A 137,800-nucleotide genomic window follows, 5' to 3' on the forward strand; every position below is an offset into this window, starting at 1 on the left:
TCAGTTTCAAACAAATTGAGGATATATTACCGATCTACCGATTGAACAACTCTAGAAGAGGAATCAAAAATAATTAATTTGATTTTAATCTTACCAAATTTTTTAAGATTCGCTATGGCGATTTGAATTTTTGAAAAAATGTATTGGTAGTCGGACTTGGATTAAATCCAGCAAATAGCTAAGGCAGTGTGCCTTATTAAATATATCATTGAAAAAAATCAGCAAATCATTTATTACAGTCACATGGTCTGCAAACTAGAGGAATTCACTAGCCAACATAAAGAGGGAGCTTATGGAAAAAATATTCTTGAAATTGATATTTTTAAACTAAGTACCCTATCTCTAGAACCAGGGATTTGATCCGAATGGAAATTGGTTTATGGTATCTTAAGACCTTTTAGTTGAATCAAAAATGGTGGAAATCGGTCCAGCCATCTCCGAAAAATTTGAGTGACAATATTTGTCATACATACACATGAACACATAGACATTTGGTCGTTGCATCATTCGTCGAATGGTATATGACCGGGTTTCGGTTCAAAAGTCGGTTTTCACAGTGATTGTATAACCTTTCAATATGATAAAGGCAAAGAAGACCAAATTACTGAATGAAACCTATGATATAGAGCGATAAAGCAAAAAATGTAAAATTTGGTTAGAACAATCAATGACTTAAGAGTAGTTTTCAAATGAGCCTAAGTTTGTTAGAATTGGTTCAGCCATCTCTAAGATAATTGAGCGGTAAAAAGAACGCTTTCATCGGTTACGTCACTTATATCATTTTATCTCCGGAAACAGAAGCGACAGCATTTTGATCTTCGAACTTGATCAACGACTCAAAAGTAGCTTAAAATGAGCCTAAGATTGTAGGAATCGGATAAGTCATCTCTGTGAAAATAGAGCCTTAAAAATTCGTAGAAAGGTGCACACATATACATACACAAATATTTTACGATCTCATCGATCTGAGTAGAATGGTATACCTTATGATCAAAAAAGAAAAAGAATTTTCATTTTAAAATTCCCGCGCTTGTCCAATCGGTAAACTTTTATTCTCTCAACGTTGGCAACACTTTTATACACATTCTGTCAAATTTTGACGCACATCGTACGATTAGTTTTTGTTTGGCGTCTATACAAAGAAGTTGAGAAATTTTCGTGTGGCGATATTTATAATGGATGAAAATTTAGAACAACGTGCGTGCATCAAATTTTGTGTTGCAAATGGATTTAAGTGTTCCGAAACGTTGAGAATGTTAGAAAAGGCCTTTGGTGAATCGTGTCTATGAAAAACACAGGCATACGAGTGGTATAAACGCTTCAAAGGTGGTCGGATCATGCTGAGATTACTGGCCGCCCAACAACATCTGTTACTGGAGAAAACATTGAATCGGCGAAGCAAATCGTGTTGCAAAATCGTTCTGTTCTGTAAGGAATATTATTTGGCCGTTATGCGTCGTCGCCGGCTCACACAGCGTTGGTTGTGTCGCAGTCAACTCAACCAATATCATCAACCAAGCACCGTACTCTCCAGATATGGCCCCGTGTGACTTTTTCCTCTTCCCCAGACTCAAATTGCCATTGCGGGGAACGCGTTTTGAGACCATAGAGACCATAAAAGAGAATTCGCTGCGTGAACTAAAGGCCATACCTTCGGAGGCATATAAAACTCGCATGGAAAATTGGATCAAGCGTTGGCATGCATGTATTGCCGCAGTAGGAGAGTACTTTGAAGGCGATAATAAAGAAATTTATTAAAAATTGAAATTTTGCGTTTTTTAATAAAATTCTGGTTCTTTTTTTATCATAAGGTATAACACTATAGGTCTCCGAAACTCCGTTCGAAAGTCGGAATTTCCAGTAATTCTATTAGCTTTCTATAGAGAAAGGAAAAAAAACATTAAACGAATGTAAATCAACATCCATATTTCGATTGAATTTATCAAAATTTCCCTTCTACTTTCGTGTCTTTTTGATTACTTGTAGTGAAACCTAAAATTTCATAATCATGCCTCTAAATTTCATTTAATTTTCTCTATACTCAGAATGCTGGGAAACGCAAAACAATATATACCAGATTAAGGAGCAAGACTCTTTGCAAGCGTATAAGTAATGCCAACAATGTGTGCGTAAAAACAAATTCCGGCGCTTCTTTTCCTGATTTTACTCAATAAATATTCCAAATGGTTGTAAAATAAACCAATCGGTTCATACTGCTTAAAATTGCAATTCAAGAAAAGCGAAAATCTTAGTCTAAAACTCTTCCGTTTTCCTTAAAACTGCTCGAGAAAAATTAGTTTCAGCTTATTTCCACTGACACATTTGATTAGCAACAAACACATTCCTATATGGATTTCCTCTTGCAGAAATTATTGCGATATAAAGATTTACGTACCTTCTCTTAGTAATCCGGCAAAAAAGGAACCTTGAATTTAACACGCGAAAGGCAATGGATATGGAATGTTGTCGTAAAACTATTTATTTTTCCGGCAAACTGCTTTTGTAACAGAAAATATTTAGTTTTGTTTATTTTGTGTAGCACAATCTAATACAAATGCATTCAAGCAGTGTTGCTAACTTATTTATTAGGGAATTAAAATCTACATTCATAGAGTGTAAGCAATTTTCCATCAAACATTGGTGAAAAATTGATCAAAACTGATATTTTATCCAAGATGTCAGGCTTAACATTCATTTGAGAATAAATTATTGTGGAAAAAGATTGTTTGAATCTCAATCGTGCAATCCACTTTGATAAACTCGGTGCACTGCATATATGAATACACAGATCTATGACATACGTACCAAATAAAATGTACGTAATACATAAATTACAAACACAAGTTAACTTGGTTTACTCTTGATCTTTAACCTCCATTACAAAAAGATTTGAGACCCATTCTCGAACTACATGTTTGAATAATTCTTTCGTGGCACCACAAACGATAACAATGCAGTTATTATATTAATTATCATTTTTCATATCGTTACATGAATAAACGACAATTGGCCTGTGCCACAGGCCCTACAGTAGTATCCACTAATGATCAAAAACCAATCACGCATCTGTACGTGTTTTGATAGTCCATTTTCGTGTGGTTGAACCTAAATACAGTGACCAGGAATATACCATCGTCATACTCCGAAATACCGACATTATGAATGAATACCGATACTCTACGTATTTTGCTGTCAGTGAGATATCTTCGTTGCATGTTCGTTTTCATTTAAATAATTATTTCTCGTTTCAGTTGGTATCAGTATTTATATGGTTCGTCGATAATGAATAAATTAACTTTAAGTTATTATCAATCACGTTAGAAAACGGTTTTTGTGGAAATTGCGAATGGAATTGCAAGAAATCGCGCCGCACGTCAGGTCTACTGCGACGACTGCGGATGTTTTCATGTCGATCGATTCATTCGATAGTACAAATAGATATCAGCAATAAAAGTAAACCCGCAATGAAAGAAAATCGATTTAAAAGTTATTACTACTTATTTTTATAGTGTAAACTACAATTAAACATGTCAAATCTTTAGAAATGTGGGGGAAATTTGGTTAAGTAAGTTTTTTTCGGACCAACTTTTTTTTAATTGAAACCAGTGTAATGTTGATTCCTCGAGTACTAGAATGTTTAATGATCGAGTATCATTTATTTTGGATACTTTATTTGTTTTCCCGGGCATTTGAAAAAGTGTATTGAACCAAGTATAATGCTCCATTCTAAATAACATCACCAATTCAGAGTAAAAACATTTTCTTCCATTTCTACTGTGATTTTTCGAATGAATTTACACGTTTTTATCATAAATCGTTAAAAAGGCAAAGTAATCAAAAAATTTCCTACCGATTTGATAGCTCTTGCTGAAAGTATCATATCTGAACAAACAGCGCCTCCACATTCCATTTTTCCGTCATTGTGTCAATTGCTGCACCGAGTACTGATGAATGTTTGGCACAATGACATCTAATTGAAATGTAGAGGCGCTGCTTGCTTACAGATGATACTTTCAGCAAGGGCTCCCACTTGTACGCGGCGGGGAGATTTCCCCCCAGACGGCTGGCTATGTCTGCCAGCTATTTTTGCCGGAGTTTTTCCAGAATTCCGGCAAAAGTCTGGCAACAATGCAACAACCGTTTGCGGCAGCGAATTTCGCCTAGCGGTTATTATCGCTTCTGTTCCCGTCGGATTCTTGCCATACAAGATCGGCACAACCGTTTTAACGTCTTGGTTTTATTTTTTCAATAAAAAGTACATATGAAAGGCAATAAGTTATTGCCCTTCATATATACTAATTATGGAAGGGGCTGGGATCCACAATTATATAATTCCCAGCGAACAGTTAAAATAATCATAAAAGTGTTCACGAAAATCTTCAACACGTAATAGAACTGATTTTTGCTTGTTTCATAAGCAGAGGCGTCTCGTCCTCATGTGCACCTCGTGCACTGCACAGCCGGTCGAATTGAAGGAATAAACTGCGTCCCCAATCCCATCCAAATTCAATATTTTTTTTGGAATCTGTATTTATTCGATGAAAGCAGGTTGGATCGCACCGAAATTGCGTGTATTTACATGCATCTCATATATATCAGACATAACATTTCAAGTATCTGTTTTCGCTGTGTTAGTGTCTTTTCCGTGCACATGAGTTACTGCACAGGTGCACAGAGAGAATTACTCAGATCAGCTCTGAGATTTATTTGTTTAATAAAAAATGGTGGGTGGATAAAGTCACAGACATAACTGGATGTCATGAATACGAATATAACTGAAACGCTTTTTTCTTACTTTCAAATATCAATTAGTTGATCACTTGTATTAATTATGGCAGCTTTTCCCTCTTACACTACTAGAATTTGAAACGATGCATCTAAACTGAGCCGGTGCTATGCATTTTATATAGCACGGAACGACCGAAATTAGCTCTACGCCTAATTCGTATTACTGTTTTTGAATTAGTTGATTTTAACAACAAAATTTCCAAAATAACTATAAAATTAGTTCAAATTGAGAATTTACTTTGCTGAAAAAAAACTCTTATTTTTGGAGAATGTGTTTAGTTGGCGAATATCCTGCACACAAACCAGCAATATTTCAATCCAACACGAAATTCTTATTGACAACTAATTTTGTGATTAAAATCAGAAAATTTTACTTTGTTTATATATCACCATCATCGCAGAAACACAGCACAAAGAAAACAAAAAATGAAATTGGTTTTATTTACAAGTGTTTTAGCCAAAAACTCATGAGAAGTTTCAAAGCAAAACAATCCATTAAAATGCTAAAAAGAATAGTCTTGTTGAAACTGCTTGCAATTTCTTTAGATGTTTTTCGCATGTGACAGAGCGCCATATAGCTGCAAATTGCAGATACCAATTCAACCATTATTGTTGGTTGAAAACAACATTTTATTTCTCTAATTCAACTAAAAAATTAGTTGAATGGAAATGAAGTGTGCCTTAGCTATGAAATGACAGCACGTTTAATTGGTAAATTCAACTGAAAAAATAGCCATTTCAACAAATAATTTATTATTATTAAGGGAATTAGAATCAAAAAATCTAAATTAGCAAAAGTAAGATTTTTTTAGTTGTCTCCAAAAATAACTAACTAAAATCAGAAAATCAACTAATTTTTTCACCAAAATACTGACTTCGGTCTTTCCGTGAGCAAATTAATAGAAAATTCCTACAACTACGAACTCCAACTGGTTCAAAAAAGGTCTGTAGTAGTAGTAGTACAGTAAAGTAAAATATCGCATAGTTCTTTGGGAATATGTTAATGGTTCTAAAAAGAACAGACTCGAAGAATTCAGGAATTAGGGACTTGACATGTGTTCAAGAACTACATTCAGAACTTAAATCAGGCTCAGAATTTAAATGCAATTTAGTTTTTGAACTAGTTGCGAAACCGAATTCAGTTCCGGAAACCAGTTCCATCATGCAGTTTTTGAATTCTAAACCTGTATTCTGGAACTAAGTCCCTGAAATATAGTTTTGAAACTAAATTCTCCTCCTGGCGATCGAAGTCCAAATGAAAGCACGACCTAAGCGTTTGAGGTTTTGTACCACGCTAAAAGTCTACTTTCATTACTGGCGACTGCTGCTCCCGACGATCGAAGTCCAAATGAAAGCACGACCAGAGCGTTTCACGCTTTATACTTGGTTTGTTCTTACTGATGTTGGTGGGAGAATCTACAAATCAGCGGATACAGACACCTAATGAGTATGCTGCATTTTTGAACGATTTTGTCAACATGTGACCTGAATATCAGATGTCTGTCAAAGGTGAGTCCTAGATAGATAACTTCATTGGACAATTGAATGACCTCATCACCGAATCGTATTCGGTCTGATGGAACAAGTTTTGGAGATCTTGAATGTGGAAACAAGATGACCTGAGTTTTTGCTGCATTGATCACAATTTTCCAGCTTGTAAAATATTCCGTTAAAGCGTCCAGACCTATCTGTAGTTTATTCTTCAGAGCATTAATGACACGACCTTTGTAAAGAATGGCAGTATCATCAGCAAATTGTGACAGAACACCACCACCCGGGAGAGGTGGGATGTCTGATGTGAAAATGTTGTATAGAATGGGGCCTAGGATACTTCCCTGGGGTACACCAGCAGGAATAGTAAATCTTTCTGAAAGTGCATTATTCAGAGAAACCTGGAATGCTCTATCTGCAAGATAATTTTTGATAATTTTTATAAGATACATGGGAAAATTATACCTATGCAGTTTGAACACCAGTCCATCGTGCCACACATTATCGAATGCCTTTTCAATATCCAATATTGCCATGGCAGTAGTTTTGGACACTGATTTGTTTTGCTGGATGACGTTGTTAACCCTTGTGAGTTGGTGGATGGTGGATCTTCCTTTCCGGAACCCAAACTGTTCTTCCAGAAATATATCCTGTTCATCTGCGAAAGCAAGAATTCGCCTTTGTATTGACTTTTCAAACAGCTTGGATAGGGCAGAGAGTAAGCTGATGGGCCGATAGCTCTTGGAAAAGGAAGGATCTTTCCCCGGTTTCAAAACTGGGATAACTTTAGCTAACTTCCACATTGAAGGGAAGTAACCAAGCTTCCAGCACCTGTTAAAAATTTTAGCTAAGAAGACAAATGAGCGAATACTCAAATGTTTCAGCTCAATGTTGAATGTGTTGTCGAAACCGGGGGCCTTCATATTTTTGGATTTTTTCACAATAGCCATCAGCTCATTCGCAGTGACTCTACTTTCCTCCGGAACCAAGCTGTCTGATTGGTCAACTTCAGCCACGCTATCAGCAACGGCTCTTTCATGTGGACTAACAATGTTGAGTCCTAAATTGTGCGAACACACAAACTGCTGGCCTAGCGCATTTGCCTTCTCTACTGGTGTGATTAAAGGTATTCCTTCAGCTGCGTCCTGGGGTGACATCAGAGGAGGAATAGGCTTCGGTTTTTTCTTAAGCACCTTCGTTAAGGACCAGAAGGGCTTTGAATGTGGGAGAATTTCTCGAAGCTTTTTCTGGAAGTTCCTGTTGCGAAGCTCAGATATCCTTTCCTGGATTATCCTAGTTAAGTTGTTATAATAAGTCTTCCTATCTAGGATGCCAGTTCGTTGATACTGCCTCCGGTAGATATTTCGAAGTCGGATTAGTTTCTTGGTGACACTGTCGATTTGAAGAGAGGAGCTCGGCATATGTTGTACTGGAACCGTCCTATCACGAGCGACTGTGATTGAATGCTGGAAGGAAGATAGGGCTGCATCGATTTCCATCGGAGAATCAAGTGGCAAATTGATATTAATAAATTGGTCGGCGATTTGTTGAAATTGGACCCAGTCGGTGCGATAATAGTTCCTCCGAGGTTGAATAGGCACTGTTTCTGGTGAAGATCCCAACGTCAATATTACTGGAAAGTGGTCAGAAGAGAGCTCGTTGAAGACAACCGGAGAGCTGTCTATGGCGATGTTGCTGATAAATATATCCAAAATGGAATGAACTCCCGATCTGGAAAGTCGCGTTGGTTGATCCGGAGCGAGGATGTTGTATTGAATGATTTTCAATCAAAATTTACCCTTTATACTCGTCCAGTAGATTATCGGAACTGATATGTGCTTGACTACCTCAAAACCGTCGTCCGTGTGCGAAAAAGGCAAGCAAGCGTGATGAATTTTCCTCATTATTTAAGTTTTAGAAAACTTTGTTTTTCAAGTATTTATGGTTTTCTCACACTGTTGAAAATTTAATCACAAATTCCTGATCATATTTCCGATAGCTTGTAGTAAAAATTATGTTGCTAGGTTAAGTATATTAAGAGATATTCGCAATAAAGTTCTGCCCATTCTTGTACAGGGTAAATTTTAAAAAGGCGCGCCAAAGTAAAGTAAATCGAATTTAACGAGAGAGCTGGATGCGATAATAGATGTGGCTGGACTGGCCTGGTTTTTTCCACTTATTTTTTTCAAACTATCACTACATACCTGCACAATACTTCTACTTCACGTAGAATAACAACAAATTTTTTGTTCTATATGAAGGTAACATAACATCCATTTCCACACTATTTTTGCAAGAGAAAAAAAACAACAAATCGATCCAACATACTGAGCGAATATTTCGTGCAGTATGTCGTTCAACAAGCGCTCAACAATAAAAAGAACCGCTTGCTGAGAGGGTATTTCGAGAGAAATCGAAGGGAACATATGAAAACAAAAGCATGAAAGACACTGACAAACTACCACACTCGCAAAAAAGACAATAATGAGGGGAGAACAAACCCGATCAGGACCACAGAGCTGGAAAGGTTCCTAGCGCAATTGAGGCAAGATTTGCTTTACATTGTTCTCAAGTTCAATCCTTGCTAAAACTATTGATCGGACTGCAGCGGAAGCTCAACTGGAGAATTCAACAGGAGAGATCACAAATAGAAATGGACCAGCTCCTAATCGAGGTCAGCATGGAATTACAAAGAATAATTTCCGAAGGAGGTTGTCACATAGGACCTCATAACGATACTACTCATAACAATAATGTACACTAAAACTGTAAGCATTTATCAACATAACATTCAAAGCATACGTCAAATTGAAAAACCCTTCTTATGGGGGCGGCCCGTTTGGCATAAGGTCATTTGGCATAATACCGTTTGGCATAACGCTGTTTGGCATAATGGTTATTTGGCATAACAGTTATTTGGCATAATGGTCTTTTGGCATAATGGTCATTTGGCATAATCCCATTTGGCATAATGTCATTTTGTGTTTCGATCTATTGATGTTGTGCAAGGAAAACTCGAACGCAATATGTGAATTTTATATCCGGTCCAAATACTTCGATAATATTAGGTGGAATAGCATTATTATTTTTTATTTTTAAAATTCTGCAGTAAATAGCACACTATCATTTTATACAAGCAACTCACTTAGTGCTAGCACAATATTCTGTTCGTCATAGATGATTCAGGTCGAGACGGCCGAAGGCCGCGAGTGCGCCGGCGACCCGCCGTCGGAAGCGCCGGCCACTGCGGGGGGGCAGCGCCCCCGCAGAAATCACCTCTGTCTAGTTGCGGGCGTTTGCCCGGATTACCCAAAGCTAGGAGCTATCCCTTAGTTAAGTCCGAACGAGCGGCAGCGAGGTCGGACAGCAAGTCATTGAAAACGATGCGGCGTAGCCGCATTAGACCTTTCCAAATTGCACTAAATTAGAACAATTTCTATTAAGCAGTTTGTTCATCTGTTATGCCAAATGACCATTATGCCAAATAACCATTATGCCAAATAACCATTATGCCAAATAACCATTATGCCAAATATCCATTATGCCAAATAACCATTATGCCAAACAGCGTTATGCCAAACGGTATTATGCCAAACGACTTTATGCCAAACGTGGTAGCCCCCTTCTTATACACCTAGTGCTGTTTTGTCGTGAATACGACTTACTTTACTATGGGGTGCCTTTTCAAAATTTACCCTCTGAGAGAGTGATAAGTTTTTGATCGTGAATATCTCTTGTTGTATCTAACGAATCAACATAATTTTTGCTACATGCCATCGGAAATATGATCACAATTTTATGATAAAATTTTCAGTTGTGTTACCTAATCTCAAATAGTTCAAAATTAAACTTTTCTGAAATGTTTGGTATAAACGAGTATCAAAGAGGATAATTCATATGGCGCGTTTGCCTTTCTCGTATTTTGAAAGCTCATAGCTCAGTGATCTGTGGAAGGATTTATATAATCTAACTACCAATAGAATGGAAATTTTTCAACTTAAACGTGTATAGCAAAAGCATTGAAGTATTTCAATAGTACACTATTGAAAAACCTATCTCATTTGACCCATGTCAACACCAGCCAATCAGAACGCGTTTTGAGGAAGAGAAGAAAATAGCTGCTGCTGTACAACAAATCGTTCAAGAAAAATGTTCCGAAAAGTGGTGAATATCGTAGTGAGTTCCTCAATTTGGTCCTTCTGAATGCTAGAAACGAATCCCTACAGCATATTGATAGTTTCTTTCAATAAATTATGCAAATCCGAAATGAAATAATCGACATTAAAATTCTATATGCGGCTATTTTTAGTGCAAATCAAGAACAATTTGGTTAGATTTGTGCACTTTTCGCTGTGTGAAATTCACAGTAATCGAGATCAAGTGAAGCCTTTTTTTGCGAAAAATGTTCCAGAGTTTAATATCGTAGAGAATTACGCAATTTGACCCTTCTGAATGCTGGAAATGAATCCCTACAGCATATTGATAGTTTTTTTTTCAATAAATTATGCAAATCCGAAATGAAATAATCGACATAAAAATTCTGTATGCGGTTATTTTTATAGCCGTTAGGACCGCCCATTAGTGAAAAAGCTACAAACGAAATTACATAAAAGGAAATCTCTTAACAAAAATTGAATCAATTCGTCATCTAACACTCGATGTGGATAGACGAATAACCTACTACGACTAATTTCGATTTTGTTTTATTTTTTTATTCGCAGTTGTCTACCTACCCAAGCTATGGGTAAAAACCGCCATAGATTCGAGAAGGATCCAAAGGATGCATAAGCGTCTGAAGCCAAGTGATGTACAGGTAAACGACCGTTTGCTGAGTAAAAACCAATATGCTGATCTGCCAGTTGATGTCGAAGAGGAACTGCAGAAGAAGGAAAAAATGCCACCTTTCTACCTGAAGGGCTTCCCACCAACTCTACGCTCGGATTTCAACACACTGATCAGCAAAGGACTACAGGCAACAATCCGTTTATGTACTGAAGGCTACAAAATAACTGTTCCGGCTTTGAACCACTACAAAGGAGTGGAATGTTTTCTGAAGCAGACAAAAGCGGAATACTTCACACACGATATTGCCACCAACAAACCTATGAAGGTTGTACTTCGAGGACTACCCGACATGATGGAAGCCGAACTAAAGCAGGCACTGTCGGAGGCTGGACTAAAACCTTTGATGGTGTTTAAAATGAAGCGACATAATACGGACAAAAAGTTTAGAGATCAACTGTACCTGATTCATCTGGAGAAGGGCTCCATCACCATGAGTCAACTGAAAACGATTAAATCGTTATTTCACATAATCATCGAATGGCAAAAGTATAAACCGGTATATCGGGATGTCACACAGTGCACGAACTGTTTGAACTACGGACATGGAGCGAGGAATTGCCACATGAAAAGTCGGTGCGGGAAATGTGCCGAACCACACAATACCAACGATTGCCTACTAGATGACATCGCTGTAAAATGTGTGAACTGTGATGGCGACCATCCATCTACTAGCAAATCGTGTCCCAAACGTGCTGAGTTCACAAAAATTCGACAACAGGCGTCCCGCAAACAATCAACGCGCAAGAATGTTCCACAGAAGGATGAAGTTAATTTCCCACGGCTCCCACCGAAGAGGGATATTCCGAATTTGCCGCCACTTCCTCGCAGCAATCCAAAAGATTCAGCCGCTGGATCACAAAAAGAATCTTCCTCAAAAATCTCTCCTGGATGGGGCAATAATCAACCACAAGCAAAGGATGACTCTGGTGATTTATTTTCTGCTGAACAACTGATCGTCATTTTTGAAACAATGACAACAAAACTACGAAACTGCAGAACGCGGTTAGATCAAATCAACGCCTTAGGCAAATTCATCATCGAATATGCAATATAATGAGTTGGTTATATTAAATTGGAATGCTTGCTCACTCAGGAGCAAAACTGCTGAATTGTCCGACTTTCTTCAAGAGAAGAATGCCGATATTGCTATTTTAACTGAAACTCATCTTAAACCTGAAATTTCTATTTTTATTTCCAATTACAGGATTCACAGGCTCGACAGGGCAACTACCAGAGGAGGGGGAGTTGCCATTGCCATTAAACGATCCATTCAGCACAGGCTTCTGTCAGCCTTTAAATTGCAACTCATAGAAGCCATCGGAATTGAGATTACAACGACGATGGGACCCATCATCGTCATTGCAGCGTACTGCCCCAAACAAACCAATCTTCGAGATGGTACGTGTGCATCATTGAAGAGAGATCTGGCTATGCTCACTCGACGACAGAACAAATTCATCATTGCTGGGGACCTGAACGCACGGCATGAGCTGTGGGGAAACAGAAGACAGAATCGAAACGGATTCGTACTTGCCGAAGATTACGAAGCTGGACAATACAACATCCTCGCTCCGGATCAACCAACGCGACTTTCCAGATCGGGAGTTCATTCCATTTTGGATATATACATCAGCAACATCGCCGTACACAGCTCTCCGGTTGTCTTCAACGAGCTCTCTTCTGACCACTTTCCAGTAATATTGACGTTGGGATCTTCACCAGAAACAGTACCTATTCAACCTCGGAGGAACTATTATCGCACCGATTGGGTCCAGTTTCAACAAATCGCCGACCAACTTATTAATATCGATTTGCCACTTGATTCCTCGATGGAAATCGATGAAGCCCTATCTTCCTTCCAGCATTCAATCACAGTCGCTCGTGATAGGACGGTTCCAGTACAACATATGCCGAGTTCCTCTCTTCAAATCGACAGTGTCACCAAGAAACTCATCCGGCTTCGGAATATCTACCGGAGGCAGTATCAACGAACTGGCATCCTAGATAGGAAGACTACTTATAACAACTTAACTAGGATAATCCAGGAAAGGATATCTGAGCTTCGCAACAGGAACTTCCAGCAAAAGCTTCGAGAAATTCTCCCACATTCAAAGCCCTTCTGGTCCTTAACGAAGGTGCTTAAGAAAAAACCGAAGCCTATTCCTCCTCTGATGTCACCCCAGGACGCAGCTGAAGGAATACCTTTAATCACACCAGTAGAGAAGGCAAATGCGCTAGGCCAGCAGTTTGTGTGTTCTCACAATTTAGGACTTAGCATTGTTAGTCCATATGAAAGAGCCGTTGCTGATAGCGTAGCTGAGGTTGACCAATCAGACAGCTTGGTTCCTGAGGAAAGTAGAGTCACTCCGAATGAGCTGATGGCTTTTGTGAAAAAATCCAAAAATATGAAGGCCCCCGGTTTCGACAACACATTCAACATTGAGCTGAAACATTTGAGTATTCGCTCATTTGTCTTCTTAGCTAAAATTTTTAACAGGTGCTGGGAGCTTGGTTACTTCCCTTCAATGTGGAAGTTAGCTAAAGTTATCCCAGTTTTGAAACCGGGGAAAGATCCTTCCTTTTCCTAGAGCTATCGACCCATCAGCTTACTCTCTGCCCTATCCAAGCTGTTTGAAAAGTCAATACAAAGGCGAATTATTGCTTTCGCAGATGAACAGGATATATTTCTGGAAGAACAGTTTGGGTTCCGGAAAGGAAGATCCACCATCCACCAACTCACAAGGGCTAACAACGTCATCCAGCAAAACAAATCAGTGTCCAAAACTACTGCCATGGCAATATTGGATATTGAAAAGGCATTCGATAATGTGTGGCACGATGGACTGGTGTTCAAACTGCATAGGTATAATTTTCCCATGTATCTTATTAAAATTATCAAAAATTATCTTGCAGATAGAGCATTCCAGGTTTCTCTGAATAATGCACTTTCAGAAAGATTTACTATTCCTGCTGGTGTACCCCAGGGAAGTATCCTAGGTCCCATTCTATACAACATTTTCACATCCCACCTCTTCCAGGCGGTGGTGTTCTGTCACAATTTGCTGATGATACTGCCATTCTTTACAAAGGTCGTGTCATTAATGCTCTGAAGAATAAACTACAGACAGGTCTGGACGCTTTAACGGAATATTTTACAAGCTGGAAAATTGTGATCAATGCAGCAAAAACTCAGGTCATCTTGTTTCCACATTCAAGATCTCCAAAACTTGTTCCATCAGACGAATGCAGAATACGATTCGGTGATGAGGTCATTCTATGGTCCGATGAAGTTATCTATCTAGGACTCACCTTTGACAGACATCTGATATTCAGGTCACATGTTGACAAAATCGTTCAAAAATGCAGCATACTCATTAGGTCTCTGTATCCGCTGATTTGTAGAACATCTAAACTATGCCTGAAGAATCAGATGGCTGTCTATAAACAAATCATCTACCCCGCAATTGAATACGCAGTCCCTGTTTGGCAGGGCTGTGCACGAACACACAAACTTAGGCTTCAGCGCATTCAAAGTAAGATCTTAAAGATGATTCTAAATCTACCCCCTTGGACAAGGACTAGTGAAGTACATGAGATGGCCTCACTGGATATACTAGAACAAAAATTCGAACAATACTGCACGAAATTTGAAGAGAGGTGCTCAATCTCTGAAATACAAATAATTCAAAATTTGTACGTATTAGGTTAGGGATAGTTATAAGTAGGTAGACATTTTATAAATAATTAAAATAAATATTATGATTAAACATTAGTATGTAAAACAAGAGTAACTAAAACACCTAATATTAATAACGAATCGTATGAACAACAAAGATGAAAGGCCAAAGGGTCAAAACACTTGTACTGTAAAATGTTGATGTAATACACAAAAATAAGATTAATAAACAGATATTTATGCAAAAAAATATATGCAAAAATTGAATCAGTTTGGATTCTATCGCCACTGCGAGCAGATGTGTTTTGTGTCGCCTGCACAGCTAGTTTCGCTCCCGACAAGATCGATTACGTCACAGCTGCCAGTCATTTCGATGGATGAAAAAGCAACGTTGGAGAGCATTTTAAAAAATCAGCCGTTCTAATGGCTCTAAAAGTTTTCTAAAGAACTATTAGGATGTGTTGTTCGCAAATCGAAAGAAAATATCCTCAGTTTAGTGCAAATGTAGAACAGTTTGATTAGATTTGTGCACTTTTCGCTGTGTGAAATTCACAGTAATCGAGATCAAGTGAAGCCTTCTTTGTTTTTGCGAAAAATGTGGAAAAGGGGAATGCTTGCATAATTCATACAATTGATCAACTAATTGGTATTCGGAAGTGTTAAGGAACATGTCATTTGTTTTCGTATTCACGACATCCAGTTATGTCTCTGACATTACCCACCCGCCTTTTTTCAGATGACACTAAATCTCGACGTTTCATGCTATTTTAAGTATTATGGCATAAAAAAAATCGACTTGCGCGGCAAAAAAACAACGCGTTTTGTCGGTTACGTCATTTATACCATCATATCTCTGGAACCTAAAGTCACAGCCATTTGATCTTCGAACTTGATCAATGGCCCGACAGTAGCTTTCAAACGAGCCTAAGTTTGTTAAAATCGGCTCAGCCATGTCTGAAAAAATTGAGCGATAAAAATATCTTCGAAAAGTATACACACACAGACATTTTCCGATCTCGTCGAACTTAGTCGAATGGTATATAACACTATGGGTCTCCAAGGCTCCGTTCGAAAGTCGGGTTTTCCAGCAATTCTAATGCCTTTCTATAGAGAAAGGTAAAAAGTGAGGAGCTATATACAAACATGACCTCAAACAACACCCAAATAGCACTCATGCAAGAAATTTGGCTGAAGGAAAAGGAACCGTTCCATTTCAAATCTCATAAATTAGTATCAAGCAGATGACCGGAAGGATAAGGCGGAGTAGGCATCGTACGAAGAAACCTCACTCCCTACATTCAACACACTCGAAGCAACTATGGTTAAAATCACGAAAGGGGTTTCACCAATGTATCATATGTCAGCGTACCTACCACCGGCGTTCTACAAAATACACCTAAACTAAAGTACAGATTAGTTACATTGAACATTCTGACATACAATTAGATGTTACGAAATAACCAGTATTGTTCTTTATGATAAAATAATGGTGGTTCTAAAAATACCCTTTTATGAAGGCGTTCGTGATGGAGAGTGACGAGTTGAGTTCGAGTCTATTCTAAGTCGAAGCTAAGCATTTTATATAGCGAATCAGCAGAAAATTCTACTACAAACTACAACTGGTTGACAAATGAGCCGTATACAGTATAGTTAAGGAAAATTTCGCATAATTCTTTGGGTATACAATTATAGTTCTAATAACAACATACAAAATTTCTATGTCGATTATTTCATTTTGAATTTGTATAATACAGTGAAAGAAACTATCAAAGGGCAGTACCGGATTAATTTCTGGCATTCAGAAGGGCAAAATTATGTAATCCTCTAAGATAGACACTGCTTGGATATAAACGATATTAGACACTGTTGTGAATTCTGCACTACAAAAATTTCACAAAGCTAATAAAATTATCCCAGATATGCACTACATTGATGATTTTAATTACCGATTTGCCAAGAAGCAATCTTTATAATTCTTTTGATAAAATTGCGAGCCATTAGAAGGACTAATTTTGCATAATATTCCCCATTGTTGTCCATTTTTCGTTGCATTTGGCTCCAATGCAAACGACCAGCAGCAGGATGATGCAATCGATCGTCTTTGAAGGGAAACTGGCTCTGCGACCTGTGCATTTGAGGTTTTGTACCACACAAAAGGTCTGCGCTTTCAGTACCGTCTGCTCCTCCTGATGACCGAAGACCAAATGAGAGCCCGACCTGAGCGTTTGAGGCTTTATACCACGCAAAAGGTCTGCTGGCGACTGCTGCTCCCGACGATCGAAGTCCAAATGAAAGCACGACCTAAGCATTTGAAGCATTATACTTGGTTTGTTTTACTGATAGTGGGAGAACTTCACCTCGACATCCAGTTTCGTCTGAAGCACTAGAAGAAATGAACGATTTTCAATCAATATTTACCTTTTATACTCTTCCAGTAGATAATCGGAAAATATGACTACCTCAAAACCATCGTCCGGGTGCGAAAAAGGCAAGCAAGCGTGATAGATTTTCCTCAATATTTCCGAAAGTTTTAGAAAACGTTGTTTTTCAATTATGTATGGTTATCTCACACTGTTGAAAATTCAATCACAAATACAGGATAATATTTCCGATAGGTTGTAGAAAAAAATATGTTGTTGGGTTGAGTACATCAAAAGATATTCGCGATAAAGTTCTGCCCATTCTTGTACAGGGTAAATTTTGAACGCCCCATATTAAAGTGAATTGTATTCACGACAAAAACATTTTAACGAAGTATTTGAAAAAGGTTTCGAAATAGCGTTACTAATAAACATAATCGGTCAGTTGTGTTAACGTTTCGTGAATATCGTCAAAAATATCGTGACAGTATTGACCAAACAATGAGACAACATGTTGTTTCAACACTAGTTAGTAGCAGATTGTAAACAATAGCCTGTATCCTGTACAAGTTATTCAAATGAAATGTTTCGATTGGTGTTGGGCCGTTCATCTTCATTCCTGATGAGACAATCAAAGGTGGTCGAGAAATTTGGATTGGTGTGCTCAGTGTTACTAGAAATATTTTAAAAAGTGATCTAGTCAGATTTTGTTGTTCAACGAGATGAGACTACATGTCATAGAACGAGTGCAACAATAGACTATTTGTGTTAGCAGTAAGTTATATCGTTCATTTTGACGCGTTCTTAGCTTTAAAAGTCGGTCTAGTGGTGCCATGAATTCTTAGTTATTACAGATGCCCAAGTCGCAATGATTTCCTGGCAATCATTGCAAAGTCCTGGCATTACATTTCTTTCGTGGAATTTGGCCTTTCTGTTTCAACAGACTTCGCAGCCGATTCATAGCATATAGAATCATTACATGGCGATCCTACTGACACTAAGAATCCTTCCAGGTCGTGGGCTCGAACATACGACAACAGGCTTGTGAGACCAGTGTCCTATGCACTGAAACGCCAACCCGGAACTTTTCGCTGCTGCTAATAAATAAATAAATAAATTATGGGAAAGAAAAATAATTTAAATAAACAATATAACGGGAAAAAGATAGTTGCTCACGTTCAGTCACTCGGAGTATCATGAAATGACGTAAGACAGTTCGTGCTCGCATCTCACCCGACGCAGTCGAAAATCGTTTACGGTCGAAACCAGGGTGGCAAGGATAGGGCGCTCCAGCAAGTGCTATCGTAGCCAACATCTAGGACATTTGGTGGGCAATCAGAGCGCTCAAAGTATGGTAAACAAACATTCGAACATTTCAATTCGAGTAAAATCTTAATTTCCTTCTTGTAGTGATGATATTCTGATCGATAATTTGCGGGGAAGTGCGGTAAAGGGTACTGAATAAACAAGTAGTTTGTAATATCCAATTTTTTGTTAGTCCTTCTTCTTCATTGTTTTGGTGTTTGCAGAATGATGCTGGCCACAATTTCATGACGTCATAGCAGGAGGCTGGTTGAAACAACAGAAACAAAGACAATACGCCAGTTAACAATAGAATGTACGGAATGGTCAAATACGATTTAACAAAGCCTGAAACTTGGCCTGCAAGACCGAATTCAATTTGTATAGATTTCAAGTGTTGCAAAGTTAGACCAGCAGCAAATGCAATTGAAATCTTACTTAAAGAACGAATGCATCTAGACGCTAATAATGTAAGTGAGATTCAATTCAACAAGGCGTCTAACTGTGTGTACATTATGTTTAAACGTGAAAATGATGCACTTGCATTCGCTTCGGTTAACAAAGAGGTGCACAACGTTGAGTGTGACAACATTAAATACAACATCCCTGTGCACATGGTGGACAATGTCATAGAAGTACGCGTGCATGACCCCCCCCCCGCAGGCCACCGATCAGTACGCTCGGGAGAATATGTCGCAGTACGGTGAAATCCTTTCCATCGAAAGGGAAGTATGACGGATTTTTCCCCGGCATCCGGAATGGCGTGCGAGTTGTGCGTATGCAACTACGTAAGGCAATTCCATCTTACATCATTTGTGATCAAGGTGGGACACGTCCGTGTAAAACGTCGATGACCTATGAAAATCAGCTGGTTGCATGCCAGTTTTGTGAACAACCTGCACACTACGGTAAACCTTGCACTGAAACTGCGAAAAAGACATTTTCAACCAAAGACAAGGTCAACCGTTCAAAAACGAAAACTAGTGAGCGCAGTACTCATGTTTCACCATCAAACCAACCAGCAACTGCAACCAATGTACAACAAGGCGCATCTAAAGCAACTAGCAACGAGCTCAAGACTACGAACAACAAGGAAAACAAAACGAAGACGGACACCAACAACAATACAACCGATGAGGCAATGGATGACGAGACGAGCCACGAACAAAGTGTCCCTCAACCCTCGCAGGAGGGAAATGGAAGCTCTTCTCCTCCTAGAAAAAGAGTGACAACGAGATCCACTTCAAAAAATTTATTTTTTAAAAAATCGGCTAATTCGGCCACGTAAAACTTGTATGCAAATAGGCCTGAATAAAAATATCTTAAATAAAAAAAATGACGTAAGTCGCCTAGCTTTTACACTAACATATCCATAAAATGAGCAAAATATCAATGACATTTATAATGTTACTGTCAACCGGGTTGATCGAGCACCCAGAAGCGAGTAGTCGACTAAGAATTCATTGCTTAACGCTGAACGTGAGCATGAGAACTATCTCCAGCTAGATGATGATGCTGACCAGGGTAGGCTTTTTCGTTAATTTCCAGCGAATTTCAACAATTCTAAGAAGAACTGGTTATTTACTAGTTCTGTATATTCGATATATTCAGTTATATAAATTTTTTACTTGCAAAATCGGGAAAGAATAAGAAGGAAACGAATTGACAATTCAATCCGCATCTTCTCACTCAATTCCGATAGATTTCCGAACCAACCGGCACTGGAGTTTGAATTTATTTGATATTCATTATGATTTCTACATAGAATTCCGAATGAAAATTTCTTGTCGATCCGAAATTCTTTCGGATCCGATAATGTGGGTATTTTTCACAAAGTTGTGCTTCCGCATTTGAAAATTTTTCCTGATAAAAAATTTTCCTGACTGATTAGAAACCACGTAGACTGTGAACAAATTCCCCCCTCCCCCTCGTAAACAAACGTAGACTTATGAAACCATCCCTCCCCCAAAGAGTCTACGTGGATCCTTTATCGAATTTTTTACAACTTAAAAAACAAAGGGCACGATTTGAAAAGGAAGTATAAAAGACGAAACAGAGCTACATAAGAGAGCTGACCGAGAAAATTGACGAAACCACTATGGAATCTCGTAAAAGAAGTGGACAACTCTCTCACTCACACTCAACATTTTTTGCTGAATCTTGGCAAAAAATGCCGAGATTTGCAGATCCGAGAGATCGGTAATCATCTCGGCAAAATAATTCGCTGTGGACGAGGCATGGTTTCCTTGTTTATTAAGGCCAACTTGATCTAAGCTGCGTTCCCACAGCGGCAGTTTGTAAAAACTTTGAATGCAAAAACCAGATGAATACATTTGTTTTGGAAAAACCGGTTATGTTTTTGTCCCGTTTTTGCATTCAAAGTTATTTTGTTCGGTTCTTGCAGAAAAGATTTTTTTAAACGATTTTTGCATTGCAAAATCCATGTCCGGTTTTTGCTCTCAATGTTTTTATCCGATTTTTGCATTCAAAAATACTTAAACGGGTTTTCCAAACTAAGTTGCACTTATCCGATTTTTGCTTTCAGCCGTTCATATGAACAGCAGATTTTTTTATTTTACTTTTCTTTTCAAGAAATATAACAATCTTTTACCTTCATCAAATATATATTATTTTCCCGCTCCACCTGTAATAGCTAAACCGATTCTCGAGCTCAACATTTTAAAATGTCGAAGTAGATCGGCAACACGACATTTTGCTGATTGTTCAGTAATCCACATGCCCTTTTCCGAAATTCGTTAATGTAATATTCTGATATCTCGGTAAAGCGCGTTCTTTTACCGAAGTTTGGAAAAGTATTATGCTGAGCTTGCCAGTAAACAACAAATATACCGAAACCAGTAAATCCGTTTGCCGATATTTCGAACAGTGTGTTAACTTTTACTGAAACTCGGTGGAACACTTGTCATTTAAAGTCTCTTGTCGAATGTGCAAAACACCACGTAGCCATTGCTGGTGGAGCGGAAAAATAATATATATTTGATGAAGATAGGAGATTCTTATATTTCTTGAAAATGCCGAAAAAACATAGATTTCTGTTTTAATGCCAAAAAACATGGATTGAGTATTGTAAAAACAGCTTTTAAACAAGAATCGTACAAACGAATAACAGTTGACTTTATACACTCTTTGTAAATTAATATATCACGCCTAATCAATTCAATTTTTCCACAACTAAATTCGTCGTACATTTAAGTTTGAGAAAGAATGGCGATTCCTGATCAGGTAAATACGTGGACGGACGCAACTGATATACACCAGCGGGAATAGTTTCCAGATCCAGTACACAGAAACCAGACCGATAGCTTCCGGTGCTCTGCGATATAAACGGTGCGGTCACCTCCGAATCCTCAAGTGAAACGACTGTCAGTTCTAGCCCTACCTGGTACACCTTTGGACCACGGAGTTCAACTACTAATTGAATGCTGTTTTTCGGACCTATATGCAGTCGATACAGAGGATTGTTTTTATACGTGAGTGGATGATTTGGACAGCCTCCCGCCGAACGGCCCTTCCATTCGCCATTGATCTGGAATAGTTTCTAATTGTGACTATCAGGTTAATATATAATATATGCATGAAATATTTACGTTCTCCACTGTTTGAAATTGACTGTCGATCTTTCTTAAATCGAATTTATCTCGGCAATATGCACGCAATGTGTAATAAATAGTAGCTGTTTTTTCATACTGCGATATCACAAGTGTATACTTCCGAACTGAACTAGGATCTAGTCGAATTTTACACAAGTAGTGCGGACTATTAATCCGTACGCCATCAATGTAAGGGGGAGGATCCGCTAGAAAAAGTTGATTAACATCCTCTAGGTATATTTGATGAGAGCGCTTAAAAATACTCACAAGGATAATAGACTCTTTTACCATTGTTTTTATATACCAATACTGTTATATATTCTCGATTTTCTCGAAAATCTTCAATTGTAGTAATGTGTCGAGTCAGTAAAATCCAAACAGAGCCTTTTCCCGCTGGCACAGTCAAACTGAACTGAGGATTGTCACCAACATTATAAGCATCTTTCATTGGACCAACACCCGCGTTCCACGATTGATGTATGCAGTAAGTATAATGGAACAGAGCCGGATCCCAATTTAAATATAATACGTCGAAAAAGTTCAGAATGGAGTTATAGTCAATCCAAAACACTCCGTTATCATAGTTTGCTGCCAGTGTTGGGTCATAGTCTAACAATTCCTGCAATTCTCGAGTCCAATGGACAGTATCAAGCTCAGAATAATTTCCGCGCCAACGTAGATGTGACCAAGGATTTTTTAACTGAAACAACTTTACTCCATCGATCTCACGCATGCTGAGCACTGCATAGGCGTGAGTGGAAACGAGTCCCGTGCGCTCGGCTTCAGCATCAGATAGATCGCCAGTTGCAACAGTTACAAGACACCGACCAGCAGTAAGCCCTTCCTTAAGACGACTGAACACTGCATCTGCGTTAAAATCGGCTTCGTTCGGACGGATCGATACTCGCTCCGGTATCCAACCTGTCAACGCATGCAAATCAATGTTCTGCAACGAAAAACTTCATTCAAATATTCCGTGAATAAGTTACAAATTCTACCTACGCTATTGGAACCTGGAAAATCATATCCTCCCATCAGTTTCATATAAGCCTTCTCTAGCAGTGACACCCAGAACTCGTTTTTGTTGCTCGAATAAGAGCACAGCAACTGATTAAATTTTCCCAGTGGCAAATAATCATCAATTACTACCTTTCTTGGAATTCCATTAACATGCATCCGAACCGAATACTTTCCACTAGGGTTATAAATTGGTTCATCACGACTATTTCTCGGGTAAATAATCGACGTTAAAATCCTACGATTGAATTTTTTTTCGTACAAAGATGCAACTGCGAGTGATGCCACAAAACTACAATCTGAAACCACTGTCTGCCGGATACTATAAAAATCCGCGTGGTCGCCAGTAATTAACTGTGGTCTTTCGCAAAGATCTCCAACGCGTATCCACTGAACAAAATCCCGCTTCTGTTTCGGTGCTAATTCCAGAATTCCATCTTTATCGGAAAATGGAATAGGGAATATGAACTTTTCCATCAAATCGATATCCATAAATGGAACATAAATCTTGGAATTAATACGAGACGTGTGTTCGAGTACTTTTTTCTCCTCACTGGTGTATGCATTTCGAGATCCGCTTACCTCTAGTCTTGGACTGTGCACAGGACTGACTAGAAATTATTACACATCTTGGAGTTATTGAAAAAGAATATTTATTCGCCTTACCAACGGTAGTGCTACTTCGTACCGGATGAGCCGTAGTCGTACCAGGGGCAATTGAGGGGACGTGCTTGATGCCTTTCAGTTCTTCAGCCCGTTCAAGTGCTTGTTTAGCAAATCTATTGAGCTTTTCGCGTTTTTCACGATCCTCGATAGAAAGAATTGTTTCTACTGCTTTTCCATACAACTCGATGGCCAATTCTCTATGACCATCTTCGTCAGCATCAAGAGCCCGGGATAAAATCAAACGACAAGCAGACTCAACCGACATTTCACAACTAATTACTTTTACGTGTTCTATATATGAAGTTCTTCCTAACGATGTTCTATCTGATTTTGATTTCTGATCAAAATTGTTCTAACATTTTGCTGGTTCGATGAGTCAGCTCGCGAAAGCTTGTTATCGTACGGTTTGTTTATGTTTTTGTTAATTTCTCTCATTTAAAGATACCTGCGTGAATTCTCCGACCAAAACCGTTCAGCAACAAAAAAATTACTCTCCAGCGACTGCAGCGCCAATGGATACGAGATAATGAACTAAAATAAACAAATAGTTATATAATTTCCTATCTAATACGATCAAGATAACGTAGAAACAACATAAAAATGCGTGGAATAATCTAAATAAAGCAACATATTATTCCATGGTAGCACATATTAAAGTAAAACACGAAAAATGAACATGTAAGAGAACACATCAATTTAGTGCGCACATAAACTTGGTTATCGAGTTTTGGGCAGAGGGTTTAGTTAGGACCCCTGACCAGTGATGCGAACGGTACCGGTAAAGTACATTTCTTTCCCTACATTCTACACACTTGAAATTTCAAACTCCACTGTTTGAAATTGACTGTCGATCTTTCTTAAATCGAATTTATCTCGGCAATATGCACGCAATGTGTAATAAATAGTAGCTGTTTTTTCATACTGCGATATCACAAGTGTATACTTCCGAACTGAACTAGGATCTAGTCGAATTTTACACAAGTAGTGCGGACTATTAATCCGTACGCCATCAATGTAAGGGGGAGGATCCGCTAGAAAAAGTTGATTAACATCCTCTAGGTATATTTGATGAGAGCGCTTAAAAATACTCACAAGGATAATAGACTCTTTTACCATTGTTTTTATATACCAATACTGTTATATATTCTCGATTTTCTCGAAAATCTTCAATTGTAGTAATGTGTCGAGTCAGTAAAATCCAAACAGAGCCTTTTCCCGCTGGCACAGTCAAACTGAACTGAGGATTGTCACCAACATTATAAGCATCTTTCATTGGACCAACACCCGCGTTCCACGATTGATGTATGCAGTAAGTATAATGGAACAGAGCCGGATCCCAATTTAAATATAATACGTCGAAAAAGTTCAGAATGGAGTTATAGTCAATCCAAAACACTCCGTTATCATAGTTTGCTGCCAGTGTTGGGTCATAGTCTAACAATTCCTGCAATTCTCGAGTCCAATGGACAGTATCAAGCTCAGAATAATTTCCGCGCCAACGTAGATGTGACCAAGGATTTTTTAACTGAAACAACTTTACTCCATCGATCTCACGCATGCTGAGCACTGCATAGGCGTGAGTGGAAACGAGTCCCGTGCGCTCGGCTTCAGCATCAGATAGATCGCCAGTTGCAACAGTTACAAGACACCGACCAGCAGTAAGCCCTTCCTTAAGACGACTGAACACTGCATCTGCGTTAAAATCGGCTTCGTTCGGACGGATCGATACTCGCTCCGGTATCCAACCTGTCAACGCATGCAAATCAATGTTCTGCAACGAAAAACTTCATTCAAATATTCCGTGAATAAGTTACAAATTCTACCTACGCTATTGGAACCTGGAAAATCATATCCTCCCATCAGTTTCATATAAGCCTTCTCTAGCAGTGACACCCAGAACTCGTTTTTGTTGCTCGAATAAGAGCACAGCAACTGATTAAATTTTCCCAGTGGCAAATAATCATCAATTACTACCTTTCTTGGAATTCCATTAACATGCATCCGAACCGAATACTTTCCACTAGGGTTATAAATTGGTTCATCACGACTATTTCTCGGGTAAATAATCGACGTTAAAATCCTACGATTGAATTTTTTTTCGTACAAAGATGCAACTGCGAGTGATGCCACAAAACTACAATCTGAAACCACTGTCTGCCGGATACTATAAAAATCCGCGTGGTCGCCAGTAATTAACTGTGGTCTTTCGCAAAGATCTCCAACGCGTATCCACTGAACAAAATCCCGCTTCTGTTTCGGTGCTAATTCCAGAATTCCATCTTTATCGGAAAATGGAATAGGGAATATGAACTTTTCCATCAAATCGATATCCATAAATGGAACATAAATCTTGGAATTAATACGAGACGTGTGTTCGAGTACTTTTTTCTCCTCACTGGTGTATGCATTTCGAGATCCGCTTACCTCTAGTCTTGGACTGTGCACAGGACTGACTAGAAATTATTACACATCTTGGAGTTATTGAAAAAGAATATTTATTCGCCTTACCAACGGTAGTGCTACTTCGTACCGGATGAGCCGTAGTCGTACCAGGGGCAATTGAGGGGACGTGCTTGATGCCTTTCAGTTCTTCAGCCCGTTCAAGTGCTTGTTTAGCAAATCTATTGAGCTTTTCGCGTTTTTCACGATCCTCGATAGAAAGAATTGTTTCTACTGCTTTTCCATACAACTCGATGGCCAATTCTCTATGACCATCTTCGTCAGCATCAAGAGCCCGGGATAAAATCAAACGACAAGCAGACTCAACCGACATTTCACAACTAATTACTTTTACGTGTTCTATATATGAAGTTCTTCCTAACGATGTTCTATCTGATTTTGATTTCTGATCAAAATTGTTCTAACATTTTGCTGGTTCGATGAGTCAGCTCGCGAAAGCTTGTTATCGTACGGTTTGTTTATGTTTTTGTTAATTTCTCTCATTTAAAGATACCTGCGTGAATTCTCCGACCAAAACCGTTCAGCAACAAAAAAATTACTCTCCAGCGACTGCAGCGCCAATGGATACGAGATAATGAACTAAAATAAACAAATAGTTATATAATTTCCTATCTAATACGATCAAGATAACGTAGAAACAACATAAAAATGCGTGGAATAATCTAAATAAAGCAACATATTATTCCATGGTAGCACATATTAAAGTAAAACACGAAAAATGAACATGTAAGAGAACACATCAATTTAGTGCGCACATAAACTTGGTTATCGAGTTTTGGGCAGAGGGTTTAGTTAGGACCCCTGACCAGTGATGCGAACGGTACCGGTAAAGTACATTTCTTTCCCTACATTCTACACACTCTGAGTGCTACCGCCTGCTACAACGGATGGTAGATACATTTACTCTAGAGAGTGTACCAGCGACGATGAGAACGGTGAAGGTAAAAATATATTTTGTTCTGCTTCATTCTACTCTTTCTTAGGTTTACAGCACTCTACAGTAGGCTGGGCGATACATTTGCTCAAAGCTACCGCCGCTTTTAAAAATGTAATATAGCTTTCTACCGCCGTCGAAAAAAAGTATTCTACCGCTGTACTTTACATTGTTCGCTCAAAATGGTAGCGCACGTGTTTACGTTGAACGTTAACAAATGATTATTATTTAATATATAAACATTATGTGTTGACGATTTTTTTTTATTTCTCAAGACCAGATTATATTTTATTTAAATAGTAGATCGTTTGATATGCTTGATAATCTTCCCGAATGGTGTAATGAATTATTTGTTCTCAAGACCCTTTTTAAATGAAGAATTCAATGCTTTGCTGCGTTGAAACGTACTGATTAGATTTTAGCAGATGAAAAAGTAAACAAAGAGAAACAATTTACTTTTGTGACCTTATGAAATGGTTACGTCGACTTGTCAATTTTTTCCCTTCATTAGCAGTGAATGTTGTTGTTCCTGAAATCGTATTTTTTCCAAATCGATTCGTGATCGTGAAAAATGACTGATTCATCGAAAATAAAGCGTTTTTATCGGGACATAGCCAATGATTGTTATAAGTGTGAAGATGATTATATAATTTGTAACATCGATTCTACTCAAATCTGCACGTACAAAAAATTAAGAAGTAGTTATGATCCCGGAAATTTTGTTAAGCATTTACGAAATGTGCATCCGGAAAAGGCTCTGGAATACGGACTACTGAAGCAAGGATATGCACCAGAAAAGAAAAGGAAAATTCTTAAAACATCAATAGCACTCGACAGACAAGCTGTGGTTGAATCTTTGGTAAAAATGGTATCACTTCATCACTTGCCCCTATGCGCCGTTGAATGGGAAGGTTTTCGAGAACTGCTAGATCCAATTTGCGAAGCACTTAAATTTAAAATCAATCGAGACAATATCTCTTGTCATATTGAACAATGCGCAACAAATATTAGGGAAAAAATTGCAGCTGAAATGCAAGGTCGATTAATATGCATTAAAGTCGACTCTGCGACCCGATGTGGCCGTCATGTAGTGGGCATAAATACGCAATTTAATAAAGATGATACTGTGATTATTAGAACCCTATTATTTTATTTTTTGCCAAAGTAGTATAAGCATATAAATGATTTGTTTTGTAGCAATGATGGAAGTTAAATGTCGCCAGACTGGTAAATTCCTAAAGTCAAAAATCGATGATGTACTGAAGATGTACGGAGTCGCACAAATCATTCCTATTGTGTATTTCGATGAAGTTTGAGCTTTCCATACAAAAAACATCACTTGTTCGAAATGCAGAATCACATTTTTACATTCAATCAAAACATTTCGAAATGCGGAAAATGGAAATTTTTCACTCAATCTAAAAACTTTAATTCGATCTAAATACCAAAAAAAAAATTATATTTATATTCATTTATATAACGGTTAAAATTATTTCACACCGGAGAACGATTAAATTATTATTTCCGAACGAAGGGCCCTTCTATTTGATTCGAAGACTGCGAGAAGCGATCTAACCATCTCAAAGATATCGATGTTAGATTCATTTGAAATCTTTTGTGACCATTACTTTTTAGGCTTCCCGAATAGGTAAACGGTAACCAGTATAGCCGAGTTCAGTTTACTTGTCCAACCAACAAGCCCTTAAATCATTCATTGACTAGTCACACGTGCGAAGTCATCTTCAAAATAATGAACGAAATAGGCAATGTGCAGCGCCTACCGTAAAGTACATTTTCTATCGCACTCATGTACACTTTTCTACAACGGCAAAGTACTTTTTTCTACCGCCACGAGCTACTTTTTTTGTGGTACAGTAGCGCGAACAAGGAGGCAGTAAAATGTGGAAAAATATAATTTCTACCTACTTCGAACGGCTATGATTCCAGCCGTAGTTTTTTACGCGATACTGCTTCGCACGGCTACTGTAATAGAATTTTAGTTTGGATGCATCAACGCGGTACAGTAAGAAAAATAAAAAAATGTAGATGTGGGTAAGCAGACTACAGTAATAAAAATGGGAGGCAGTTTGCATCCTTGCCCCTGACAAGTCCGTAGAAAAGAGTTTGCTCGGCCAGGAGACCGATTTTGGTCATAGTACTCAATGACAAATGATCATGTCACATCAATTTAGTGTGCACTAACACTTGGTTGGCGAGTTTTGGCCAACTGATACTACCAAACCAAGTACCAGAGGTTTTAGTTGGAACCCCAGACGAGTTCGTGGAAAAGAGTTTGATCGGCCAGGAGACCAATTTTTGTCATAGTACTCAATGACAAATGATCATGTCATACATCAATTTAGTGCGCACTAACACTTGGTTATTTCGTCCAACTGATATTAACGAATCAAGTACCAGGGGTTTTAATAAGGACCCCAGACGAGTCCGTAGAAAAGAGTTTGCTCGGCCAGGAGACCAATTTTAGTCATAGTACTCAATGTCTTAATCATTTATTTATTTAGGTTTAATCAACAGACACAAATGTCCTAATGAGATAGATTGAAGTCGAATCCTAATGAAACTAATGATTGAATGATCTCTGCAAACCAATAATAGCATTGTTAGCACCGTAGCAAAGACCTCATATTAACAAGATATCCAGCTCTCACATTTGCCGAACAAATCATTGGCAACATCCTTTTCTGCGAGCATGCCACCCTCAGGCCTGCCATCGATATTCCTCGCCGAGTTTTTCCCAGTGTCAACACACAGTGGTCCAAAACTGGAAAAAGACGGCCAAAAGTCTGTACTGACTTTCACTGATTTTTAAGAGCTAACGTGTTTTCGAAGAAGTTTTACAAGATTATATAACGCTTCTTTTGAAAGTGGCACCTTAATTTTTGTTAATGGTGTAGTACGAATTTCGAATAAAAATAATTTTTTTCTCAACAAATTATTTTTTATCTCGTTTTGAAGAAACAAACATTTGAACTAAATGATATGTATATACCTGTACATATATTAAACATGGTCGATATGTTTAACATACGACAATACTACCTACGGCTCTATGAAAATGTGCTCTAGGAAAGAGAATAAACTCACTTCTATCTGTGAAACTGAAGAATTAAGTTGTAATAAATATTGGCTCCGAAACCCTACCTGAAAATAGAACTAAATATACACCGAAAATAATTTGCACGTTACCATTATGTGCAAAGCATTTAAACTATCACTACTTGTAGAACACATGAAATTCATGAGAATATACTCTAAAATCATAAAATGAGTGTAAAAACTGCTGATATTGAGTGGAAAGCATGCTACATATATCTGAAATGAGCTTTACAACTATAAGATATATCGTTACCTCTAGATTCTATATGGATTTCAAACGATTGTCACACTGTTTTCCACACAGATTTTAAGTGAAACACGGTTGGCCGAATCAAGTGTTTTGCACGTACATTTGTGCTATACTCATTTTCACTAGAAAATGAAGTGTTCAACACATGTAATTCGATTTGATAGCAAAACACATCACATCCAAATGAAAAACACATCGAAGCTAAGTGAAAAATAATCTAATCTAGCATCTTAGTGAATTTGCACATGAAATCTTAAAACAAATCGCTTTGGTAATGAATTGAAATAAAAAAGCCTATTAAATTAAAGTGATGTTTACATATGAATCGATCGTGCAAATTTTTATCAGTGTATTAAAAGTAATTAATATCAAGGATGGCTTTTATCGTATCAAAGAACGTTCACTGGCAACTCTTCAACGATTGAATCAGTGCCGTCAAAGAGAGTTGGAAATCATCGCAACAACAAAAACCCGGCATGGCTCATTTAACATAGAATCGACACCAGCGCGAGAGCGAATTTCTCTCGATGACATTTCTGAGAATCAAAGGTTAGTTCGCTGCTGTGGGGATCCTCTCTGAAGCAACAAACGGTCGCGATCCGATTCTATACAGGCAGTTGATAATTGCGATAGAACCATTTTACTATTGCCGCTTATTCTAACTATGTGCATATAATCTTTGTATAAGTTGTGTCTATGAAAATGTATGTGAATGCTCCACACAAGGGTTTTGAAATATTGCAACCTAGTATGAGAATCATCAAGTTGAATCATCGACTCGATTTTCTGCGATAATTGTCAACTTGCGATTCTCTCTTGGGAAATTCCACACAGCAACGATCATTATCAGACTGTAATTTATTTTAATGGCCGTGAAATACTCAGAGTATGAAGTGGAGCGAAGGAATGTAGAAAAAATCTCTCGCGGTTCATGCATTGAGAGACTCGAGTTCTTGTAGCATCTTCTACCGGATTGAAAATGTTGTATACAATATAGATAGCAATATAGCAGCTTCTGTCAAATTTTCGGCAATCACCAACACTGATTAATATAACAGTGAACGGATATAAAACTAAATTTCTGTTCGAAGTATTTTTGCTGAAGATATAAATAATGTTAAATTTTTTTTTTTAGATATATATTCGCTTTATTTTACCTACAGTTATTTTGGATTTATCTACGTTGAATCTACATCTATTATCTAAGTATCTACTACAAAGTTTTAGATCGTATTTAAATGAGTAACTTTTCCCAATACTTTTTGTTATATATACTGCATTAGAAATGATACTGGCAACAGGGCCATGAGGAGTACGGAAAAGAAGAAGAATAAATCAATTGAAACCAAATGGTTGAACGTGTTTTCTGGTAAAAAGAAATCAAATGAATTACAAACGTTAACGGGTTATAACATTTGGCGACGATGGTAAATCCATAGAAAAGTTAAATACCAATAGTTTAAATACGGATGCTGATTAAATTCGAGTAAGAATAAACGGAAACAGCAGTTTAAAACTGTACGGGAATTCGTGAACAGCAGTTTGAATAGTAGCTACTACTCAGAAAAAAGTGCGCGAAAAAAACAGTTTCATCGGACAAGTATCAAAAATCAAAGCGGTCCCAGCTTTCAAAAGTTTGACCCGACGGATACCTCTACCGTGTCAAGTCGATGGAAAAAGTGGAAGCGAGGCTTCAATATCTTTCTGGAAGTAAACAATGTGGTAAACACAGCTCGAAAGCGCTCCTATCTGTTGCACTATGCTGGTAGTGATGTACAAGATATATTTTTCAATTTGCGAGGAGGGACATCAATTTGCGAGGAGGTGGAAATTCCAGAGGGTTCGGATATTTACCAACAGTCGGTCAAACTACTCGACGAATACTTTCTCCCACTCAAATGCTTACCGAGAGAACGTCACATATTCCGGAATCTTGAACAAGGTCCAGAGGAAACAATCGAAAAATTTGTCCTGCGACTACGGGAGCAAGGCAGTGTCTGTGAGTATGGCGTTTGGCTTGAGGAGAACATAAAGGAGCAAATTTTTGAAAAAGGGTACTCGTATGAACTACGAGCAAAGATTCTAACCAAGGGAAATATGACATTAGCACAAACGGTGGAGGAGGGTCGTTCTCTGGAAACGATTGCGAAACACCGTAAGAATCTGCAGCGAACGGAAGAAATCAACCGCATTACGAAGTCTAACGGGGAATGTTACAGATGTGGTCATACTGGGCATTACGCTAACGATGATGATTGTCCAGCACGGACAAAAAGTGTGAGAAATGTCACTTAATCGGACACTTCAAACGATGTTGCAAAACAAAAGACATTGAAGCACGAAAAAAATTGGACGGGAAAATCCAGCTGCGTCAAAAGCATAAACTAAGACAAGTAACTACAAATGATTCTGAAAGTGACGAAAGCGAGCGAAATAATTACGAAACAGATAATGAGAGTATCCATTATGTGTTCGCGATGAATCTAACTAACAGTGAGAAGACAACGTGCAAAGTGGGTGGCGTGCAACTCGACTGGATGATCGACTCCGGTGCGAGCGCTAATGTGATAAGTGCTGATGTCTGGGAGTTTTTAAAAAGTAGAAAAGTCCAAATAGATTTTCAGACAAATACGGTTTCCAAGAAATTATTCAATTACGGCGGCCACAAACTTTCGATCAAGGGAATGTTCATCGCAGATATATCGACTAAGAAATCTTCTATAAGTTATAAGGTGTACGTTGTGAAGGAGTCAGGAGCTAATCTTCTTGGAAAACGAGCGGCTGTTGAGCTTGGAATTCTGAATATAGACACGTCCGTTTGTGCTGTAGAATCAAACGACGAGAGAATCGGAAAAGTTAAAGGTGTCATAGTGAACATTCAACTGGATCCTACTGTAAAACCCATTCAACACACTCAAAGTCGTGTTCCGATTCCATTGCAACCGAAAGTGGAAAGGGAACTTGCGAAATTGTTAAAACAGGATATTATTGAGCCCGCTCCTCGAGATTCCCCATGGATATCACGATTAGTTGTTCGACCAAAGGTGGGTAATACCGATGAGATACGCATTTGCGTTGATATGCGGGACGCCAACAAAGCAATCATTCCACAACACCATCCTTTACCAACCTTCGACGACATTATTCCACATTTGCACAACTGCAAATATTTTTCTAAGATAGATCTTAACAAGGCATTTCATCAAATCGAGCTTTCCGAGCAATCAAGACCGATTACGACTTTTGCTACACACAATGGTTACTTTCGATATAAACGCCTTACATTTGGAATGAGTTGTGCGTCAGAAGTTTTTCAAAACATCATAGAACGTGTACTAGCAGGAATTAAAGATGTAAAAGTGTTTATCGACGATATGCTTGTGTTTGGACGCAATAAGGTTGAACACGATCGTACACTGCGAGCCGTCATTGACCGTCTGAAAGAGTATGACATAACAATTAACGAGAAGAAGTGTGAGATTGGGCGTAAAGAAGTTATGTTCATGGGGCATCGATTGAGCAGTGATGGAATCAGTCCGGCTGAAGAGAAGGTGGATGCCATTCGGCGATGTCGTAACCCTGAAACGGTAGAAGAATTGAGAGCTTCCTGGGGCTTATTAATTATCTTGGGAAATTCATACCGAATTTGTCGACGTTAACTGCACCACTTAGAGAACTGTTACACAAAGATGTTCGATTCAAATGGGAACGAAAGCACATGGCTGCCTTCGAAGAGGTAAAGAAAGTACTAGTAGATCCTAAAAACCTTGGATACTACTCACCCTACGATGAGACAATACTTATAGCAGATGCCAGTCCGGTAGGGATCGGAGCGGTGCTGTTGCAGGAGAAAGATGGCAAAAAGAGGGCGATTTGCTACGTGAGTAAAGGGTTATCGACAGCCGAACGAGCTTACGCACAGAATGAAAGAGAGGCGCTAGCGCTTGTTTGGGCAACAGAACGACTGGAACCATATTTACGAGGCTTAGAATTCAAGTTGGTTACCGATCATGAGCCACTTAAGGTAATGTTTGGCTCTCAACGAAAGCAGTGCCCGAGAATTGAGCGCTGGGCATTGCGGCTCCAGTCATTCAGGTACAAAATAGTTCATGTATCGGGAAAAGCTAATATCGCTGATCCGTTATCACGACTGCCGAGATTCGAAGAGTGCTCCACTTACGATCAAAATGGAGAATCAATGTTGCTTACTGTTTTGGAATCAGCTACACCATCTGTCTTGCGTATTGAAGAGATCGTTGAAGCTACAGTGCAAGATAGTGAGTTAGCCGCAGTCAAAGAGGCGTTGAATACTGGTCGATGGATGGACAAACTGAAACAATTTTTGCCGTTTCGAGAAGAGTTGAGTACAGTGAACGAAATTGTTATGAGGAACGATCGGATAGTAGCACCGATTAATCTTCGTAAACGAATAATGAAATTGGCTCACATCGGTCATCCAGGAATCGAGAGAACGAAGCAACGCATCCGGAGCAAGGTTTGGTGGCCAAACGTTGACAGAGAAGTAGAGAAGACAGTGAAATCGTGTTTGGAATGCCAGTTGGTCAGCAATTCAGTACGTCCTGAACCTTTGTGTGTTCGAGAGCTTCCCCATCAACCGTGGCAGATTCTCGCGATGGACCTATTAGGACCACTTCCATCAGGTGATTCCATTTTAGTAGTGATCGACCTTTACAGCCGTTACCGTATTACCGAAATTTTAAGGTCAACTAAAACCGAGGACATCATTGAAAGACTGGATAAAGTGTTCATGACAATGGGACTACCTGTCGAATCAGTCTCGGACAACGCACGGAACTTTGCAAGCAGGAAAATGAATGAATTTTGTGCCACCTTTGGAATTGAATATCGTCATACTACTCCGTACTGGCCACAAAGTAACGGAGAAGTTGAGCGTCAAAACCGTTCCATATTGAAAACTCTGAAAATAGCTGAGTTGAACGGGACTGACTGGAGGAAGGACTTGCAAGAGGCCAACTACGTTTATTCGATATTGCGTCATCCTGCAACGGGTTGCTCACCAGCTGAACTGGTTTTCGGCAGAAAACTACGGGATTGGATTCCTGATTTAGCTGCAAACAACACTGAAGACAGTGGCATACGTGATCATGACAAAATATATAAGCAATCTGCGAAATCATACTACGATACTAAAAATAATGCACAACATTCGGATCTACAAATTCAGGATCGAGTTTTGATGAGGAACTTGGTACCGCAGAATAAACTATCATCGGCATTCATTCCCGAGTCAGCAGTAGTGGTGAACAAGCAGGGAAATAGGGTAACAGTACAGATGGATGATGGGCGCAGATACCGTTGAAACTCTGCGCATCTGAAGAAACTAGTCGGAAACCAGGAGGATGATACCATTAATCGAGAGATTCCAAACGAGCCTATCTGCAGTGACTGGGATACACCAAATTCTACATTGACAGCAAACGGTAGTAAATTGGTCACTGAAAACTGCAAGGGAACTAACGACGTAGGGATTGGACGTCCAAAACGAGAAATAAAACGACCATTGCGATTTGAGGACTTCGAGCTAGAAGCATGAAGGAGTGTAACAATCAATTAAATCGAAGAAAGAGAAATGTGTTATATATACTGCATTAGAAATGATACAGGCAACAGGGCCATGAGGAGTACGGAAAAGAAGAAGAATAAATAAATTGAAACCAAATGGTTGAACGTGTTTTCTGGTAAAAAGAAATCAAATGAATTACAAACGTTAACGGGTTATAACACTTTTAACAACCTGATCAATCAATAAGGTAATCAATGTTACCTAATTAACCATTACAATATTTCACAAAGTCGCATTGAATTCGATCAATCAGTATCAGTCTGTATTTTCTTGTTCTAATTAATTCAAATTATTATAGTGTATTACAAGTGTATAACGAATATAGATTATTACCATACATGCTATGCATGTATGCAAATATATGAAAGATATTTCTATCCTATTTCCGAGGAGGAGTGAAACCAGCGACTACCAGTCTGGACGCGCGAAAACACGAATAAAAAGATCATGCTTGTACGCGCAACTTAAGCAAATTGTTGCGATTTTTATTTTGTGTAGCCTATCTGCAGTGACTGGGATACATCAAATTCTACATTGACAGCAAACGGTAGTAAATTGGTCACTGAAAACTGCAAGGGAACTAACGACGTAGGGATTGGACGTCCAAAACGAGAAATAAAACGACCATTGCGATTTGAGGACTTCGAGCTAGAAGCATGAAGGAGTGTAACAATCAATTAAATCGAAGAAAGAGAAATGTGTTATATATACTGCATTAGAAATGATACAGGCAACAGGGCCATGAGGAGTACGGAAAAGAAGAAGAATAAATAAATTGAAACCAAATGGTTGAACGTGTTTTCTGGTAAAAAGAAATCAAATGAATTACAAACGTTAACGGGTTATAACACTTTTAACAACCTGATCAATCAATAAGGTAATCAATGTTACCTAATTAACCATTACAATATTTCACAAAGTCGCATTGAATTCGATCAATCAGTATCAGTCACGCTATCGTTCAAGTTTTCTGTGTCGCTAATTCCTTGCTCTGTATTTTCTTGTTCTAATTAATTCAAATTATTATAGTGTATTACAAGTGTATAACGAATATAGATTATTACTATACATGCTATGCATGTATGCAAATATATGAAAGATATTTCTATCCTATTTCCGAGGAGGAGTGAAACCAGCGACTACCAGTCTGGACGCGCGAAAACACGAATAAAAAGATCATGCTTGTACGCGCAACTTAAGCAAATTGTTGCGATTTTTATTTTGTGTACTTTTTGACAATTAACAAGGAGGTTTCATAACTCAATAACTAAAACTACTTTGACAAGGCTACAAAAAAAGTTCCATCGAGTTCCACTTAGATTTTTTTTATAGTATGGGGCAAGGGGCAAATCACTCTAAACTCTAGACAATCTCATACTAATAAACTCATGTAATTCCAAAATAATCTTCTCTAATCTCATTTAATCCCAACTAGTCAAGATAAGCTTGTGTAATTTAAAACTAATCCAACCTAGTTTTGCCTAATCTTGTTTGAAGTGTATCTGTCATTCAAGCTCCCACGCAGAGATGCCATTTATACAGATATTTCTGTATTATACAGATTTTTACATGCGCATACAGATTTAATACAGAGTACAAATGTTTCAAATTAAATACAGATTTATACAGATACCACAAAAAGTAAGAAAGAAATAATAAAACTTTTCCGTCTAAGCGTGTTTGATTGCCCATATTAAAATGAAAATTTTTTCCTGCAGCTGTTTAATGATGAACGCTGAAATACATTTATATCATAATTTGAAACCAATTTGAACTGATGTTCAAGGAAGTCATGGCGTCATGAAACTTTATTGTCAGACTGAAAAGTTGTATGACCTGACTTGACGTTGCATATTGAGCGTTTGAATTCCATGTTCGAATTCCAAGTCATCATTTCCAAACGAAAAAAGTATATGGATTTACAATTCAATTGTGGTTGATAACAAAAACAATTAAATTTCGTCGTTGAATGCTCTTGTCAGTGCGGCAAGGACTTACGATATAATGGAATGCTCCTTGCATTTGCCATTCATTAACAATAATGTAATGGAATAACATATTTAAACATCATTTTTTTCCGAAATTTCCTTTCATTAGTGAATACAGATAAATACAGATTTTTATACAAAGCAGTACAGTTTTCTATGAAAATATCTGGCAACTCTGCTTCCACGTTTACGGCTTCTTATGTCAAAATAATGCTTTTCCAGATCTCGGCTAAACTTCTCTAATCCCATTCTAATCCAGCGAGATCCCTGCTGAACATTTTTACTCCCGGTAAAACTTGTTTGAGTTCAGACAAAGTTTAGAGTGATTTGCCTCTTGGTATGGGCATATCTTTTCCTATCAATTTTGTAAAAATCAACTGCATAAAGCTGCATATTTCGTTTCGGTGCAAGGTTTTACCACAGACTAACAGACAGGACACTCACATTAGATTCTTCAATCATTTTAACGGTCATTTCGAATATTCCTTTATTTGGGACAGTACTCACATATGTCATGATGGCGCCACGTTACCCTATCAAAAACATCCTGTCTGTCATCTAGACTGTGTTTATTTTTTTCATTTACCAACAGAGTTGCCATTCATACAGAATTACCTGTAATGTATTGATTTGTATACGTCCATGCGAATTTCATGCAGGATACAGATTTAATACATATTGCCAAAACTATATACATAATTGTGCCTACTTCTCATCCTCCAACGCAATACAAAATCGAACCAAAACTTACTTGCTTCTGATCTTCCGCCACTTAATTTCGGGTAAAAACTTCCAACACAATAAAAAATAGTCTAGATGAACAACGTTGAGCCAAATAAATGGTTACCTTCCAACATCGCGAAAAAGTTAAATATATTATCAACGTAATCCAATAATTTATTGTGACGATTCATTTTCAAATATTTTGATGATATCAGGCATCCCTGCAAGCAGCTGATCGGTGTTGACAAACGAGGAGAAACCAACTAGTAAAAAAACTTGTACATATCACAAGGGGTGCACAGATAGTAAATAGTTCGCGCAGTAGAATATAGGTGGAACTAGTGCATCACGAAAAATTATTTTTATATCAATTTACTCATACTGTCATGTCTGTTAGTCTGTGGTTTTATTTTGGGTAAAAAGAGGTAAAATGTATAACTTTGCCAGGAAAGAACAAACCTATGCACTACCTTCAAGAAAAATATGGGATTTTATATTTTCTACAATTATTCCAAACAAAGTATGCATAAAAATAACTCGAAACAAATTATGAATAAAAAACTGATTTTAAGGGGGTTGCCATAAAAACGCTTTGTATATCCGAAACGGTGCGACCTAGACTTTTGGTATATTTGACAAAGTAAATTATTTTCAATAGTTCTAAAGCTTTATAGAAGAAAAAGGCGGGTGGGTAATGTCGGAGACATAACTGGATGTCGTGAATACGAATACAACTGACATGTTCCTTAACACTTCCGAATATCAATTAGTTGATCAATTGTATGAATTATGCAAGCATTCCCTTTTTCACATTTTTCTCAAAAACAATGAAGGCTGCACTTGATCTCGATTACTGTGAATTTCACACAGCTAAAAGTGCACAAATCTAATCAAACTGTTCTAGATTTGCACTAAACTGAGGATATTTAACCAAATACAAATAATAATACCCCTAAGTCCCATACAAACGAACCGCCAATGTTTGGTTCACAGCCTGAACAAGTAAGCCTAGCAAATTACTCCCTTTCATTGCGATAGTTTAAAAATGTGGAAGGAGATCGTTTCTGGCAACGCTTTATGCTAGTTGCTACGATGCAAAACAAACTTGTTTGTTTATGTTTATCGTTGCTGTATTAAACTGCAACAATCAGTCTAAATATCACCGGCACTATCACAAAAGATGAAAAATGAACACAAACTCCCACGAATCTACAAATATCAATACAGCTAGTAGTATATTCATGGTGGCTTAACCATTCTAGATTCTAGATTATTGTTTAACTTACATTTCGCTTGTGATCTTGATTCTCAGATAAAAACTTTGTTTATTTATTTTTCACTATAATAAACAGTAACTATGGTGAACTTGTTCTTACCCTTCAGTGTTGCTAGTTTTATAGAAAACTCGTTAAAATACATTGTCACTCTGACAGTGTATCATGACAATGTACCGCACGATGCAAAATGTGTCCTTAAAAATTTGTCGGAGTACTCCGTATTATAATTTGTATTTGCTTACACCTTCACAACAAAATCGTTCAGGAAAATTTCTTTGAATAACAGCTGTTTGATATTGTCATTGAAATGGTACTGGTAGCCTGCTGGTACCCGTGGCTACCCAGATAGCCAAAACATCATGCGGGTTATACCTATCACTAATAGGATGGGTTTGGTAGAGAAAAATTTATAAGTTTTTTAGCTGCCCGATTGATTTTGTCAACCCACATCGGTCCGATCATCGACCCGATTGAGCACAATATCGGCCCGATCGTAGCGCTTCAATAGGGCCATCATTGGACAATTCTGCACCATTTGCATCAACCGCGTTAACCTGAAGAAGTTTTACGCTTTCGATATGTATAACTAAAGCAAAAGAGCGAAGAGATACCAAACAAGGCATTTTCGAGGCGATGTCTCCCCGTTGTGGTGATAAAGAGTATCGGGCATTTATTTTTATTCGATCATAGAGGTCATTCGTCTTAAAGTCATTCGCTTCTACGGCCAGAAAAACTCTGGCCCTATGTTCGGGGTTGAAAATCCAACTCCGTTATATTCTGTCCCCTGAGTATCAGGCATCCGTCGTGCTCCTTGCTTTGGTATATCTTTCCCAGTGCAGTAAAATTTCATTTTCAATCAAATAATGTAAGATGAAAATGAAATTTATGGCCCCTGACCGTCAGCGTATCCCTACTAATTCATTTGACTTTTCCTGCTATTTTCAAGTGAAGCTCCCAGAATTCATCGTCAGTTAAACAATCGCACCTAGTCATTTGAAGTTTTGCTTGCTCAGTTTTAAGTGCCAAGTAGTATAGTTGCTTCAGTGTCTTTGCTCTTCGAAGTAAGCAGATACGAACGAATGGAATTATAAATGGAGTAAAGTATTAAAAATGAAAACTGAAGGAGGAAACAATTAATTTATGTGTATTCCGTGATTGACATTTCAGCTATCTGATTAGTCTTTCATCTATTATCTTGAACCAATTCGAATGTTTACATGAACCCCATTTGAAGGCCGCTCTCACACTATTGAAAGAGATGTTTTGTTACTTCAAAAGATCAACTGACGGTAATTAAACTGAGACTCGATTGCAGAGAGACGAGTGATGAACTAAATGCTGCTCGTTCGGGCCGTCAGCAAACATTGTGTGTGTCAGAGAGTGAAGTTTACTGCAGTGGAGAGATCGTCAAATGTTCCACATTCAGTTTCAATTAAATTGAATGAAGTTTTACTGCACTGATCTTCACTCTTCTGTTCAATATAAGCTTTAAGTACGATTCAGACGGTCCGGCTTCTTCCGTCACCGTCACCGGAACGTCAACGTCCGTCACCGTCATTCTGATTCACACGATCCGGTTTCCTATCCGTGTACGTCATGTCATTTTCTTACACGCGGAATTTGAAGAACTTAGTTTCGCACAATTTTATTCCACTAATACAAAATCTGGGAACTTTTAAAGTCAATCGATCTGTTGTTTTCCTACTTTTTAATCGAATAAATAACTTTCAAAATGAACTAGAAAGAGGAAAAAAACAAAACAATCAGTTCCACTCAACAACGTAACGTACTTTGCAAATTTACTGATAAGTTTAATTACTCATATGTGGTATATTTCGTTTAAGAGTGGGATGTTGACACCGAATACATACACGCTTAGAAAAAGTTACTCAAAGTTTGAGTACTAGTTACTCATTTTCAAATGATACATGGAAACGTCAAAAATTGAGTAGTTATCATCAATGATATTGAGTAACTCCTACTCTAAATTTGAGTTTAACATAAAATCTCGTTTTATAGTTACTATTCGCATTCGCGATAAGTCTAAAAGTTGCAATAACCATTTGTAGCAACAGGTTGTATTTTTTGTTAGTGAGACGCGTATTTCGAGGGTGAGTCGATCAACACAAACGGTGTTGTGTCTGCAAAAACCGGAATGATCAGCTTCGTGTTGTGCTTTAAAATGGAAACGAATATGCTCAAATGTCATTTATGAGGAATAAGTGTATGATTGGTGCCTGAGCATAACACACTACTCCAAGCGACCACCACTTGATATAGTATTGAGTTCAATTATTTAACATTTTAATACAATACACTCAGAAAAGGAGCAATTTTTTTGCAAATTTGGTATATGTGAAATAAAATTTCACACAAAATTTGAGTGATAGTTACTCTGTTTTTGTACATGTACGAATAAAGTATTACTCAGTATATGAGTAGATTTTACCCAAATATCGTTTCCAGTGGATGAACTCAAATTTGAGTAACTTCGGAGTTACTCTAAATTAGAGTTGTTCCACTTTTTCTGTAGATGAGTGAGATCTTACTCATTTTTGAGTAACTATTTTTAAGCGTGTACATAACAAACGTTAGCTCAATTGAGGTTTCTATGCCCAGTGAAAAATGAACGGCGGCCCTACTGAAAAATGAGTGGCCAACACGTTTCCTGATGAAAACAAAACAATATGTAAAAGCGATTCACACGCAGCATCAAGCGACTATCGCCTGCATGCAACGATCACGGAACAACAACAATAATTGTAAGCAATTCATATGAAAGGACACTACGTCAAGTTCACGGAAAATTTTAACGTCGAATACGTGAGCAATATTCGACTGAAAAAATTAATAAAAATAATCTGGTCGTCGACGGAAGTTGATTGATCGTCTGAATCGTGTTTAATGCATGCGTTTCCTGATGAAAACAAACCAATCTCATTTGCATTTGTGGTTGTAAGTGAGCTGTCAGAGAGCCTAATACCGTAATCATACAAATCGTGCATGTGTGCGATAATCACAGTCCGTCAAATATTCTTTCGGAGAAATGTTGACGGAGCTTGCCGTTGACGGACGTTGACGTTCCGGATCTCTGCTGGAACGTGTGAATGCGCAAAGGGAAAACTCATTTGACTAATTTTGACGGAGGCTAACGTTCCGGTGACGGTGACGGAAGAAGCCGGATCGTCTGAATCGTACATTAATCTTGCTCAAAACGCAATCAAAAGCTTTCCTGTACGATGCGACCGACCCTCTCAGCAGTCGGTTCTATTTTGTTGGTCGTTGAGCGCTTGTTGAATGATATACTGCACGAAATATTCGTATAGTTTGCTGAAATGGTTTGTTGTTGTTTTTTCCCTTGCAAAAATAGTTTGAAAATTAGGTGTTACCTTCATATAAAAACTTGTTGTTATTCTACGTGAAGTAGAAGTACTGTACAGGTATGTAGAGATAATTTAAAAAATTAAGTGGAAAAAACTTCGGAAATTGTCCAGTAAAACTAGTCCAACGGGGTTCCAACTCCTCATATATAAAATAGCTCAACAATGGACCTCTGTCTGCCGGGTTTGTTGAACGGAAAAATGGCATTCGGTTCAACGGTCTGTTTCAAAATCGGCAAACGAAGGTCCCGTGTTGGCCTTCCGTTGAACGATCGATTGGACGTTCATTGGACCAGTGATCCAACGTATTGGACCAACAAAGGACCACCGTTGAACTTTTTTTTTTCTAAGAGGGGATGTTCGGATTTATTGGGTGGATCTAAATAAACATAGATTTCTCACTGTACGGTGACACTAACAGCACCTCTAGTGACAAACGGGTGTACTTTTTTCCATTAGCTACTGTGGTTGTGTTAAATGCGCAGGCAACTTTTTGCAAGCATTTTAGGAGCATTTACGCACCCATTCTCCACCAGACGGTGCTTTTGGTGTCACGGGTTGCTCAACTACATTACTATTACACTGGGAAATCTATGTTTATTTCAGCTGTTTTTCAAAGAACGGCGAATCTAACATTGACAGCAAATGGAGAAAATCATCGATGAATGTTTCGACTTTGGTTTCAAATCGTGTTTAGAAATTATCGTATATTCTCTGATCAATTTATGATTAGTCGATGAATTGTTAGTTTATCTTCAAAAGGCACGCAAATGTTACCACTTTCCTTCTATATCCACTGAATAAATCAACATAAAAAGAGTTTCGCCCTTTTTCGATTTGTTTACTTTTATACCTGCTGTGTGAATTATAAAGATACGCCCTTGCGTTTCATGAAATTGGCTGGTTTTCGCTACTAAGACAAATCTGTGAGTAGTTTTATTGTCTCTTTTACTATTTCCAGTAATAAAAGGTTCGGTAACCATCTAAAATAAAGAAAATAAATAGTTTCGCCCTTCCTTACTAGCAATTGAAGTATCGCCCTGTTTGTTGGCATGGAACACGGAGGGCGAAACTTGCGTAAACAGGCGGATGCTGATAGCTCTTTAGTTGGTGAAAGCTAAGTTCACGTTAGTAAATACCAAGGATGCCAGGTTCACAGATTATTCATTGTTTCACAGATTTCAATTTTCTGCACAGATTTTAAAAATGATTTTCACAGATTCTGAAATAAATCACAGATTTTCACAGATTTAACTAGCAGATTTTAGCACCAAAAAGTACAGAGCGGTTGAGGAAAAAGGTACAGAGTAGTGTGACCTTTTTTTTCTCACCAAATTGATTTCGATCTGCTATTATGGTACGAGAAACGCTTGATCACAGATTTTTGAAAAAATGACCTGGCATCCCTGGTAAATACATCGCGATTGACATTATGCATTACATTTCACCCACGAATTGGTAAACAAAACTAATTATTGAAAACAGAAAATTTGTTGAACTGTCTTCAATTTCGGAAAAGTGATGGAAACAGACGCTGAAACGTGTACGAATGACGAAAAACTTTCAGATGCAGATATTAGTATCGCGGAAACAGTGGATTTAGATGAACAGGTAAGCTCAGAATGTCAGAAAAAGTTTATTGCAAATTCTTTCACATTGGACTGTTTACGTATGTGATATACTGCGCCCATATTACTTGTGACCAATTTTGATGTTTTTGCGTTCATGTGTACTAGGGCTGCTGAGAGAAAATGATTGGCCCGGGATTCTATTTTATAAAACATTACTACTAGTTTCCTTAAATATCATATCAGTATTTTGGTATTCATTAGTTAATGTACTAAAAAACACTGTTTTTATCAAACGATTTGCTATTATAAATTACATTTAAAAAAATACCAAATAGAGTTCATTTTCGCCAGCAATATTTGAGCGAATGGCTTCAATTGCGCTCAGACTATATGTGAAGAGGAAATGAGACGATTGTACTCAAGCTATAATGGACTGCTGCTATTAATTATAAACAGATGCAGGTTCTTAATTCCCTAAATGAGACCTTAATATAACAAACTCAGTAGCCTATTCAATTCGTGATCCGTCCGTGTAAGACATATTCTTAGGATCAACATGTCTGAACTTACTTGACAATATTTTTGGGATTTCTATCGAGCGTCCGGGATTCCACGTACTTCGCACTGCATGGATGTGTTGAAAATGTTATAATTTGTAATAAGCAATCCAAAGGATTTATTTAAAAGAATTTAATAAAACACGTCCAAGCTCGTTTGTAGACAAACTAAAACTGATCTATTCTATCTCAATAATTTATACTATCAATCTATAACCTTGGGAGATTATTATAGCTTCCTTTGAGAAAACCTTTCAGTGGGTTCTTCCATATTGCCGAACAGTAACACCTTGTCACTATAACTCCTCTTCAATTATATCGAAAGCTGTATCAATTTCTGAAAACGCTTAGCATATAGTTCAATGTATAATAACAATTAAAATGCAAACTACTTGCAAATTCGAAATTCTGTAGAAATAGTAACCAAATTCTATACAGTTTTATATACATACAAATTCAGATGAATTTTCTATTTATTTTTGTTTAATAATAAATGTAGTCTCCTTTCCTTCTTCTCTTAGATATCCTTTTGCTACGTCTAGGACCCTGGGTCTCCTGAGAGCTTTTAAATTTCTTCATTGAAAATTATTCTCGTTCGTCAGCTCGACCGTTTTCTTCTTGTGAGTGAATATCATGTTCCCATCCAGCACCGTCCAAAGCAGACAAAACATTCCTTTCGATTAATTGTGGGTCTTCAAACAACTGTGAATCGGCTGCAAAGCCGTAAAAATCCTAATCATAATCATCGTACTGCTCCTTCTTTTTCGTTTTCTGCTGTGACTAGCACCATAAATAAAATAAACCTAGATTCCCCAGTGTAATAGTGAAGTAGTTGAGCAACCCGTGACACCAACAGCGCCGTCTGATGTGAAAAGGGTGCGTAAATGCACCTAAAATGCATGTACAAAGTTGCCTGCGCATTTAACACAACCACAGTTACTAATGGAAAAAAGTACAACCATTTCTCACTAGAAGCGCTGTTAGTGTCTCCGTGCAATAGAAAATTATGTTTATTTGATTTATGCTAGCACCATAATTAGGTTTTGTACGAACGTGACCTAACCTCACAAAACGAACAGAGTGAATTTTTTTCGACAGGCGATATGTATTTGTTCACAGTTAAAAATAACAGTTTTCCAATGTTTTTTCATATTATATAAAAAAGCAAAAGCTATCAAATGCAATCAAAAGATTTTTTTCGGATTGCCTCATTTTTGTGTACCGTTATTTAAAAATGGATAATTTTATTGTTAAAATATTTCAAAACTTTTGAACCTGACAGTATAAAAAAGATCTTCTTTCACTGAAAGTTGCGCCTTTTTTGGCTCCTGAATTTATTAGAACATTATTGAGTAAGTTTAAATGAAAAAGTTATCGAAAAATAAAAGCATTTCATATAAACTTAGCATGATTTCCACTAAATATCAACAGTCTTTACACACAGTTCGTGCTTGCATCTCACACGACGCAGTCGAAAATCATTTACGGTCGAAACCACTGAAACAAACACAATACAGTACAGTGAACAATAGAGTGTACGAAATGGTCAAATACGATTTAACAAAGCCGGAATCTTGGCCTACAAGACCAAATTCAATTTGTATAGATTTCAAGCGTTGCAAAGTTAGCAGCAAATGAAATTGAAATCTTACTTAAAGAACGAATGCATCTAGACGCTAATAAAGTAACTGAGATTCAATTCAACAAGGCGTCTAACTGTGTGTACATTATGTTTAAACGTGAAAGCGATGCAATTGCATTCGCTTCGGTTAACAACGAGGTGCACAGTCCAGAGCATACAATTCAAACCATCTTCGATAAAAAATTAAGACTGTTGAAAAAACAATCACTTACAACTTTGACCCCCCCTTCTGAAAATTTTAAAAGAATATCAGTGGACTTCAATCAAAACATTTCACACCCACTAAAATCAAAACTAAGAAAATTTGGTTTAGATTTAGTGTTCAGCAGTATGAACTACCAATTGAAAACTCTACTAGGTTCTACAAAAGATCCTACAGAGAATTTGAAAAAGTCTGGGGTATACAAAATCTCGTGTCCTCATTGCGATAAAATATACATCGGACAAACAAAGAGAACACTGGACATTCGTTTCAAGGAACATATCTCAGAAATAGCGAAAGCATCCAAAGAATTGGAAAAGGGACTACCACATCACTTCAAGTCAAAAGTAGCAGAACATGCCTTTTTTGAAGATCATGAACTACTAATGACATAAAAATCTTAAGACAAATTTCCAATCCATGGAAATTAGATTCAGCAGAAAGTTTAGAAATTTTCAAAAATAACTCCATCTCTTTATTAAACCGAGACCAAGGGAATAGATCTTCTTGGCTTTTCCAGTTACTACCCATATCCAAGATAAAAACAAACATAGAAAACACTTAACTCTTCCAGTTTTCTGTTACCTGTTTTTACCTTTCATTTTGTGGTTTACCTACTTACGTTTCTACCTACTTAAGTTTGTATAAAAGGAACTTCATTGCAGCATTCTTTCAATAAACTTATAAAACCGATACACTGAAGAAGGATGCAAATAGCATTCCGAAATACGTATCTGTATTATAACGTTTGATACACCTTCGAAAAAATAGTGACTGTGAAAATAGTGACTTTGTGAGAGTGTAATGACGTGATATAACATAGTGGAATTCAACGGTACAACAACAGTACTATTAGTGACAACATTCTACTAACAGCTCAAACAGAAATTTAGTGAGGTGCACAGTGTTGAGTGTGATAACATTACATACAAAATCCCTGTGCTCATGGTGGACAATGCCATAGAAGTACGCGTGCATGACCTCCCCCCGCAAGTCACCGATCAGTACGTTCGGGAGAATATGTCGCGGTACGGTGAAATCCTTTCCATCGAAAGGGAAGTATGGCGGAATTTTTTCCCCGGTATCCGGAATGGCGTGCGAGTGGTACGTATGCATCTACGTAAGGCAATTCCATTTTACATCATTTGTGGTCAAAGTGGGACACATCCGTGTAAAACGCTGATTACCTACGAAAATCAGCTGGTTACATGCCAGTTTTGTGAACAACCTGCACACTATGGTAAACCTTGCACCGAAACTGCGAAAAGGACATCTTTAACCAAAGACAAGGTCGACCGTTCAACAATGGAAACTAGTGAGCGCAGTACTCCTGTTTCACCAAGTGTTTTGTTGTACAACAAGGCGCATCTACAACAACTAGCAACGAGCTCAAGACTGCGAACATCAAGGAAAACGAAAAGAAGACGGAAATCAACAACAAAACCACCGATGCGGCAATGGATGACGAGACGAGTCACGAACAAAGTGCCTCACAACCCTCACAGGAGGAAAATGGGAGCTCCTCTCCTCCTAGAAAAAGGGTGACAACGAGATCCACTTCAAAAAATACACTATTTAAAAAATCGGCTAATTCGGCCACGTAAAGCTTGTACGCAAATAGGCCTGAATAAAAATACCTTTTAAATAAAAAAACAGTCTTTACACTCGTTTTACGAGTTAAGTGTATATTTTCATGAATTTCATGTATTATACAAGCAGTGATTGATCAAATGCTTTGCGCATGATGCTAACATGCAAATTGTTTTTAGTGTAGAATTGCATGAAACGTCGAGATTTCGAAAAATTTTTTTTGGAAAAATCAACTTTCAGCAACTTAGAAAAAATATCAAAAAATCAAATTCCAAAATATTGGCACCCTTATATATAAAAGAGCGGTAAAAATCAAAGTGTTTTGTCGGTTACGTCACTTATACCATTATATCTCCGGAACCAGTCATTTAATCTTCGGTTTTCAAGAAATTTTCTTTTTTCATGAGCTGTTTAGTTCTACGGTTGATTGGCAGATCCCCCAGTAAATACCGCAATAACTCTGCCGTCGTAGACTGCTCTTCCTGTTGAAAACATTTAAGTACATTGTGAAACGTCACATTACTCGATTTTTTTTATTAAATTATTAAATTTATTGTGGAAGCTTTCAATGGCATTAGAAGACCGAGGCAAATCATTCAACGTACTAGGGCACGTAGTCCAAACAGCTGGTGGAAAACGAGCATAAGATTTTAGTACCATTTTTTGTCTTACCGAGAACGTAAGTTCTGGAAATATAATCAAAAAATGGTGCCATTCTATCTGGAGCATGTTGTCTAACTGCAGCCAGGCCCTCTGGTACTTCTTGGGGTTCCAAGAAGGCCAAGGCCTGGGTCTGCCGAAACGAAAGTTGCATATTTATGCTTTTAGCATATTCACCAACGAGCCCGAGTTTTTGCATTCGTTTTTCCACCAGTTCTTAGTCAGATGGAAGAAGCATCCAAATTGAGCACTATCTGGAAACACTCTTTTGATTGCGTTCATTTGTGCGGTTTCAAAATCAGTCAGAATAACTTTCGGGTTAAATCAATTTGCTTGTCGGTGCAGATATTCTTCAAAATTCTTAAGCTTTTTTTGTACGTGGATTCGTTTTTATCCGGTTAAAGAGAATGCACGAAAGGCAGAAACTTCCTACGTACGCCAACTCCAACTGAACCATGCATAGTAAAAATTTGACGAAAATTTGTTGGAGCTGTTGAAAATGTTCCGTCCAGAATAATTGTGTGTGATTGACATAGACGAGTTAGATTTTCGGTTGCACTGAAAATCATATTGCGCCCTTCGTTAACTTAAATATTTTTTAGAAGAAATTGTCTTCCGTCAAACGTTTTTGTGAATCTTGCGTCCACTAAATCATAGTCATCAGGATCCATTGGTAAAACTGCATGAGCACGCTGACGTTGACAAAGTCTGCGTTGCGCGGTTTTTGATATTGTTGTTTGAACCTGAAATAAAAGGTAATTAATAATTTTTAAATCTTTTTCTATCATAAAATTTTGGAATCCATATTCAAAAATTAAAAAATATTCCTTAACTAATTTTTGAAATAGTAGAATAAAATTGTACATTAAAAGTGAAATATTTTGTCTTATATTTGCTTTTATATATTATCATCTGAGCACGTGGTGTTACTCACTTCAGTAGGAAATTCTGCAGCTCACAGTCTTGATTTTTTTTTGATGCTCTGAACCCTCGTGAGCTTTTCGTTTAAGGGCACAGCGGTAGCGCGACGACTCCACTGATAATGGATCTGGTGGATGGTTATGGCACAGACTAACAGACAGGACACTCAAATTAGATTCTTCAATCATTTTAACGGTCATTTCGAATATTCCTTTATTTGGGACAGTACTCACATGTGTCACGATGGCGCCACGTTACCCTATCAAAAACATCCTGTCTGTCATCTAGACTGTGTTTATTTTTTTCATTTACCAACAGAGTTGCCATTCATACAGAATTACCTGTAATGTATTGATTTGTATACGTCCATGCGAATTTCATGCAGGATACAGATTTAATACATATTGCCAAAACTATATACATAATTGTGCCTACTTCTCATCATCCAACGCAATACAAAATCGAACCCGTTTTGTTACAATATTTACTTGCTTCTGGTCTTCCGCCACTTAATTTCGGGTGAAAACTACCAACACAATAAAAAATAGTCTAGATGAACAACGTTGAGTCAAATAAATGGTTACCTTCCAACATCGCGAAAAAAGTTAAATATATTATCAACGTAATCCAATAATTTATTGTGACGATTCATTTTCAAATATTCTGATGAAATCAGGCATCCCTGCAAGCAGCTGATCGGTGTTGACAAACGAGGGAAACCAACTAGTAAAAAAACTTTTACATAACACAAGGGGTGTACAGATAGTAAATAGTTCGCGCAGTACAATATAGGTGGAACTAGTGCATCACGAAAAATTATTTTTATAAGAATTTACTCATACTGTCATGTCTGTTAGTCTGTGGTTATGGTTCGATTCAGAAATCAACGAATGCTTTCCGGCAGTTACTTCTATTCGAGCTCTTCCACTGCATTTTTGATCATATTCTTGCTCGCGCCGCAGTGCACATTGCCAATAGCATCTGGTTTTGATCTATTGATAATAACAATTACATTTTTTGTTTAATTATTATTTCAGCACCAAAGCTTGAATGTCATAAAAGTATTTACCTGTTTATCCTTGTGGTATATATAGCCATTACACAATAATTTAAAACCACGGCTATTTTCAATCACTTGACACGAATTGTCGTTAGAAGGTTCTTCGTTTTCAAAGCCAAAAAATTGTTCCATGGTTGAAATTAAGTTCACACTTTGCGCGATATTCTTAAAGACTGTGCTTCTCATATCGATTTTTCTAATATAATTGCAATTATTTTTTTTTTGCTATTGTGTTAGAAGAATCTATTGTTTCAACTATATACTTACATCATTCGAAACCTTTATCACTAAAAGATTCACGGTATGATGATAAGTAATTGAAACACTATCTCCATACAATCTATTGTTAGTACAAGCACAATAGACCTCGGCGGCGTCCTCGCAGTGATATACAATTGCAAAATAAATACATAAGGCGACTTCTCCGCCTTGTGTTCTTCTAGTGCGAGGGCCAACGGATAGCTCCTAGCTTTGAGTAGACCTAGCAAACGGGTGGATTCCAGGTTTGCTTGCGAGAGGCCGCCGCTTCCGACGGCCATTGTTGAGCCATTTTTAATGTGAGGAGTTGGAGCCCCGTTGGACTAGTTTGACTGGAGAATTTTTGGAAGTTTTTATCCACTTATTTTTTAAATGAACACTACATACAATACCTCTGCTTTATGTAGAATAGCAACAAATTTTCTTTCTATGTGAAGAATATACCAAATTTCCGTATTTTTTGTAACAGTAAAAACAACAACAAATCGTTCCTGCAAACTGAACGATTATTCCGTGCAGTATGTCGTTCAAAAAACGTTAAACAACCAACAAAATATAATCGCCTGCTGAGTGGGGATGGAAATGTGCTATCTGGACCTAAACAAATGTTTCTATCTTTTTCTTTCTTCTGGTTGGCGTCACCTCACTTCAGATGACAATGATTGGATGGCACAGCAACTTATGTCGTTTTTCATTGATTCCACTCGCTCGGTGCCCAGTGTTTTGCCCTGACAGCCTATCAATGAAACGGTTTTGTAAAGTTTGGTTTGCACGCTTGCTGCTCGGAAAAGAAAACGAGTGCAAAATAGTTGCCCGCGAATCGCACCGAAAGTGCATTTTTTTCGTACGATTCAAATTAATGAAACACAGTGCACCTATTTTGATTGTCCGACAGTACGAATCGAGCAAAACACTCGACGAGTGTTCTCAATGAAAAACGGCATTAGACTATATTGTCAGTTAATTTTCGTTTATAGTCCAATGAACTTTCTTTTCACCGGACTACAAGCGAAAATCGAGTCGTCAAAGTACGCATAAAATCCTTTCTTGCGAAATACTCGAATTTTCTCCGGACTAACACGATACAACGTTATCACCCGTAATGTATAATCTCATAGAAGATCATCCGAATCCGATTCCTAGTAAGAGCCTAAATACTCGAAGGGCTAGTAAGAGCTTAAATACTCGAAGGGCTAAACATTATCCAGAGGATACCACTGGGCCATGAATAGTCTATTTTCGACGCAAAGAAAAGGCATTAAATTTGATGCAAATTACAAAGGATTTCACAACACATTTCACATTGTAGAAATCTCTAAAGTTAATAGAGATAAAATTCGAGTTGTAGTTAACGATTTGAAACAGGCTCACGAAATAGTAACCTGTAAATTATTCGTTGTTGAATATCGAGTTTACATTCCATCGAAGGAGGTGAAAATTGACGGTGTTATCACTGAAACAAGTCTGACAGCCGATGATTTACTAAAAATGGAGTTAGTCGTTTCAAAAACTTCATGCATGAGGGAGTTAAGATACTCAAGTGCAAGCAATTATACTCAGCATCTATTGTTGATGGAAATGAGTCTTATCGTCCCTCAGATTCGTTTCGAGTAACATTTGCCGGATCTGCGTTGCCTAGCCATGTCTATATCGATAAAATTCGGCTTTTCTTACCGCGTGTTATGAATTGCACGAACTGTAAAAAATTCGGGCATACAGCTACTTATTGTAGTAATAGGCCTAAATGTATCAAATGTCAAGGGCATTTGGATAATCTTAGAAAAACTTGTGACTCATGATTTTATTAAAAATCAGCAATCTACTTTTCTTAAAATGGCAAAATCTAATTTAACGACAGGAGAAATTGTAATTATTTGTGATTTTTCAGAAAATTTTTCATTTGTGCTTCAGGATGTTGTTCAAAGCCTTTATTTATCGAATACATTCAATGCCAATATATTCCATTCTAATTGACTTTCATTATCATCTTCGAATAAGCAGAAAGTATTATTTCCGTTGTGTCAATAGGATCGTAGCACTAGCCATGTAATCAAAGCTATGCTATGAGTCGGCTGTAATTGAAGCTATGCTAGTCAACAGAATTGGACATTATTAGCATTATAAATGACAGTTACTTAGAAAATAAACGATTTCTTACAATACCCATTTTATTGTATTCAACTCGTTTTTATTTCAACACAAAACCCAATGCTGCATTTTTGCTCACGATATTATGCCACCGTGCCCACCGTGCATTTCTCACACCACCTCAATACGAAACAGCAGCGCGCGAGCAATAAAAAAAATGCGGAAAAGTTTATGTAAACTTTTTCAAATTTCGGTTGTTTTAGCTAATATTTTAGAATTTTGAGTTGCATTTTCAGATTCTTTGTGAAATTCTGCTACAAACACTACTTTTCAGTTCTGAAATCATCCCCGTGGAACGGAACAGTAACCGTTTATACATCTCAAAAATCAATTACGGCTCGGCAAAGCAAAATTTCACAATTCTAAGAATACTTAGTTATGATAAATTTGATTTCGAAAACTTAAGTGTTTTTGGTTTTTCGAAAATCGGTCTAGTTTTTGAATAATTGATCAAAAACGCGATTTTCGCATTCCGCTACATTTCACCTTAATGTCATTTTTGAAAGACAAAATTCAAATTAAAAAAGTACTGTGGTGATACCACTACGTGGATGTGAAGAGCGAGAGGAGAGGGAGAGAGGAGAATAGGCAATTTGGAGGTGAGCAGATACGTTAAAATTAGACAGTCTTTAGAGTGAGTTGAGACGAGGAGGAAGCTAAACCATACTGATAGAAGTGAATTATCGAGATTGTTTAAAGTTTTTATTATGAAATAAAGTTAAATGAATTCATGACTGATGGAAGTTGAAAGTGCACAATAAAATCTTTAATTACGAAAACCGAACAGTCGATTAAATCCTACAACGTGGAGGCTCCGGCGAGATGCTCAGTGACCATGAGCGATTCACGAAATGATAGTGTATGAAATACAAAAAAAAATTAAACACCTATTTAATCAAAAATCCCGAGGAGCGTGATAAATTAAGAAACTATAATTAGACTAACCCGTTGCAGAAAAAAACCTGTCATTGTAACGGCGCGAACCTCGCCGAAAGCACATGGTTGTTTTAAAGTCTAACCTCAATTCCATTATATACTCGTACCAAACAAAAGACATGTATGGTGATTATTAAAAAGTTTGATAACGTCACACGGGCCGTGCAGGCGAAAATATTTTCAAGGCTTTTGCGAAAGCCTGAACAGGTGAGTAGCGCTCCAAATTTTATAACTCTAAAAGTTCGATCTACCGGATCTGTGTTTTAGGTAACTACGTATCAACCGTTGAAGGATGTATCATCCAATGAACTTCAGTGGTGTACCACCTTGGTCCGTAAATATGCCGGTGTTACTGCCACCAATGGACACACATTATTCTACTCTATCCGGACCGGTCCCACCGCCACCGTTCAACCCACCTGGGTTAGAAGACGGAATCTTAAGACTACTAATGCCATCCCGAAGTGACTATAGACTATTTCTAGAGGATAGACCGAATGAAACATTGGAAGCACCCACACAACCGAATAATCTTACAGAAGGGGCGATAAATTCCACTGCCAATCGAAATGAAGGTGAAGGTAACATAAGCTCTCCGCTTACGAGAGACAACGAATCGGAAAACAGGACGTCTCAACTCGGTAACAACAATGAGTGCCGAACAGATACACGAGTTTGGGAGTCCATACGCCATTTAACTGGAGTGGTAGAGTCGCTGAGTCGCCGTTTAGAGCATATGCAGAACAATCCACCTTTGCCGAGGGTTGCTAGGACGAGTACGTGGCCTGGGAATATTGCACCGGCTGAGCCAAATCATATAACGTGGCTGAGAAACACGGAGCCGCGAACGAGTTTACCGTATGTAAATGGTGGTGACCACAGTCGTCCACAAGACCTATCCTCCATGCAATTTCCCCGCCAGTGTGGAAGAAATTCATCAGTTAGCAGCCTACAACGACCTCGTTTTGATGGAAATATAGAAGAATGCCATCCCATCGAATTCTTAGGCGAGCTAGACAATTACTGTAATAATTTAGCGTTACAACAAACCGAACGACTACAAATTGCATTATCGTGCCTGGAAGGCGAGGCGAAAACTTGGTCCCGCGGTTTTGGGTATTTATTAACAGATTTTGATCGATTCCATATTACTTTTTTGGAACAATTTTGGGGACAACATGCACAGCGGGTGGTTAGAGATGAATTAATGCATGGAAGTTTCGAGTTCCGCTCGGGAATGAAGATGGCAGATTACTTTTTGACATTAATAACCAAAGCACGATACCTCGAAACAGCGCCACCAGAGCGCGACTTAGTGCTGTTACTTTCCAGACATTTTCCAAAACATGTATCATATGTGGTGCACACTTGTGTGGACATAGCGTCCGCCTATGCGGTCCTGCAGGCAGAAGATCAACATGCAAGTGGCAAATTTTCTAGACCACAAATGAGCTCGTGGAGATCACGTCCGGAAACAACCACTGTTTCGAATTCACGGCCCACAAACATCGCAACAGGCAGAAATGATATAGCTACAAGACACGGCAATCGAGAAGTTCGGTCAACCGTTGTTGAATACGACGACGAACAAATGGACACCGACCGTTTGCAGACACCTGTGACGACAGCGAGTATTTTTGTAGGATCAGACGAATTATTGGAAGAAGTAGATGAGCAAGGAAGCGAGGAAGTTTCCTTCAGACCCTCTCCACAACTTATAATGCACATAGGAGAGTTGGAAGTAAACGCTGTAGTTGACACAGGTAGCGAGATCAACTGTATTTCCCACCAGTTGTACGAAAAATTGTCGCGCATGAACATCGATACCGATGAGTTTCCTGTGGTCAAGACTTCAATACGGGGAGCTATAGGAAAAAAGTGCAGCCGCATATCCACACAAATTTTTGTTACAGCCGCAGTACAAGGAAAGTTCGTTGATGTCGTTCTCGTAGTTGTTAAGGACTTGTATTGTGACATCATCCTTGGTGAATTATTTCTCCATGATACAGGAGCTAGGATCTGCCACGATACGGGGGAAATACATCTGCGCCTGGGCGGTGACACAATCGTAAGCAAATTTACAGGGAAAAACATCCGGAATGGGGAACAACGAAAAATTCGACAGCTCATTAGGGAAGAGGATGGTGAACGTCCCCTAGTGGAAGATTCAGAGCTAACGCTAGTCCAGCGACAAGAGCTGAGCAACCTGCTAGATGAATTTCAGGATATTTTCTCCACTGTTCCAGGGCTGACAAATATATACGAACACGAAATTTATCTCATCGATGAAACACCATTTAACCTTCGGCAATACCCAATACCATACCACTATATGGACCGTGTAAGCGAGCAAATCAAGCAAATGGAAAAATGGGGAATTATTACACGATCCCCCACGCAGTATGTGAACCCATTGGTAGTTACACTAAAGAAGTCAGGCGAGGTGAGAACTTGCCTGGACGCACGAAGACTTAATAAGGTTTTGGTGAAAGACAACGAAAAACCTCCGGATGTACAACGAATACTACAAAAGTTTGAAGGGGCACGATTCTTTTCGACAATCGACTTAACATCTAGCTATTGGCAAATCCCGATCCGCACGGAGCATAGGAAATATACCGGTTTTATGTTCAATTCCCGCACCTATGTGTTTAACGTTTTACCATTCGGCTTGAATACGGCGGTAGCAAGCTTCAGCAGGGCTATGGATTTAGTCCTCGGAGAAGAAGTTCTAGATTTCACAGAAAAGTATTTGGATGATTTGCTTGTTAGTTCACGTGATTTTCCACTGCACCTAATACATCTACGAAAGGTGTTCACAAAAATTCGGGAGGCCAACATGACCATCAGCATGAAGAAATCGCATTTTGCTAGAGGAGAGGTAAACTACTTGAGCCATATCGTTGGGAAAGACGGGGTAGCCATCGATCCTGACAAGCTGTCATCGATTACAAATTTTCCAGTACCGAAGGATGAGAAATCCCTGAAAAGTTTTCTCGGTCTCGTGAGCTACGCGTCACGTTTCACCCCCAATTTCGCAGCGATCGCGAAGTCCCTTTACGACTTATTGAAAAAACATGTACGCTGGGAGTGGACGGAAACTCAAAAGAATGCTTTCGAGCAAGTAAAAGTGTTATTTTTGGAATTCACTAAACTGGCGTATCCCTTTGAAAATCAACCTTACTTAGTACAAACAGACAGTTCCTATTCTGGGCTTGGAGCTATGCTCTTCCAACTAGACGAGAATGGCGAAAAGAAGATATTATCCTTTGCCAGCCGCTTATTGAAACCTGCCGAATCCAACTACACGGTCACCGAACTTGAGGCCTTAGCGATTGTATGGTCTCTTTCGAAGTGGAGACAGTATTTGCTCGGCCGTCCTTTTACCATCGTTACAGACCACCGTGCCCTCACTTTCTTAAAAAAATGCCGGCTATTGAACGGTCGTATGACACGATGGATATTATTCCTACAGCAGTTTGACTTCGAAATTGTTTATTGTAGGGGTGTCGATAATCTGTGGGCTGACGTACTTTCTCGTAACCCTATAGGTGGAGAAAACCTTAGTGATCGAGGCGCGTTTTTAACGCTGGGTAGACTGACAATAGAGGAACGAGATCTCAAAATTTTCCTCCAGCAGTTACAACAGAGACAGGAACAAGACCAAATGTTTCCATGCGGAAAGAATCTAGACGAAGGGGAAGAGCGCTGTCTCGGGAAGTGCACGATTCGAAAAGAGAAAAGGTTGATCTTTATGAAGAACTTACATGACAGACATTGGAGAGTGATTATTCCGCTAACTAGCATAAAACCCGTATTGTCATATTTCCACGACGGATCTGGCCATTTTGGTCTGAAAAAGACATATGAGCTAATGAAGAAATCTGTGTATTGGAAAGGTATGAGGAGACACGCGAAAGCATACGTTAAGGGTTGTGCAGTATGTCAGCTAGCCAAACCAGCAAACTACACTTTGGCTGGCACGAGAAGAAGCATTATCCCATATAAAGTTAATGAATTGCTGTCCATAGACCTTTTTGGGCCGCTACCCTCTGGTGCTGCAGAGGTCCGTCACGTGCTGGTGATTATCGATGTGTTCTCGATATACGTAACACTTTATGCGGTGAGAACACCAAACTCTAAGGTATTGTGGAGACGAATGGAGAGTCATTTTAAGCTGCACGGTACGCCGACAGCTTTGCTTTGCGACCAGGGCAGTCAGTTTACATCCCAATTCTGGGTAACGTCGTGCATCCAGACGAATATAAGGTTGATTCATACGTCCGTAAGACACCCACAAGCCAACCCCGTTGAAAGGACCATGCGTGAACTCTCACGACTCTGTCGGTCATATTGTCAACACAATCACCGGTCGTGGTCCTCGAAGCTTACGCAATTTGCCGAATGGATAAATAACGCCTATCATGAATCAACGGGCCTATCACCATCTGAGATACAACTAATCCGTCGGGCGGAAAAGTTGGTGGCAAAGATGAAATTGCAGATGGATTGTTACCGGCAACATGTAGCACAAGCACCTGACCGATTGGTGTAGTCGCCAGACCCTTAGCTGTTCTTGAGCCGCGATCAACTTCGGCGGTCTCAGTGATCGCTGGGATGGGGCAGCTGTGGTGATACCACTACGTGGATGTGAAGAGCGAGAGGAGAGGGAGAGAGGAGAATAGGCAATTTGGAGGTGAGCAGATACGTTAAAATTAGACAGTCTTTAGAGTGAGTTGAGACGAGGAGGAAGCTAAACCATACTGATAGAAGTGAATTATCGAGATTGTTTAAAGTTTTTATTATGAAATAAAGTTAAATGAATTCTGGACTGATGGAAGTTGAAAGTGCACAATAAAATCTTTAATTACGAAAACCGAACAGTCGATTAAATCCTACAGTACGGGTGTGTAATGTCAGAGACATAACTGGATGTCGTGAATACACTCTTTCTTTATACTTTCGAATATCAATTAGTTGATCGATTGCGTGCATTGTGCAAGCTTTCCTCTTTTTCATTACTAGAATTTGAAACGATACTCCTAAACTAAAGTACAGGTTAGTTACATTAAACATTCTGACACACATTAAAATATTACAAAATAACCAGTATAGTTCTCAATGATAAAATAATGGTGGTTCTGAAAGGAACCTTTCATTAATGGCTTCTAAGTCGATGCTATGCATTTTATATAGCAAATCAGTAGAAAGTTCTACTACAAACTACAAGTAGTTGAAAAATGGGCCGTATACAGTATAATGAAGAAAATTTCGCATAATTCTTTGGGTATACAATTATTGTTCTAAATAGAACTATACAGAATTTTGATGTCAATCATTTCGTTTCGGATTTAAATATTTCAGTGAAAAAAGTTATCAAAATGCCGTACGAGATAAATTTCTGGCATTCAGAAGGGCCAAATTGTGTAATTGTAATTGTGTAAGATATTGAACACTGTTGCGAATTTTGCACTGCGAAAATTGCACAAAGCTTATCAAATTATCCTGAAAACTGGCTCTGTGACCTGAGCGTTTGAGGCTTTACACCACGCAAAAGGTCTACTTTCATTGCCGATTGCTCCTCCTGACAACCGAAGTCCAAATGAGACTTTCACGCTTTATACTTGATTTGTTATTACTGATGTTGGTGGGAGAACCTTACCTCGACATCCAGTTTCGTCTGTAGCAATAAAAGAAATGAACAGTTTTTATTCAAAGATTTCCTTTTCTTGTTCAGTAGATTCTGATATGTACCTGACTACCTGAAAACCGTCTTCCGGATGCGAAAAAGGCAAGCAACCGTGATGAATTTTTAGAAGTTTTAGAAAACTTTGTTTTTCAATTATTTTTAGGGTTTTTCCACACTGTTGAAAATTTAATCACGAATTCCTAACCGTATTACCGATAGCTTGTAGAAAAAATATGTTGTTGGGTTGAGTACATCAAAAGATATTCGTGGTAAAGTTCTGCCCATTCTTGTACAGGGTAAATTTTGAAAAGGCGTCCCATAGTGAAGTAAGTCGTACAGACAAAAGAACCGATTTGAAGAATTCTGGAATTAGGAACTGAACCTGAGCTCAAGAACTATATTCAGAACTTAGAACAGATTCAGAATTCGGTTGGATTTTAGTAGACTACAATTCCAAAACTGAAATCAGTTCCGGTATCTTTTTCCAGAATCCAGTTCAGCACGCAGGCACTGAATTCTAAACCCATATTCCGGAACTAAACTTGAAGACGATTTCTCGCCACGTCTACCAAAATGGGTTGCATATACTACAGTAAAATGTCACATAATTCTTTGGGAGTATTATAATGATTCGAAATAGAATCGAACAGTAGAATTCTGGAATAAGGAAATGAACCTGAGTTCAAGAACTAAATTTAGAACTAAGAGCAGACTCAGAGTCTCGGCTTGATGACCGGAAAGCGAATGGGAGTTGCTACCTGAACGTTTGAGGTTTTAACCACGCAGAAGGTGCACTCTCTGTCGCTGTTGGTTGATGATATCGCTCCCTCGACGACCGAAAAGCAAATGATAAATCATTCTCACGACGTCTGCTTCCATCCAACACACAAGAAGAAATGATCGATTTTCGACCACGGTTCCCCTTTTATACGCATTCAGACCTCAAAATCGTCGTCCTTGCGCGAAAAAGCCAAGCAAAAGTAAAGAGTTTTCCTCGTTGTTTTCAAAATTTTAGAAAACTTCATTTTTGAGTTATTTGTGGTTATCTCACACTGTTCAAAATGATATCCTAAATTCCTGAGCATATTTTTGATGAAATGGCGAAAGAATTATGCTGCTGCCCTTAATACAAGTCGAGATATTCATGATTAAGTTCTGCCCATTCTTCCATATGGCTAATTTTGAAAAGGCACCCCATAGTAAAGTAAGTCGTATTCACGACAAAAGCAATATTTATGTCTGACGAAGCTGCCTCGCAGTACAAAAACAAAAAAAAATTGCAAGTCACTGTAAATTTAAATCAATGTATAAAATTGATGCTGAGTGGCATTTTTTGCAACTTCTCATGGTAAAGGACCATGTGATGCACTCGGGGTAATTAAAAGCGAATGGCACGACGTGAAAGCTTGGCTAAACTACATGAACATCCAATCACAACTGTAAAACAATTATATTAATAGGCAGAGCAGAGACGTCGAGATGCATTCACGGCCATGTCTTGTTATTACGTGTCACAAGAAGAATATGCACGGGGTGTGACCGAGTGGAGTAGTGTTTATAAGGACACCAAAATGATTCCAGGCACACAGAAATACCATTCTTTCGTTCCGATTTCAGAAATCAACTATCGTCACAAGTACTCATACAATTCTCAAAAACTGAAAACCTTAAATATAATTAAGTATTATTCATGTACATGTAATAATTGTAGATATAGCAAGCAAATAAACAATTCATGGAAATACAAAAAATGGTGTTATAATTAAATATCCAAGTATCTCAAGAACAGCTACTTTTAGAAGAAAGGATATTATTGCCTTTAATCTGTGGAATAATATACTACTGTTTAAATTAACGAGAACTTGAAATTTCGAATATATCTGTAAATTGTTTTAGCTGTAACTTTTTCATTTTTCAAAAGGCAAGGATGGGATAGCCATCAATCTGTAGGTTTCAATAAGAGCTTTAAAATAAAAATTATCGAAAAAGAATCGAAGCCCTGATTTATTTTTAATTTAATTTTTTTGGTTCATTTTGAAATTATTGAGAAACATATTCAAAATTTTTTTTCAGTGTATGTTTTTTTAGAGTGCCCTATTTATTCCCTACAACTTCTTTCTGGACGCCGTTTTTATACGATGAACGGTTTCCGAATTACAACGAGAAGAACTTGATCATTTGCATGCACCCGTAAACTGTTTTAGCTGTAACTTCTTCATTTTACAAAAGCCACGGATGGGATAGCCACTATCAAAAATATTAAAATCCTGATTTTTTTTATTTCACTTTTTCAGATTATTTTGTAATTATTGAGAAAAAAGCTGGGTGGGTAATGTCAGAGACATAACTGGATGTCGTGAATACGAAAAAACTGATACGCTCCCATCACTTTTCCGAATATCAGTTAGTTGATTGATTGTATGAATTGTGTAAGCTTTCCTCTTTTTCACTAATAGAGTTTGAAGCGATGCACCTACATTAAAGTACAGATTAGTTACATTAAACAGCTACTATTCTACAACTATATATTCCAAACTTGAAACAATTCCTTTTCAATTTGCTAATATAGCAGGCTAGGTACGACAAATTTGTAGTTTATTTTAATTGATGCTACAAAGTTCAAAGATACCTGATTCTTCTCGAAACCCCGTTTCGCATGGCATATTTTTACACGACCCCATACTAGTATAAAGATGTGTTCAACATTCGCTTTCGCATTACCGTTCGTAATTGAATGTGTTAGTGACGGTACAAATCTAAGACAAGACCTGACAACTGGCTTCTTATTCTTCCTTCCGAATCATCCTTCTCGTCATTTTCGCCCTGTGGAATAAATACCAACGTATCGGTTACAGTGTAGCCATATTTACAAATTTTTTTTATAACTATGCTAGAAAAAAAATATTACATTTAAATTTTTAGACTTTAGGTTTTTGATTTGAAATAAACATAAAACATGTTTTGGTGAATGCATTTCTTTATTATATATTAATGCTTAAAAACAATTAATTGAGCTTTGATGACAAAACACGAAATATCTCATGTTGAACGAAAAATCGAATCCATTGTTGACGTATTACTGGATCTTTTGGAAACTGGAAAAAGTCAGGTTTGGATAGAAATGCTTAATGCGACCACAGTGTGGAACACAACAGTTCATTCTTCTCGTAAAACTAAACACACTTACACTTTAATTCACTAAAAAGAAAAACGGCTTGATGCCTATTTTAATTACACAGTCCTGCCACTATAAACATTTATTACCATTGGGATTGAAAAAAAGTGAAACATTCTCCGAAAATTTTTATTTTCATTGGTGAGCTAAAATTATACATTTTAATAAATTTGTTTTCTGGTTTTCTTTATACTTGGCATCATTGCTCGCGTACCCTGCAAAAGTTTTTTCTTTTCACAATGTGCAGGTGGCAACATCAAAATCAGCCAATCAGAAACTGGTCCATTTTGTAACAAAAGCAGCCCCCCTAGATGTCAGGTCTTGTCTTAGGTACAAATCTGCTTTTCTACCTGTTTTCGGTGTCATCGTTCTGACGGTGTCTCGTACGTACAGAGTAGCTGCTTTAACTTAAATGACGCTATTTCTCACATCACATTTCATTTTATACTGGTAGCGGTGCACGGACCTCCCCTTCGTAGAACGGGAAACGGTGAGACGATATAAAAGATAGAGTTAGTAGAGCGGCAGTCAGTAATACTGAATTGACTGTCGAGCTGTTAACAGCATCTTGTGGAATTTTTACACAGAAACACGCACACAGGAGGAAGAGTTAAAGGCAAGGCAAAGTCCCGCTCGAACCGTGCTGGTCTGCAGTTCCCAGTTGGCAAATCCATCGTCTGCTCCGGAAGGGAAACTACGCAGAGCGTGTCGGTGCCGGTGCATCGGTCTATCTGGCGGCAGTGATGGAGTACTTGGTTGCCGAAGTGTTGGAATTGGCCGGTAATGCTGCCCGTGACAAGAAAAAGAAAATCATCCCCCGCCATCTGCAGCTGGCCATCCGTAACGACGAGGAGATGAAAACCCCGTCTTTTTCAGGACGACCACATCATTATGATAAAGAAATATTTAGGATTGCTTTAAGGTTAGCCAGTTCTGATACGCCTGGAAAGTAGAATGCGCAAATCAAGTGGAAACATTTGTTCTAAAAATTTGTTCATCTCTTTCATTTGTTCAATCTGTTCAACTCTGTTTCGCACGGCATATTTGTATACTAGTATAAAGATGTGTTCAAAATCATCACTTTCGCTTTCGCATTGCCGTTCGTAATTGAATGTGCTAGTGACGGTGCAAATTAATTTAGCTTCCATCTTGATGAATCTTTTGGTAGGAAATATTAAGATCTGAGATGGTTCTCGTGTGTAGCTTGTTTTGGCAATGGGCCTTGCTGGACTTTTTGGCTGCCTTTCTATCGATTTTCGGTGTCATTGTGTCTCGTGCATTCAGATCGGGAAACTGTGAGACGACAGGTCCTCGATGTTGCTCTCGTGCGTCTTGTTTCGGGAACAGTTGCTCAGCAAATGGTAGGAAAAATGAACCACTCAACTTTTATATGGATGCTCTTGTACAGAAGCAGACGTCTCGCGTTCTGATTGGCTGGTGCAGTCATGAGTTAAATCAAACAGGTTTTTCAATAGTGTACTATTGAAAAACTGCAATGTTGTTGCAATACACGTTCAAGTTGAAAATTTTCGATTCTATTGGTAGTTAGATTATATAAATCCTTCTACAGATCACTGAGCTATGAGCTTTCAAAATACGAGAAAGGCAAACGCATTCGTAACCGAATGTTCGAAGTGAGCACACGCGTTTTTTTTTAACAATCGACATCGGTAAGACGAAGGTGCCTATCACAGCAGAGGCTGTAGTATAGGCATTAAATAAAAGTGATAAAAAGTAGCATCCCCGCAAGTGAGTTCTGTCTGTGCACCGGTTTTGTATCGGTATCAACAGTAGACGCTATTGTGCTATCCTCGGGCAGCAGTTATTTCTATTGTTTGCTACCTGCATCGCAGCAGCCAAATCCTGAGTCAAGGTCACGCTGAAGCACAACGAAGGAGTGAAGGAGCAACTCACCTAACAGCTTACCGTGACATACTGTTAAGTATTTTCTCAAACTTTTTCTTTCAACTTTTACTATTCATATATTTTCTTTTCATTTTATTTCTTTCTTTCTCATTTCAAGTGCGGGAGACTTCTTTACTCCCGCACTTTAAATATGAATATTGATGACAGTGGGGGTGTCTCGGAGGAGGGCGAAGCTGAACGAATGAACGAAGAACATTTAGAGGCTGAGTTTGCTTCCGAGATGCCATCTACCCCTCCTATACCATCTCCCCCTCCGATACCATCTCCCTCTCCGATGCCATCTCCCTCTCCGATGCCTCCATCTCCCTTTAAGATATTGCCTGCTCGCCAAAAAGTTTACCAAGACGATGGCTCGGGGGGTCCGTGGGTGGTATACTTCCGGCCCAAATTAAAGTCTCTCAGAGTTTTAAATATTGCTCGGGACCTGGAAAAACATTACTCGGCAATAAAAACAATAGATAAGGTTTCGCCAAACAAGTTACGCGTTGTTGTGTCCGACCTGAAGCAAGCAAACGCGATTGCTACCAGCGAGTTGTTCACGAAGGAGTACCGCGTGTACGTCCCGTCTCATGTGGTGGAGATCGACGGTGTGGTCCGTGACGAAAGTCTGACAATCGAAGATCTGATGAAGGACGGGGTAGGCCGTTTCAAAAACCCCGACCTTCATCCAGTGAAAATTTTGGAGTGCAAGCAATTGCACTCCAAATCGATAGATGGTAAATTTTACCAATCGGACTCATTTCGCGTGACTTTTGCCGGATCTGCACTTCCAAATTACTTGGTAGTGAGTGGAGTTCGTCTACCTGTTCGGCTGTATGTACCGCGGGTAATGCATTGTACAAGCTGCAAACAGTTAGGTCATACGGCAACCTATTGTTGCAACAAACTGCGATGCGGCAAATGCGGAGAGGCCCATGAGGACGATCTCTGCAGAAGAGCAGTGGAAAAGTGTTGCTACTGCGGGGAGAATCCTCATGATCTTTCGGTGTGCCCTACGTACATACAGCGTGCGGAGAAATTGAAGCGATCCGTGAAAGAACGTTCCAAACGTTCTTATGCGGAAATCTTAAAAAGAACCACTCCATCGACCCCTGAGAACCCGTTTGCAATCTTGCCAGTTGAAGAGGATACCTCTGACGACCCAGGCGAAGGACCTTCCTACACACAGGTTGAAGGAAGCAGGAAAAGACAAAATCTGGCTTCTCCCAAGCTTCCTCGTAAAGGCCTCAGACTGTCCTCTTCGTCACAAAAGAACCAAACGGAAACAAAAAGTGCTGACTCAAAACCGAAGCAAACACCTCCTGGGTTCAAAAAACTTAGGGATGATAAGGAGTACCCAGCACTTCCTGGGGCATCAAAAAACCCGAATGACCCCAAAGCACAACCAGAAAATCCAACAAACGCTGGATTATTGAAATTTTCTGATATCGTGGACTGGATATTAACAGCCTTCAATATTACTGATCCTCTGAAAAGCTTCCTAACTGCTCTACTGCCAACAGTAAGGACATTTTTAAAACAGTTGACTGAACAATGGCCCCTCCTTGCAGCGATCGTATCTTTTGATGGATAATTTACCACTGAGAATCGAAGATATGATCATTGTGCTTCAGTGGAATTGCAGAAGTATCATCCCAAAACTTGATTCTTTCAAACACTTAATACATACTCATAATTGCGATGTATTCTCCTTGAGTGAAACTTGGCTTACTTCTAACATCAACCTCGACTTCCATAATTTTAACATAATCCGCCTGGACCGAGAAGACTCTTATGGAGGGGTACTTTTAGGGATTAAAAAGTGCTATTCATTTTATCGTATTAACCTCCCCTCGACACCGGGAATTGAAGTTGTTGCTTGCCAAATTAATATTAATGGCAAAGATCTATGTATAGCTTCTATCTACATTCCTCCCAGAGTCTCGATAGGGCATCGTCGGCTTGCAGACATCATAGAACTTCTTCCTTCACCGCGGCTGGTTTTAGGGGACTTTAACTCGCATGGTACAGGATGGGGCAGCTTATATGATGATAATCGTTCTTCGTTAATCCAAGATCTGTGTGACAACTTCAATTTGACAATTCTAAACACGGGAGAAATGACACGGAACCCTAGACCGCCAGCACAACCAAGTGCGCTGGATTTATCCCTTTGCTCGACTTCGCTACAGTTAGATTGCAAGTGGAAGGTAATCTGTGATCCTCACGGTAGCGATCACTTGCCGATCATAGTTTCTATCACCAACCGTGGAAGACCATCGGAAACAATCAATGTTTCGTACGATTTCACACGAAACATTGATTGGAAACGTTACGCGAGCTCGATATCTGAGAAACTAGAAACATCACAAGAGCTTCCTCCGGAGGAAGAGTATACATTTTTGGCTGGCTTGATTCTTGACACCGCAATTCAAGCTCAGACGAAACGAGTACCTAGCGCGCAAACTAGTATGCGTTCTCCCAACCCATGGTGGGACAAAGAGTGCTCAGAGCTGAAAACGAAAAAAGCTTCAGCCTTCATCTCGTTTAGAAAGAACGGAACTCCAGATAATTATCGGAAATACGCGGCGTTAGAATTTCAAATGAAAAGTCTTATTAAAGCTAAGAAACGCGGTTACTGGCGAAGGTTTGTTGACGGATTAACGAGAGAAACAGCAATGAGCACTCTTTGGAATACGGCCCGTCGCATGCGCAATCGAAATCACGCGAACGAAAGCGAGGAATATTCTAACCGCTGGATATTTGATTTCGCTAAGAAAGTATGTCCTGATTCTGTTCCGGAACAGAAGATATCCCGCGTCGCGACATTGAATACAAACGAAACACCGTTTTCGATGGTAGAGTTCTCACTTGCGCTCTTGTCGTGTAACAATAGAGCCCCGGGGTTAGACAGAATTAAATTCAACTTGTTGAAAAATCTGCCCGACTCTGCCAAAAGGCGCTTGCTGAATTTATTCAACAAGTTCCTCGAGGGTAATATTGTCCCACACGAATGGAGAGAAGTGAGAGTTATTACTATTCAAAAACCTGGAAAACCAGCCTCCGATCACAATTCGTATCGGCCGATTGCTATGCTTTCCTGTATCCGGAAATTGTTGGAGAAAATGATTCTCTTCCGTCTAGACAATTGGGTCGAAACAAATGGATTGCTTTCAGGTACACAATTCGGGTTCCGCAGGGGCAAAGGAACGAACGATTGTCTAGCGTTGCTCTCAACAGAAATTCAAATGGCATTTGCTCGTAAAGAACAAATGGCATCAGTTTTCCTCGACATCAAGGGGGCATTCGATTCAGTTTCCATTAACGTTCTATCTGAGAAGTTGCATCAGCATGGTCTTTCACCAGTTTTGAACAACTTTTTATATAATCTATTGTCCGAGAAACACATGCATTTTGAGCATGGTGATTTGACGACAAAGCGATTCAGTTACATGGGTCTTCCTCAGGGCTCATGCTTAAGCCCCCTTTTATACAACTTTTACGTAAATAACATTGATGAATGTATCAACACATCTTGCACGCTAAGACAACTTGCCGACGACAGTGTTGTGTCTATTATAGGACCCAAAGCTGCCGATCTCCAAGGACCATTGCAAGATACCCTCGACAACTTGTCGACATGGGCTTTTCAAATGGGTATCGAGTTCTCTACGGAGAAAACTGAGCTGGTTGTATTTTCAAGGAAGCGAGAACCTGCGCAATTACAGCTTCAACTAGGGGGTGAAACCATAGCTCAGGTTTTCACATTTAAATATCTCGGGGTCTGGTTCGATTCCAAAGGTACCTGGGGATGTCACATTAGGTATTTGAAACGAAAATGCCTACAGAGAATCAATTTCCTTCGTACAATAACCGGAACTTGGTGGGGCTCTCACCCAGGAGACCTGATCAGGTTGTACAAAACGACGATATTGTCAGTAATGGAATATGGATGTTTCTGTTTCCGCTCCGCTACGAATATTCATTTCATTAAACTAGAAAGAATTCAGTATCGTTGTTTACGTATTGCCTTGGGTTGCATGCAATCAACCCATACGATGAGTCTTGAAGTGCTGGCGGGCGTCTTACCGTTGAAAAACAGGTTCTGGGATCTCTCATATCGACTGCTAATCCGATGCGACATTTTGAATCCGATGGTGATAGAAAACTTTGAAAAGCTCGTCGAGCTTAATTCACAAACCCGTTTTATGTCCTTGTATTTTGACTACATGGCTCAGAATATAAATCCTTCTTCGTTTGTTCCCAATCGTGTTCATTTTGTGGATACTTCTAATTCTACTGTGTTTTTCGACACATCCATGAAAGAGGAAATTCGTGGAATCCCGGATCCTGTACGCCCTCAAGAGATCCCAAAAATTTTTAATAATAAATTTAAAGAAGTCGACTGTAATAAAATGTTTTACACTGACGGATCATATCTAGACGGGTCCACTGGCTTCGGTATATTCAATGTAAATTTCACCGCTTCCTATAAACTCAGTGATCCAGCTTCAGTTTACGTCGCAGAACTAGCTGCAATTCAGTATACCCTTGAGATCATTGACACTCTGCCCACAGATCACTACTTCATTGTATCGGACAGTCTCAGTTCCATTGAGGCTCTCCGTTCAATGAAGCCTGGAAAGCACTCACCGTATTTCCTGGGGAAAATACGGGAACAATTGAGTGCTTTATCTGCAAAATCATACCAGATTACCTTGGTTTGGGTCCCCTCACATTGTTCCATACGGGGCAATGAGAGGGCGGACTCGTTAGCCAAGGTGGGCGCACTAGAAGGTGATATCTATGAAAGACCAATCTGCTTCAATGAATTTTTCAGTTGCTGTCGTCAGAAAACTCTAGCCAGCTGGCAGAATACATGGAATAGTGGAACTCTGGGACGATGGTTACACTCAATAGTCCCACAGGTATCGACGAAAGCTTGGTTCCGGGGGTTAGACGTGAGCCGAGACTTTATTCGTGTAATGTCAAGGCTCATGTCTAATCATTATATGTTCAGCGCGCATCTCCGTCGTGTGGGGCTCGCTGAGAGTGGTGTCTGCGTTTGCGGTGAGGGTTATCATGACATCGAACATGTTGTTTGGACATGTGTCGAGTATTGTGATGCCAGGTCCCAACTCATAGGTTCCCTTCGGGCCCGAGGTATACCACCCTTCGTACCAGTCCGCGACGTCTTGGCAACTCGAAATCTTCCTTATATGACTCTCATCTATAACTTCTTGAAAACTATCAATGCTCAAATTTAGTGCTCTCCCTATCTCTTTCTCGTCTACAGCTCTACCGCACTCTTCTTTACGTTGCTGGAAGTATGGCCTGTGTAAACGATGCTTCGGAGCATGCACCTGCCTTGAACTGACTGAGTTGCTGGAAGCTACCCAAAAACGTCACATCAACGTCAGAACACACCAACGAAGCATCCCAATCCAGAATAATCTCTTCATTGCTACAAGCTGAAAAACATGAAGATTCATCGAACGCAAAATGTGTCTAAAAGATGTATGCCACAAACCAATGATGTATTCAAATTTCAATTCAATACTGTGTAGGTCCCACCCTCCCTATGTCCCCTTACTAACTGGGGAGTATGCCGCCCCGTAATACGGCATCCCTTTCTCTCCCCCTAACAACAAGACAATCGGCCACGTTAAGCTAAAGCAAATGAGCCTAATAAAAAATTTTATTTGAAAAAAAAAAAAAAAAAAAAAGGCAAACGCGCCGTTTATACCAAACAGTTCAGAAAAGTTTAATTTTGAACTATTTGAGAATATGTCACACAACTGAAAATTTTATTATAAAATTGTGATCATATTTCCGATGGCCTTTAGCAAGAATTATGTTGATTCATTAGATATAACATGAGATATTCACGATCAAAAACTTATCACTCTCTCAGAGGGTAAATTTTGAAAAGGCGCCCCATAGTAAAGTAAGTCGTATTCACGACAAAAATCAAAATTTGTTTCAGTGTATGTTTTTTAGACTGCCCAATCGATTCCCTACAACTTCTTCCTGAACACTATTTTTGTACAATTAACGGTTTCCGAGTTACAACGATTTGAAAAAGGCAATTTTTGAGAAATGCAAAAATACATGCGCCCTTTTTAAAAATCAGTCGTGAGTCGGATTGACCTCTCCATCGGTTCAAAACTTATGGTTTGCCATACTAAAGCCATGTGCAAAGTTTCATCCAAATCGGAGAAGGTCGATTCTGATTTTGTCACTTTTTCGTCTACTCATTCCAGGAATTGCTCACCTGGTTTTGCCTTTCTCATATTGAAAGGTTATGCAATCACTGTGAAAACCGACTTTTTAACCGAGGCCCGTAGGGCCGAATGTCTAGTATATGAGCTCGACGAACTGAGCAAATGTCTGTATGTGTGTATGTAACAAAAATGTGCACTCGATTTTCTCGGAGATGGCTGGACCGATTTTCATAAACTTATGGATATACTAGAACAAAAATTCGAACAATAATGCAGGAAATTTGAAGAGAGATGCTCAATCTCTGTAATACAAATAATTCAAAATTTGAACATATTAGGTTAAAGATAGTTATAAGTAGGTAAATATTTTATTATTAAATAAAATAAATATTATGATTAAACATTAGTATGTAACACAAGAGTAATTAAAACACTTATTATTAATAACGAATCGTATGAACAACAAAGATGAAAGGCCAAAGGGTCAAAACACTTGTACTGTAGAACGTTGATGTAATACACAAAAATAAGATTAATAAACAGATATCTATGCAAGAAAAATGCGAAAATCTATCATTTCTTCTTTTCGTCGTGAGAATGATTTAATCAACCAGCAGCTTCAGAGAGTGCACCTTCTGCGTGGTTAAAATCCTCAAACGCTCAGGTCGCAGTTCTCAATTCGTCATCTAACACTCGATGTGGATAGACGAATAACCTACTACGACTAATTTCGATTTTGTTTTATTTTTTATTCGCAGTTGTCTACCTACCCATGCTATGGGTAAAACGCGCCATAGATTCGAGAAGGATCCAAAGGATGCTAAGCGTCTGAAGCCAAGTGATGTACAGATAAACGACCGTTTGCTGAGTAAAAACCAATATGCTGATCTGCCAGTTGATGTCGAAGAGGAACTGAAGAAGAAGGAAAAAATGCCGCCTTTCTACCTGAAGGGCTTCCCACCAACTCTACGCTCGGATTTCAACACATTGATCAGCAAAGGACTACAGGCAACAATCCGTTTATGTACTGAAGGCTACAAAATAACTGTTGCGGCTTTAAACCACTACAAAGGAGTGGAATGTTATCTGAAGCAGACAAAAGCGGAATACTTCACACACGATATTGCCGCCAACAAACCTATGAAGGTTGTACTTCGAGGACTACCCGACATGATGGAAGCCGAACTAAAGCAGGCACTGTCGGAGGCTGGACTAAAGCCTATGATGGTGTTTAAAATGAAACGACATAATACGGACAAAAAGTTTAGAGATCAACTGTACCTGATTCATCTGGAGAAGGGCTCAATCACCATGAGTCAACTGAAAACGATTAAATCGTTATTTCACATAATCATCGAATGGCAAAAGTATAAACCGGTACATCGGGATGTCACACAGTGCACGAACTGTTTGAACTACGGCCATGGAGCGAGGAATTGCCACATGAAAAGTCGATGCGGGAAATGTGCCGAACCACACAATACCAACGATTGTCTACTAGATGACATCGCTGTAAAATGTGTGAACTGTGATGGCGACCATCCATCTACTAGCAAATCGTGTCCCAAACGTGCTGAATTCACAAAAATTCGACAACAGGCGTCCCGTAAACAATCAACGCGCAAGAATGTTCCACAGAAGGATGAAGTTTTTTTTTTTTGTTTGGATTATAGAGGTTTTAACCTTAAGGTCATTCGCCTCTTCGGGTAAGAAAAACTTTCTGACCCTATGTGCGGGGTTGGGAATCGAACCCAGGCGGGCTGCGTGAAAGGCATCGACTTACCCATCACACTATTCCCGTCCCCCTAAGGATGAAGTTAATTTCCCACGGCTCCCACCGAAGAGGGATATTCCGAATTTGCCGCCACTTCCTCGCAGCAATCCAAAAGATTCAGCCGCTGGATCACAAAAAGAATCTTCCTCAAAAATCCCTCCTGGATGGGGCAATAATCAACCACAAGCAAAGGATGACTCTGGTGATTTATTCTCTGCTGAACAACTGATCGTCATTTTTGAAACAATGACAACAAAACTACGAAACTGCACAACGCGGTTAGATCAAATCAACGCCTTAGGCAAATTCATCATCGAATATGCAATATAATGAGTTGGTTATAGTAAATTGGAATGCTTGCTCACTCAGGAGCAAAACTGCTGAATTGTCCGACTTTCTTCAAGAGAAGAATGCCGATATTGCTATTTTAACTGAAACTCATCTTAAACCTGAAATTTCTATTTTTATTTCCAATTACAGGATTCACAGGCTCGACAGGACAACTACCAGAGGAGAAGGAGTTGCCATTGCCATTAAACGATCCATTCAGCATAGGCTTATGTCAGCCTTTAAATTGCAACTAATAGAAGCCGTTCATTCGTAACCGAATGTTCGAAGTGAGCACACGCGTTTTTTTAACAATCGACATCGGTAAGACGAAGGTGCCTATCACAGCAGAGGCTGTAGTATAGGCATTAAATAAAAGTGATAAAAAGTAGCATCCCCGCAAGTGAGTTCTGTCTGTGCACCGGTTTTGTATCGGTATCGACAGTAGACGCTATTGTGCTATCCTCGGGCAGCAGTTATTTCTATTGTTTGCTACCCGCATCGCAGCAGTCAAATCCTGAGTCAAGGTCACGCTGAAGCACAACGAAGGAGTGAAGGAGCAACTCACCTAACAGCTTACCGTGACATACTGTTAAGTATTTTCTCAAACTTTTTCTTTCAACTTTTACTATTCATATATTTTCTTTTCATTTTATTTCTTTCTTTCTCATTTCAAGTGCGGGAGACTTCTTTACTCCCGCACTTTAAATATGAATATTGATGACAGTGGGGGTGTCTCGGAGGAGGGCGAAGCTGAACGAATGAACGAAGAACATTTAGAGGCTGAGTTTGCTTCCGAGATGCCATCTACCCCTCCTATACCATCTCCCCCTCCGATACCATCTCCCTCTCCAATGCCATCTCCCTCTCCGATGCCTCCATCTCCCTCTAAGATATTGCCTGCTCGCCAAAAAGTTTACCAAGACGATGGCTCGGGGGGTCCGTGGGTGGTATACTTCCGGCCCAAATTAAAATCTCTCAGAGTTTTAAATATTGCTCGGGACCTGGAAAAACATTTCTCGGCAATAAAAACAATAGATAAGGTTTCGCCAAACAAGTTACGCGTTGTTGTGTCCGACCTGAAGCAAGCAAACGAGATTGCTACCAGCGAGTTGTTCACGAAGGAGTACCGCGTGTACGTCCCGTCTCATGTGGTGGAGATCGACGGTGTGGTCCGTGACGAAAGTCTGACAATCGAAGATCTGATGAAGGACGGGGTAGGCCGTTTCAAAAACCCCGACCTTCAACCAGTGAAAATTTTGGAGTGCAAGCAATTGCACTCCAAATCGATAGATGGTAAATTTTACCAATCGGACTCATTTCGCGTGACTTTTGCCGGATCTGCACTTCCAAATTATTTGGTAGTGAGTGGAGTTCGTCTACCTGTTCGGCTGTATGTACCGCGGGTAATGCATTGTACACGCTGCAAACAGCTAGGTCATACGGCAACCTATTGTTGCAACAAACTGCGATGCGGCAAATGCGGAGAGGCCCATGAGGACGATCTCTGCAGAAGAGCAGTGGAAAAGTGTTGCTACTGCGGGGAGAATCCTCATGATCTTTCGGTGTGCCCTACGTACATACAGCGTGCGGAGAAATTGAAGCGATCCGTGAAAGAACGTTCCAAACGTTCTTATGCGGAAATCTTAAAAAGAACCACTCCATCGACCCCTGAGAACCCGTTTGCAATCTTGCCAGTTGAAGAGGATACCTCTGACGACCCAGGCGAAGGACCTTCCTACACACAGGTTGAAGGAAGCAGGAAAAGACAAAATCTGGCTTCTCCCAAGCTTCCTCGTAAAGGCCTCAGACTGTCCTCTTCGTCACAAAAGAACCAAACGGAAACAAAAAGTGCTGACTCAAAACCGAAGCAAACACCTCCTGGGTTCAAAAAACTTAGGGATGATAAGGAGTACCCAGCACTTCCTGGGGCATCAAAAAACCCGAATGACCCCAAAGCACAACCAGAAAATCCAACAAACGCTGGATTATTGAAATTTTCTGATATCGTGGACTGGATATTAACAGCCTTCAATATTACTGATCCTCTGAAAAGCTTCCTAACTGCTCTACTGCCAACAGTAAGGACATTTTTAAAACAGTTGACTGAACAATGGCCCCTCCTTGCAGCGATCGTATCTTTTGATGGATAATTTACCACTGAGAATCGAAGATATGATCATTGTGCTTCAGTGGAATTGCAGAAGTATCATCCCAAAACTTGATTCTTTCAAACACTTAATACATACTCATAATTGCGATGTATTCTCCTTGAGTGAAACTTGGCTTACTTCTAACATCAACCTCGACTTCCATAATTTTAACATAATCCGCCTGGACCGAGAAGACTCTTATGGAGGGGTACTTTTAGGGATTAAAAAGTGCTATTCATTTTATCGTATTAACCTCCCCTCGACACCGGGAATTGAAGTTGTTGCTTGCCAAATTAATATTAAAGGCAAAGATCTATGTATAGCTTCTATCTACATTCCTCCCAGAGTCTCGATAGGGCATCGTCGGCTTGCAGACATCATAGAACTTCTTCCTTCACCGCGGCTGGTTTTAGGGGACTTTAACTCGCATGGTACAGGATGGGGCAGCTTATATGATGATAATCGTTCTTCGTTAATCCAAGATCTGTGTGACAACTTCAATTTGACAATTCTAAACACGGGAGAAATGACACGGAACCCTAGACCGCCAGCACAACCAAGTGCGCTGGATTTATCCCTTTGCTCGACTTCGCTACAGTTAGATTGCAAGTGGAAGGTAATCTGTGATCCTCACGGTAGCGATCACTTGCCGATCATAGTTTCTATCACCAACCGTGGAAGACCATCGGAAACAATCAATGTTTCGTACGATTTCACACGAAACATTGATTGGAAACGTTACGCGAGCTCGATGTCTGAGAAACTAGAAACATCACAGGAGCTTCCTCCGGAGGAAGAGTATACATTTTTGGCTGGCTTGATTCTTGACACCGCAATTCAAGCTCAGACGAAACGAGTACCTAGCGCGCAAACTAGTATGCGTTCTCCCAACCCATGGTGGGACAAAGAGTGCTCAGAGCTGAAAACGAAAAAAGCTTCAGCCTTCATCTCGTTTAGAAGGAACGGAACTCCAGATAATTATCGGAAATACGCGGCGTTAGAATTTCAAATGAAAAGTCTGATTAAAGCTAAGAAACGCGGTTACTGGCGAAGGTTTGTTGACGGATTAACGAGAGAAACAGCAATGAGCACTCTTTGGAATACGGCCCGTCGCATGCGCAATCGAAATCACGCGAACGAAAGCGAGGAATATTCTAACCGCTGGATATTTGATTTCGCTAAGAAAGTATGTCCTGATTCTGTTCCGGAACAGAAGATATCCCGCGTCGCGACATTGAATACAAACGAAACACCGTTTTCGATGGTAGAGTTCTCACTTGCGCTCTTGTCGTGTAACAATAGAGCCCCGGGGTTAGACAGAATTAAATTCAACTTGTTGAAAAATCTGCCCGACTCTGCCAAAAGGCGCTTGTTGAATTTATTCAACAAGTTCCTCGAGGGTAATATTGTCCCACACGAATGGAGAGAAGTGAGAGTTATTACTATTCAAAAACCTGGAAAACCAGCCTCCGATCACAATTCGTATCGGCCGATTGCTATGCTTTCCTGTATTCGGAAATTGTTGGAGAAAATGATTCTCTTCCGTCTAGACAATTGGGTCGAAACAAATGGATTGCTTTCAGGTACACAATTTGGGTTCCGCAGGGGCAAAGGAACGAACGATTGTCTAGCGTTGCTCTCAACAGAAATTCAAATGGCATTTGCTCGTAAAGAACAAATGGCATCAGTTTTCCTCGACGTCAAGGGGGCATTCGATTCAGTTTCCATTAACGTTCTATCTGAGAAGTTGCATCAGCATGGTCTTTCACCAGTTTTGAACAACTTTTTATATAATCTATTGTCCGAGAAACACATGCATTTTGAGCATGGTGATTTGACGACAAAGCGATTCAGTTACATGGGTCTTCCTCAGGGCTCATGCTTAAGCCCCCTTTTATACAACTTTTACGTAAATAACATTGATGAATGTATCAACACATCTTGCACGCTAAGACAACTTGCCGACGACAGTGTTGTGTCTATTATAGGACCCAAAGCTGCCGATCTCCAAGGACCATTGCAAGATACCCTCGACAACTTGTCGACATGGGCTTTTCAAATGGGTATCGAGTTCTCTACGGAGAAAACTGAGCTGGTTGTATTTTCAAGGAAGCGAGAACCTGCGCAACTACAGCTTCAACTAGGGGGTGAAACCATAGCTCAGGTTTTCACATTTAAATATCTCGGGGTCTGGTTCGATTCCAAAGGTACCTGGGGATGTCACATTAGGTATTTGAAACGAAAATGCCTACAGAGAATCAATTTCCTTCGTACAATAACCGGAACTTGGTGGGGCTCTCACCCAGGAGACCTGATCAGGTTGTACAAAACGACGATATTGTCAGTAATGGAATATGGATGTTTCTGTTTCCGCTCCGCTACGAATATTCATTTCATTAAACTGGAAAGAATTCAGTATCGTTGTTTACGTATTGCCTTGGGTTGCATGCAATCAACCCATACGATGAGTCTTGAAGTGCTGGCGGGCGTCTTACCGTTGAAAAACAGGTTCTGGGATCTCTCATATCGACTGCTAATCCGATGCGACATTTTGAATCCGATGGTGATAGAAAACTTTGAAAAGCTCGTCGAGCTTAATTCACAAACCCGTTTTATGTCCTTGTATTTTGACTACATGGCTCAGAATATAAATCCTTCTTCGTTTGTTCCCAATCGTGTTCATTTTGTGGATACTTCTAATTCTACTGTGCTTTTCGACACATCCATGAAAGAAGAAATTTGTGGAATCCCGGATCCTGTACGCCCTCAAGAGATCCCAAAAATTTTTAATAATAAATTTAAAGAAGTCGACTGTAATAAAATGTTTTACACTGACGGATCATATCTAGACGGGTCCACTGGCTTCGGTATATTCAATGTAAATTTCACCGCTTCCTATAAACTCAGTGATCCAGCTTCAGTTTACGTCGCAGAACTAGCTGCAATTCAGTATACCCTTGAGATCATTGACACTCTGCCCACAGATCACTACTTCATTGTATCGGACAGTCTCAGTTCCATTGAGGCTCTCCGTTCAGTGAAGCCTGGAAAGCACTCACCGTATTTCCTGGGGAAAATACGGGAACAATTGAGTGCTTTATCTGCAAAATCATACCAGATTACCTTGGTTTGGGTCCCCTCACATTGTTCCATACGGGGCAATGAGAGGGCGGACTCGTTAGCCAAGGTGGGCGCACTAGAAGGTGATATCTATGAAAGACCAATCTGCTTCAATGAATTTTTCAGTTGCTGTCGTCAGAAAACTCTAGCTAGCTGGCAGAATACATGGAATAGTGGAACTCTGGGACGATGGTTACACTCAATAATCCCACAGGTATCGACGAAAGCTTGGTTCCGGGGGTTAGACGTGAGCCGAGACTTTATTCGTGTAATGTCAAGGCTCATGTCTAATCATTATATGTTCAGCGCGCATCTCCGTCGTGTGGGGCTCGCTGAGAGTGGTGTCTGCGTTTGCGGTGAGGGTTATCATGACATCGAACATGTTGTTTGGACATGTGTCGAGTATTGTGATGCCAGGTCCCAACTCATAGGTTCCCTTCGGGCCCGAGGTATACCACCCTTCATACCAGTCCGCGACGTCTTGGCAACTCGAAATCTTCCTTATATGACTCTCATCTATAACTTCTTGAAAACTATCAATGCTCAAATTTAGTGCTCTCCCTATCTCTTTCTCGTCTACAGCTCTACCGCACTCGTTGCTGGAAGTATGGGACCCATCATCATCATTGCAGCGTACTGTCCCAAACAAATCAATCTTCGAGATGGTACGTGTGCATCATTGAAGCGAGATCTAGCTATGCTCACTCGACGACAGAACAAATTCATCATAGCTGAGGACCTGAATGCACGGCATGAGCTGTGGGGAAACAAAAGACAGAATCGAAACGGATTCGTACTTGCCGAAGATTACGAAGCTGGACAATACAACATCCTCGCTGCGGATCAACCAACGCGACTTTCCAGATCGGGAGTTCGTTCCATTTTGGATATATTCATCAGCAACATCGCCATAGACACCGGTTGTCTTCAACGAGCTCTCTTCTGACCACTTTCCAGTAATATTGACGTTGGGATCTTAACCAGAAACAGTGCCTATTCAACCTCGGAGGAACTATTATCGCACCGATTGGGTCCAATTTCAACAAATCGCCGACCAACTTATTAATATCGATTTGCCACTTGATTCCCCGATGGAAATCGATGCAGCCCTATCTTCCTTCCAGCATTCAATCACAGTCGCTCGTGATAGGACGGTTCCAGTACAACATATGCCGAGTTCCTCTCTTCAAATTGACAGTGTCACCAAGAAACTCATCCGACTTCGAAATATCTACCGGAGGCAGTATCAACGAACTGGCATCCTAGATAGGAAGACTTCTTATAACAACTTAACTAGGATAATCCAGGAAAGGATATCTGAGCTTCGCAACAGGAACTTCCAGCAAAAGCTTCGAGAAATTCTCCCACATTCAAAGCCCTTCTGGTCCTTAACGAAGGTGCTTAAGAAAAAACCGAAGCCTATTCCTCCTCTGATGTCACCCCAGGACGCAGCTGAAGGAATACCTTTAATCACACCAGTAGAGAAGGCAAATGCGCTAGGCCAGCAGTTTGTGTGTTCTCACAATGTAGGACTTAATATTGTTAGTCCACATGAAAGAGCCGTTGCTGATAGCGTAGCTGAGGTTGACTAATCAGACAGCTTGGTTCCTGAGGAAAGTAGAGTCACTGCGAATGAGCTGATGGCTTTTGTGAAAAAATCCAAAAATATGAAGGCCCCCGGTTTCGACAACACATTCAACATTGAGCTGAAACATTTGAGTATTCGCTCATCTGTCTTCTTAGCTAAAATTTTTAACAGGTGTTGGGAGCTTGGTTACTTCCCTTCAAAGTGGAAGTTAGCTAAAGTTATCCCAGTTTTGAAACCGGGGAAAGATCCTTGCTTTTCCAAGAGCTATCGGCCCATCAGCTTACTCTCTGTCCTATCCAAGCTGTTTGAAAAGTCAATACAAAGGCGAATTCTTGCTTTCGCAGATGAACAGGATATATTACTGGAAGAACAGTTTGGGTTCCAGAAAGGAAGATCCACCATCCACCAACTCACAAGGGTTAACAACGTCATCCAGCAAAACAAATCAGTATCCAAAACGACTGCCATGGCAATATTGGATATTGAAAAGGCATTCGATAATGTGTGGCACGATGGACTGGTGTTCAAACTGCATCGGTATAATTTTCCCATGCATCTTATTAAAATTATCAAAAATTATCTTGCAGATAGAGCATTCCAGGTTTCTCTGAATAATGCACTTTCAGAAAGATTTACTATTCCTGCTGGTGTACCCCAGGGAATTATCCTAGGTCCCATTCTATACAACATTTTCACATCAGACATCCCACCTCTTCCGGGTGGTGGTGTTCTGTCACAATTTGCTGATGATACTGCCATTCTTTACAAAGGTCGTGTCATTAATGCTCTGAAGAATAAACTACAGACAGGTCTGGACGCTTCAACGGAATATTTTACAAGCTGGAAAATTGTGATCAATGCAGCAAAAACTCAGGTCATCTCGTTTCTAAAGGGTGATTTTTTAAGAGCTTGAGAACTTTTTTAAACAATAAAACGCATAAAATTTGCAAAATCTCATCGGTTCTTTATTTTAAACGTTAGATTGGTACATGACATTTACTTTTTGAAGATAATTTCATTTAAATGTTGACCGCGGCTGCGTCTTAGGTGGTCCATTCGGAAAGTCCAATTTTGGGCAACTTTTTCGAGCATTTCGGCCGGAATAGCCCGAATTTCTTCGGAAATGTTGTCTTCCAAAGCTGGAATAGTTACTGGCTTATTTCTGTAGACTTTAGACTTGACGTAGCCCCACAAAAAAAATAGTCTAAAGGCGTCAAATCGCATGATCTTGGTGGCCAACTTACCGGTCCATTTCTTGAGATGAATTGTTCTCCGAAGTTTTCCCTCAAAATGGCCATAGAATCGCGAGCTGTGTGGCATGTAGCGCCATCTTGTTGAAACCACATGTCAACCAAGTTCAGTTCTTCCATTTTTGGCAACAAAAAGTTTGTTAGCATCGAACGATAGCGATCGCCATTCACTGTAACGTTGCGTCCAACAGCATCTTTGAAAAAATACGGTCCAATGATTCCACCAGCGTACAAACCACACCAAACAGTGCATTTTTCGGGATGCATGGGCAGTTCTTGAACGGCTTCTGGTTGCTCTTCACTCCAAATGCGGCAATTTTGCTTATTTACGTAGCCATTCAACCAGAAATGAGCCTCATCGCTGAACAAAATTTGTCGATAAAAAAGCGGATTTTCTGCCAACTTTTCTAGGGCCCATTCACTGAAAATTCGACGTTGTGGCAGATGAAATTTTCTTCAAAAAGTAAATGTCATGTACCAATCTAACGTTTAAAATAAAGAACCGATGAGATTTTGCAAATTTTATGCGTTTTATTGTTTAAAAAAGTTCTCAAGCTCTTAAAAAATCACCCTTTACATTCAAGATCTCCAAAACTTGTTCCATCAGACGAATGCAGAATACGATTCGGTGATGAGGTCATTCAATGGTCCGATGAAGTTATCTATCTAGGACTCACCTTTGACAGACATCTGATATTCAGGTCACATGTTGACTAAATCGTTCAAAAATGCAGCATACTCATTAGGTCTCTGTATCCGCTGATTTGTAGAACATCTAAACTGTGCCTGAAGAATCAGATGGCTCTACCCCGCAATTGAATACGCAGTCCCTGTTTGGCGAGGCTGTGCACGAACACACAAACTTAGGCTTCAGCGCATTCAAAGTAATATCTTAAAGATAATTCTAAATCTACCCCCTTGGACAAGGACTAGTGAAGTACATTAGATGGCCTCCCTGGATATACTAGAACAAAAATTCGAACAATACTGCACGAAATTTGAAGAGAGGTGCTCAATCTCTGAAATACAAATAATTCAAAATTTTTACGTATTAGGTTAGGGATAGTTATAAGTAGGTAGATATTTTATAAATAATTAAAATAAATATTATGATTAAACATTAGTATGTAAAACAAGAGTAACTAAAACACCTAATATTAATAACGAATCGTATGTGCAACAACGATGAAAGGCCAAAGGGTCAAAACACTTGTACTGTAAAATGTTGATGTAATACACAAAAATAAGATTAATAAACAGATATTTATAAGGATAATTTTTTTAAATATTACCATTTAATTCTGTTATAAGTATATCACGTCACTATACAAATTCACTATGTATCTCACGACACTATAAATCTTGTATAATAAACGTCACATCACATATGCGCATTTCGAATACAATTTATATTCTTCTTCAGTGTGATAGTTTTGTCAACTAAACAAAACTATCACACTGAAGAAGAATATAAATTGTATTCGAAATGCGCATATGTGATGTGACGTTTATTATACAAGATTTATAGTGTCGTGAGATACATAGTGAATTTGTATAGTGACGTGATATACTTATAACAGAATTAAATGGTAATATTTAAAAAATTTATCCTTGTAAAATCATTCTGTTCAAACACTCAAACGAAAAGTTAATGACAGATATTTATGCAAAAAAAAGTATGGGTGTGTAATGTCAGCGACATAACTGGATGTCGTGAGTACGAATAAAACTGATACTCTTTCTTCATACTTCCGAGTATCAATTAGTTGATTGATTGTGTGAATTGTGCATGCTTTCTCCTTTTTCACTCTAGAATTAGAAACGATACACTTAAACTAAAACACGGTTCAGTTACATTGAACATTCGGAAATACAATTGAATTTTGCGAAATAACCAGTATAGTTCCTTATGATAAAATAAAGGTGGTTCTGAAAATCACCTTTTATGAAAGTGTTCGTGATAGAGAGTGACGAGTTGAGTTAGAATCTATTCTGAGTCGGTAATATGCATATTATAGAGCAAATCAGCGGAAAATTCTACTACACTACAACTGTTTGAAAAATGGGCCGTATACAGTATAGTGAAGGAAAATCTCGCATAATTCTTTGGGTATGCTATTATGGTTCTAAATAACAACATACATAAATTTGATGTCGATTATTTCATTTCGGATTTGAATATTACATCGAAAGTAATTATTAAACTGACTATGGGGTTCTACGAGGTCTAGATATCGACCCCCTATTGTTTGATATAAGTTGTTATTTGAAATATTTACGCTAAAAAGTTGTGTTTATTTGACCATTCGCAGAAATTGCTAAGTATTTTACATCAATATTAAAAAGGAAGAAATTGAATTTTCAAAGGAATTTGTTCATGGGGGTCTGAGGCCTAAGTTAATTTTTAGTAAAGGGGTCCATGACCCAAAATAGTTTGGGAGATCTGAGATATTAAACACTGTTTGGATAGAAACGATGTTAAGCATTGTTGCAAATTTTGCACTGCAAAAATTGCACAAAGCTGATCAAATTATCCCAGATTTGCACTACACTGATGGTTTTAAGTACCGATTTGCAAAGAAGCAAACTTTATAGTTCTTTAGTTAAAATTTGGAGCCATTAGAAGGGCTGATTTTGTATAATGTTGTCGATTGTTGTCCATTTTTCGTTGCATTCTGGTCCAATGCAAACGACTAGCAGCAGGATGATACAATCGATCTTCTTTGAAGAAAAACTGACTCTGCGACCTGTGCGTTTGAGGTTGTTTACCACGCAAAAGATCTTCATTTTCATTGCCGTCTGCTCCTCCTGATGACCGAAGTCCAAATGAGACCACGACCTGATCGCTTGGAATTTTGTACCATGCAAAATTACTGGAGACTGCTGTTCCCGACGATCGAAGTCCAAATGAAGGCAAGACCTGAGCGTTTCATGCTTTATACTTGGTTTGTTCTTACTGATGTTGGTGGGGGGACCTCCAGTTCCGTCTGAAGCACTAGAAGAAATGAACAATTTTCAATCAAAGCTTACCTTTTATACTCGTCCAGTAGATAATCGGAACTGATATGTGCTTAAGTACCTCAAAACCGTCGTTCCGGTGAGAAAAGCAAACGTGATGAATTTCCTCATTATTTTCAAAAGTTTTAGAAAACACTGTTTTAAAATTATTCATAGCTATCTCACTCTGTTGAAAATCTAATCACGAATTCCTGAACATATTTCCGATAGCTTGTAGAAAAAATGTGTTGTTGGGTTAAGTGCATCAAGAGATATTCGCGATAAAGTTCTGCCCATTCTTGTACGGAAAAAAATTGAAAAGGCGCCCCATAGTAAAGTAAGTCGTATTCACGACAAAATTATGCAAAATGGTCGCAGTTCTCATTTGCTTTCCGGTCGTCAAGCCGAGAGGACGTATTCAACCAGCAGCGACGGAGAGTGCACTGTCGCTCAGGTCGCAGTTCTCATTTCCTTTCCAGTCGCCGAGGGAGTGATGTCATCAACCAGCAGCGACGGAGAGTGCAACTTCTGCGTGTTTAAAACCTGAAACGCTCATGTCGCAGTTCTCATTCACTTTCCGGTCTTCAAACCTGATGATGAGCAACTCTGTGGTATAATTAGTGCTGGGGTGGTCCATCTGATCCTGAAAATCAGTTGTATAGTAAAATAATCACAATATCAAATGATTCCATTAGGCGTACCATTTTCTTGCTGTCACGCTTCTATGGCTGCTTTCCGACGTCTGACTTTAATCGTTCTACAAATTTTCAAGCAGCTGCGGAAAATTTAGTCTACAAACGTTTTAGACTAAGGCTACTGTAAGAGTGGAGACTGGAAGCTGAGCCGAGCTGATGACTGATATTAGCAGGCCAAAAGCGGGAAGCATGTTTGCAGCAAATCAAATGGACCCCTTCAGAGTAGAAGCGGAAATCTGATCAGCTCTTACTCTAAGTGGTTTGATTTGCTGTAAATATGTTTCCCGCTTTGATCAGCACCAAGTTCGGCTCAGCTTCTCGCGCCCATTCTGTCTGCAGCTTAAGTCTTCATCATTTTAGAATAAACGCGTCGTCCATACTTCTAGCAGTAAGAAAAAAAAAGAATTATGCTTTAATCATTGTGATTCTACCATTGTAAAAGTGTTAAAAATGTCGCACTTTAAATATTTTTCAAAAAAGTTCGACAAATAAGCGTTAGAAAGCAATATTCAATTGAAAGATATTCAATACAAATCTTTAAATCCGTCTATTAATTGTTTATTAGGGTGCTTATTTTCCAGAAAAAAATTCACTGAATCGTTTGTTTCTTGAGAAAATTCGGTGATTACTGCTTCTACGAAGAAAAATTAGATGTTTAATTTTGATATGTAATAAAATTTGTAACAAAAACACGACTGGTACAGCACAGTGGAGATCAATTAGATCGATTGTGTCCGGGAATAAGGTATTTGTGAACGACTCACATAACATTTACTCTTCAAAAGAGCTATTTCGGAACTATACCAGTCCAAGTCCATCGTCCACAGTTACTAAAAAGTGCGACCGGCACCCTCAAATTTTCTCAGGAGAGCAGTTTCTACTTCAGAATCTTCTTTACGAATTGAATTCTCCAAAGCAATTAAATTAGTTCTATCTGGGACAGGCCAGGAAATTTTTGTTACATTCTTTTTTGCATAAGTTCTGTCAACGAATTTTCCATCCGGCTCATACGACTCTCCATCATTTCACAATGATTGTGAAAATAACTGTATGTACGTGTATGAAATTTAACTGCCTTCCTCATATAGAAAGGTTATGCAATCACTTGAAAACCCGTCTAGCAAAATTGTCATATACCATTCGACTCAGTGTGTGTGTCGGTTTTCACAAAGTCAAATTCAAATGAAAGGCTTTACGGTCCCACACAAAGAATTTTATTCAAGTCCGACTACTGATTCATTTTTTGTCCAAAATTTAAATGTTCGTAGAGAATCGTAAATAAATTCGTAGGTCATATTAGTGTATGGTTGAATGAACCGAATGTCACTATGCCGATATCCAGCTTTTGGTTGCGAAAGTACCAACAATAATAATCAAATGTAATAGGGTAACAGATATTTTCGCCACTTCATATATTTTGTCCCACCTAACAAACTTTATGGATTTAATGTATATTAAGTAACCCATGTTGCATCAATTTGAAACTAATCACATTAAATTACCTATTGCGGAACGGTTTTTCGAAGATATTACAACATTTGAAGGATATTTTTACGAAGTGGGCCATAATGAAATCAATTCTAAAGTTGGCCGAATCCCTCTGTTACTCTAAAATGTAGCTCACATATGATTAAATAGTTTTTCACTAACTTAAATCCAAATGTAGTACATCAATGTAGCAGTATTATGCAACAGAAATCTTCAAAACTATTTTCTAAACTTTTTTAAATTGTAGTATTTCGGGGAATTTTTGCTGTAATGTACAGGAGAAAACAGGTTTTGCCTTTCTCATATAGAAAGGTTATGCAATCACTGTGAAAACCGACTTTTGAACCGAGTGTGTGTGTGTGTATCTGCGTATGTGTGTATGTAACGTTTTTATCTTTTTTTATATATATAAAAAATAGGTATAGAATTCGCTCAAACTTTAGAAAAATTTTCCGAGGCCCGGAGGGTCGAATGGCATATACCAGTCGATTCAGCTCGACAAACTGAGCAAATGTCCGTGTGTGTGTCTGTATGTGTGTTGTCAGCTATCCAACAATCCATAGATTGTTGAAATCCGTCCATTTTTAACGGAGATATCGAAATTTTTGTGTAAACGACTTCTCCCCCTATTCCAGCAGTAGGAGTTTTGAGCGCTGTATGACAAAGAAATGCTTGGGAGCAACGGAAAACACGATTTTTTATACTGTTACAAACAATTCTTTCTAAGTACCAAAAAGACTGTGTACAGCATCCTTTTTCATGACATTTAGCCTCGGACCGATTTTAGCACGGCTCGTTTTTGGCAACATAATCGTTCGAATATGACACATATAAACCAGATGATGGCAGATTTTTTTTAATTATATTGTTTTAAACTACTTACAGCAATAAATGCTGGAAGAACATAACATCCATATACCATTCGAATAAGTTCGTCGAGATCAGCAAATGCGTGTGTGATAAATAATTTCACTCAATTTTCTCGTAAAATTTCTTTTCTACAAATTCAGATTCATACGAAAAGTCGTATGCTCCCAAACAAAGTTCCTGAATTATGTTTGGTTCCGACCTCTGGTTCCGGAGCTACAGGATGATATGTGAAACGAAACCAAAATTGTGTAACTGAACCGATTGTGGCTGAACCGATCTAAGATTCAAATGAAATCTAAAAATCATCTAAGATTCAAATGCAAAGTTTCAAGATTCTATAAAACATCTTGCTCTTCTGTCAGATCCAACTTCCGGTTTCGGGGATACATGGTGATTGGTATAAAAATGTATATTCCACATAAATTAATCAGGTTTATCGGGTTAGCAGATTTGGATAGTCGATAAAAAAATTAACTTTTTTCAGTTTTAGTGGTATTCAGTTTTCGATTCAGAAGGCACCTAAAAATTTAATTCGTGCTATGATTTCTCAAAGATGTCTTCACTGATTTAGAAATATTTTGAAACAAATGTAAACTATACAGCTACTCAGGTGAATTTGTCTGACTTTGGCCATATGGATTTCAGAATTCCGGTTCCAGTATAAAATCGTTTCTCAAAGCTCAATCGTTTTCTCAAAAAAAGCTTAATCAAATTTCAGAAACAAAAATTCAAATTAAAATAAACTTATATACAAAAAAAATTAATTTTATCCAATTATGACTTCCGGTTCTCGAATTACATGATGATGAATTTTTAAAATTCAAACCGATATAGAAGATGACAATCCCGAAAAGCTTCAAAGTTGAACTCAAAACTGTTGTAATTTATTCGTCATACGGCCATGCTACTCGGTTTGGGTTATGCTGGTTCCTTAATACCGGCTCTGGAAGTACCCTAAATTACCGTAAATTTTAAACTTAGATTCAAATGAAAGGTCTTGTGGTCACATACAAAATTCCTTAATATTATTTGAATCCGACTTCCGGTTCCGGAATTATGGGGTAAAATGTGCAAAAAATGTGAAAATAAGTGCACTAACTTTTCTCAGAGATGGCTGAACCGATTTTCACAAACTTGGGTTCAAATGAAAGGTCTTATAGTCCCATACAAAATTCCTGAATATTGTTTGGATCCGACTTCCGGTTCCGGAGTTATGGAGTAAAATGTGCAACAAAATGAAAATATGTTTTCTAGCTTTCCTCATAGATGGCGCGACCGATTTTCATAAACTTAGATTCAAATGAAAGGACCTGTGGTCCCATACGTAATTGCTGAATTTCATCTGGATCCTACTTCCGGATCCGGAAATATAAGGTAAGGTGTGTTAAAAATTGTATACCATCACTGAAAAGGGCAAAAACCGTAAAAAAGTTTTCTAAATCGATCTCAAATCTCCAATAAATAGTTTTTATCAGTAGACGGTCAAACAATCCGATTTCGGTTATTCTTTTTAGGAATTGAAGAAAATTATTTTGAAGGATACCACAGTATTATATATGATGGTATGATTGATATGAGAAAGGCATCAGGTGGATTAAAACAGGTTTTTTTTTATGAAAGCTTCATCAGCTCACTCTCATGATTCGATTCACGTCTCCGTGTAGCTCTTCGCTAGCCACTCAAAGGGAGCCTTTCGTATTTCGGCCTTTTTTAGGCCCCCACTCAAGGCCCGGATACTTCATGAATCCCCCTTACTTGATCGATCCACCTTGCTCGCTGTGTTTCTCTTTTTCTTGTTTCAACTGGATCAGATTTAAGAACCATTTCCATTGGGTTGCCGTCCGGTATCCTAATTATATGTATAGCCCATCGTAGCCGTCCAATTTTAGCTGTCCGTATGATAAGTGCTGTTGAAATTCGTGCTTCATACGCCGTCTTCCATCTACATAGATGGTCCGCAGAACATTTCTTTCCAAAACACTAAGGGCGCCATGATCCTTTGCCAACATAGTCAAGGTCTCGTAGCCATAGGAGTACTACAAAAGGCCGAAATACGAAAGGCGGAAAAATTAAAAAAAAACGAAATACACCAGGGCGAAAACACAAAAGGCAGAACAATATGGAAAGCTGAAATATAACAAGCCGAAGCATAAGAAGTCCGAATCGATTCTTTCAATAGACAGACCGGACAAACTCGCGCCCGTCTTGTTTGCTATTCTGATTTTAAAATGAAATACATAGTACTACAATATTTCAATATTTTTCACTTAAAAAAAGGCGGGTGAGTAATGTCAGAGACATAACTGGATGTCGTGAATACGAAAAAACTGACACGCTCCCATCACTTTTCCGAATATCAGTTAGTTGATTGATTGTATGAATTGTGCAAGCTTTCCTCTTTTTCACTAATAGAATTTGAAGCGATACACCTACATTAAAGTACAGTTTAGTTACATTAAACAGCTACTATTCTACAACTATATATTCCAAACTTGAAACAATTCCTTTTTAATTTGCTAATATAGGAAGCTAGGTACGACAAATTTGTAGTTTATTTTTATTGAAGCTATGAAGTTCGAAGATATCTGATTCTTCTCGAAATTTCAGTACGAGACAATTGCAATGGCCTGGTCTGAAATGTATCTACGATCTTCGGTATGCAAGAGTGATTCTAATAATAATAATAATGATAATAATAATAATAATAATAATGATAATAATAATAATAATAATAATAATAATAATAATAATAATAATAATAATAATAATAATAATAATGATAATACAGATTAATCTGTATATATGGCAACCCTGTTTCGCAAGGCATATTTTCACACGACCCCATGCTAGTATAAAGATGTGTTCAACATCATCATTTTCGCTTTCGCATTGCCGTTCGTAATTGAATGTGTTAGTGACGGTACAAATCTGCTTTTCTACCTGTCTTCGGAGCCATCGTTCTGACGGTGTCTCGTACGTACAGAGTAGCTGCTTTAACTTAAATGACGCTATTTCTCACATCACATTTCCTTTTATACGTGCTAGTGGTAGCACGGTAGGACATCCCCTTTGTTAGAATTCCTTTCCTATACGCAGAACGGGAAACAGTGAAACGATATAAAAGAGAGAGTTAGCAGAGCGGCAGCCAGTAATACTGAATGGGTCGTCGAGCTGTGGAGGAACAATTAAGGGCAAGGCAAAGTCCCGCTCAAACCGTGCTGGTCTGAAGTGCCCAGTTGGCGGCAGAATCCATCGTTTGCCTCGGAAGGGGAACTACGCCGAGCGTGTCAGTGCTGGTGCATCGGTCTATCTGGCGGCAGTGATGGAGTACTTGGTTGCCGAAGTGTTGGAGTTGACCGGTAACGCTGCCCATGACAACGAAAACGAAAATCTTCCCTCGTCATCTGCAGCTGGCCATCCGTTGAAAACCCCGTCCTTTTCAGGATGACCACGTCACTGTGATAAAGAAATATTTAGAATTGCTTTAAGTTTAGCCAGTTCTGATACGCCTGGAAAGTAGAATGCGCAAATCAAGTGGAAACATTTGTTCTAACAATTTTTGTTTTCGGCCGCATACTAAAGTACTCGCGACAAAAATACATATTGATCTGTGGCAACTCTGTTTCACACGGCATATTTGTAAACTAGTATAAAGATGTGTTCAAAATCATCACTTTCGCTTTCGCATTGCCGTTCGTAATTGAATGTGTTAGTGACGGTGCAAATTATTTTAACTCCCATCTTGATGAATCTTTTGGTAGGAAATATTGAGATCTGAGATGGTTCTCGTGTGTGTCTTGTTTCGGCAATGGGCCTTGCTGGACTTTTTGGCTGCCTTTTTCGGTTTCATTGTGCTGACGGTGTCTCGTGCATTCATATCGGGAAACAATGAGACGACAGGTCCTCGATGTTGCTGTCGTGTGTCTTGTTTCGGGGAGAGTTGCTCAGCAAATGATAGGAAAAGTGAACCATTCAACTTTTATATGGATGCTCTTGTATAGATACAGACATCTCGCGTTCTGATTGGCTGGTGCTGTCATGGGTTAAATCAAACAGGTTTTTCAATAGTGTACTATTGAAAAACTTCAATATTGTTGTAATACACGTTCAAGTTGAATATTTTCGATTCTATTGGTAGTTAGATTATATAAATCCTTCTACAGATCACTGAGCTATGAGCTTTCAAAATACGAGAAAGGCAAACGCGCCATATGAATTATCCTCTTTGATACTCGTTTATACCAAACATTTCAGAAAAGTTTAATTGTGAACTATTTAAGAATATGTCACACAACTGAAAGTTTTAGCATAAAATTGTGATCATATTTCCGATGGCATGTAGCAAGAATTATGTTGATTCGTTAGATATAACAGGAGATATTCACGATCAAAAACTTATCACTCTCTCAGAGGGTAAATTTTGAAAAGGCGCCCCATAGTAAAGTAAGTCGTATTCACGACAAAATACATTGAATGTAATTTCGTAACTTTCTATAAATATATCTGGGGACGGGTATAGCGTTATGGGTAAGTCGATGCCCTTTCACGCAGCCCACTTGGGTTCGATTCCCAACCCCGCACATAGGGTCAGAAAATTTTTCTGGCCCGAAGAGGCGAATGACCTTAAGGTTAAAACCTCTATAATCAAAACAAAAAAAAAATAAATATATCTTGTTTACTAACCATAACACATACCACTCTTACAGCCATCTCCACCTCCAATGTTACCGGCTCACGGTTTGCAGTCCATGTTCGAAACGATAGACTATCTGATAGTTCACGATGGGTATCAGTGTGCGGCCTGTCCGCAGGAAAGACGTCGCAGCTTTCCTGATATGCCAGAACTTCGCCGGCACATGGTAAAACACGTCAATGGTGGTCGTACATCGGGCCGACATTCGGAAATACGTTGCAACCATTGTAATCAAACGTTCGGTCGAGTTGATATGCTCCGGAAGCATCTATTGGAAGCACTGAACAAGGAGTACGGTCGGGCCATCGATGGTGATGATTTGGACAAAGAAAAGCACGATGTTGGCAATGTTCCAGTTAATTACATAATCAAAAATGGTTGTTTAACGTGTTCGGTGTGTGATGCCGAATTCGGTGCACCGACTCGATGGAATAAGGAGAAGTTTAAGATGCACGTCGGCAAAGAGCACTGGAAAACACCAGCGTTCAGGTGTGAAGATTGCGGACAACGATTCACCGAAATTGCAAAATTAGAGAAACATATGAAAAGACACGTAGAACTGATGGATGTTGCGTGGATGGGTAAGAGTAACGTTTCATTGTATATTGAAATAAATAAATTCCTTTGAATTAGGCGCAGAACCTACACTGTCGGGCGGTTCAAATATAAAAAGGAATGCAGACTCCGATTACGATGAACCATTTGACAGCAAGCTATTCAACAATGTCGTTAAAGACCCAGTAGAATTACATTTAGATGAATTACCACTACCTGAAGTTCAAATCAAAATCGAACCAGATGATGAGAAAAATCCATTACTCGAAGATGACGAAGATGGAATTGCAGCTGAAATATTTGATTCGTCAAACAGGTATGTTTTTAGTTAAAAATAACATCTTGCTGAATTTGGGTTATTTCCAGTTTCAGTTCATCATCCGATTCAAGCACTGAATATGATTCTGCCGTGCCATTAGTCGAAAAATCGAGAAAATATAAAGCCAATCGAAAAGCACGAAAACTTCAACGAATCAAAGTTCCATGCAGGAAAATACCGGGAAGCAATGAAGGTTCTATTATATTAGCTTGCAACATTTGTGACGAAGGATTTCTGTTGCAAGATCTGCTCGATCGGCATATGGTGCAAAAACATGATGATCGTGAACGGCCCTACAGGTGTTCGTACTGCTCAAAAACTTACATGACCAATGGCAATCTCCAGGAGCACATACGAATGGTACATACGGGGGTAAAATTTCCCTGCAAACATTGCGGTATCAAACTGTCCACCAAGAGTTCCTGGAAACGTCACATGAAGGGACATACGGAGGAGGGATTCAGCTGCTCCATCTGCCAGGAAAAATTTTCTTCTCATTCGGTGTTGGCCAAACACAAGCGGCGAGTTCATGAGAAGGCTGCTAACAATTTTATTTGTGTGGACTGTGGTAACACATACGACACAAATGCAGCCTTGCGAGAACATCGTATTTCGCACACCGATGAACGACGATGGGAGTGCCATGTATGTGGTATGAAGTTTAAGCGGAATCATAACTTGATTAACCACCGGAAAATTCACCTGATCGATAAACCGGTGATCAAGTTCAAATGTCAGGAGGAAGATTGCAGCGAGGAATTTTTGACGAAATCGGCTCTAGCAACGCATCGATCAGCTCACGGTCGAGTGTGCTGCCGATTATGCTCCCGCACGTTTGAAACTCAAAGCGATCTTATGCAGCATCGCCGGGAAGATCATAAAATGACGGGAAAAGAAGCCGGTATCAGTTGTCGGACGTGTCACCAACGCTACGCTGATCACGATGCACTGTTGAAACATCGCTCCGAAGATCATCCAATGGAGATTCCTTTGGAGTGCGACGTTTGCAAGGCGACATTTGCGTCTCCGGTAGCACTGCGGGCCCACAAACGCGAACACCAACGTGTTATTCTCTACAACTGTCCAAACTGTCGCGAAACCTACAACTCACAGCTTTTGTTGGAAACTCATATGAAAGATGTTCACGCAGACTGTAAAAATCACGTGTGTTACCTCTGTGGCAGTGGGTACCCGACTCGGAAGCAACTGGTATCTCATTTGGGCAGACACCGTAACCCTCAGAGAAGAACGAACTCTAATATGCCTGGTAACTACATGTGCGATATCTGTGGGAAGGAATTCAATTTTCGAATAACACTGAAGCGACATGTATTCAATTTCCATGATCACGATCGAAAGTTTCAGTGTGAGGTATGTGAGAAAACTTTGGTTTCTGCAGAAGGACTCAAGTTACACATGAGAAGTCATTCTGAAGATCAGTTGGTAAGTTTTCAAAAATATACGTTTCAATTCATTTAGAGGTTAGCCTTATTTTGTGGTTAGGGTACAGAACTCCAGTTTTCCTTACGCTTCGTCTTCGATTTGTCAGTGTATAAAAGTTTAGGTTGACGCTAAGCAGACGAGGAGACTACGAAACCTAGAAAAATTCCTATAAAAGACCAAATTTGAATCGGCCATTAAGAGTTGAAAAATGTTTTCGTTTGGCACGTCTGTAAGGACCTTCCACTTCGGTACTAAACAAAATAGTGTTCTTCAAATAGCAAAAAGTGTACATCTTCTTAGCGGTTTGTTTAACTACCAGGTGGCATAACAGTTCAACATAAACTGTTATGCACAGACAAATCAAAGACGAAACGTAAAAAATCTCGCGACTCAAGTATTTTACAGGTATGTTAGTTAACTTTTAAGCGATCAATTTTCAATTTACAGGTAATGTGTGAACTGTGTGGAAAAGGTTTTTCGCAGCCATACCGGTTGCGCGAGCATATGATCCGTCATTCTCGTGAAGCTAACGAGCAGCGCTGCCATATCTGTAATCGCGCATTCCGCGATCCGAACAAACTGGAGCTCCATCTGAAATCACACACTGGCGAAACGGAGTTCTGCTGCATTCCGTGTCAACGATACTTCGCAACAGATCGCCACTACCGGCTCCATCTGAAGCGTATGCACGAATCGGAGGCTGCCTGCCCTGTATGTGATAAAGTTTTTCCTACAGAAAAGAAAATGAAAAGCCACGTAAGGATTCACGATAATCCGCATATGTTCGAGTGTCCTACGTGTTTTGCCTGTATCAAAGAAAAGAAACAATTCGATCGCCATATGCGACTGCATACAGGTGTTAGGCTTCCGTGCCAATTTTGCCCGTTAACATTCTCCATGCCCAAGACGAAACGGACACACGAGGCCCGGTTTCACAAGGACCAGAAAGTACTGACAACGGAGAAAGCTGTGAGTGAAGATAATAACGATGAAAGTCCCTATAGTAAATCGGCAGAAGATATTTTGCTGAATATGAGTGTAGTAGAATATAAAACGCCACCAATAAGAGACGATGATGTAAGTGTTGGTTAATGTTAGTGTCCTTCAATGTGAATAAATTGTGTACCGAATTAAGCTTACAGCATAATATCTTCGTACGTTTCCTTCAAAATATTAAAATTTTCTGTTCTCCACCACACTTTGATGTCCACGTTTATATGCCTTTTTGTGAAATGTGACCATTCTATTTCAGAAGACTTCATGGTCGATTACATGTCTAGGATTATGAGAGCTTGAATGAATTTCGGCCAATGCATACGAGCTTTTGAAAAATCAAACCCCGATACCTTCATTGAAACTATAAAATCGTTATCACTTACGATCTAGACGGTAGGAATTAGTTAGAAATTGTGGTGAACGAGTGTGTATTAAATATGAGCAAATACGATCTACAAAATTACAAGCGCTGAAAAGTTAGATCAGCGTTAACTGGCGAGAATCATTCACGGACAATTTGATCGCCAATTTTTCATCGGAGTACCTGGTCGTGTCGTCGATCGAAAAATCGTACTACATATTGAGTGAACAAATTTTGCGTTAAAAAATAAAATTGTTCATATTTTACGTCCCGGGTTGACGGTTCAATGCACGCTGGTCTTACAAGCCATTTGTCGTATGTTCGAGCCCCGACCTGGAAGGATTCTTAGTGTCAGTAGGATTCATAGTAGACTTTGCTTTGCTCATATTTATATTTGAATAAATAAAGTCCGGTGAGATGCCTCACGCCGCACTTAGGGAACGGTCATAAAAAGAGGCTATTTACATTTTGGTATGTTATTTAATACATTTTTATACAAAAAGATAATAATTCATTGTACTTCATCTCAAAAGCAAACATAATCATCAGGCAAACAAAAGATAAATTGAAATGTTCAAGGTGGGAGAGATTGTTCATGAATTAATTTTTATTTCATTTGTTTTCTTCCACAATTAATACATAAATTATAATATTAAAGAAAAAAAGACAAAAAAACACTGTTTTTATGAATTTAACAATATGTTTTCCCTTTTGTAACAATATCTCATTCAATTGTTTTTAGGAGGTACAGTAACTCACAAAATTGATCGTACACATAAACAAATATTACATTTTCGCATTTTTCTGTTCAATTAGCAAGTTTTTAGTTACAAAACCTGTTTTAATCCACCTAGTGTTGTATTGATGCTTTTCTCATATCAATCATATTCTCTATTATTTATTTTTATTGTCTTCGATTAGAGTAAAAACTATCGCACAGACTTATTATTATCTATTTAGTCTAAAAACATTAACTTAACAATATTTTCGATTTGAATGTGTCTTTGTTCATAGTAAAATCAAGCAGATGATAAACTCTATTGAATTAATTACAGCAAACATCCATTGGATTATTTTGTCCATACTGTGTGCGATGAGCTGATCGTCGTATGAAGTCCATTTTTCGCAAAGATCTTCCCGGAACATTGATATGAATCCTTGCCAGAAGTGTGGGGCAGTCGATGTTATTATTAAGCAAATCAAAAACGAAAAGTCGTTGATGGAATATCCGCCGGTTTTGCTGCGATTCTCATATACAATATTGTAATATTCAATTCAAAAAAGTTCTTTTCGATTCTTGAAAGAAACCGAAGAGATTGTTTGTGCATTTACTAGTATGATCTACAGAATGAAACAGCGATTTAATGGCTTGAGCCATTCTAAAGAGTTCTTGAAACAAACCAAAGAGATTGTTTGTGCAATAACTAGTATAACCTACAGAATGAAACAGTGATTTAATCGCTTGAGCCATTCTAAAGAAAACCAAGTGGGTTCACTGTTATAGGTACTTGCAGCACCGGAACCCGAGAACCGGTATAATCGAAGTCGGTTCGTACGGCCACCAACTAACATGTCGTACAAACTCTACTAGTTCTTAATCAATTTTTTTCTTCTTTCATTTGAACCTAAGATTGGGAATGTCGGTTCTGCCATTCCTGAGAAAAGTGAGTAAGATCCATTTTTTGAGTATATGACTATTTCCTTCCATCGTTGTTTGAAAATCTGGAACCAGAAAAGCCGGAATCGGTTTGTTTCGCTGCTTACTGATAATGGCTATTGATTGACATAGTTTTGAGGCCAATTTAAATTTTTTCACGAATTTTACTCTATAACGACCCTGTCAGCTTGGAACGAAGTCAATCTTCAGTTCAGCAACGCCATCGCACGGCATCACATTCAACATATCATGCCAATCGTATGGGTGCGCAGTGTTGCTATTTTGACGCGAGATTCGATGCGTACTCGCCATGCTAACGAAAAAAGATGTTGCCAATGATTTTTTCGGGAAATGTAAAAGCTGGATATCTTGTTAATATGATATCTTTCATAATCAAGGATGGTTTTATCGTATCAAAGAACGCTCTCTAGCAACTCTACACACGATTAGTTTTGAAGCAACAAACTGTTACTCATTCTCGTTTTGCTATCCGATTCTTTGCGGGCAGTGGATAATTGTGATAGAATCATTCTATAAGGTGTGGCTATGAAAATGTCTGTGAATGCACCACCCCAGTGTTGGTGATTGCCGAAAATTTGACAGAAGCTGCTATATTGCTATCTATATTGTATACAACATTTTCAATCCGGTAGAAGATGCTACAAGAACTAGAGTCTCTCAATGCATGAACCGCGAGAGATTTTTTCTACATTTCTTCGCTCCACTTCATACTCTGAGTATTTCACGGCCCTTGAAAAATTTACAGTCTGATAATGATCGTTGCTGTGTGCAATTTCCCAAAAGAGAATCGCAAGTTGACAATTATCGCAGAAAATCGAATCGATGATTCTCATACTAGGTTGCAATATTTAAAAACCCTTGTGTGGAGCATTCACAGACATTTTCATAGACACAACTTATACAAAGGTTATATGCACATAATTAGAATAAACGGCAATAGTAAAATGATTCTATCGCAATTATCAACTGCCTGTATAGAATCAGATCGCGAAACGAGAATAAGCGACCGTTTGTTGCTTCAGAGTCATCGAAAGAAATTCGCTCTCGCACTGGTGTCTATTCTATGTTAAATGAGCCATGCCGGGTTTTTGTTGTTGCGATGAAATCGGTCTCTCTTTGATAGCACTGATTCAATCGTGTGAAGAGTTGCTGGTGAGCATTCTTTGATACGATAAAAGCCATCCTTGCACAAGGGTACCTAGTATGAGTATCTTCAAGTCGAATCATCGATTCTAAGGTGCCAAGGGCTTCTTCTTAACCTTAACAACCATCGGATCATGATTGAATATGAAATGAACCATATGTCAGAATTATCGCGTACATATTTGAATTAATTTTTTACGTACTTATTTGAATTCATTTTGTCAACCATATGTTCATTTTGAGCTCGCAATATGACGTCTGTTGAAAAACCTCGACATAGGCCAAATCCTTTTTGACCCTTCTTCGGTATTTATCACAGTGATTTCAGGGTAAATAATTGCTCATTAGTTTTATCGACAGTTATGAAGTCTAGCTAATTTCTATTATACTTTCAGATCTAATATTAGTATCAAGCAGAAGTAAAATTTATAAGGAAATATACAATTTATTGAGTTTACGAAATGGCTCTACGAAAACAACTCTCAACAACTTATTTGCATGACCAATTGGTAGGCCAACAGAGGTATTTTGGCCCACCTAACAAACTTTAAGGATTTAACCGATGTTAAGTAACATGTTGCATCAATTTGAAGCTAATCACATTAAAATACCTATTGCGGAAGGGGTGTTCAAAGGATATTACAACATTTAGTGGATATTTTTACAAACTGGACCAATATAAAAACAATTCTAAAGTGGGCCAAAATACCTCTGTTACCCTATTACGCGAATACTGTGCACCAAAAATACAATACGAAACTGTATCACAATACAATTTTGTATTTCTTCTACAGTTGAGTTTAAAAAGCAAAACCCCTAGATTGTATTCCAGCCAGTGTCTGGACCCACATATTCAGTTGAACTTGTCAATAGTATGCATGATGTTGGTTTAATTTTAAGACACTCGTAATAGGACAAGGTTTCAAATATTGTTTAACGCTGATTGGACATTTAATCTCAAGAACTACGTTACTGAAACAATCAATGCCGTCTGGAGAAGCACCAAACCAATTTTCTTCGTGCTTCACAACCAACCCACACTTCTTTAGCATTGGGTTTCGATTTCGTTTGTAACATTGGAAAGCTTTAGATTCGTTTTTCGTGTCATATTCCAATGCCTTACTTTTGAATGACTTCATGTTCCAGTACTGAGATATTTTTTATCCCAATCCGGATTATCATTTTTTAAGTAAGTAAATAGTTTATAGAACGAACTAGTGGTGATACGTATAGACCGCTGAATTTTCCAAGAATTTGATGTTTGATTTTGTGTTTCAATGGCAATTTCAATAATTCTTGCCAAACTCACTGCGACATTCTTCTTATAAAACAACTCTTCCCGGTCTGATTAAAAAATAAACTTTGCTACTGGAACGTCGGTGTGTGTATGCGCTAGTAACATCTGTAGTTCGTTCATTGTACAACACTGATTATCAGTAATTCTTATCACTTTACATTGCAGTAGTCGATTTGGATATGTCATTAATTCATTCATTTCTCGCCCGCTTTTGTGTTTCGTGATAGAAGAATTTGTTGCAACTGAAATTCTGATAAAAACCAGGATTAGTATAATTCACAATTTTAAACTTTGAACTTTGAGAATTTTTTCAAAGGATTCGGCAATAATCTGATCTTTCATATTGACATTCTCGGGATTTAAACTAGTGTAATGTTTTATACCACAAAGTTCACATATTCGCTTTGCCTCCCACTTGAATTTGCACCCCATGCTTGAGCTGCAATAGTACACGAGAGATATTCGCATTTAGCCGTACTGAAAACAATTGATACGGTTATATCTGGAAACGTACAAATGAAAATCACTTACCGATTAAGTTCTAGCAAACAAGCAACTATATGCTTACAGCGAGCAGTTCCCGCTTTGCCCGAGCAATTTAAAGCCCACTGAGATACATCATATCAGATTATAAATCTATTAATCCTTGATTCAACACGAATGCAATAGTTATTGCATATATTCGAATATCTCTTTAATTTGAACAATGTGAAAAAAATTGTATAAAATCGACCGTCCCACGACAAAAGGGCCTAACTGCAAATGAGAGCCTCTCTTTGTTTACTTTCTCTTTTGATTATTACGGAGCCATTATTGCAAATTCTCTAAAGTTTCCCATATAAATCAAAAACTTGTTGTTTTACCTTGAAAGTTTTGCGAAGAGTAAAGGGCACTCCGCATTTGACCGAGCCAACCGATCCGAGCTCTCCGGCGTTGACTTCGGCTATGGCTGAGCTACCAGCGTGCGTATGTATAGGTACGTCGGACCCGACACGATTGATACGGTGCGAAAAGCTCGGTGAGGAATATCGTTGCCAAAGATATGAATTTTATGTCGGGTCCGGCGTACATATACATGCGCACACCGGCAGCTCAGTCATAACCGAAGAGCGAAAAAAAGATCGGCGATGGAAATGTCGGCCGAATGCGGTTTGACCATAAATCGTCAAATGTAAAATCAATTCGGTAAATCGCGAAAGAAAAAGTAAACAAAGAGAAACTGTCATTTTCAGTTAGGCCCTTTTGTCGTGGGACGATCGAAATAATCTATACTATAATTATATTACACAATTCTACCATAAACCAATAAATGCACCTTTCCATACGAATGAAATCTTTTATTTTTGTGCTGACTCTATGCTAAAATGATCTCGACATTAATCGGAAACACTACAACACTAATTGAAACATAACGACATTGATCGAAAAAATAGTCAAGCACACTAAACATTTTTACAAATATTGAACCTGAATTATAAACTCTTTATTACGCAGGATCCATCTTATTGGTAGTAGAGTTCACGACATTAATCAGAACAATAGACGGGCAAATACACATAATAGGATGCTAAAATACTAATATTCTGTTTTTCTTGGCATTATGCTCCAAAAATGAATTCATCACCTCTCGGCGACCACCCGTAATACAACAGTGACAATTAACTTTACAAAACAATTATTTCTTAATATCATCTTAAAATTTTCAAAATGGCCTACTACTCAAACGTATTTGGAACAATCTGGTCACAGTTATCCTCAGCACATGGTAACGCAACAATTTTTTACCGCTATATCATCGTTCCTCCTCGAAAATTACGATACCTCCTGCTTCTATATCACCGTTCCTCCTTGCAAAATATGGATCCTCCTGCTGCAGCTAAGTTTTCCACACGTCGTCTAGATTTCCTCCTTACAAAATGTGGATCCTCCGGCCGAATTTCCATGATGCACACAACTCACTTGGTTCTCCTCGTCGCCATACGTGTTATACTCTAGCGAGCAGGACTCCAAAGAGACCCTCTATCATATATTGAACAATCCAATCAGCAAGGTCACCACGAGATAGCGTTATGGTGATTGTTTTGACATATCCCATGTATTTAGACAAAATTTTGACGAATTTTTCAATTTACTTGAGTTTGAAAGAATGCAGATGGCAAAACCTTACAAATATGGGTAAGAAAAACGATTATTCACGTGTTGTCATCAAACATATGATTTCAAATTGTCCTATACTCTTGACAATCTAGGATGAAATTTGAAATTTTAAGTTCACATACAGATTTGATTTAGATGATAAAACATGAGTAAATAGACTAGTCATAAAACTTTTGATCATAATTTATCAATTAAACTCAAAATCCAACCCAAAAAACAAAGAATATCCCAGATATGAAAACAGAACCCAACCTCACTTCTTCGAATTGGGTATGTCATGTAACGATTTCTTCATAAATATCAATCAAACATACCACGGAAAGTAACTGAATCATAATTGATCGATTTTTTACCAAATTTTCACACGTTTTTGTATATTAGTATTCGATTCATAAGAAAAAATAATAAAAACCCTGCATTTTGTTCGAATCTTCAAGAAAAATCTGAAAATTATCACCATCGCTTAGTTCAAAGCTCGCCAATCGGGCAGCGTTGCGATCGCAAAAGAGTTGGTTGGATTCTTCAATATATATATATATATATATATATATATATATATATATATATATATATATATATATATATATATATATATATATATATATATATATATATATATATATATATATATATATATATATATATATATATATATATATATATATATATATATATATATATATATATATATATATATATATTTATATATATATATATATATATTTATATATATATATATATATATATATATATATATATATATATATACATTTACATTTTATTAACAGTGTTGGCAGTACATGTTTCGTCGGAGTGCGTTCTTAATGAGAATACACTGTAAAGAATTTCTTATACCCAAAAGAAGGAAAGATTTGTGGTCAAGACCTGTAAATAAAAGGATATAAAAACTGGCGACGAGGAATTCGAACCAGAAAGAATATTTAATTCTTTTGTTGTTGGCAGCGTCACCTTCACCCATCTCCATTTTGTTTTCTTTTGTGTAGGTATTACTATTCCAGCCTTCAAAGGTAACAATTAAATTAATGTTGAATAGTGCTGCTGGTTGAACACCATTTTAAATGTGATTAAACCTGGTGGTTTTATTTTGTAACGAAATTGTGGTTTTAGCTATCATTAATATCTTTTTTACGTTTCATTTTCGGTGAAGGAACATCGAAAGGGCCAATCAAAGATAGGTTAGGGTTTAGAAACCAAAACAAAAACTTTTATGGCAACACTGCAACATATGAGTCAAAGTATAACAAGTGGAATAATAGGGCAAGATCCGATTATTCCAACACGGTTTGCGCTTTTTGTAAAAAGAAGGGTCACATAGTGAAAAAATGTTTCGCCTTAAGGAATTTAAAAAAAGAGACAATAAATGTGGTGCATTCATTCAGTCCAGGACCCAGTGCGGAGCGGCATGTAAACGACATTATGAGCAGGATGAGGACGAGCAACAACTATCAAGAACGCTAATGCACCCAAAACGGTTGGGAGCTGTAATCTTCCTTATTATCACAAATTCATTCACCATCTATCAAATAAACTATATCATTTATACAATTTATTGAAAAAGGATGTTAAATTTATATGGGACGACAAATGCGATAAGGCATTTGAAGAAAGTAAATCTCTTCTGTTAGAAACTTTTTTGTTTTTTTTAAGAATTTTACGATGCAAATAAACCAATAGTTATAATATTTGATGCATCGGGCTATGGCCTGGGAGGAGTTATGGCTCACATAGTGAGGGGAGTAGAAAAACCAGTGTCTTTCACATCGTTCTCTTTGAATTCAGCCCAAAAATCGTACCCGAGTCTTCATTTAGAGGCTTTTAGATTCATACGGACAAAAATTTCTGGTGTATACTGATCATAAACCTCTGATAGGGATTTTTGAAAAATGTGGAAAAAAAATCAACTTTGGTGACATAGTTACAGAGATACATCTTGGAACTATCCATTTATGACTTTGACATTCAATATAGAGCTTAAAAACGATGGGTAACGTAGATTTCTGCTCTAGATTCCCTTTAGAAAAGACGGTTCCCAATAATTTAGATGCAGTATTTGTAAGAAGCATAAATTTTAGCAACGAATTGCCTTTATAGATTTCAAAGTAATAGCCAAAGAAACAAGTAAAGACAAATTCTTTCAAGAAGTTATTCATTTTGTGCGTAACTAAATTAAATAAAAAATCAACGAACGTTTTTGCTAATCAGAATGAACTTGAAGTGGTGGAAGGCTGTTTGCTGTATCAAGGTAGGGTAATAATAAAAGCAATTTTGAAAGAAAAAATATTAAAATTGTTTCATGGGAATCACATAGGAATTGTGAAAATTAAACAGCTGGCAAGACGTTCAGTATACTGGTTTGGTATAAACAGTGATATAGAAAAGTAAATTGGCAAGTGTTTCAGTAATAGCATGCTCATTACTCAGAAACCTGAAGCGGAGTCTAACTGGATAACTACTAATAAGTCTTTCAGTAGAGTTCATATTGATTTCTTCTGCTTTTCTCATAATATTTTCTTGTTACTGGTGGATAGTTTTTCCAAATGGATCGAAATCGATTGGATGAAGAAAGGTACTAACTGTACCGAAGTGCTGAGGAAATTGGTGAACTATTTTGCAAGATTTGGGTTACCAGATGTTTTAGTTTCAGACAAAGGTCCACCTTTTAGCTCTTATGCCTTAATACAATTTTTAGAAAGACAGGGAATCAAAGTCCTCCTATAATCCATCAAGTAATGGCCAGGCAGAGAGGTTGGTGAGAACCACTAAGAAAGTTTTGAAAAAGTTTCTTTTAGAACCAGAAGTGTCTGAGTTAAATTTGGAAGACAAATTGATTTTGTTCTTGTTTAATTATAGAAACAATTGCTTGACGGGGGATGGACACTTTCCATTCGAGAAAATTTTATCATATAAACCAAAAACCTTGTTAGATTTAGTTAACCCTAAATTGGATTATAAAAGTAATTTGCTATTACCACAAGTAAAACATGAAAAAAGTCGAGTAAAAGAAACGATCACGTTTCGTAAGGAACGAAATAATCCAATAGACAATTTGATTTAAGGGGATGAAATTTGGTACAAAAATCATGATACCCACATTATAGCTAGATGGATAAAAGCAGTATTTCTAAAGCGCGTTTCAAAACATATTTTTCAGATTACCATTGGAAACGCTCGGGTAGAGGCCCATCGAAATCAGCTAAGGATGTCTAAGGACACGAAGGCTCAGTCCAAGCCAAATGTTTTTATTTCAACATCTTCCTCATATCAACAAGTATTAGAGAAAGATATCGAACCTGACTTTCAGGGATTTTCCGAAGCAACCACATCAGAAGAGACTAAAGCAACTTCGAAGAAAAGGAAGATTGGAGAAACCCTAATGGGTTCGGAACACACCACAAAGGCGATCGATATATCGATCGAATATATCTGTACATAAATACTTTTATTTCTGATAGATCAGAATTCGATATATTTATATTAATTTCATTATCATAAAACGTTCTTCTTTGTTTTAGTTCATACATTTCATAATTAGAAACCCTGTTAAAGGGGGAAGAGTTGTTATATATTATAACAGTTTTATTCCAAAAATAATAAAAGTCCGGCTTACTGGCAGCACTGCCTACGAAGGCGATCTAAATGGAAATAATAAAGAAACGCTAGGACAGGACCTGACAATTGTTAATCCACTTTTAGGACCAATTTCGGACCAGCTCGTGATTGGTTGAAATTGACAGAAGCAAGTACAAGTTGTTGAAATCAAGATTACTGCAGGGTGGTAGAAAAAGTGTTGTCAGTATCGTCGGTAACAATGTAGCTTGATATTGGATATTTTGTCGTGAATACGACTTACTTTACTATGGGGTGCCTTTTCAAAATTTACCCTCTGAGAGAGTGATAAGTTTTTGATCGTGAATATCTCTTGTTGTATCTAACGAATCAACATAATTTTTGCTACATGCCATCGGAAATATGATCACAATTTTATGATAAAATTTTCAGTTGTGTGACCTAATCTCAAACAGTTCAAAATTAAACTTTTCTGAAATGTTTGGTATAAACGAGTATCAAAGAGGATAATTCATATGGCGCGTTTGCCTTTCTCGTATTTTGAAAGCTCATAGCTCAGTGATCTGTGGAAGGATTTATATAATCTAACTACCAATAGAATCGAAATTTTTCAACTTAAACGTGTATCGCAAAAGCATTGAAGTATTTCAATAGTACACTATTGAAAAACCTATCTCATTTGACCCATGTCAACACCAGCCAATCAGAACGCGTTTTGAGGAAGAGAAGAAAATAGCTGCTGCTGTACAACAAATCGTTCAAGAAAAATGTTCCGAAAAGTGGTGAATATCGTAGTGAGTTCCTCAATTTGGTCCTTCTGAATGCTAGAAACGAATCCCTACAGCATATTGATAGTTTCTTTCAATAAATTATGCAAATCCGAAATGAAATAATCGACATTAAAATTCTATATGCGGCTATTTTTATAGCCGTTAGAACCGCCCATTAGTGAAAAAGCTACAAACGAAATCACATAAAAGGAAATCTCTTAACAAAAATTGAATCAGTTTGGATTCTATCGCCACTGCGAGCAGATGTGTTTTGTGTCGTCTGCATAGCTAGTTTCGCTTTCGACAAGAGCGATTACGTCACAGCTGCCAGTCATTAGCATTGGGGAAAAACAACGGTGGAGAGCATTACACAATATCAGCCGTTCTAATGGCTCTAAAATTTTTCTAAAGAACTATTAGGATTTGTTTCTCGCAAATCGCAGGTAATTATCCTCAGTTTAGTGCAAATCAAGAACAATTTGGTTAGATTTGTGCACTTTTCGCTGTGTGAAATTCACAGTAATCGAGATCAAGTGAAGCCTTTTTTTTTGCGAAAAATGTTCCAGAGTTTAATATCGTAGAGAATTACGCAATTTGACCCTTCTGAATGCTGGAAATGAATCCCTACAGCATATTGATAGTGTTTTTTCAATAAATTATGCAAATCCGAAATGAAATAATCGATATAAAAATTCTGTATGCGGTTATTTTTATAGCCGTTAGGACCGCCCATTAGTGAAAAAGCTACAAACGAAATCACATAAAAGGAAATCTCTTAACAAAAATTGAATCAGTTTGGATTCTATCGCCACTGCGAGCAGATGTGTTTTGTGTCGCCTGCACAGCTAGTTTCGCTTCCGACAAGATCGATTACGTCACAGCTGCCAGTCATTTCGATGGATGAAAAAGCAACGTTGGAGAGCATTTTAAAAAATCAGCCGTTCTAATGGCTCTAAAAGTTTTCTAAAGAACTATTAGGATGTGTTGTTCGCAAATCGAAAGAAAATATCCTCAGTTTAGTGCAAATGTAGAACAGTTTGATTAGATTTGTGCACTTTTCGCTGTGTGAAATTCACAGTAATCGAGATCAAGTGAAGCCTTCTTTGTTTTTGCGAAAATTGTGGAAAAGGGGAATGCTTGCATAATTCATACAATTGATCAACTAATTGATATTCGGAAGTGTTAAGGAACATGTCATTTGTTTTTGTATTCACGACATCCAGTTATGTCTCTGACATTACCCACCGGCCTTTTATTTTTCGGGTCATCTTTTCAAAATTATTAATTTCAATAGGGTTTAAGTTCAATTTGTTTTTAAATCCTGTCAATGCGGAAAGTATACGAGTACATTTAACAATCACTGGATGATACAAAGAGAAAGCCTGAAATCACGAAGTGTGATATGGACGAGAATATTGATTATGTTGTTTGAGAATAGCACCGAATCTTTGGATACTTCTGTATGTTATTATTTTTCTCAAATAGAATATGTTGAATACTTTAGTTAATCAAGCTGCAAAAATTAATTACCCAAAATTGAGTGTTTTAGAAAAATTTTATTATGCTGTTTCAACTAAACGTTTTATTTAAAACAAACATCTGATCAACATGAATCCAGAGCTATATTTTTGACCGATATAACAGTTGTCTTAGTGTTTTCAAATGATAAATAATTGCATGTTATAAGGGGAGAAAGTTTTCAGAATGAATAATTATCTCTACTGGCAACAGTGATCGCGAGGCATTTATTATTTACAGCAGGGAGCAACCGGAATAAGAAGAGAAATATTTTTCTGGAAAAAGAAACCAGTTGTCTGGTCCTGTCCTAGAAGAAACGGACTAGTTCCATTCAGGGATGTCAGGTTCACAGATTAATCTGCGTTTCACAGATTTTGAATTTTCTGCACAGATTTTAAAAATGACAGTTTTTCACAGATTTTTGAAAATGATCACAGATTTTGGAAATCTAGCACAATTTAGCACCAAAAAGTACAGAGCGGTTGAGGAAAAAGGTACAGAGCGTGTTTGTAGTGAGACCTTTTTTTTTGCTCACTAAATTGAATTCGATCTGCAATAATGGTACGGGAAATGGGTAGTTAGACCTTTTTTTGCTCACCAAATTGATTTTGAACTGTTATTGGGGTACGGAAAACGGTCACAGATTTTCACAGACAGGTTTTGGGTTTGATCACAGATTTTTAAAAACATGACCTTGCATCCCTGGTTCCGTTAGTTAAGTTTTTTATGTTAACTAGTGCGCTTCACTTTCCCGAACTCTCCCTTGGATAAATTGTTTAGTTTGATTGGATTTTGATGCTTTACCGTCTTGCTGTTCAATTTCAGTATTGTTGAAGGCAGTGTTGGTGATTGCTGAAAATTTTACAGAAGCTGCTCGATTTTTATCTATATTGTATACAACATTTTCAATCCGGTAGAAGATGCTACAAGAATTCAAGTCTCTCAATGCATGAACCTCGAGAGAATTTTTCTACATTTCTTCGCTCCACTTCATACTCTGAGTATTTCACGATCCTTAAACAAATTAACAGTCTGATAATGATCGCCGCTGTGTGGAATTTACCAAGAGAGAATCGCAAGTTGACAATTCTCGCAGAAAATCGAATCGATGATTCGACTTGATGATTCTCATACTAGGTTGCAATATTTAAAAACCCTTGTGTGGAGCATTCACATACATTTTCATAGACACAAATTATACAAAGGTTATAAGCACATAGTTAGAATAAGTGGCAATAATAAAATGATTCTATCGTAATTATCCACTGCCCATACAGAATCGGATCGCGAAACGAGAATAAGCGACCGTTTGTTGCTTCAGAGAGAATCTCCACAGCAGCGTGCTAGCCGTTGATTCTCAGACGGTTCACCGAGAGAAATTCGCTCTCGCACTAGTGTCTATTCTATGTTAAATGTACCATGCCGGTTTTTTTTTGTTGTTGCGATGATTTCCGATTCTCTTTGATGGCACTGATTTAATCGTGGAAGAGTTGCGAGCGAGCATTCTTTGATACGATACAAGCCATCCTTGGTTGAAGGTAAAATTTGTGTTCTGGTGGTTAGTCTTCGATTAGACTCCTAGTTTGGAAAAGTCTTGATAAAGACTGATTTTGTGGTAGTCTTAATAAAGACTGCTAGTTCGAAGAATAGTTCTTTGAATAGCTAGCCTTGAAATGGTTAGTTTTGAAAAAGACTGATTATATTAGAATATCACTCTTTGAATAGCCTTGAGAAAGACTGACTGATTGTTAGACTTTAAAAAGACTGTTAGTGATTCAGGTAGCCTTAAAAAAGACTGAAGTCTTGAATCAACGAAACTCTAGGTAGCCCGAAAAAATTTCCAGGATCCAAGAGCTAACATATACGCGTGCGGTGCGAACGACTGTTCAACACCGACTGATACACCATTGTTATTTAAAGTGTGTACGCATCATGAGAGCGAGTGTTTATTCTCTTTCAACTCTACCACTGGATCACACAAAATTGCTTGAGCAGAGCTCTGAAATTCTCTGGGATGGATGAAGATATTTTCTCCGGAGTGTGCACGCGTGTGAGGACTCTGGTGTACGGTTTGCATAAGAGAAGCGTGGGGTACGCATATTCAGCAAAAGCGCAATATATCGTTACAATTTAGTTTTTCCTTGCTCCGAAAAAGATTGTCATAATAAGGCCATCGTTAACTTCTATAAATTTAAAAATTGAATCACAGAAGTGTGTGCTCACTAGCACGCACGTCCATTTTGGTCACTTGGGTGTACTTAGGCGAGAGAACGTGATAGCGGTTCATGTGAAGAGAAAGGGTTTCACTCGCGCCAGCTGCTTTAACCACAAGCACACACTCAAAATCTGTCTATTCGACACTGAGAAGAAGTGCGCTTTCCTTTTTGTGTGATGTTTCGCATCTTGCATCCCCTGTGTAAACAAGAATCTCACACCAGCGTTTATCATTTATCTGGATTTGTCTGGGTCTGCTTCATTTTCAGTGAGCAAAAAAAAAGGTCTTCCCACCTAGAGTAGTATAGAGATCAAAACCGTAAAAATCTAGCGAGATCTGACAAAATCTAGGAAAATTTAAAAAATCTGGGAAAATTTGGCAAAAGATCTGGTTAGTTTGAGTGTCTGGCGAAACGAAAAAATCTGGTATTGCAGACATATTTGGCAACCTGGCAACGCTAGTCACTGCTAATGGCAGTCAGGGTAGAGTGCCTATAACCAGAGTGACGACATCTCATCCGTTATGTTGGCAACAATTCAAAACATTCCATTAGCTTTACACTCAGGCAAAAAATATATGGAATTTCATAATGATTTCGTATGGTTTTTAGCCACAAGAATATTGTATGCGAATCATAAGATTGCCTTATGAAGTCACGAAAATTGGAATTCCAATAAAACGCCTTATGAAATTCATACGAAAATTTTAGGAACATTGTGCGAAATTTCTATGACAAACATAACTTCTCTCATATACTGTTGAATTCATAAGTTGTTCGTATGAAAACTATAATAGTGATAGATGAGATGTATACTGCAGAGGTATATTTTTCATATTAATCTTCTGAAATGGTGATTTTAGTGATTTTTGATGCATCATAAGATTTGCCTTATGATTTTCACTACTCAATTTGCCTGAGTGTACATTGAATTGACAGGTCGTTTGCTCGTTTGGAACTGGTAGCTGTCATTCCAAACGAACAGCTGTCGCCACTCTGATTATAGTCACTCTAAGTCAGGGATGCCAGGTTCACAGATTGTCTGTGTTTTACAGATTTCCAACTTGCTGCACAGATTTTAAAAATTGCACAGATTTTTGAAAACGATTCAAAAAGTACAGAACGGTTTAGAAAAAAGGTACAGATAAAGGTTGGTAGAAAGACATTTTTTTTGCTCGGCAAAATGATTCCGATCCACTATGTAAAATACCCTGGTGATCACGTTTTTCTATGTGTGCGGTTGTCATTTTATTTTGGAATAACAGAGAGACGTGAAGAAGAAAAAACATAAACAAATGACGTTCCGGGAGTTGCTTTCATGAAAATATTTAGAGTTGGTTTTGTTTGCAAAAATATTGACAATTCAATGCGGTGTTTTGTTCCGGAATGTTTCAATCGTTTTCGTCACCTGCATTTGAAATGCCACCCACAGCACAATCACTCCATCATCCATAATAACTGTAATAGATACCACAGTGCGATCCATCAAATCCTTCCTCTAACGAAATGAACAAAATCGGATGTGTGTAAAATTTTCTATATTTCGACGTTGCCTTGCAAGCCCTTGAAGAAAAATGTCCAGATTTTCAATTAGTGCCAAAGATTCGCCAGGCTGCGCGACAACTGGAGTAACTTAGAAGTGAAATCCCGATCTGAAATGGTCGTTTGTTTATGTTTACATGCTTGAATCCCGGCGCGCCATACTTAATTTCGTGAGAAAAATACCAACACAACCAAATTTGTCTTATCACGCCACCAGTGTATTTTACGTCGTGATTCCGATCTGCAATTATATTTTTGAAAAAACGAACTGGCATCTCTGATAACAGTGAATTCGACCGTCCCACGACAAAAGGGCCTAACTGCAAATGAGAGCCTCTCTTTGTTTACTTTCTCTTTTGATTATTACGGAGCCATTATTGCAAATTCTCTAAAGTTTCCCATATAAATCAAAAGCTTGTTGTTTTACCTTGAAAGTTTTGCGAAGAGTAAATCGTCAAATATAAAATCAATTCGGTAAATCGCGAAAGAAAAAGTAAACAAAGAGAAACTGTCATTTTCAGTTAGGCCCTTTTGTCGTGGGACGATCGAATTGTAATAGAGATGGGAAATATCGAATAAAATCTGTTATTGATAATATCGATATATCGCATTTCAATATCGATATTATCGATAAATATCAATATTTGTCACCGGTTAAATGAAAATTTTTGAAAACAAGAAAGTATACACGCAGAAAAATGGAGCATATTTTAAAGAACAAAACAGTTAGTAGATTTTTAAATTTGATTTTTGTTAATTTCTATCTAGAATATGATTGTTTAAAACCAATTTCCCCCTTCAACACCAACAATAATCTCTGTTTGATGTGAATTAACATTTTGGTCTAACCCAACGAAAAAAATTGCTGTTCCAGCTGATTTTATTGTTTGAAATAAACTACAAATTTTTTGCTTATCAACAAAAGTTGAGTTGATTTTATTTGCAAAATCTTTGTTGATTTAATTTTAATTTATCTCTATGTTAATAAAAATCTGATTTCTTTCATCTATGATCTAATTTGTATAATGATTTATTGTTGAAATGAACCGTGTCAGTTATATTTGTAATGAACCAGCGAAACTTTTTCAACTGTGAATAAACAAAATAGTTTGTTTGTGTTTCAAAAAGTAAAATTTCATCTGCTCATTTCTCTTTCCTGGAGCATTTCAACAATCCAAGCGTAAGTATAGTATTGATAATCAGTAATATTATAAATCTCATAATATTACATAATACGTTTTCTTTACAAAAAAAATGTTACAGGATATCTCTATTTTAATCGATCTGCAAGGGCATCGCGCCATGATTGTGGTTGGAAATAATTATAATTTCATTCATGTAAGTAATTAGAATTGCTAAAATAAAATAAATCGACAAAAAATGTATCAAAAATAACCCTCCATATTATTTTGAAAGAAATAATTTTACTCTTAACAACAAAAAAAAGGATTTTAAGAAACAAAAAACGTAAGTAGAAATATTAATCATTTTAGGTTTATATCTTATCATTTATTTCAACTGCCAAGTTTACAAATTCAAAGCACTGTAAAGATTACCTTCATTTAAAGTTAGTTCAATGTAAACTGATTTTGCAAGTTAAATTTACTATGGAATTGTTTGTTAAGAAATTGACAGGAATGCAAAAGTTAAATATTTGTTAATTTCAACAAAATATTTATTGAAATAAACTAAATCACAGAGACAAATCAAACATCTAGTTTTGTTGTTTCAAGCATCAATATTTGCTATATTAAACCAAATTTTCTTTTGTCACTATTTCAATAAAATAAATCATCGCGAGAAACCAAAATTTAGTTACTTTTACAATATTTTTCTCTGCGTGTATTTGATAGCAAAAATTAATTTTAGGTTCACAGCCGAACAAATACTGGCCCTTATTACCATTCCCACTTCTACTTCCACTTTCACTTCACTCACATGTCACTTCACTTGATTTTACCTATTACCAATATCACGGTCAATAGCGGGCCTTACACGAGCATTAAAAATGTCATTTCAAATGATGACTAAGTAATGATGTATTTCAAATTTGTTAGAAATCTCGTCATTAGTGCACCATTACACGTTCATTAAAATGATATTATTTTTTATTAATGACATTTTTAATGACTCGTGTAAGGGCCGCTAATAAAATAATCACTGTAGTGAAAAAAATCATTTTCTCCAAAAAATTTTTGATGATTTGATGTTCGTAATAACAACAAGCTCATCTAAGTAATTACTTTTTTCTCTGAAGTGACTTTCGTGATAATGACCTTCATTCAATTCACTTAGTTTTCACCGTGAAGTGATACCGATATGGTAAAAATCACTTCACTTGGTTTTCACCGTGTAGTAATACCCGTAATAAGGGCCACTATTTTCAAAAATTGAAATATCCCTGGACTCAAACAAGCCGTGTTTCCCGCTGTGGAATTGACTCTTTCAGCGTCAACCAGAGATGCCAGGTCTGCAGATTTGTCTGTAAATCTGCAGATTTGGGGTATAGTGCTGCACACATTTTTTTTGTTGTGCAGACTTTTGCAGACTTTTGAAATTCTCGCAGACTTTTACAGACTTTTGAAATTCTCGCAGACTTTCGTCTATATTTACAGACTTTTGAAATTTTTGTCGTGAATACGACTTACTTTACTATGGGGCGCCTTTTCAAAATTTACCCTCTGAGAGAGTGATAAGTTTTTGATTGTGAATATCTCATGTTATATCTAATGAGTCAACATAATTCTTGCTACACACCATCGGAAACATGATCACAATTTTATAATAAAATTTTCAGTTCTGTGACATATTCTCAAATAGTTCAAAATTAAATTTTTCTGAAGTGTTTGGTAAAAACGACTATCATAGAAGATAATTCATAAGGCGCGTTTGCCTTTCTCGTATTTTGAAAGCTCATAGCTCAGTGATCTGTAGAAGGATTTTTATAATCTAACTACCAATAGAATCGAAAATTTTTAACTTGAACGTGTATTGCAACAACGTTGCAGTTTTTCAATAGTACACTATTAAAAACCTGTTTGGTTTAACCTATGACAGCACCAGCCAATCAGAACGCGAGATATCTGCATCTATACAAGATAATACATATAAAAGTTGAGTGGTTCATTTTTCCTGCCATTTGCTGAGCAACTGTTCCCGAAACAAGACACACGAGAGCAACATCGAGGACCTTTCGTTTCACTGTTTCCCGATCTGAATGCACGAGACACCGTCAGCACAATGACACCGAAAATCGGCAGCCAAAAAGTCCAGCAAGGACCATTGCTGAAACAAGACACACACGAGAACCATCTCAGATCTCAATATTTCCTACCAAAAGATTCATCAAGATGGAAGCTAAATTAATTTGCACCGTCACTAACACATTTAATTACGAACGGCAATGCGAAAGCGAAAGTGATGATTTTGAACACATCTTTATACTAGTATACAAATATGCCGTGCGAAACAGAGTTGAACAAATTGAACAAATGAAAGAGATGAACAAATGTTTCCACTTGATTTGCGCATTCTACTTTCCAGGCGTATCAGAACTGGCTAAACTTAAAGCAATCCTAAATATTTCTTTATCACAGTGATGTGGTCGTCCTGAAAAGGACGGGGTTTTCAACTCCTCATCGTTACGGATGGCGAGGGATGATTTTCGTTTTCTTGTTGTCACGGGCAGCATTACCGGCCAATTCCAACACTTCGGCAGCCAAGTACTCCATCACTGCCGCCAGATAGACCGATGCACCGGCACCGACACGCTCTGCGTAGTTTCCCTTTCGGAGCAGACGATGGATTTTGCCAACTGGGAACTGCAGACCAGCACGGTTCGAGCGGGATTTTGCCTTGCCCTTAACTCTTCCTCCTGTGTGCGTGTTTCTGTGTAAAAATTCCACAAGATGCTGTTAACAGCTCGACAGCCAATTCAGTATTACTGGCTGCTGCCAGCGATGCCAGATAGCAGTAGTGTCATTTCCGTAGATTGGCATTTTTCTCGGAAGCTCTCGCGGTGAAAAGCTTTTTTTTATTTGTTCGCCAGACAAAACTAGTTTCCGTTCGTTGATAAATTTTAATTTCCGTAGAAAAAAATAAATTTCCGTAGATTTTGACTACGGATCCGTAGATCCGTAGAAAATGTTCGAATCCGTAGATCTACGGAGATTTCCGTAGATCTGACATCGCTGGCTGCTGCTATACTAACTCTCTCTTTTATATCGTCTCACTGTTTCCCGTTCTGCGAAGGGAAGGTCCCTACACCGTTACCAGTAGCAGGTATAAAATGAAATGTGATGTGAGAAATAGCGTCATTTAAGTTAAAGCAGCTACTCTGAACGTACGAGACACCGTCAGCTAGATGGCACCGAAAACCGAAAAAAAGGCAGATTTGTACCGTCACTAACACATTCAATTACGAACGGCAATGCGAACAGCGTTGCCAGGTTGCCAGATTTGTCTGGCAAATGCCAGATTTTCCTCGTTTCGCCAGACACTCAAACTAACCAGATCTTTTGCCAGATTTTCCAAATTTTTCCAGACTTTTCATTTTTTTCTAGATTTAGTCAGATCTTACTAGATCTTTACGGTTTTGGCCTGTATACGATAGGTGGGGAGACCTTTTTTTTTTGCTCACTGACAATGAAGCCCGGTAAAAATTTTCTTGTATATAGTTGACCCAGACAAAACCAGATAAATTTTTGAGTTTTGACAATTTTTGAAAAAATAACCTGGCAACTCTGAATGCGAAAGCGAATGTGATGATGTTGAACACATCTTTATACTAGTATGGGGTCGTGTGAAAATAAGCCATGCGATACAGGGTTGCCATATATACAGGTTAATCTGTATTTTATTTATACATACCTAAGACAAGACCTGACATCTGGGGGGGCTACTTTTGTTCCAAAATGGACCAGTTTCTGATTGGCTGATTTTGATGTTGCCACCTGCGCATTGTGAAAAGAAAAAACTTTTGCAGGGTACGCGAGCAATGATGCCAAGTATAAAGAAAATCAGAAAACATATTTATTAAAATGTATAATTTTATCTCACCAAAATTTTCGGAGAATGTTCCACATTTTTTTCAATCTCATTGGTAATAAATGTTTATAGTGGCAGGACTGTGTAATTAAAATAGGCATCAAGCCGTTTTTCTTTTTAGTGAATTAAAGGTAACCAAAAAATATTTGTTAAATTAGTGTAAACTCGAAAGTGTGTTGAGTTTCACGAGAAGAATGAACTGTTGTGTTCCACACTGTGATCGCATTAAGCATTTCTATCCAAACCTGACTTCTTCCGGTTTCCAAAAGATCCGGTAATACGTCAATAAAGGATTCGATTTTGCGTTCAACAAGAGATATTTCATGTTTTGTCATCAAAGCTCTATTAATTGTTTTTAAGCATTAATATATAATAAAGAAATGCATTCACCAAAACATGTTTTATGTTTGTTTCAAATCAAAAACCTAAAGTCTAAAAATTTATATGTAATATTTTTTTCCTAGCAGAGTTATTAAAAAATTTGTAAATATGGCTACACTGTAGCCGATACGTTGGTATATTTATTCCACAGGGTGAAAATGACGAGAAGGATGATTCGGAAGGAAGAATAAGAAGCCAGTTGTCAGGTCTTGTCTTAGATACATACATATATGTACAGATTAATCTGTATTATTATTATTATTATCATTATTATTACTATCATTATTATTATTAAAATGACTTGCATACCGAAGATCGTCGATATATTTCAGACCAGGCCATTGCAATTGTTTCGTACTGAAATTTCGAGAAGAATCAGATATCTTCGAACTTCATAGCTTCAATAAAAATAAACTACAAATTTGTCGCCTAGCCTCCTATATTGGCAAATTAAAAAGGAATTGTTTCAAGTTTGGAATATATAGCTGTAGAATAGTAGCTGTTTAATGTAACTAATCTGTACTTTAATGTAGGTGCATCGCTTCAAACTCTATTAGAGAAAAAGGGGAAAGCTTGCACAATTCATACAATCAATCAACTAACTGATATTCGGAAAAGTGATGGGAGCGTGCCAGTTTTTTCGTATTCACGACATCCAGTTATGTCTGACATTACCCACCCGCCTTTTTTTTGCTCGCCAAGTCAGTTTTGCGTGTCTTACTTTATTGAAAAATTGCTGCCAGCAAGACATACTTGCTGACTGCAGATTTTTTGTCGTGAATACGACTTACTTTACTATGGGGCGCCTTTTCAAAATTTACTCTGTACAAGAATGGGCAGAACTTTATCGCGAATATCTCTTGATGTACATAATCCAACATCATATTTTTTACTACAAGCTATCGGAAATATGATCAGGAATTTGTGATTAAATTTTCAACAGCGTGAGATAACCATAAATAACTGAGAAACAAAATTTTCTAAAACTTTTGGAAATGAGTAAAATTCATTACGCTTGCTTGACTTTTTCGCACCCGGACGACGGTTTTGAGGTAGTCAGGCACATATCAGTCCCAATTATTTACCTGCTGGGTCGTTTGCATTGGAGCAAAATACAGCGAAAAAATGGACATAGGGAACATTATGTAAAATCAGCCCTTCTTATGGCTCCAAATGTTATCTAAAGAACTACAAAGATTGTTTCTTTGCATATCGGAAATTAAAACCATTAGTGTAGTGCAAATTTAGAATAATTTGATTGGCTTTGTGCAACAGTGTTTAATATCGTTTATATCAGAACATTGTTTAATATCGTAGAATTGCACAGTTTTGCCCTTCTGAATGCATAGCACCGACTCAGAATAGATTCGAACTCAACTCATCACTCTCCATCACGAACGCCTTCATTAAGGTTCTTTTAAGAATTACCATTATTTTATCATAAATAACTATATTGGTTATTTCGTTGTATTTAATTGTATGTCAGAATATTTAAAGTAGCAAATCTGTACTTTAGTATAGGTGTATTGTTTCAAATTCTAGTAGTGGAAAAGAGGAAAGCGTGCACAATTCACGCAATCGATCAACTAATTGATATTCGGAAGTATAAAGAAAAAGTGTCAGTTTTATTCGTATTCACGATATCCAATTATGTCTCTGACATTACACACCCGTACTTTTTTTCAGATTTACAGACCCTGTCTGCAGATATTTGAAATTTTTACCTGGCATCTCTGGCGTCAACTGATGTTGCTAGAATTATCAAATGACCCTGTGCAATAAATTTCTGTGTAATTTTCCCAATAAGAGAAAATATCTGTTTTCTCTGGTGCTTGCTCAATACTTAGCATACTCGCTGCCAACAAAATACTTAACATTAAGTACTGTTCGCCCTTTAGAAGAGTTTGAGACTTTTGAGAACTTGAAAGTACAGATCAAGTTCCGCGTGAACTTTCTAGCTGCTCAAGAAAACACGTGGCCATTTTTGACAGTTCGAAGTGCAGAACAAGTTCCGCGTAAACTTTCTCGATGCTTAAGAGTGCACGTGGTACTTTTAGCAACTTGAAAATACAGAACAAGTTCCGCGTGAACTTTTTCGCTGCATAGAAGCTGAACAATGTATTCTAGAAGCAGATTAGAAGTTCGTTCCGCTGCGTCGCGCGAACTTTCAAGTATGGATTATTACTTAAAAAATGGGCTGCTTAGAGTGCTATTGATTAACTTTGAGAGCTGCTTAAGCCAAATCAGTCCCTTTTATCCGAACTTTTGGTTAGTTGGGCTGTCAGCTTGGAGCGAAATTATTTTTCAGTCCAGTAACGCCATCGCACGGCATCACATTCAACATATCATGTCAATTGTATGGGCGCGTATTATTCGTGCGCGTCAACCGAATTAGATATTTCTCTCCCCTACTTCTATGTATGAGATACAATGCGGACTCGCCTGAGGGTACCATGCTCGCTAAAAAGAATGTTGCCAATGATTTGTTCGTGAAATGTGAGAGCTGAATATCTAGTTAATATGATGTCTTTTATTTTAGGTAAGATTTGATTAACGTATTTTTGAACATAGCTTAAATATCTAAAATTAGATAAAAACTACACGAGCGAAATAATAATATGAAATTATAATTTTACGTAACTCCATGGTTACAATATCGAATATCGATATTTTTTGTCAATGCTCTGAATTATCGATATCGTCGATATGGTGGCAATATCGATATTATCGATAGATATCGATAAGTTTCCCATCTCTAGCATTGTAAATGTCATTGCATATGAATTGCGCGTGAAAATTGCTGTACAATCTGGAATAGACTGTTTCTGCTAATACAAAACAAACCAAATCTACAATTATGTTTCGGATGCAACTACCTCCTACTGATGCCGCCGAAGAGAAAAGAAAAGTACGAAAAGCAGTGCAGCAAAATGTGTTCACCTTCGTCGCACTATGTGTGGCCATCAGGATCGGTTAGTATCACTCATTAAACAGAAAACCATCGGCAGCCGAGCTTATATTTTTTACATTTCAGCTCCTTTGCTGTTCAATAGACCTAGTAGTGTATAGAAATATGCAATTCATGTTTAGTGTTTAAATGCATAATAAAACCAACTAGCATCTTCTATTTTACCTACATGGATCTTATCTTCACTTAGAAATTATCACAGCACTCATTTTTCTATTTAATGGGGATTATCCAATTCCAATACAATTGCGTTTTTGAAATTGTAACTTTTTGTATTGCCGGTAAATAATGCGGCACTTCCGGTGGAGCTCTCAATGTGTGAGGATGTTGTTTCGCACTAGTGCGATGAAATTTTATGTATTTTTCGCGATTTTTTGCGTTCTAGAGTGAATCAGTGTTGCGACGCCGCGAAACTATCATCGGGAGTCACTGTAAAAGTCATTACAATCGAAATAAATAAAAGAATCGTAATTAAAACCACAATGGAAATATAACCTATAAAAATGAAAATTGAAAAACACAATCGAAATTAAAACATAAAATAGAATAATAATCTAACTATATATGGGCAAGATGGGCCATCACTGGCCTTTGCCTGTCACGTTAGTGACACAGCAAAGAAAAAAGGCGGGTGGGTAATGTCAGACATAACTGGATGTCGTGAATACGAAAAAACTGGCACGCTCCCATCACTTTTCCGAATATCAGTTAGTTGATTGATTGTATGAATTGTGCAAGCTTTCCCCTTTTTCTCTAATAGAGTTTGAAGCGATGCACCTACATTAAAGTACAGATTAGTTACATTAAACAGCTACTATTCTACAGCTATATATTCCAAACTTGAAACAATTCCTTTTTAATTGGCCAATATAGGAGGCTAGGCGACAAATTTGTAGTTTATTTTTATTGAAGCTATGAAGTTCGAAGATATCTGATTCTTCTCGAAATTTCAGTACGAAACAATTGCAATGGCCTGGTCTGAAATATATCGACGATCTTCGGTATGCAAGTCATTTTAATAATAATAATGATAGTAATAATAATGATAATAATAATAATAATACAGATTAATCTGTACATATATGTATGTATCTAAGACAAGACCTGACAACTGGCTTCTTATTCTTCCTTCCGAATCATCCTTCTCGTCATTTTCACCCTGTGGAATAAATATACCAACGTATCGGCTACAGTGTAGCCATATTTACAGATTTTTTAATAACTCTGCTAGGAAAAAAATATTACATATAAATTTTTAGACTTTAGGTTTTTGATTTGAAACAAACATAAAACATGTTTTGGTGAATGCATTTCTTTATTATATATTAATGCTTAAAAACAATTAATAGAGCTTTGATGACAAAACATGAAATATCTCTTGTTGAACGCAAAATCGAATCCTTTATTGACGTATTACCGGATCTTTTGGAAACCGGAAGAAGTCAGGTTTGGATAGAAATGCTTAATGCGATCACAGTGTGGAACACAACAGTTCATTCTTCTCGTGAAACTCAACACACTTTCGAGTTTACACTAATTTAACAAATATTTTTTGGTTACCTTTAATTCACTAAAAAGAAAAACGGCTTGATGCCTATTTTAATTACACAGTCCTGCCACTATAAACATTTATTACCAATGAGATTGAAAAAAATGTGGAACATTCTCCGAAAATTTTGGTGAGATAAAATTATACATTTTAATAAATATGTTTTCTGATTTTCTTTATACTTGGCATCATTGCTCGCGTACCCTGCAAAAGTTTTTTCTTTTCACAATGTGCAGGTGGCAACATCAATATCAGCCAATCAGAAACTGGTCCATTTTGGAACAAAAGCAGCCCCCCCAGATGTCAGGTCTTGTCTTAGGTATGTATAAATAAAATACAGATTAACCTGTATATATGGCAACCCTGTATCGCATGGCTTATTTTCACACGACCCCATACTAGTATAAAGATGTGTTCAACATCATCACATTCGCTTTCGCATTCAGAGTTGCCAGGTTATTTTTTCAAAAATTGTCAAAACTCAAAAATTTATCTGGTTTTGTCTGGGTCTACTATATACAAGCAAATTTTTACCGGGCTTCATTTTCAGTGAGCAAAAAAAAAGGTCTCCCCACCTATCGTATACAGGCCAAAACCGTAAAGATCTAGTAAGATCTGACTAAATCTAGAAAAAAATGAAAAGTCTGGAAAAATTTGGAAAATCTGGCAAAAGATCTGGTTAGTTTGAGTGTCTGGCGAAACGAGGAAAGTCAAATCTGGCAACCTGGCAACGCTGTTCGCATTGCCGTTCGTAATTGAATGTGTTAGTGACGGTACAAATCTGCCTTTTTTCGGTTTTCGGTGCCATCTAGCTGACGGTGTCTCGCACGTTCAGAGTAGCTGCTTTAACTTAAATGACGCTATTTCTCACATCACATTTCATTTTATACCTGCTACTGGTAACGGTGTAGGGACCTCCCCTTCGCAGAACGGGAAACAGTAAGACGATATAAAAGAGAGAGTTAGTATAGCAGCAGCCAGCGATGTCAGATCTACGGAAATCTCCGTAGATCTACGGATTCGAACATTTTCTACGGATCTACGGATCCGTAGTCAAAATCTACGGAAATTTATTTTTTTCTACGGAAATTAAAATTTATCAACGAACGGAAACTAGTTTTGTCTGGCGAACAAATAAAAAAAAGCTTTCCACCGCGAGAGCTTCCGAGAAAAATGCCAATCTACGGAAATGACACTACTGCTATCTGGCATCGCTGGCAGCAGCCAGTAATACTGAATTGGCTGTCGAGCTGTTAACAGCATCTTGTGGAATTTTTACACAGAAACACGCACACAGGAGGAAGAGTTAAGGGCAAGGCAAAATCCCGCTCGAACCGTGCTGGTCTGCAGTTCCCAGTTGGCAAAATCCATCGTCTGCTCCGAAAGGGAAACTACGCAGAGCGTGTCGGTGCCGGTGCATCGGTCTATCTGGCGGCAGTGATGGAGTACTTGGCTGCCGAAGTGTTGGAATTGGCCGGTAATGCTGCCCGTGACAACAAGAAAACGAAAATCATCCCTCGCCATCCGTAACGATGAGGAGTTGAAAACCCCGTCCTTTTCAGGACGACCACATCACTGTGATAAAGAAATATTTAGGATTGCTTTAAGTTTAGCCAGTTCTGATACGCCTGGAAAGTAGAATGCGCAAATCAAGTGGAAACATTTGTTCATCTCTTTCATTTGTTCAATTTGTTCAACTCTGTTTCGCACGGCATATTTGTATACTAGTATAAAGATGTGTTCAAAATCATCACTTTCGCTTTCGCATTGCCGTTCGTAATTAAATGTGTTAGTGACGGTGCAAATTAATTTAGCTTCCATCTTGATGAATCTTTTGGTAGGAAATATTGAGATCTGAGATGGTTCTCGTGTGTGTCTTGTTTCAGCAATGGTCCTTGCTGGACTTTTTGGCTGCCGATTTTCGGTGTCATTGTGCTGACGGTGTCTCGTGCATTCAGATCGGGAAACAGTGAAACGAAAGGTCCTCGATGTTGCTCTCGTGTGTCTTGTTTCGGGAACAGTTGCTCAGCAAATGGCAGGAAAAATGAACCACTCAACTTTTATATGTATTATCTTGTATAGATGCAGATATCTCGCGTTCTGATTGGCTGGTGCTGTCATAGGTTAAATCGAACAGGTTTTTCAATAGTGTACTATTGAAAAACTGCAATGTTGTTGCAATACACGTTCAAGTTAAAAATTTTCGATTCTATTGGTAGTTAGATTATAAAAATCCTTCTACAGATCACTGAGCTATGCGCTTTCAAAATACGAGAAAGGCAAACGCGCCTTATGAATTATCTTCTATGATAGTCGTTTTTACCAAACACTTCAGAAAAATTTAATTTTGAACTATTTGAGAATATGTCACAGAACTGAAAATTTTATTATAAAATTGTGATCATATTTCCGATGGTGTGTTATGAATTATGTTGACTCATTAGATATAACATGAGATATTCACAATCAAAAACTTATCACTCTCTCAGAGGGTAAATTTTGAAAAGGCGCCCCATAGTAAAGTAAGTCGTATTCACGACAAAAAAAAACTGGAGAGATGAAGGTAAAAGAATCGCGCGCAGCCAAATGCTCTACAAACAAGTTAATTCAATGATCAGCAAAACGAACACAGTGCTTGTTGATCTAGAGATGAAGGAACAGGAACTGATGCAACAAGTGAGCGCTGTCAAAAAACGTACTACTGATGATGATGGGCCAACAGCCGTTGTTAGCGAGGAATTGGTGCGAATCGATGAACTGATTTCGGTTATAAAAAAAGTAAGGTTAAAAAAAACATTTTAAATTATGATAAACAATCTCATATGTTTTTCAGCAGATTCTAGATGATTTCCGATTAGACCAAATTTCAAAAATCCTTTGTCAAAATTGACAACGATCACGATGGCATATCAAAGTGGAAGATGTTTGCAACTGATTTGAGTGTTTCTTCTAGCGATCGTCAAACAAGTAAAAGAAACGGTACGAAGGTCGGTTCATTAATAAGTCAGAATAATTTTTTTGTTTCGATTATAGATATTTTAACCTTAAGGTCATTTGCCTCTTCGGGCCAGAAAAATTTTCTGACCCTATGTGCGGGGATGGGAATCGAACCCAAGTGGGCTGCGTGAAAGGGCATCGACTTACCCATCACGCTATACCCGTCCCCTTCAGTATATTTATTAAAGTGAGGTTACAGAATAAAAATACATTCCATCAACTGCATCATTACCATTTATCTACAATGCTATACGAAAGCTTTCCTCAGCTAATTTGTAATGCTTACAGCAACTAATAAAACAAAGATAAGTACTTTGGAATATTATTTAAATTAGTCATACATGCGGGCTGATCAATCTCGTTGATTGTTTGTGTCGTAAAAGACACAGTGGAAGCGATTGAGTTGTCCTAGAATAAATTGAGTTAAAGTGAATCGAGGATCTGAAGAACGAACGACTTCTAATCGTTCGCGGTCTTTTTCAAGTATCCGACAATTTGCGTTGTTCAACTTGATTTTCTAGAATGCATGCATGTATTACTATAAATAAAGTTCTCAAATAATAATAATCTACCTTAATAATTCAAAAACCAAGCTCGAAATTCGTCATAGATCAGTAGTACCGAAAAATCTATTTCCGTTTATCTTTGAAGCTATATAAATAAGAATATATATATATATATATATATATATATATATATATATATATATATATATATATATATATATATATATATATATATATATATATATATATATATATATATATATATATATATATAAAATTCATTCTTACATACGGGAAATTTCTAGAATTGAAAACGGACAGAGGAACCGAATACAAAAATGAGGTTCTGGATCAAATTTGTAAACAACTTAAATTTAAACAAACCTTTTCAACTGCTTATCATCCTCAGACAATTGGCTGTTTGGAAAGGAACCACAGATGTCTTAACGAGTATTTTCGATCCTTTATCAACGAACATCAATCTGACTGGGATGATTGGCTACAGTTTTATGAATTTACATACAACACAACACCACATTCAGATCATGGGTACACACAGGGCCGGTGAAAGAGGTGGGTACGGTGGGTAGCACTACCCACCCGAAAATTCCAAAGGCGGGTAATTACCCACCTGAAATTTCGAACAAAAACAATGGAAATATTAGCATTATTCATAATAATAAAAATATTTTTATTGTAATTCGGAATAATAAATAAAATCAAAATTATAGAATGTTAGTTCTCAAGGTAGAGCAAGGATGTGAAAATATACCGCAGAAAGGTGAGACGTGACAAGGGTCATTTGAGCAAGCAGAAATCTTTTAGTAACTTAACTTTTCCCTTCCAGCAAAGCAGCCGAGCTTAAACATCTCATCAATGCGAATCACTCGGGTCTCTGAGATACCGCAAAATACCGATAAAGGTATTTTACTCTTTACATTCCGAACCGGCAAAAGAATGCAGTAGCAAGTAGAAAGTAACAACTTTTGGTAGCTTTGCCGAAATAGTAAATAGTAGAAGATCTTTATCGGATTTTTTTGGGGGATGTTTAAGGTCGACTCCTCTTGTAAAAAGTGAAAGTTAAGTTACTAAACGATTTCTGCATGATGAAATGAACCTTGTCACATCTCACCCTCTATATCTTTACATGGAGAAAATCACTCAAAATCTTTTGACGTAGGACTACGTTTTTTTTACTCAATAATATAATATAATTTTAACGCACACTGCTAAAGCTCTAAGATGCCAAGGGTATTTTCTAATCGTAAGTAACGACTGACTTGAAACTAGAATAGTATCATTAGGAAATATCGTATCGGGGTCGCGAATTCTCGAAAATTCAACTTTCAGGTGGCGATCGGCAGTGGCCGGTGAATTGAATATAGCATGAGAGTCTTCCAGATGGCGTTGGTAAATATCTATGTTGGCCGCATCATTCTGTCCGTGTGGGTCCGCGGGAAACACCCCCAGGCTACAAAAACCCGGCGGGTGGCCCGCAGCCTAGTCATCGACTGGAGCGGTCTTCCGTTGTCGGTGATGGTGATGTTACAGAAGAGAATGAAAGAGAAGTAAATATTGTGGAAAACGAGGTGAAAAGGGGGTGTGGGAACAACATGTCTAAATACGACAGAGATCTAATTAGTTGCCATCGAGATGGTGAAGAGACGGGGAAAAGGAGAATGAAAAAGCTAGTGACAAAAAAAAGATCTTGTTAGTTCCAATAAAGATGGTGGACAGGGACGAAGATCGAGAGAGTCGGGCGGATGACAACGTTTTTTTTTATACCGGTGTGCGAATTCAGAATACTGAGAACCGTACAAACAGTGCTCAGGTTTTGAACATCTATATCTCAATCATTTTTAATTAATTTTCCATATCATTACATAAACTGCATTAAAAATATTTCTATACTTCGATTGGAGTTGATGAATCTATATCTATAAAATCATATTTCAAATAATTGGTGATCGAAACTTCAGTTAGTAACGAAAATCTTAGTCATGGTTTCTTCTAACAAATACATACAAGTTCACGGTTTCCATTAAATTTCTGCGTTTCAATTAGTGTGCTCGCTGTTAAGAAAATCACTTATACAAACCAAGATTCTGTATCGAATCAACTAGAACTCTGTGTGGTTCAGAAAAGAAGTAAAAGTTACTAACACATTGTTCAAACAGTCCATGAACTAACCAGAAAAACATAATTTCGTGTTTAGGCATATTTTTTATTCATCAATATTATCATGTTCAAATGACATGCAATCGTTCTAGCACTTTATTAATTTTTCAATACCATCCTTATGGAATGATTTGTCAATGGCCTAAACATCGGCTTCAGTTGCGGCGATGACTGTTTTATTCGAACCAAATATTTTGCCCTGGTGTGTCTTTTTCTGATCAGCAAAGGACAAGCAATCGCTGGGGGCTAGGTAATTGTGAATAACGCGGGTGAGGAAACAGATCGCAGCCTAATTTGTTTAATTTCGTTTTTGTTTTCATCGACTTATGGCACGGTGCATTGTCTTGGTTAACGGTGAATCACTTTTGATGGTACTTTCCTGTTCAAGATAGTCGATATTGATTATACCTCGAACATCTAAAAAAATATGCCATGATTGTTCCAGCTACCTGTTACGTTTTCAGATGGCTTTCCGAGTCTGAATGCTGGTATGACTCCGGATAAAAACGTGGATCCACCATGTTTCGTCCACTGTTTCATACCACGCAACTTTCAGTTCATGTGCTAACGATCTCAGCATATCTAATCTCACGAGCTTTCATTTTACGTTCATACATCACGTTCATCAAAACTTGCTTAATTTTTTCCGTTTGACTGCTTCATTTAGCCACGTTCAAAATCAGAATACCACAAACCTTCATTTTTAATGGATCCTAGTGGGGAAAACACTTCTCAAGCTATAGCTGTGCTTGCGCGTATTTTCCCTTTAAAAAGCGATGTTTTAGCAACACACGGAATTCGTTATTTCCATTTTTCATAAATGAATTAGTAACGTCACTTATATGTCGATAGATTCAGTGTTCGTAGCTATTGATGTTAAATGTTCTTTGAAGGATGGTACTTTGAATTGAAAACAAATATTGGCAGTGAGTTTGAAACCAGGTTAAACCAAATTTCTAATTTACGCGTTTCATGAAAAGTTTTATAGGATCAAATTTTTATTTAAAAAAAACGACTAAAGTACAGAGTGATAAATAGAGGGATGAATATCATTTCCATTAGAATAGAGAAATACTTCAAAATAGTGGGTCGTTCTCCGCAGTATGAAAAATTGCCCACTTGGGTTTAACATGTTTCACCGGCCCTGGGTACACACCCTATGAACTGGTATTCAGTGCAAAAGCCAAATTACCACAAGAAACATATCCCGACAAAATCGAACCAGTATATAATTTCGACCCATACAATAAGAAATTACAATATAAATTAGAGAAACCACACGAATTAACTCACAAACATCTGATACGACAAAAATAATTTAGAAAATCAACAACAGACCATCTTGGAAACCCATTGGAAATACAAATTAAAGACATAGTTTACTTACAAAACAAAAACAGACGTAAACTCGACCCATTTTATATAGGATCATTCAGAGTTACAAGATCCAAATTGCGAAATTCAAAACCTACAAACAAAAGAAAAATCAATTGTCACAAAAATAGACTAATTAAATTTTTTTAGTTTTACGTTTCGTCTTTGACTCATCAGTGCAGAGCAGTTCAAATTGAACTGCTTAGTGCTAAACTCGGCAGTTCAATTTGAACCGCTAAGCAGACGTAAAGTTTCTGCTACTTACAGAACACTTTTTGTTTTGCAACGGAGTGCAATGTCTTTTCTGACGTGCCGAACGAAAACGTGTTTTCGACTATTTCTGGCCGATGCAGGTATGGTTATTTAGGGGTTAGCCAAATTTTGTGCTAGGGCACATAACCGTTTTTATTAGTTTTACGTTTCGTCTTTGACTCATCAGTGCAGAGCAGTTCAAATTGAACTGCTTAGTGCTAAACTCGGCAGTTCAATTTGAACCGCTAAGCAGACGTAAAGTTTCTGCTACTTACAGAACACTTTTTGTTTTGCAACGGAGTGCAATGTCTTTTCTGACGTGCCGAACGAAAACGTGTTTTCGACTATTTCTGGCCGATGCAGGTATGGTTATTTAGGGGTTAGCCAAATTTTGTGCTAGGGCACATAACCGTTTTTATTAGTTTTACGTTTCGTCTTTGACTCATCAGTGCAGAGCAGTTCAAATTGAACTGCTTAGTGCTAAACTCGGCAGTTCAATTTGAACCGCTAAGCAGACGTAAAGTTTCTGCTACTTACAGAACACTTTTTGTTTTGCAACGGAGTGCAATGTCTTTTCTGACGTGCCGAACGAAAACGTGTTTTCGACTATTTCTGGCCGATGCAGGTATGGTTATTTAGGGGTTAGCCAAATTTTGTGCTAGGGCACATAACCGTTTTTATTAGTTTTACGTTTCGTCTTTGACTCATCAGTGCAGAGCAGTTCAAATTGAACTGCTTAGTGCTAAACTCGGCAGTTCAATTTGAACCGCTAAGCAGACGTAAAGTTTCTGCTACTTACAGAACACTTTTTGTTTTGCAACGGAGTGCAATGTCTTTTCTGACGTGCCGAACGAAAACGTGTTTTCGACTATTTCTGGCCGATGCAGGTATGGTTATTTAGGGGTTAGCCAAATTTTGTGCTAGGGCACATAACCGTTTTTATTAGTTTTACGTTTCGTCTTTGACTCATCAGTGCAGAGCAGTTCAAATTGAACTGCTTAGTGCTAAACTCGGCAGTTCAATTTGAACCGCTAAGCAGACGTAAAGTTTCTGCTACTTACAGAACACTTTTTGTTTTGCAACGGAGTGCAATGTCTTTTCTGACGTGCCGAACGAAAACGTGTTTTCGACTATTTCTGGCCGATGCAGGTATGGTTATTTAGGGGTTAGCCAAATTTTGTGCTAGGGCACATAACCGTTTTTATTAGTTTTACGTTTCGTCTTTGACTCATCAGTGCAGAGCAGTTCAAATCGAACTGCTTAGTGCTAAACTCGGCAGTTCAATTTGAACCGCTAAGCAGACGTAAAGTTTCTGCTACTTACGTCTGCTTAGCGGTTCAAATTGAACTGCCGAGTTTAGCACTAAGCAGTTCAATTTGAACTGCTCTGCACTGATGAGTCAAAGACGAAACGTAAAACTAATAAAAACGGTTATGTGCCCTAGCACAAAATTTGGCTAACCCCTAAATAACCATACCTGCATCGGCCAGAAATAGTCGAAAACACGTTTTCGTTCGGCACGTCAGAAAAGACATTGCACTCCGTTGCAAAACAAAAAGTGTTCTGTAAGTAGCAGAAACTTTACGTCTGCTTAGCGGTTCAAATTGAACTGCCGAGTTTAGCACTAAGCAGTTCAATTTGAACTGCTCTGCACTGATGAGTCAAAGACGAAACGTAAAACTAATAAAAACGGTTATGTGCCCTAGCACAAAATTTGGCTAACCCCTAAATAACCATACCTGCATCGGCCAGAAATAGTCGAAAACACGTTTTCGTTCGGCACGTCAGAAAAGACATTGCACTCCGTTGCAAAACAAAAAGTGTTCTGTAAGTAGCAGAAACTTTACGTCTGCTTAGCGGTTCAAATTGAACTGCCGAGTTTAGCACTAAGCAGTTCAATTTGAACTGCTCTGCACTGATGAGTCAAAGACGAAACGTAAAACTAATAAAAACGGTTATGTGCCCTAGCACAAAATTTGGCTAACCCCTAAATAACCATACCTGCATCGGCCAGAAATAGTCGAAAACACGTTTTCGTTCGGCACGTCAGAAAAGACATTGCACTCCGTTGCAAAACAAAAAGTGTTCTGTAAGTAGCAGAAACTTTACGTCTGCTTAGCGGTTCAAATTGAACTGCCGAGTTTAGCACTAAGCAGTTCAATTTGAACTGCTCTGCACTGATGAGTCAAAGACGAAACGTAAAACTAATAAAAACGGTTATGTGCCCTAGCACAAAATTTGGCTAACCCCTAAATAACCATACCTGCATCGGCCAGAAATAGTCGAAAACACGTTTTCGTTCGGCACGTCAGAAAAGACATTGCACTCCGTTGCAAAACAAAAAGTGTTCTGTAAGTAGCAGAAACTTTACGTCTGCTTAGCGGTTCAAATTGAACTGCCGAGTTTAGCACTAAGCAGTTCAATTTGAACTGCTCTGCACTGATGAGTCAAAGACGAAACGTAAAACTAATAAAAACGGTTATGTGCCCTAGCACAAAATTTGGCTAACCCCTAAATAACCATACCTGCATCGGCCAGAAATAGTCGAAAACACGTTTTCGTTCGGCACGTCAGAAAAGACATTGCACTCCGTTGCAAAACAAAAAGTGTTCTGTAAGTAGCAGAAACTTTACGTCTGCTTAGCGGTTCAAATTGAACTGCCGAGTTTAGCACTAAGCAGTTCAATTTGAACTGCTCTGCACTGATGAGTCAAAGACGAAACGTAAAACTAATAAAAACGGTTATGTGCCCTAGCACAAAATTTGGCTAACCCCTAAATAAGACTAATTAAAGCCTAAAGACAAAAAACAACGTGCTTAATCCACCGAGCAGTGAGATGATACCTTTTTGCCTTTCTCATATAGAAAGGTTATGCAATCACTTGAAAAACTGGCTAGTGAAAATTGGCCCGGAGGGCCAAGTGTCATATACCATTCGACTCAGTTCATCGAGCTGAGCAATGTCTGTGTGTGTGTGTGTGTGTGTGTGTGTGTGTGTGTGTGTGTGTGTGTGTGTGTGTGTGTGTGTGTGTGTGTGTGTGTGTGTGTGTATGTATATGCATGTGTGTGTGTATGTGTCAAATAATCTCACTCGGAGATGGCTGAACCGATTTTGACAAACTAGGATTCAAATGAAAGGTCTCGTGGTCCCATAAGGAATTCCTGAATTTCATCCGGACCCGACTTCCGGTTCCGGAATTATAGGGTAAAGTGTGTTCAATATTGTACACCGTCACTTAAACCGGCGAAACAAAAAACGTGAAAATTTTTCTAAACTGGTCTCAAAACTACACAAATCGATAGTCATTATCAGTAGGCACAAACCGATTCCGGTTATCCTGGTTCCCGGTATCCGGTTCCGGAAGTACCAGAAATAGTGGTCATATATACCAAAATGGATCTCACTCACTTTTCTCAGCGATGGTTTGACCGATTTCCACAAACTTAGATTCAAATGAAAGGTCTTCCGGTCCCATACGGAATTCCTGAATTTCATCCGGATCCGACTTCCGGTTCCGGAATTATAGTGTGAAGTGAGTTCAATATTGTACACCGTCACTTAAACCGGCGAAACAAAAAACGTGAAAATTTTTCTAAACTGGTCTCAAAACTACACAAATCGATAGTCATTATCAGTAGGCAACTAAACAAACCAATTCCGGCTATCCCGGTATCCGGTTCCGGAAGTACCAGAAATAGTGGTCATATATACCAAAATGGATCTCACTCACTTTTCTCAGCGATGGTTCGACCGATTTCCACAAACTTAGATTCAAATGAAAGGTCTCCCGGTCCCATACGGAATTCCTGAATTTCATCCGGATCCGACTTCCGGTTCCGGAATTATAGTGTAAAGTGAGTTCAATATTGTACACCATCACTTAAACCGGCGAAACAAAATACGTGAAAATTTTTCTAAACTGGTCTCAAAACTACACAAATCGATAGTCATTATCAGTAGGCAACTAAACAAACCGATTCCGGCTATCCTGGTTCCCGGTATCCGGTTCCGGAAGTACCAGAAATAGTGGTCATATATACCAAAATTGATCTCACTCACTTTTCTCAGCGATGGTTTGACCGATTTCCACAAACTTAGATTCAAATGAAAGGTCTCCCGGTCCCATACGGAATTCCTGAATTTCATCCGGATCCGACTTCCGGTTCCGGAATTATAGGGTAAAGTGTGTTCAATATTGTACACCGTCACTTAAACCGGCGAAACAAAAAACGTGAAAATTCTTCTAAACTGGTCTCAAAACTACACAAATCGATAGTCATTATCAGTAGGCAACTAAACAAACCGATTCCGGTTATCCTGGTTCCCGGTATCCGGTTCCGGAAGTACCAGAAATAGTGGTCATATATACCAAAATGGATCTCACTCACTTTTCTCAGCGATGGTTTGACCGATTTCCACAAACTTAGATTCAAATGAAAGGTCTCCCGGTCCCATACGGATTTCATCCGGATCCGACTTCCGGTTCCGGAATTATAGGGTAAAGTGTGTTCAATATTGTACACCGTCACTTAAACCGGCGAAACGAAAAACGTGAAAATTTTTCTAAACTGGTCTCAAAACTACACAAATCGATAGTCATTATCAGTAGGCAACTAAACAAACCGATTCCGGCTATCCCGGTATCCGGTTCCGGAAGTACCAGAAATAGTGGTCATATATACCAAATTTTCTCAGCGATGGTTTGACCGATTTCCTCAAACTTAGATTCAAATGAAAAGTCTTCCGGTCCCATACGGAATTCCTGAATTTCATCCAGATCCGACTTCCGGTTCCGGAATTATAGGGTAAAGTGAGTTCAATATTGTACACCGTCACTTAAACCGGCGAAACAAAAAACGTGAAAATTTTTCTAAACTGGTCTCAAAACTACACAAAACGATAGTCATTATCAGTAGGCAACTAAACAAACCGATTCCGGCTATCCTGGTTCCCGGTATCCGGTTCCGGAAGTACCAGAAATAGTGGTCATATATACCAAAATGGATCTCACTCACTTTTCTCAGCGATGGTTTGACCGATTTCCACAAACTTAGATTCAAATGAAAGGTCTCCCGGTCCCATACGGAATTCCTGAATTTCATCTGGATTCGACTTCCGAATCCGGAGTTATAGGGTGCGTACTAGAAGAGTTTGTGTGTCATGTTAGTTGGTGGCCGTACGAACCGACTTTGATTATACCGTTTCTCGGGTTGCGGTGCCGGAAATGCATATAATAGTGAACCCATTTCGTTCTCTTAAGGATGGCTTACGCAATCAAAGCACTGTTTTATTCTGTATGTTATGCATAAACAATCACTTGGTTCCTTTCAAAAATCGAAGAGAAAATTTTTGAATAGAATACCACAATATTATATGTGCATGTGAAAGGCATCATTACACCACTAGGTGGATTAAAACAGATTTTTTTTTGCTCACCAAGTCAGTTTTGCGTGTCATACTTTATAGAGACATACTTGCTGACTGCAGATTTTTTTTCAGATTTACAGACCCTGTCTGCAGATATTTGAAATTTTTACCTGGCATCTCTGCTAATTACCAGTATCACGCATAATGAAGTGATCACCGTTGTTGGAAAAAACCTAGGACAGGACCTGACAATTGTTAATCCACTTTTAGGACCAATTTCGGACCAGCTCGTGATTGGTTGAAATTGACATAAGCAAGTACAAGTTGTTGAAATCAATATTACTGCAGGGTGGTAGAAAAAGTGTTGTCAGTATCGTCGGTAACAATGCAGCTTGATATTGGATATTTTATTTTTCGGGTCATCTTTTCAAAATTATTAATTTCAATAGGATTTAAGTTCAATTTGTTTTCAAGTCCTGCCAATGCGGAAAGTATACGAGTACATTTAACAATCACTGGATGATACAAAGAGAAAGCCTGAAATCACGAAGTGTGATATGGACGAGAATATTGATTATGTTGGTTGTGAATAGCACCGAATCTTTGGATACTTCTGTGTTATTATTTTTCTCAAATAGAATATGTTGAATACTTTAGTTAATAAAGCTGCAAAAAATTAATTACCCAAAATTGAGTGTTTTAGAAAAATTTTATTAAGCTGTTTCAACTAAACGTTTTCTTCAAAACAAACATCTGATCAAAATAATCCAGAGCTATATTTTTGACGATATAACATTTGTCTAAGTGTTTTCAAATGATTAATAATTGCATGTTATAAGGGGAGAAAGTTTTCAGAATGAATAATTATCTCTACTAGCAACAGTGATCGCGAGGCATTTATTATTTACAGTAGGAAGCAACCGGAATAAGAAGAGAAATATTTTTCTGGAAAAAGAAGCCAGTTGTCTGGTCCTGTCCTAGGAAAAAACTATTTATTTTTTTTCAACAAAATGTTGGTGGCTTGATGTTCATAATGACATCAAGTTCATCCCAGTCATTACTTTTGTCTCTAAAGGGACTTCCGTAATAAGAACCTACACTCAGAAAAATATTATGGTAACAGTTACTATATAGAGGGCCAACCTGACCATGCGAGTATAGTGGTTTTCAGCCAACTATTAAATCAGATGATTTCAACAATAGTCAAGTTCATGTTTACTATAAATGGTATCTGCTCTCGAATAGTAATATTGAACAGTATATTGTATGAATAACTAATACGATTGAGATGGTTAGGCTAACCATGACCGAATCTTTATTTACATTGTGGTTTTCGCTATAACCAGAGCCATGGTATTTTTGGCATTTCATTTCTAGTTATTTCGAAACTGAAGGCAGTGGTTGATTCAACAATGCTGTAGATCAGCAAAACATGAGCTAATTTTGAAAAGTTTTATGAATTTGAATTCTAGAACAAGAACAACAAAATAGTTTCATTGAATTCTATTTTATTTTTGCATAAAATCAAATGATGATGTGCCTGGTGAAATATTGATTATCAACGTAGACACGGAGCAGTATTGCTTGGTTGCAACTGTTGATCCCAGGCTCTGTTCGGTGAAGTTTCTCCTGAAGAAGAAATGGAAGAAATTAATAGCCAAGTCCAGAAGCAAACCTCAATACCCACCTGCCATATATTGTTATTTTTTTCCGTCGGATTCGAGCGATTTGAATCCGGGAATCGGATGATGTTAGTCGTTTTAATCAATCGCTTGATGTTGTTTCTACAGCGACCGATAACGAATAATAAAAATTATACAGGACGTCGATTTCACTAGAAAACAGCCGTTACCGGCAAACTTGTTGAAAAATTTAATTTCAACGACGGAAAATAGTAAGGCTACAAAATTTACTCACCTGCAACACCTTCCAAATTACACAATATAAGTCACAATATACTTTTTTTTTCAAATCATTCAATGATGTGTTACGAAATTGTCTGCTGTATTGTAACTTTATGTGAAAATAACAAATTATATCCGTTTATTGACAATTTGTATAGTCAGCACAAATGAAAAACAGTCGGTTAAAAAACACTATACGATAATGTGCTTACTACATAAATTCTGTTGATATGAAATACATGAATAGTGTTTTCAAACTTAATAAATTCTTTTAAACCATGTATCTATTTATGGTAACATTATTATACTGTGGACATATTTACATGGTAGCGATAACTATTTAGCTCCTCATATATATCAAGGCTCGAGAGCAATTTCACCTTACTAGAAATTGTGATTTTAACTATTTGTTCTTATATTTGAGATGACTACCATTGTCAGGATGACCATGCCAGAAAAGTCATAAATACAAATAGTTTAGTCAAGTCGTAGTCTTTGCTGTCTAGTAATTTATACAATACAGATGGTGAATAGTCATATATCGGTACTAACATGTGATTAGGGCATATCGTGCGATATGCCCTTTTGAAAGTTACGAAAAATAATGCTCATTACTCAAATTTTAAACATGAAATTGAAGCATATCGCGCACAATTTCGTAGATTGGACTTCTATCTACGAGATTAAATCGATTATTGTGTTAATGAAGGTTCTA

At 38.1% G+C, this 137,800-nt stretch overlaps 4 protein-coding genes, 1 long non-coding RNA gene and 1 pseudogene across 5 annotated transcripts; 3 read left to right on the forward strand and 3 right to left on the reverse strand.

Moving 5' to 3' along the window:
* Positions 1-21,071: 21,071 nt before the first annotated feature.
* On the reverse strand, positions 21,072-24,185 carry LOC131435818 (calpain-7-like). The gene is made up of 5 exons (XM_058604033.1): positions 23,757-24,185; positions 23,076-23,701; positions 22,341-23,019; positions 22,071-22,279; positions 21,072-22,009 (listed from the first exon to the last, which is right to left on the reverse strand). Exons 1-5 carry the CDS (start codon positions 24,019-24,021, stop codon positions 21,635-21,637), a joined length of 2,154 nt encoding a protein of 717 aa, XP_058460016.1. The 5' UTR covers positions 24,022-24,185; the 3' UTR covers positions 21,072-21,634.
* A 214-nt stretch (positions 24,186-24,399) lies between these two features.
* LOC131435819 (calpain-7-like) lies at positions 24,400-27,396 on the reverse strand. The gene is made up of 4 exons (XM_058604034.1): positions 26,265-27,396; positions 25,584-26,209; positions 24,849-25,527; positions 24,400-24,787 (listed from the first exon to the last, which is right to left on the reverse strand). Exons 1-4 carry the CDS (start codon positions 26,527-26,529, stop codon positions 24,561-24,563), a joined length of 1,797 nt encoding a protein of 598 aa, XP_058460017.1. The 5' UTR covers positions 26,530-27,396; the 3' UTR covers positions 24,400-24,560.
* A 6,839-nt stretch (positions 27,397-34,235) lies between these two features.
* On the forward strand, positions 34,236-35,858 carry LOC131433765 (uncharacterized protein K02A2.6-like). The gene has a single exon (XM_058600358.1). The coding sequence runs from the start codon at positions 34,236-34,238 to the stop codon at positions 35,856-35,858; it is 1,623 nt and encodes a 540-aa protein (XP_058456341.1).
* Positions 35,859-44,943: 9,085 nt separating this feature from the next.
* LOC131434986 (zinc finger protein 595-like) lies at positions 44,944-97,230 on the forward strand. Its single transcript, XM_058602381.1, has 6 exons — positions 44,944-45,101; positions 92,997-93,564; positions 93,617-93,854; positions 93,905-95,300; positions 95,748-96,377; positions 96,553-97,230. Exons 1-6 carry the CDS (start codon positions 45,012-45,014, stop codon positions 96,586-96,588), a joined length of 2,958 nt encoding a protein of 985 aa, XP_058458364.1. The 5' UTR covers positions 44,944-45,011; the 3' UTR covers positions 96,589-97,230.
* Positions 97,231-97,369: 139 nt separating this feature from the next.
* Positions 97,370-101,398, reverse strand: LOC131433766 (uncharacterized; annotated as a pseudogene).
* A 23,588-nt stretch (positions 101,399-124,986) lies between these two features.
* On the forward strand, positions 124,987-125,746 carry LOC131434587 (uncharacterized). Its single transcript, XR_009230359.1, has 3 exons — positions 124,987-125,285; positions 125,344-125,486; positions 125,541-125,746. It is a non-coding gene; the product is annotated as an uncharacterized LOC131434587 (long non-coding RNA).
* The last annotated feature ends 12,054 nt before the right edge of the window (positions 125,747-137,800 follow it).

This window comes from Malaya genurostris, chromosome 3 (genome assembly GCF_030247185.1).
Source record: "Malaya genurostris strain Urasoe2022 chromosome 3, Malgen_1.1, whole genome shotgun sequence".
Taxonomy (NCBI): Eukaryota; Metazoa; Arthropoda; class Insecta; order Diptera; family Culicidae; genus Malaya; species Malaya genurostris.

Bases quoted from the DNA above. Each gene is read 5' to 3' on its own strand.
- LOC131435818 (XM_058604033.1), bottom strand. From the start codon at position 24,021: ATGTCGGTTGAGTCTGCTTGTCGTTTGATTTTATCCCGGGCTCTTGAT. The intron at 22,280-22,340 runs GTGAGTATTTTT...AACTTTTTCTAG, and splicing joins TAAAAGAGTCTATTATCCTT to CGGATCCTCCCCCTTACATT. The intron at 22,010-22,070 runs GTAAATATTTCA...AAACTATTCCAG, and splicing joins AATTTCAAACAGTGGAGAAC to ATCAATGGCGAATGGAAGGG.
- LOC131435819 (XM_058604034.1), bottom strand. From the start codon at position 26,529: ATGTCGGTTGAGTCTGCTTGTCGTTTGATTTTATCCCGGGCTCTTGAT. The intron at 26,210-26,264 runs GTAAGGCGAATA...AATAATTTCTAG, and splicing joins ACGAAGTAGCACTACCGTTG to TCAGTCCTGTGCACAGTCCA. The intron at 24,788-24,848 runs GTGAGTATTTTT...AACTTTTTCTAG, and splicing joins TAAAAGAGTCTATTATCCTT to CGGATCCTCCCCCTTACATT.
- LOC131433765 (XM_058600358.1), top strand. From the start codon at position 34,236: ATGGCTGCCTTCGAAGAGGTAAAGAAAGTACTAGTAGATCCTAAAAAC.
- LOC131434986 (XM_058602381.1), top strand. From the start codon at position 45,012: ATGGAAACAGACGCTGAAACGTGTACGAATGACGAAAAACTTTCAGAT. The intron at 45,102-92,996 runs GTAAGCTCAGAA...CCACTCTTACAG, and splicing joins CAGTGGATTTAGATGAACAG to CCATCTCCACCTCCAATGTT. The intron at 96,378-96,552 runs GTAAGTGTTGGT...ATTCTATTTCAG, and splicing joins CACCAATAAGAGACGATGAT to AAGACTTCATGGTCGATTAC.